Source organism: Phacochoerus africanus, chromosome 3 (genome assembly GCF_016906955.1).
Source record: "Phacochoerus africanus isolate WHEZ1 chromosome 3, ROS_Pafr_v1, whole genome shotgun sequence".
NCBI classification, from domain to species: Eukaryota; Metazoa; Chordata; class Mammalia; order Artiodactyla; family Suidae; genus Phacochoerus; species Phacochoerus africanus.
This window is the reverse complement of record NC_062546.1, coordinates 70785034-70929212: the sequence shown is the minus strand read 5'-3', so window position 1 is coordinate 70929212 and position 144179 is coordinate 70785034.

Genomic DNA, 144179 nt, shown 5'->3' with positions numbered 1-144179 from the left:
GGGTCTAATTGGAACTGTAAACACTGGCCTACGCCAGAGCCACAGCAACGTGGGATCCGAGCCGCATCTGCAACCTACACCACAGCTCACAGCAATGCCAGATCCTTAACACACTGAGCAAGGCCAGGGATCGAACTCTCACAGCCTCATGGTTCTTAGATTCGTTAACCACTGAGACATGATGGGAACTCCCAGAAAACCTTTTAATTGTTGTCTTTTCAAACAATTAGATAGTTGAAAAAATTTAAAGTCATTAAGCAGAAAATCAAACTGACTTCCTTAGTCTTAGTATGTGGTTCAGTCTGTTTAAAATTATTGATGGTAAGAAAGGAAGACATTATAAGGAGGGCCACTATAATCATTGTTTAATAGCATGATTCTGGAATTCTAATCAAAGAAATAAGATAATAAAAGATGTCAGTATTGGCAATAAAAATAAATTATCTCATTTAACATAAATATCCACTAAAACCACTCAAAATGATGAATGGCAAATCATGATTAAGACCAAATTCAATGTAAAAATACTCTGAACATTGAATTTAGTTTTAATTGATTTATTCATTACATTACTAAAAGACATAAAGATAATTTGAAAAATACATGGATATATATATGTTCCTGAGTGGAGAATTTCAATATTATAACTGTAGACATTTTTCACAAATTAAGTTGTACATTCTAAGTAATTAAAATTTATGTTCCAGGAGTTCCCATTGTGGCACAATGGAAACAAACCCAACTAGGAACCATGAGGTTGCAGCTTTGATCCCTGGCCTTGCTCAGTGGGTTAAGGATCCAGTGTTGCCATGAGCTGTGGAGTAGATCACAGACATTGCTCAGATCTTTCATTGTTGTGGCTGTAGTGTAAGCTGGTGGCTACAGCATTGATTTGCCCCCTAGCCTGGGAACCTCCATATGCTGTGGATGCAGCCCTAAAAAGACACACACACACACACACACACACACACACACACACACACGAAAATTATATTCCAATATGGTATTTCTGTAACTTGGAAAAATTATTTTGAAATTCATCTGAAAAATAAACAAAATAGTATATTGAAAATAAAAATAATGAGATGGGCACTTCTATTACTATATAACATATCATAAAGCCACAGTAACTTAAAAAGTATTTTATACAGATATACAGATTAATGAATGGTAATATATGTCTAAAAATCAGTGGTAATTTTTTTTCCTTTTTTTTTTTCCTTCTTTGCACTGTAGCTGAGGTATATGGAAATTCCTGGGCTATGGGTCAAATCAGAGCAGCAGCTGCTGGCCTATGCAGCATCTGCGACCTATACCACAGCTCACAGCAATGCCGGATCCTTAACCCACTGAGTGAGCCCAGGGATGGAACCCACATCCTCATGGATACTAGTCAAGTTCTTAACCTGCTGAGCCATGACAGGAACTCCCAATATCAATTATTTCTTATTTTGATTTTGTTAGTAAAGATGATATTCCAAATCATTGGGGAATATATATAATCAAAAAACTATACTGTGAAACACAGCTTTGTGGATTTGAGAGCAATTATTATTCAATGACTAATGTATCTAAAATGACCAACATATTAAAAGTATAATTAATACCTTTATTCTAGGAACATGCTGTTTACCAAGAACTGAGTGTTGCTGGAAAGTGGGGCTGTTAGATTTAATATGAGCAGGATCCCAGGAAAACTGGGATTCAGTCATCCTAAATGATTCCGAAGTAGGATACTAGAGGTCATGGTATAAAGAACTGATGGGCTAGTTTGTGGGATTATCAATAGACACCTTTATAACTCCTAGTGAGAGACTTGAGGTGAGAGGGTGAGTAGGCAGTTAAATCATACAGGGCCTTGTGGGATGAGAAAAGAATGTTAGAGTTTGCTTCAAGTGTGAATGGCCCTTAGCAGGGTTTTTTTTTGGTTTACAAAATTTTTCCAGTTGTCACAGAGAGAGTAAAGATACCTCTTTCTTCTTAGACAACAGATTGGCAGGAACTGCACCAAAACATTTCTATGGCTATTTTTGAGTGGTGAGAGGGGGTTTGTTTGGCTTTGTTTTTAATATTACTTTTTGAGCTAAATATACTGATACCCATTACTACTTTAAACAAAATAAATATTTTTATTTAAAGATAAGCTTTGTAATATGATCTGAAGAAAGAAAGAAAAAGATGATGAAAGAACACAGTCCCATTTAATTAAATCTAAGCTAAATAAAATGTGACTTTTTAATCAAAGTTTATATTCACTTAAGCCAACTGAAGAAAGTAAACATCCACCCTTACATACTCTTTTTTTTTTTTTTCCTAGAGGCCAAACTCAAGTCTTTGATTTGGAATTCAGAATCTATCCACTTGAACTTAATGAAAAAGGAAAATTTGGACTTAAGAACAACAAAAAAAATCAATTTGCTTGTATCAGCACAGAAACGGTTGCTATATAGTTTTACTTTGAAGGTTTTGGAATGTATCAGCAATGCAGGGCTTAAAATTATATAGACCTGGACAGATAAATTCAACTCTACCTTGGAATTCACAAATTCTAAAGCTCTAAAACAAACAATAAAAGTAAAAATAAAACAAAATCCTTTTCCTAAAGTATAAGCACCAGAGTTCAGCCCTTTTATTCTATTGCTGGTATGTTAGGCAGACTCATGAAGACTATAACAGATAAAATATTTGAAAGCGATATCACTAAACATTTAATTGAATGATATCTTTGACATTTCTAACAATGACACTTTCTAGGGTTTAACATTGGAACATCAATAGCCATGAGTACACACGTGAGCACGCACACACACACTCAGCTAATTTTTGAAAGTTACTATGTTGATAACCTTCAGCAAAAATGAACCATAAGTGTTTTCAATATTAATAACCACCAAATTTTTTTCTTATCCTTATTCATGGATAATAATAGTGTCAGTGGTATCACTCGAAACTATGAAAGATAATGACTAGGTAATTACTTGTTTGTCTGCATACCCATGTCATTGCAAATTAGTGAAGTCTTCCTCAAATTGTCAGCATCCAGGCCCATTGATCTCTTAGTATGTTTCTAAGAGCAGGAAGTCACAATGATGTGCAGTAAATGCTGGCGGCTGCAAACAGACTGCCTACAGGTCTGTTTTTGTAAAGAAAATTTTCAATTAGTGAAAGCCATGGGCACCAGCTTTCAAAAAGAGGAAAAAGAACTTCCCTACAAATCTTTGATCTTTTCTGCTGCATCATGTTTTTCATGAAAGAGAGTTACACTGCTCCTGCTCAAAAAGCTTCTACAAAATAATTTCATTTTCAAGCCAGCAAGATTAAAGACTTGGAATCTTTTTTCAAATAATGAAGCAGAATTAAATGTTAAATTTAGATCATGTTTAAAAGAGATTAACTAGATTTAAAATTAGCCAAGAAGTAATAAAAATAAGTGAAATAACTTACTTCATTCACTGTTTTCGAACTGGTAATATCAATATTTCATAGATTGGCTCTGCATGATCATTCCTTTCTGTCTTGTCATCACTTTATGAAACTACTGGTGCTTTTAGACGTTTCCTTGATCCATGAAATCTCCTTTCAAAAATGTCTTCAACCTTTGTTCTCTTCCTGATGGGGATAACTTTGTAACAGAAGAGAAAGGAGACCCTGGATCTCTTCACTATTTCCATTAGTCATGTATTTCCATGTCCTCTTTTTCTTTCTCACTCCATTAAATGTAACAAAGTTGGTTCATGTCATGTACAGGATGTGGACATTCAGAAGATCCACACATTGAAATAGATCTTAGGGACCATCATGAAAGAAAATTAATCTGTAGTAAAATATAGCCCTACCAAGTTATCAATAAAATAGAGCATAGTCTAGTCTGGAAATGAGGAGGCAGGACATTTCTTGGAGCATTTTGTCCAGGGTTGTAAAATTTTGGCATAGAGCAATTGCACTAAACAGGCACTCCATGTGGTTATTGAACTGAATTGTGTTAGAGGGCTTAACCATCTTTCTATTAAATCATAGATCTAGTAAACCATCTGTTTCTTAAATAAATATCTCCATATTAAAAGTAAAAAGTAGGAGTTCCCATCATGGTGCAGCAGAAACGAATCCAACTAGGAACGATGGGGTTGTGGGTTCGATCCCTGGCCTTGCTCAGTGGGTTGAGGATCCAGGCATTGCCATGAATGGTGGTGTAGGTCCCAGATGAAGCTCAGATCTGGTGTTGCTGTGGCTCTGGAGTAGGCTGGTGGCTGTAGCTCCAATTGGACCCCTAGCCTGGGAACCTCCATATGCTGTAGGTGGGGCCCTAAAAAGACAAAAGACAAAAAAAAAGTAAAAAGTAGTTTCTAGCTCTTCCCACTATAGGGTTTGATAATAAATTTTATCCTCATTGGTGTCAAAACAGTAGCTTTGTTTCCCAGTCTTAAATCTTTACTAGGGAAGAAAAGAGGGGAGGGTAGACCCATAGCACTCATTAATTGGGGGGGGGGGGTTCACAAGAAACAAATACTTAGTAAGCTCTGATTACTGATTAGATAGTTTTATTTTCTTATCACAAAAAGGAGAGACTATACAAATGCAAATAAATTTCAGTAAAGGTTAAGAAAATATATTAGTAATGTTTGTAGATAATAAATTAGAAACTTCAAAATTTGTGTGATTATGTAACATAACAGTAATTTTAATTCCAGTAATTCACTTTGCTTATAATTTATTCTAAACCCTGTAGAATAATAGCAGTTATGCATTACTTAAACATCAGATTAGCAATTGTTGTAAGTTTTATTTTATTTAAACAGTAAATCACCAGTATAGGCTCAATATTCCTTCATTATTTTCTGTAACCTGGTATATTCATACATTATAAACAATTATAAAAACACTGCTATGGAAAATTTCTAAGTAAAGTCAATAGGGAAAGAAAAAGTCTATATAATTATTAGGGAAAAAAGAAACTATGACTTAGTCTCTGCCATTTCTATCTCTTTTTTTCAAACAAACAAACAAAAATCCTGGATAACTTGCTGTATGGCACACATGAGACACAGAAAAGAAAGTTTCTTGAAATTAAAATTAGTGACAAATTACAAACTAAAAGATGGACCTTTAGGCCTAGCCAACATTTTCCAATATGCATTCTTCAGAAGACAGCCTGGTAAAATGCTATGAGAAACTCTACTGAAAGCATTCTGTGCTAAAATATGTGAAGGGAATTTCACTCCTAACACAGTTAAATATGTTCATATCAATATGCTAATCTGTGTGTCTAAGTCAGAGATATAACAGGCAGCATTTCCCACCTTACTTAAATGTGGTTGCTTTTTCTACTGTATAACACGTCTGGGTTTGATGTGGAACAAAATTGAGGGAAATTGGTTTTTTTCAGGTAATAATAAATAATGCAGGAGTTAAAATGTAAGATCTCAATTTGTTTATTTTTTAATATCTTATCAAGAGTACATCTGACCTGATTTTTTTTTTTTATCGAATGGTGTTTTTTACGTTACTAAATTTTTAGGGCCTTTGGTTACAGTTTATGCTTCTGGGGGTTGGGGGAGGGAAGAGAGATTAAATACTCTTTATTAATTGTGTAGGCCCCTGAATGATGGTCTTCATCGTGCTGTCAGGAACTTATCTTGCCACATCAAACACATTATTGTGCTTAAAAATAAATTGATTCAATTCAAAATTATTTTAATGATTATTACATTCCTGGGAGGTCAACACATTGATGACAGATTTAGTGGGGATACAGCCCCAAACTCATTGGCTCAAACCATCCTCCTGTCTCCTGTGGCTGAGTTTACAGGCAGGCATCATTACCCCTGGCTTATTTTTATACTCTTTTTTTTTTCTTTTCTCTTTTTTCCTTTATAGGGCCTCACCCGTGGCATATGGAAGTTCCCAGGCTAGGGGTCTAATCAGAGCTGTAGCTACCGGCCTACGCCAGAGCCACAGCAATGCCAGATCTGAACCACATCTGTGACCTACACCATAGCCCATGGCAACACCAGATCCTTAACCCTTGAGCAAGGCCAGGAATTGAACCTGAAACCTCATGGTACCTAGTTGGATTCATTCTGCTGCACCACAATGGGAACTCCTATTTTTATATTCTTAAACTATGTTTAGATGGAATATTCAGTTATTTCCTATTCTGGAGAACATAAGCTTATGTTTCTGAAGTTCATTGAGCATGTAACATGCAGAAAATTTTTACCTGATAGCATTAAAAAAAAGTAAGTAATATTAAATTGTTCTTCTGCATAGGAAAACTGGTTAAATGTCAAGCCTTTCTAGTTCTACTATTTTATGAATTGATCAAATATTATAATCTATGAAATATATATTTTCTGATGATATTAGCTATAGTATTCATTTTGAGTATAAAAATGTACAATTATTATTATTTAAATTTTAGAATCTAGCCTGTAGAACTTATATTGACTCTGTTCATCTTTAATATAGAGTGCATACTTTCTCTGTTCACCCTTAAAATCTATGGCTCTAGGTGAAGCCATTAAAAAGTAATTATTTTATTGATAAAATACAAAATTTTTCTTATAACAAATTGCACAATTTCTCATACATACTTGCATTCTGAAAGCCTTTTTGACAGGGTTCCACATCAGCAGTTAATGGCAGAGTGGTAGGCATGAGAGTCTTGGAAAAGTAGATAACTGGCTTTACAAATTAGAGACCGAAAGCAAAAAACCAAAAAGCCCAGAGTCATAGATGGATTACACTGCATTGGCAGGAAAGGTAAATATGTGGAGATTGATAGCCAGAAATAAATAGATTTAGATAATTTTAAGTGTAGTAGACAAAAAGAAAGAAAGAAACTAATCAAGGCAGATAAATTAGAATTGTGTCAAAATAGATGTCTCTCAGCACATCATTCCTATTTTCCTATCCTCCCCACTTTTTCTGGGTACACCAGTGACTGACAAAATGAACTCCATGCCAGCACTTTGTGGGCAAAGTCTCAAGCCAGTAGCAATATTTCTTTTTTAAACAATAAAATGCAATTGGCCTTCCTTAGTTACCAAGTAAAGATGAAGAAAGAAGGAAAACTTAGTTGGAACAAAGTGGCTTCATTTAGAAAACACAAATTGTTTTTCTGCCAAAACCGTGTCCTTTTTGAGTTGGGGCCTTGATAAGGTGTATGGTCTTAAAGAGTCATTTTTTGGTACCAACATTAGCTTCTGTGCTTCAATAAATTAATTTTATCAGCAATTTAGCACACACTATATTTTTGTTAAGTTAGGCGATGGGGCACATTGGTATCTTTCAACACATATAAAGCCCGTTATAATTAACTCTTTTTTTTTTTGGTCTTTTTGCCTTTTCTAGGGCCACTCCAGTGGCATACGGAGGTTCCCAGGCTAGAGGTCCAACTGGAGCTGTAGCCACCAGCCTACGCCAAAGCCACAGCAACGCCAGATATGAAGCATGTCTGTGACCTACACCACAGTCCACGCAACGCCCGATCCTTAACCCACTGAGTAAGGCCAGGGATCGAACCTACAACCTCATGGTTCCTAGTCAGATTCATTAAACACTGAACCATGATGGGAACTCCTATAATTAACTTTTTATACATTGTTGAATATTTGGTTCTAAACTCTTGCTAATATACTATGCCCCATCAAGAAACTTCAGAAATACATATTTACTCACTCCACCAGGACAGAGGTAAAGACTAATTGCATTTGCAATTTATATATTACGATTACATATAATTTTAAGTATTTAACCATGAAAATTCATCTGCTTTGATGCTATCTTCAATCTGTTGCTAAATATTTACCATTGTCTTTGTTCTTAGTATATTTAAAAATGGGCAGTTCAAAAAACAAATGACACCTGCTCTTCAGTAATTTTAAAAAACTACCAAAGACATCCCTGAAAAAAAGTTTTACTTTGATTATCTCTAGCCTTCCCCAAATGCTTAAGTTTTGACCAGAAAGCGTAATCTCATGCTTTGAAAAAGTAAACTGAGTCCAAAAACATTTTCATTAATATTGGAAAATACTCCTTAGCCTTATAATTGCTCCAATTTGCATTCATATTTGATATATATTTTATACTAAATTATTCCTTTGCAATTTTAAATACCTAGACAATAACTAGAATAAAATCAACTTTAAAGAAGCACATATTTAGTCTATTCATTTTGAAATATCCAGATACTGACTGATTTTGTTGGATGTGAGAGGGCTGGTGAATGTGGTACATTTCCTCTGATCCTAAAGTATTTTTAAACTATATTAACTAATCTTTTTCAGTAGTTATGTGACCATAAATCATGCTCATATTATCTAATAATTTCTCAATAAGAAAAAATTCTGTTTCTTAGGCATAATATTTTCATTTAGTAGGTGCCAATTATGAACCAACAATGTGATAGGTGCTATTATGTGCATCATCTTACAGAAAAAAATTCTGTTAGATGGCATAATATTTTCATTTAGTAGGTGCCAATTATGAACCAACCATGTGATAGGTGCTATTATGTGCATCATCTTACTTACTTATGTGCATCATCTTATACACAGGAATAGTGAGAAAGTTGTATAATTTATCTAGTTAGCTGCAGAATGAAAGTTTAAAGCCAGTACTGGCTGATTCAAAAGTTTATATTCTTAAATATATATACTCCTTTATAGGTTTATGTAAAATGTTAATAGAGAAATAGAATTCTTATGATACCACACTGTCATGTGGTAAATAGCTAAATGGTGTTGAGTTTAACTACCTGTTTCATTGACTCACCCTTCTCTTTCCTTAATTCTTGCCTGTTCTAGATAATATTTAGTACATTTAATATTTAAGAGTAGTCTAAAATTTACTTTGTTATCAGTGTTGGTTAATTTGGACTTTGCATAGCTAAGTGAGAACAGATGAAATAACACTATAGAATAATCTACATAGAAAAATTATGCACTTATTCTATGAACTGCTATAAACAATCCACAAGTGTCAGAGGGCTAGCTTTTGATATTGACTTTCGAGCCATCTAACCAAGGATATAGCAAAAACAAACAACAAAATCCAACCCAGTTTTGTTTAGACTCTGAATTCAAAAATTTTATGATCTATATTCTGCTCATCCTATACCTTGTAAGAACTCTGATCTTGATCTTATCTATACCATAATGATAATTTTATTAAATAGAGTCAGTATTAGTTGGAAAAATTATATATTTCTTAAAGTATGATTGTCCAAAGTTCTTCATTTTCTTAAGTAGTGAAGTTTTTGTTTTTTTTGTTTTTTTCACTCCCCAATAGACCATGAGAAAATGGCTCTTAAGAGTTGCTAATTCACCATTACTGTCTGTTTTCCTACTTGACTGGCCCTGATGCGCCCTAGGTCTTTCCAATCCATCTTGTTTCACCTTTAGTGATAAGGGGAAGATAATTTTAGGATAATTTAGGAATTGCTAGAAACAAACTCCTCTTATCCCTGATTCAAAAAAAGCTCCCAGATTGTATATTGCTCCCAACATTCCTTTCTGAAACTTTATTCCCTCTGATGGCACCGATATTTAAAACTTTATTCACTAAAGTTAGTCTTTTTCTAAATTTGCATATTATACACACTAATTGTTTAGATTTCTGTGGCCTCCCAGAGAATTTCAGAGGTTCACTCGGAATGTTCACTGTGGCTCCTACATCAGCTCATGGAAGGTGCCAGGCTGTGTTTAGCCTTAAGATGTGGGTCAGATATAAAGTCTCCAGAGCCTTCTTGACAGTTTAATTTATTTCAAAGTAGTCAGAAATATGGATCCTACAATCATACAAATAATTGTATTTCTTTTCAGTCTTAAGTCCTTAATGTTTTAGTGGAAACTTCTTGATATGGTAGTGAAAGTAGAAGTAAAATCCAAAAGGAAGGAGAGTTCCAGGTGGAATCACCACTCCAGTTCCTCTTGAAGAGATGGAACAGATGGAAAGGAATCCTGACTCAAGGTTATAAATAGAATGACTTAAGAATAGCTTCATTGGCCTTGTTTCTAATTCCTCCTGCAACTTGTCAGTTTGACCACTGCATGGCTGATTTACAGATATGGATGAAAGCCAACTGGCCCCAAATCAATCCACATGAGGAAAAGGTGATACTGCAATTTAAAAGGAGAGGAAGTTGTGATTTAGGAAGCTTGGAGGAGAATTGTTTGCCCTTAAACTACAGAGGTTCTTAATTCTGAGATGTTACTAAATCATTACCTAGAGTCAGATTTAAGAAAATTTTAGCTGTGAGCTACTGGACAAAAATGAATTGAAGGTGGGATGATCAATGAGAATTATATTAAATCATGGCAACATGAATACAGGAGCAAGTTCATCAATCTTTCAGGAAGTGAACAAAACTAATAAGAATAATGTTAATTTAATTATTTTATAAGATAGAATAAGAAACTTGACATGAAGCCTAGGGAAGATTTTTTTTTCCCTTCAGTAACAGGCAACCAATATTTATTGGGCATCTACTAGGAGTCCAATTTTAATGTTAAACAAGCAAGTATTGACTGTATTCTCATAGAGCTTACCGTCTAAACTTCTGCTGACAAAGAGAAATTTCTGCAGCGACGGAAACATTTTTTTTAACTGCACTGTCCAATGCAGTAGCAACAAGCCATATTATTGATTACTGAGAAAAATTCTTTTCTTGACTAACTTCACTCAGGCTCCCCCAAACTTTCCAAATAGGCCTGAACTTATGGTCTTCTGTGTTCATTCTGCATTGTCCAATTTTAGCAAAAATCCCACTAAGTAGGTTTAGCCAGATTCACCGAGGATATCTAATTGGGTTTCTCATCCTTCACCCTCCTTTGGGTGACTTTTTATCAGCATAGGTCGGTTTAGCCAGAATCTCCCCTAACCCCAGTGTTTCCTCTCAGGAATTTCCTATCTAGTGACCCCTACCCTGCTGCTTGGATAGCATGATTGAAAGAATAATATATTTTCTTTAACTTTAGTTAAATTAGATTACATTTATATAGTCATGTTGACTACTGTCTTTCATATTGGTCAGCATTAACATAGACATTAATCTGATAAATTAAGAAAGTACATAATTGCAGATTATGACAATTGTTTTAAAGGAAAAGTAATAGGAACAATAAAGTTAAACAGCAGGACCTTATTAACCTGGGATGTGATGGCCCTGAAAGGGCTTCCCAAGGAAATCACCTTTCAATACATCTGAAAACTGCCTAGGAGTTAACTGGAGGAAAGCAACGGGGGATGGGTGGAAGCAATGTGAGCAAAATATGCAAAACAGTGAGGAAAGGGGAGTGCCCCACACCTAGAATCAAAGTTATCACTGAACAAATTGCAGGCTTATTTCACTCTCCACCTTGCCTCTATCACCTCAACATCTGAATTCAAAGGGGTGATAAATATGCAAAAGAAGTAGGCAGGGTTCAGTTCATGTGAAACCAAAACCATAATAAATATTTTTGTCTTGATAATAGAAAAATTGAAAAACTACTGTAGATTTTTATGCAGGAAAGTGATCATATTTGTGTTTTTACAATATCACTCTAGTTTCAGTGGAGAAGGAGGTTTAGAAGAATAAGAGTGGAGGTGAATAAACAATTGGAGGCCATGGAAGTGAATCCAGACATGCTCTGATAGAAGCTGGACCAGTCAAATAGCAGTAAAAATGGAGAGAAGTTAATGTGTTTAAGAAGTTTTAGGGAGTGAAACTGATAGGACCTAATAAAATACTGAATCTGCAGTAAGGAAAAGCCATATATCACAAACAATGGTTGGATTTCTGACTCACAGGAATGGATGGATGCCAGGATCATTCACTAACAAAAGAAACCAGAAAAAATCCAATCGGGATGTGATGATGATTAATTTCAATTAATGACAGTTTGCAAGATCTTTGTGACATTTAAAGACACCATATTCAAGTGAATGTATAAGCATATAGACCAGAAAAGATTTCCAGTTAAAAAATACATACTTAAGGAGTTCCACTGTGGCTCAGTGGTGGTAATGAACTCTAGTGTCCATGAAGATGTGGGTTCTACCCCTGGCCTTGCTCAGTGAGTTAAGGATATGGAATTGCCATGAGCTGTGGTGTAGATCACAGACACAGCTCAGATCCAGTGTTGCTGTGGTTGTGGGGTAGGCTGGCAGCTGCAGCTCCAATTCAACCCCTAGCCTGGGAACTTCCCTGTGCCACACCTGCGGCCCTAAAGAGCAATAGATAGATAGATAGATAGATAGATAGATAGATAGATAGATAGATAATATACATATATATATATACACACACACACATATATATATAATATACTTGAGGGCTATGGGCATGCCAATTAACAAATTGATGGGCAAAAAAAGTGGATCATGGAGTAAGAGGACAGAGTAAGAAGGGAAGTGGGTTTAGGATTGAGTTACATAATTCCAATATTTCATTTATTTTCTTATTGATTTGTTTTTATTTTTCTATTTTGTCTCTAGGCCATTTCAATTCCTCTTTGGTTATTCATTTGAAATATCCTATTTTATGGTCTCAGTTTATTCTGAGTCATTTACTCCCAAATTACATATAAGTAGTATTTAATCTAGGGTAAATTCAATCATATACAATATTTCTATATATTTTCCTCCCCTCTCTTCTCCTTAAACTTCCTATCTCCTTAAGATTCCTATCCCCACAAATTATATAGTTTAGATACCCTAATCAAAGACATTTACAGAGATATGTAACATAAACAGGTTTTTCAAGAAATATGTGTTAACATAAATACATCTCAAGTTATTTGAGCATATGGAAGCAAATTCTTCCAATCAAATTTTTGGAAGAGATAAAAAAAAAAAAAACCTGAGCAGTCATAAAGGCCCTCCTGCCACTGCCCGCAACATTTCCCCCCACTGCTTTCTTTCTTCTCCTTTGAATAACAGGGGTAGCACTATTTTGTATCAGCTGGGACTGTAGTGACCCATACCTGAGCACCTCCTTTTAGCAGTTACTCCTCATATACCAACCATCCAAGAGTAGGTCCACATAGCCAACATAAGAAATACTTCTGTCACTTCTCTAGGTTATTTTGAAGGTGCAAGTGTTTGTGGGAAGCTTTTCCTTTTGAGTTGCAAGAAGAAAGCAAATATAGCACACATTCCTTGAGCTTCAGTTGACTTCATCAGAACCAATCAGATCCTAGGAAAAAGGAGTTTGAAAGTGCTTCGGTTCAACAGGAAATTAATAATCTGTTACATAATTTATACTTACAAAGGAATTATACAAAATTACAAAAGGATCTTGTAATATGTGTGTTATTTCGAGTAAAGATTTCAACAAGAACACTGAAATGTTTGTGTGTCTGTATGTATGTCAATATACATGTGGTATATGTATGTATGTCTATATACATATAGATGTATACATATATAGAGACATGTATTCATATATACATACCTGTCTATTCAAATGTATGCATGCGTATATATATATATATCATACTGTATTATATTATTCATATAAGCATAATGATATATATATGTATATGCCTATTTTATATACATATACATATATGACAGTCATGGATATGTGTGTGTATATATATTTATACATAAAATGAGTTAGCTTTTGCTGAGTGACAAACTACTCAAAAAAAGTGGCTTAAAATGATTACCCATTTATGTAGTTTATGACTGCATTTTGACAATTTGTGCTGGATTATGCTGGATGTTTTTCTGGTCTCTGCTGGGCTCACCCACACATCTACAGTCGGTGCTGAGTCAGCAGAGGATTAGCTGGTTGTTGGTTAGGGCACACAACTCCTCTCCATGTAGTCTCTCATCTTTCAAGAAGCTATCTCTGTGTTGTTCATATGACTGACTACCCACAGGCTCTCCAGAGCAAAAGCAGGTATGCAAGGCCTCTTCAATCCCTACTTTAAAATTGAAACAACTTTGTTTCTCTCACTTCTATTTGTCTTGGAAGTCAGAAGCTAGTTCAAATTCAAGGAGTTGTGAAATACATTGGAAAGCAAAGAAGCTGTGTCTTTTTTTTTTTTTTTTTAATCTGCATTATACACTTTTAAAAGAAAATCTTTTTTGCTGGTTACTCCTTAAATTTTTCATATGTTGAATACCCAGTTCACTGTTTGTGGTTTCTATGCTCTCCCTCCACCCCCTTATGTAAGTTGAATTTTGGTCACCATTTCCATGGAGAAAGACCATGTCTATGTGGGTTTCCCTGTTTCATGCTTTACAGTATGAGTTTGTGTCAGTCATCTGCATCTGTTGTCTTCTTCAGGAAATGTTCATAATATGCAGTGCAAATTTTCAACCTCATAGTATACCTGTTTCACTGTTTGCAACTGTCTTTCCTGACCTCTTGAGAACAGTCACTTCATCTTACTTATATTTTTAGTCCTTGCACTTGTTAATGTGCCCAGGCATAGTAAAGTGTTAGTAATTCTTATTTAGTAGTTGCAAGAAGGACTAACAACATGAATGATAGTTCTAGAGCTTAAGAAACATTTCTCAATAGGGCACTAATACTTATTTTGTATAAAGGAAAAATGTAACCCAATCATTTTTTCAGGAATTTTAAGATGTTGTTATATTTAATGCAAAGGCAAATTTTTAAAGAGAAAATCATAAATTTAAAATGTCTTCTCATCCCAGCTTCTTCCCTGGGCCTACAGAACTTATGTTGATCTACCTAGATTTTCCCCTAAAATGTTCATTTTTTCAGTAATTAAACCAGCTTTTGGCTAAAACTGAGCTTTTTTGGTGGTGTCATGAAATAATTACGTGACCATATATCCAGTTTGCCTGAGACACACCTGTTTAAAAACTGTTTTCTTGGTATATTATTAATGCCCGCTTTTCCTTCCCAAACTGTTGTGACCTGTACCATAAATTCTATGATTACTCTAAATTTAGCCCATGTTTGGAATATGATACCAGTAGAAGCCTGAAGGTTGAAATTAATCCCCGTTGTATTGCCATCCCACATAACTGTTTCAACTGGAACATAACACTAACTCCCTATGCCACGTTTTCACTGCTAGTCAAGGATGTATTACAGACCTTGGAAAAGACTAGAAAGTACATGAAGCACCTCACTTAAAGGTCACTAGCAAATGGCTTGTGTATAAATGAATTCTTTTGTGTTGTAGATACATAACCAATAAATAATTTATTGAGTAAATGGGAAATTTCCCCAGAGATTATGACAAAATCATAGGGTTAAAATGCATGATAAAAATGGCATTAAACCTTTTACCTAGGGAGAGGGACCTCTTCGGCCTTTCTGCACTTGTGCCATCTTCACTTTCACAGCTGACCTAGAGTGACAAAGAGTCTATGTGTTCCTAATGGAGTTGGGATCTGGGAATAAGGTACTCAGTCCTGCCATGTGATCACAATGATGAGTCCCAGTGGTATATACCAAAGGCAGAAGAATAAGTGCAATCAAAAAGTAGTGCTAATTTTGTATTTGAATATACTTTTCCATAAATAGTTTATGTCCTAAATAATATAAATATTACTTACCTGAGTATAGGCTATAGGTTAATTTTCTCAAAAACATTAAAAATAAAGTAAAATTTCTTAAAGAAAAGAAAAAATATCAGAGTATACAATATTTAGCTGATGCATATGTCATAATTTTCACATTTCTTGAAAAATGCTAGTCTGCATACACAGGCCTCTGAGATAGCTACCAAGCTTAAGTTTTATGACATTTTCAAAGACTTATGTAGTAAATTCCCCAATAGAATGAAACTCTCTGGATAAATATATATCAAGCTACCTCATTAAACTGACTAGGAAATTTTGCCAAAAATCTTGTTGGACTAGTTTCCCTCATAAGCCCAAGGTTTTCATAACTGCTAACTTTTAACATTATTTTCTTTCTCTTTCCCTTCCTTCCTTCCTCTCTTCTTTCCTCCCTCCTTCCTGTCCTTCTTTCTTTTTGCAGATTTTATGTAAATCTATCCAGGAACCAGACTGACAGTGCCTAAGTCAGGTATAGGTACAGATTCTGTGTGAAGACTAATATCTTCTGACAATGAAATGAGGGACTGTGACAAATTACAAACCTTCTTACAAAACCTCTACGATTACATGTATGGCTTTGGCATTCAGAAATGTATACATGTATCATTCATAGCTTACAGGTAAGATAGCTTATCATCATACATAATCAATATTTCAGCTTCTATAAGCCTTTTATATGCTGTTTTTATTCCAAGTTTTCTCTCTTTATTAGTGCTTTCCCAGGAGAAGCAGCATGAAGTGGCCTCATGATCTCATGCCTCTGGACTGGCTATCATTTGTACCTACAGCTAAAGAAAAAATAAGAACTGACCAACAAGGAAAATGTTAAATTGCCTTTATCCTCAGTAATATTTAAAATATGAATAATAATAATGTAATTATTATTATTTTTACACAAATTATTTTTCTTGATTCTATGATCACTTTGATTAGGGACTTTTTTATCATAATGCTTTAAAAAGGTGACAGTCATAATTAATACTTGGAAGTTTTAAATAGAAGAAACATTTGAGGACTGAAAAGAATACAGGTTAGTTCTGCTCCTGATCTTTAGTTTTACATTTCTATCTATATCTAACCAGTGGCAGCTTCCCTTTCTTACTTAATGTCTGAATTGCTGAAAGAAATGATAAAATCTACTCATACATGGAAATATAAAAATATGTCTCCCTATTTGCAATTCTATAAACTTGAACCTTACATCTCCCTTATATTTCCTTATATTCGGTAACTGTTACTTTTTTCCAGATGCTGCTTTGAGTCAAAGAAAATCCAAGCATCTGAAACTTAGAAAAACATAGCATAGATTTTAAAATGGTTTTAAAAATCCACTTAGGGAACTATCTATCAGCTGTCATCTTACTCTGAAACACCTTCTACGTTTCTTGCTTCTCTTGTGTCTGTTTGCCTGCAGCAAAACAGCAGGTATTTCTATTTATCAATAAGTGTGAAAATGTACACACATGGTGTCTGTAGATTTTCTTTCCCTCTCTTTTATTTTTAACATCAGTTAACTAACCCTATGTGAATGTTTGGTTGGCGGAAGAAGATTGAAAAACATGTCAGTTAGATAATATAATACTAAACACTAGGCAATTTAGTTCATCCCATTTTTAAAGCTAATTTTCTTTTGTCATCCTCTCCACACTAATAAAACTAATAAAAGATAAGTAGGAGGAAAGAGCATGGAAGCTACTATTCCCTGGTAACCATAAGGGAAAAGGAAATCTGGGTGAGATGAATCAAACTGCACTAATTTCATTCATTCATTTATTCTTTCATGCACTCATTCATTGACTCACACATATATATGCTGAATATATGTTCTAGGCACTATAGGTAAAGTAGTGAATAGAACAGACACAGAATCTACAATTGAGAGGTGGAAACAGACAGTAAACATGTTATCAAATACAGTTGTGATAGGTGTTTTGAAAACAGTAAAATAGGGTAAAGAGCCAAGGGTTCTGTGAACCAGGTAGGCAGAGGTGGGTAGAGTTGGCATTACTTCAGGTAAAGTGGCCAGGAAAGGGCTTTCTGTAGAAGTGGCTTTCAGTTAATTCTTCCTAAAGAGCGGGTGGAAGCTCTGTAAAGATCTGTGTCAAATGCCTTCCTAAGAGTGGGAAGTGCTGGGATGATGGAGCTCAGGCAGAATGAAGCTGGGCTTACTCAAGGAACAATGAGAAGGCTGTGTGGATGGAAAGAGTCCTGGAAGGGCCATGGAGAGAATGATGACTATCATTGGTCAGGAGCTCATGTAGCATTTGAAACTGTGACCCCTTACCAAAAACCTATAGAGAGGTTTAATCAGGGCCATAACGTGAAACTACGTACATTTTAATGACAAACTTCAGCTGATGGTTGGAGAGGGACTCTAGAGACGCATGGGATTCCTGAAGGAAGAATTCACTCTTGATGATTTAGTACATACAATATGACTATGATATGACAGATTTTTAAAATATGTGCTAAAACTATATATTCAGAGAGGTGTGGGGTTCTAAATCACAAACACGAGATGCTATATCACTACTCCAATGATGTCACTATTTAAAATAACAGATAATGAAAATTCTTCGGGTAGAGATTGAGCCTGTAGCATACCCCTTAGTACCTTGAATAACAGTCTCTTTAATTACTGTGATGAGTGAATTTGATTTTTAAGAACAAAATAAAGGCATTTGGCGTCTCATCTAACAAAAAAAATGAGAAGCAAAAAAGAGGAATGTTCTTTGATAAGATCATGACTAAGATAATTTTGCTTTTAATGTAAAAACATTTTCAAAATTTGAGTTGTAAAAGATGCTTTAAGCAACTACATCTTTGGAATAGGTGATGTCTTCTATCACCGGGTGGTGATAGTTTCTCCCATTTCTGAACTTGAAGTAGAATTTAATCTCTCTTTTCCATAGACAATGAACCAATGCAGTGTGATGTTTTAGTTGCATGCACATTTCATCTTTCTGATGAGACTGGAAACTGTTGGAAATAGAAGCTTGCTTTTTTAACAATTTATGTATGTCACCTGGTGCAGTGAAATTGGTGCTTAGATAAATAACTGCCCATTTTGACCTTCCTAAATCCCATGCCAGTTAATCTTTTTTAAAATTTAATTTAATGATTTTCATTTTTCCATTATAGTTTATTTACAGTGTTCTGTCAATTTTTACTGCACACCAAAATGACCCAATCATATATATATATATATATATATATATATATATATATAATTTTTCTCACATTATCCTTCATCATGTTCCATCACGAGTGACGGGACATAGTTCCCTGTGCTATACAGCAGGATCTCATTGCTTGGATCTCATTGCTTATCAATTCCAAATTCAATAGTTTGTATCTATTAACCCCAGAATCCCAGTCCATTTCACTCCCACCCCCTCCGCCTTGGCAACCACAAGTCTGTTCCCTAAGTCCATGAGTTTCTTTTCTGTGGAAAAGTTCATTTGTGCCATATATTAGATTCCAGATATAAGTGATATTATATGGTATTTTTCTTTCTCTTTCTGACATACTTCACTTAGTATGAGAGTCTCTAGTTCCGTCCATGTTTCTGCAAATGGCATTATTTTGTTCTTTTTTGTGGCTGAGTAGTATTCCATCGTGTATATATACCACATTGTCTTAATCCACTTAATCTTAATAATAGTGTCACTTTCAACCTTAGCCTGGCCTAGCCCTAGGATCTAAGTGGTATCTGGTGACACTAGAATTCCTGCTTACCATCCAGTGGGACTTGGAAAGAATCTTTATAGAAATATGCAAGTTGATAGAACTAGACTAGAAAGGTTAGAAATAATTCATTTGACTTCCTCCTATATCTATTACTTTCTCTTAGACATTCGTGATTTATATATTTTGTTTTTATTATGTTGTTTATTTTCCCTCTTCAAAGTCTCTGACTACATTTTTCAGTCAAATCTGTTTTTCCATGAGTACTTTATAACTGAGTCTCTGCTTATAATTTTGTCTTTCTCTTGAAATTTATGATTTTCATCAAATCTAGGTGATATCTTTTGTTTCATAATCATTTCTATTCTTAGTTTTAACTTTCTAACTTCATATCTGCCAAGCCATGTTTATTTAATTTATGTTGGTCTATTGAGTTATAGCTTTATTCTGTACCATAATGGAGATTTGCATTAATATTTTGGTCAGTAGAATAATTTTGATTATAATTTTCTTTTTTTTTCCCCTTTCATCTATTTGCAGGAGTGTTTCCTGCCATTTTTCATTATTGCTTATTCTCAAGTATCATAAAGTTTTCTGGCCTAGCAATAATAGGTGTAATATGGAAATGGAGTAAGGAGTTTGAATAGTTTACTAGATTTCTTACTTTAGCTGAACTATTTTATTGATATGGAAAAATTCAATAAACTCCACCTATTTGGAGTGGGAAGCTATAGCTTCTGACCTTATGATCTATTTTTTTGTTTCTGTTGGACACTCAATAGCTATTACTTGCTTTCTTCTTATTTTTACCTCAACAAATATCCAATGTGTGGCATTCTCTTCCAAATTATTTCCATCTGATCTGGAAGCTTACCTTCTCACAATTACCACTTCTGGGCCTGGGCACTTTCAAGCCCCTTCCTTTTGAAGCAATCAAAGTCCTAATCCTTAAAATGTCAGAGCTGTTCTTGCTTTTAGGATTTCCCACCAAGGATATGACCAACTGTTTCTGGAGGTTAAATTCTCTGAGGTGTGTGACCACTGTCACTAATGACCTCCTCTTTTCTGAGCAACATAAACTGACAAAATATTGCCAGTGTGTGATAGATTATTGCTTCCTTCTGGTGCTCCTTCTTGTTCATACATATAAGTAGAAGTTTTTGCATTCTTTTCTCTGCTTACGCTAGCTGTGTGGGTTATGTGTGGCTCTATTTTCTCTCCTTTTAAAATTCTATGGTTATCAGAAGATTTCTGGATATACACTGAGATACCTGGATTAAATCAGTCATAAGAACCAGTAGTACAGTGACTTTTATTAGAGTCAGGTAACTGTAATATCCTTTATTATTTTGTATTTCCAAGTTACCTATTTAACATGCTTAGAAATCCAAAGATTTTATTTATTGCTCCCATCACTTGTAAAATACTTGATTCTATGAATTAACTATAAGTATTAATTTAACATTTACCTTCAAGAAAGCACTAAATAGTTCAGCTAATTCTTTTATGGCTCAATATATGTATTAGGTCCCAGCAAATAATGTGCTTTAATAGAAACTGTGCTATGAAACTAATGCTTTTGAGCCAATTATCCATGTTTAAAAACTCTTCTAAGTGGGCTTAAGTCAATGATACCTACTTATAAATAACTCCACAGCATTATGTACCACCACCATTACTAGGCAATTAAATGAATCAAACGTAGTGATATTAGAATGATTGGAGGAGTTCCCATTGTGGCTCAGTGGTTAACGAATCCGACTAGGAACCATTAGGTTGCGGGTTCAATCCCTGGCCTTGATCAGTGGGTTAAGAATCCGACATTGCCGTGAGCTGTGGTGTAGGCTGCAGGTGTGGCTCAGATCCTACATTGCTGTGGCTCTGGTGTAGGCCGGTGGCTACAGCTCCAATTGGACCCCTGGCCTGGGAACCTCTATATGCCACGCAAGTGGCCTTAGAAAAGGCAAAAAGACCAAAAAAAAAGGGGGGGGGGGAATGATTGGAGTGCAGGAAGGTCTAAGAAGACCACAATTGTGTACTACACAGAATATGATCTTTGGCATCAAACTGATTTGTTTCAGGTAAGTTTTGTAACTTTTGAGGCTTTCACTAAATTCTAATGTCTCAGTTTTTATTTTTAATTGAAAAACAGCTATAATAATAATAATACCTCCCTTATGGAATATTTGTCTTATTTAAATGAGGACATATATTGAAAGCACCTAGCAAAATATAAGGTAGAAACTATTCTCTCAAAAAATTTTTTCACCTTTATCTTCCCTTGGGAGAAATTAAAATTGTACATAAAGGGCCGTGGCACCACCATCACTTCTCTGGTTCTAACTATCCTTTAATTTATACAAACCATTCATTTCTCACCCAAGAATTAGTGAACACTGTGATTTGTTCCCTTATTTTTGTCTTTTTAGGGCTGCACCCACGGCATATGGAAGTTCCCATGCTAGGGGTTGAATCATAGCTGTAGCTGCCAGCCTACATCACAGCCACAGCAATGCCAGATCCAAGCCACATCTACAACCTAACCCACGGCCCATGGCAATGCCAGATCCTTAACCCACTGAGCAAGGCCAGGGATTGAACCTGCATCATTATGGATACTAGTTGGGGTCATTACTGCTGAGCCATGACAGAAAATCTGTGAACACTGTGACTTAAATGAAATATTTATTAAGGATTCACAAACATGGATATTGCAGCAATTGACTATTTGCTGTTAAGAATTTCAGTTACTGGGGGAATTCTAATCCTTGTGTTCTCTGTGAATTATGTTTTTATTCACTGAGAATATATTTTCTAAAAGATCATCACTACACACACAAAGGTGTAATACTTTAAATGCAAAAATTCTGAATTAAACAAATAGAACTGCTAGTGGGATTTATAGTATCCAATAACGATCTCAGAATACACTTCACATATTGCTTCTTTATATAGTAAAATGAATAGGATTTTATATCTGAATAAACAAATCTGCACATTAAAAAAAATCAACATTTCTCATGATACACACTTGGCGTTATTTCTGGGAATACTGCAATTGGCATAACTTAGTTAAAATAGTATAATTTACTTGACTATATGCATAGTCTTTTTGGAATAAAAACACTACCACTTACAACATGTAGAGGAACAATGACTTTCCTGCTTTGGCAACCACTGAAAGTACTTTTTTGCTCTACTCCCCCTCAAAGCCCTGATGCATAATCCTTTCTCTTGCTACTCAAATACCTCTTAGATTTGAAAAACAAAAAGGTTTGGAGAGAGTGAAGAAGAGAAGTATAAAGCACATTATGTCACAGAACCTTTACTGAAAAATCCTCAACAAGCAGAGTGGATTGAAAAATTCGAGCATGACTAAAAAGTACATTCCCCACTAGTCAGTAGATTTTGCTTCCTATTTGTCACTGCCACCTTGGAGAGCGGTGAGCATTAATAATGCATAGGTGCTAGGAATGTATTAGCAACTAACCTTGCGAAGAAAATCAGCTGGGGACCCAGAAGAGCTGTAAAATGAAAGAGAGAGAGAGGAGAAAGAGAGAAAGACAAAAAGGCAGAGTGAATATACACACATCCTTCTTATTTATTAAAGAGATTTGAGGAGCAGTGTCAGGTGTGCAGGCAACTATGCATCATTGTAAAAGAAAGGGAGAAATCTTTGGAATGGGGCCATAATTGAGTTCATTGATCAAATTCACAAATTTCCCCACTCAAATCAGGCTTATTACTTACTTTTATGTAACATAAAGAAATACTACTGGGAGATTAGTGCATGTATACATTTAGGCAAATACGAAGTTTTAGTAAATAACATCTTAGGCATTTTTCATAAAGAAACATGAGAGAGTGTATTTCTTCACTTGTTATGTGTAATTTACGATGTAGCATACATTATAGATGGATTTACTGTGATATGTGAAAGCCAATTCTGACTTGAGAATCCCCACAAAACTAACAAAGGAATAAACAAGCATGTAGAGACATACTAGCTCATGATAGTAGGGTTGTCTATGTTTCAAAAAGGAAATTTTAATTTTGTAAAAATTGAATTTATTTTTGAATTATTGTTTTTCAACTATTTTAAGTGGAAATCAATTCAGTTCCTTTGTAAAATGATGACTTGTCTGTGAGGATGCTACCATGTGACTGCTTTGCCCAGGTGGTTCAGGGGTTCACTCCAGAGAGTGCTCCATTTTGTGTCCTTCCTACTTCCCCTAAAACCCACAACCACACCTCTATCTCCCAATATCATACCTAACCCAAAATGACTTGTTCATTTATTGAACTGATTGTGGAAGTTGTTAGATTATGGTTTGTAAAACATTTGCATTTAATTAATTAATTTATTTATTTGTTATTATTATTTTTTTGTCTTCTGTCTTTTTAGGGCTGCACCTGCAGCATATGGAGGTTCCCAGGTTAGGGGTCGAATCAGAAACATTTATATTTTAAACTCACCATCTTCAATGAAAAATACTGAATTAAGTTATTGCACTGGGATTTTTATTTCTGTGAAGATTTTGTACTTTAAAAACTGGAAAGGTTTTGTCATAAAAATATGTGAATATGACATGTTCATTCACTAAAAGGATGTTTAGTACCATTGTTTTTTTCCTCCTTAATTTTACTATAAAAATGTAAAACACTGAAAAGCAGGAAGAATTTTCCACATATTTAAGTACATTTCACATATTCCACACATAGGTTTTATAATGAACATACTATTATACTTGCTTTATTGCATATTTAATTATCCTCTCCTATTTGTCCATCAATTCATCTAATGATAATTTTACATTTTAATTAGTAAGTTGCAGATATGGCTATACTTCCTCCTGAACACTCTGGTACTCATATCATTAGCTAGATTTCAATATTAGTTTACCCTTCTTTTTTATGTAAAATTTACATATGATGAAATACCAAATCATGGATATGTAAATCAATGAGTTCTGTCAAATGCATACAACTCTGTAATGTAAATCTTTCAAGATATGGAATATTTTTATCAACTTACTATTTTCTTAGCTCCCCGACATTTATTTAGCATTTTTTAAATAAAAAGTAAGTTCAAAGACCATAGCTTACATTTTCCCACAAAAAAAAAACGCTTATTCAAGATTTAAGAAGACTATGTTTTGGCATAATAAGATGATCACATGTTTAAGATATGAAGATTCTAAAATAATTGCCCTTCTACCACTTTCTCATATTCATTACAATTGTTCTCCTGAGAAATGAGTAATTTCATCCCATTATTTTCTTAAGAGTTTTTGTTGAACTTAAGTAAATTTTTACACATCCTTCTTTAATTATTACATTATTATCATTATTATTCCTTCACTAAGTTTCTCATTTGGGAAAGCATCCCAGAATAATTTTATTTTATTGTGGCAATCTTCTTCTCTGAAGCTCTTTTCTTCTCCCTCCCTTTACCCCAATATGCGGATACACATTTAAAGAAAACCCAATGGACTAGTTACTAAATTCCTCCATGTTGCTTAAAACTCACATTATATACTGGATAAGTGTTTTTACACAAAAGAATTTCAGAGATGAATGAATAAATTATATAGAAATAACCCATGTCACATGTTCTTACCGACATGTTAGCACATAAATAGTCTTTGGAACAAATTACAAAATTACTGCATAGAGTTGTTTTCTCAGAAATGCATTTAAAGACTTACTATCAACTAATATTGGTCATAAATAGCAAAGCTATCCCCCAAAAGAAAGTTATTCAAACTCAGAAAAAGATATACCCTCACATTTTAAAAATCACTTTATTCATTGAAGACTCTCTCTGTTCGATCTTTTTTTTTTTTTTTTTTCTTATCAGAGCTCAGACCCATCCTGGAGTTGAAGAAGTTTCTTCATTGTTTCTTACCTATATCCTCATTGCTAGATTTATTGTTTTACTGTGAGTTTCCCACCTTATTTTCCATTATGGAAGGAGTTCCCAGTTAGGCAATCTTCTTTCACTTTAGATTTGATAACTTGTGGTATCCATATCGGAAGCTTTCTGCTACTAGCCCTATGCACTGACCACTCTTCCATTCTGCAGTCCTACAGGAGGGGAAGCACCAAGGGGCAAGTGGTAATGGTAGCAGGAACATCCACTGCTGTTTCCTGAAAGCACATCCAATTAATTTGAGTCACGAATTTACTCACATTCCTGCTGCCTGGAGCAGGGGCAGGAAAATGGTAAAGGGAAGGCAGGAAAAATGGAGTAATAAAAGCCATGGGAAAGAGGACAGAACTTAACCCATTCCAAGAATATCACATCCCTTCATGTTTTATTTTTTTAAATATAAAGTAAAATAATAAATAATGTAATAACAAAAATCATTTATTTAAAATATTCATCTTATTTTTTAAGTCTCTAGAGGACAAAAAGCCTCTAAATTTAAAAAAAAAAGTTTCAAGGAGCAAGTGCAATGCTCTATGCATATTAGATGCTCATTAATTTTGTTGATCTGATAAGGAAGGATGGTTATCTGTTTTTAGGTCTCTTTGTCAGGAGACTATCATCATGACTCTTTTTCCTCTTATTACTAACATTTTTACTTGTTTCTAATGCCAAAAAGAGGATATCAGCATTAGATTTTTTTTTTTACAGAGAATTGAAAGGAAAGTCAATGAAGTATTTAACTTTTTGTGGATGAAATTTGGCTTAATAAAGAAGGAAAACATGTGGGAGAAGGTATACATTTTTCTCAGTTAAAAAGGCTGTTTTCAACAAAAATTATTGACCTTTCCTGAAAATATTGATACATACACATGATATTGAGATATCTAATTCTTCACAAAACTTTTCAAAGATTTAAATACCATCTAACATGCACTCACAGAAACAAATGATTCTGATTAAAAATCATCAACATGTACCTTTTCATACTGAATTCTGTGTTACAAAATAGTGACTCTAATCCTCGAAAAGAAATTAACCTTTGGAAATAACTGATAGCCTTGCACATTTTGTTAACGTCTTTCAATATTTTAACAGAAATTCAATGTCTTTGACTTTGAGTGATTGTAATTAATTCATTCTTCCCATGGTGTATAGAAATGTATAGATCCTGGCCTTACTTTCCCAGCTAGGTGATTTTAGTTGACAGACTAAAATTTCCTTACTGCTGGCTTTACAACTATGAATACCATGGAGTTTTCTATGTAATCCCACTAGGCTGTTATATAATTCCTCTTAACAAATTCTTTAAAACTATTAATTGATCCAATCCCAATTTTTCATTTGGAGATATATTTCAGTAACTTTTTTAAACAAGAAAAATAGACTATCAAGGAAATAATAACCAGAAAATTCAATTTAAAAATCATTATGGAAATGTCATAAGTCAACAGGAAACCAAGGAATGTGCAATAAATATGAAAAGCTGAACTTATCTTAGTAGCTAAATATGTAAATAGGAGCCCTTCTTTTAGAAAAATATGGATAAATCATAAAAACAGGCAAATTTTAAAATGAGTTCTACAACCATAATATGGTAAAATACCATCAACGGAATGGAAAAAAATGAGATCAAGAGGAATCTGGATTTCTGGGAGAAGATGCAGACAAATTTTAAATGGGTGGCTAGGATATAACTTTTTTTTTCTTTTTCTTTTTTGCCTTTTAGTGCTGCAGGTGCGGCATATGGAAGTTCCCAGGCTATGGGTTGAATGGGAGCTATAGCTGCCAGCCTACTCCACAGACACAGCAATGCAGAATCTGAGCTATGTCTGAAATCTTCACCAAAGCTCATATCAACACTGGATCCTTAACCCACTGAGCAAGGCTAGGGATTGAACCCACATCCTCATGGATGCTAGTTGGGTTTGTTTCCTCTGAGAATGATGGAACTCCCTAGGATATAATATTGATTGAGAAGCTAACTTCTGAGCAATAATTAAGGCAGTAAGGGATTGAATCATGTCAGTATTGGGGGGAATAAAATCTCTAAGGAGTTCTGGACTCCAAGTTGATGGGACTATGAGGGAGCCCAGTAGAGATACATGGAGGTAAACTATACAACTACATTTGGAATAACTAACAACTCCCTCCCCTCAGTGTGTGTGTATGCACATGGGAACACATACATAGGAAGAGAGATACATGAAATGAGGTCACAAGCTGTAATGAATACCCAAGCAAATATCCAAATCTATTTTTTAAACAAATTAGACAAGAAGTCTGAGGATTGCCAACATTTCTCTATTGTACCTAAAATAAAATGCATTCTATTTTGACCTCTGTGGATTTGCAGCCCCAAAGCCTGAGCAAATGATTACAGATCAGTGTAAAGTTAAGTGATAGAGTAAATGAATTCATGGTTCTCATGCATAATATTAACCAACAGAAGAGACTCAGCAAGAATCTAATGAACTAACAGGTAATTGAAGGTACATCTATAAAACACAAATATAGTATTAGGAAAAATGACATCAAACAAAAAGAGAAAGCTCTTGTAGATCCAAAAAAAAATGGTTAATAAATCCAATAAGACTAGAAAATAGAAAAGAACATAATTCTGAGGTGAAAGAATTGGAAAATATTAAACATAAATACAAAAGACTAGGTGATCTGACATCCAATTTCTTCCAGAAACAAAAAATTAGAAAAGGGGGTACATGAAAATACTAAAGATTTCTTTGATTATTCTGCTTAATGAACACAGAAGAATTCATGATCATAGATTTCATCATAAAATTTTAGGAAGGTATACATAATCAGAAGCCTTTCAAAACTTGTAAAAGAGAGAAATATTATTTATAAAAAAACAAAATTATAGCTGCAATGTAATTTTCATTTGTGCCACTGAAAGCTAGAAAGAAAAATTTGATATTTTCAAATTTTTATACCCAGACAAACTGTCATTCAAATAAAATAAAAGTAGAAAAATTTTCAAACACACAAGTACACAGAAAACTGACCTCCAATGAGTTTCCTCATAGGGAGATATTTGTAGACAAAGAGCAAAATAAAGGAACAAACCCCCAAAGATGGACTTACATATCCCAGGAAACAATGACTGGGACTCTGTTTATCTGCGAAGCAAAGCATCACGGTGAAAGCTCTATAACAAGTTAAGAGGTAAATGTTCCAGGTGGAAGAAGGAGGATAGACCATTTAGGAGAAAGTTTAATTTTAAAAAAACAGAATCTTGAAGCATGAAAAATTCTAAATAAAAGTTCAGAAAAAAATTGAAGATTTGATAAAGACAGATGGCAGATAAAAATAAAATTACAAATGCCTAGAAAAACAAACATGCAAGGAAAATATATAAGAAAATCATGATCCAAATATAAAGCAAATTAAAATTGAGTCTATAATAATTATGGGTCCTCAATAAATATGTGGAAAATTAATAAATGCATGCATTTTGACAATGGAAAAGTAAATCATAACTGAGAGAAGATGAAATACAACAAAAGAGAAGATAGAAAGGAAAATGTAGCAGTTCGAATATTCTTAATTTGCAAACTATACCATTTTTTTTGTCTTTTTGCCTTTTCTAGGCCTGCTCCAGTGGCATATGGAGGTTCCCAGGCTAGGGGTCGAATTGGAGCTGTAGCTGCCGGCCTATGCTAGAGCCACAGCAATGTGGGATCTGAGCCGCGTCTGTGACCTACACCACAGCTCATGGCAACACGGGATCCTTAACCCACTGAGCAAGGCCAGGGATCAAACCCGCAACCTCGTGGTTCCCAGTAGGATTCGTTAACCACTGAGCCACAACAGGAACTCCCCATAATATGCTATCGATAAAGGAAAAAAAATGAGTTAAAATATATCATTTAAAATACAATAGAAACCAAAGAAAAAACTAAAAATATTAAAGTAATTCAAACACTAGAGTAAGAAGGGAGAATTGTGAATGTAGGATGCATGTTCTTATTTCATATCAAGTAGTTAATGGATATTGCCTGACACAGAGATATAAGTATATTTTCAAAGACTATGGAGGAAAATTTCCAGAAGAATTAAAATCAAAATTATTACATTATGCTAAGTGAAATTAACCATGTACAAACTGTCAAATATTGCGTGTTTTCTTGTATATGAATTATCCAGAATAGATACATCTGTAGACAAAAAACATAGATTTTTGCCAGGGTTGGAGGGAAGGGCCAGCAGGGAGCAACTGCTTAATGGGTATGAGGCTTCCTCTTAGGGGGATAAAAATATTTTGCAACTAAACAGAGATGGTGGATGCACAACACTGTGAATGTGCTAAATGCTACTGAATCATTTACTTTAAAATGATTGATTTTATGCTATGTGAATTTCATCTCAATAAAGATGTCATAACTACTACTAAAACAAACAAACAAAAACCTGTATAACTGGGAGAATAAGGGAAGAAGCCAGAGACTATTTATTTTCACCATAAACTTGTTTGTAATGTGGGCTGTTTTACCTTACACCTATATTTTGTTGAATATATTTTTAAATTATTTTAAAATAACACAAATTCAGCCAAGATCAGAGAAACAAAAGTTCTGTCTCTACAGAGAATAGAGGAAATGGAACAGCAAAATATTGTCCAGTTTATTAGATTGTAAATGGATGCAAATGTGCTTGAAACATAATCTTTTTTTTACTTTCAGATGATATAAATGGATTTCAGCTATTTGTTTCAATTATATGCTTATGAAATTAAATGAATGCATATATATTTCAGATAAGTATGATAAACAATAAAAAAAAATCTATGAAATGAGCATCAGATGTATTTCTTTAATTCACCATAATCCTACTGTAATCTGCACTCAAAGCTTTGTGTGTTAATTATGAAAGGATATGAATCTTTGCGTTTCCTTTATCTTTGCCTTTTAGTAGTGACTTGGTAATATCTGCTAATGGGCTTTGTTGTCTGATGAACTGAATTACTATGTTCTCTGCACAGGACTCTGCTAAATCATCTAAGATATTTGAGAAATTAACCTCCATTTAAACATTAGAATTGGAGACAAAAGCATGAAAAGATTACCTCTGAAAGAAAAGAAAAATCAATGATTTTTAGCTTTTCAGGGACACAAAGAAATCCTGTTTCCCATTCATAATTTTATTTGTATTTGAATAAAATATAAAAAGCAATTTTCATGATTAAAAGAAAAAAGAATATTCACTCCCACTCGTTCTTTCACTATAGTTATTTCTTTTAAAAATGGAATTTTGCCTTCAAAATTGTCATTATTTCAATCTTTGAAAGTTTTAGTTAAGTTACCAATAGGCACACTGTAGAATATCATTTTTTTAAAAAGAAGTCAATTTTATCCTAATTTATGATGGTGAAATCTTCTAAATATGCACATTTCAAAATTCTTAAGATTTGTAAGTGGAACTTAATGAAACGGAAACCTGGTTGGTAATTATACCCAGCTCAGCCGGAGAGTTCATGGTGCTGTCAGCCTGTTTGGTCATGGGTAGCTAAGCAACACAGCCAACTAGCACCTTGGTGGAAGATATTTTTAGCTCCATTGCACATTTTTCATTTATCTATTGGAGATTGATTTGTTTTGCAATTTATTTTGAGATTCCACTACTTAACATGAAGGGTATACTGTTACACCAAAGGAAACACACAAAGGGAATTTTACAAATGACACAATAATCTCCATGATTTGCTACAAACACAATATAAATACTGTTGAAGAGTTAAACATTACAACTTTTTTTTTTCCAAAAAAGTGGATATACTTTTGAGGCTTCAAAAATAATTTCTTATCGATAAATTAGAGTTCTCTGCTCATGAGTGAAGATTCCATGGCTGTATTAAAGTTAACTTCATTTGTTTCTAAACTCAAATTAACATCCTAGTGATAAGTCCATGATTGCTTAATAAGTAGAAGATGAATTAGACACTAGGATTATGTTCCTTTGGTAAACAGCATTTCAAAGGGAGATGAGAAATATAACAAGTTGTCAAAAATCTTAAATGTCAGAATAGCAATGGGCAGAAAGCTTTTGGAGTAGTTAATTGCATTTTCAGACCCCTGTGTTCCTGTGCTGCACCTGGAAAAGAGCTGTTGTCCACAAAGCACATTTTCTCTATCATGTCACACTCTTCCTTTTCCACCAACTAGTCTTCATGAAAATTTTCTTTTCTTAAGGTAACCTGGTATTCACATATCATATTTACTGATAGTAAACTTCATGGCTTGGAGGGGAAAAAAACAACCAATCCAATAAAAAAAATGTGATATCCTAAAATTGACAACTTTGGAGAATCCAAATACCAGCTCAGCAATTAATATCTATGTTCCTGGACCAGACAATTTCTCTCTACTTTGTATCCTAGCTTATGTGATGGGATGATACTTTCTAGCACTCTGAGTGTTGTGAAAATTGAAGAATGCATAAAACAGCTAGCACACTTTACATCTCTTGACATGGTAAAATTCTGTTCCCACTCTCTGTAACCACACACAATGGTCAAGTACCAATAATACATAGATTACCAGCTATCATTAATACAATCTAGGAAGCTACCAACTCTTTAAGTATCATCCCTATTTTCTTAAGAGGAATAATCTTTCAGTGGATGAATAGATAGTATTTCTATTTTTTAAAAAAGGGTGGAAATTGACCTGGGCTAACTGAATGCCAAGAATGGTTTCATAAATGTACATCTCTTATGATTAAAAAGCTACTGAAAAATTTAAAGTTTGAAATACTTCTAAAATATATTTCCTGCTGTATTTACATACAATTATAGCTTAACAGAGTACAATTCTCTTTTAAAGGATTCCATTTATAAGGATTTCCTGTGTGATTTATTTAAAAGTATAAAATAACAATCCAGTTTCCTGGGTTGTATTCTTGGTAGTATTCAGTGTGTTTGATACATAATATCTTAAAGGGGGCCAGTGCTGCCTATAAAAACAGAACAACACCATGTTTTCTACATGAATTGATAGTGGAGACAAAGTGATACATCTGAGAAAGGTTGCCATGCTATTCCATTGTTCATTTTTATATATGAGCTAAGTAGAATTTCAAACACTAGCGTTTGTAGTTAATGAAAATGACCGTGTCAGAGGCTCTAGGATAGTGATGTAGCTTCCTAGAGGTGCTTAGACCACAGTCTTAGTACATGACTGAGGGGATATTGCCAGAAGTCTGGTTGGACTCAAAGAAGTGATGTGACGAGGTTAATGACTATTTTTATCTTGATTTACTTTTGTTTGTGTCTCCTTCCAGTGTGTGCTGAATAAGGTAGAACCTTCAGGACAACAAAGGTAGGAAGTCACGCAATATACTCCCTTTAAGTTCTCAAGTGGAAATAAGATTAAACAATAGTAATGCTTCTCACTACTGATATAAAAATAAATTGAAAACATCACCAGGAATGCCCTAGTTCAGAGCCGCCCCATGACACTCCCAGTGGAGACAGTCATTTCCTGGTACTACCCTGGAAACTCAGGAATAAAAGGATCAAAATGCAGTGACTTACTTATTACCCCTATAGAATGAATTAAAGGTGGAGTAAAAGCCAGCAGAACATTGATTTTACATGTGAAAACTGGTAATGATATCAGGCAATTTGAAGCTATTATTTTTTTAATTTAGTATTTTATATTAGTTAATGATGGATACAGGTTTCTAGATGTTGGCATGTATGATCTATTATTTGAGTACTAGTACATGCTAAATACATCACTGAACATAAAAGGAGAAAGTTCACATGGCTTTGAGGGTTTGTACACAAAATATACTGCACATTAGTATATAACAGATATATTAGCATCAAATGTGTATTGGGTTGGGAACACCTTGCTATTCTGTGCACAGGACTTACTTTTATTACTGAGTTGCATCTACTCCTTTTAAGATAGTGTCTTTATCTGTGGTTCATTTTTCACACTCTATACAGTTTTACATGTAGTTGCTATTTAATTATTTTCCCAAATATTAACTCTAAATATTTGTTCTCAAAACACTGTCTTTAAATATCACTTTATTTTTATTTATTTATTTTGTTTTATTTATTTTTTTAGTTTAATTTTTTTTTTTTGGTATTTCTTGGGCTGCTTCCGTGGCATATGGAGATTCCCAGGCTAGGGGTCTAATCAGAGCCGTAGCCACCAGCCTACGCCAGAGCCACAGCAACATGGGATCCGAGCCACGTCTGCAACCTACACCACAGCTCACGGCAACGCTGGATCATTAACCCACTGAGCAAGGGCAGGGACCGAACCCGCAACCTCATGGTTCCTAGTCGGATTCGTTAACCACTGAGCCATGACAGGAACTCCTACAATTTTTTTAAATTATTTTTTTCTCTACTGTACAGCATGGTGACCCAGTTACACATACATGTATACATTATTTTTCTCACATTATCATGCTCCTTCATAAGTGATTAGACATAGTTCCCAGTGCTACACAGCAGGATCTAATTGCTAATCCATTCCAAGGCAATAGTCTGCATCTATTAACCCCAAGTTCCCAATTCATCCCACTCCCTCCCCCTCCCCCTTGGCAACCACAAGTCTCTTCTCCAAGTCCATGATTTTCTTTTCTGTGGAAAGGTTCTTTTGTGCCATAAATTAGATTCCAAAACCTGAGTGATATCATATGGTATTTGTCTTTCTCTTTCTGACTTACCTCACTCTCTAGTGTGAGAGTCTCTAGTTCCATCCATGTTGCTGCGAATGGCATGATTTTGCTCTTTTTTATGGGTGAGTAGTATTCCATTGTGTATACATACCACATCTTCCTAATCCAATCATCTATTGATGGACGTTTGGGTTGGTTCCATGTCTTGGCTATTGTGAATAGTGCTGCAATGAACATGAGGGTACATGTGTCTTTTTTAAGGAAAGTTTTGTCTGCATATATGCCCATGAGTGGGACTGCTGGGTAATATGGTAGGTCTATGTATAGATTTCTAAGATACCTCCATAGTGGTTGTACCAGCTTACATTCCAGTGCAGGAAGGTTCCCTTTTCTCCACACCCCCTCCAGCATTTGTTGTTTGTGGACTTATCAATAATGACCATTCTGACTGGTGTGAGGTGGTACCTCACAGTAGTTTTGAAATGCATTTCTCTAATAATCAGTGATGTTGAGCATTTTTTCATGCGCTCATTGGACATCTGTACATCTTCTTTGGAGAAATGTCTATTCAGGTCTTTTGTCCATTTTTCTATTGGGTTGTTGGCTATTTTGCTATCGAGTTGTATAAGTTGTTCGTATATTTTAGAGATTAAGCCCTTGTCAGTTGCAGCATTTGAAACTATTTTCTCCCATTCTGTAAATTGCCTTTTTGTTTTCTTTTTGGTTTCCTTTGCTGTGCAAAAGCTTGTTAGTTTGTTTAGGTCCCATTGGTTTATTTTTGCTTTTGTTTCTGTTGCTTTAGGAAACTAATCTGAGAAAACATTTGTAAGGTTGATGTCAGAGAATGTTTTGCCTATGTTCTCTTCCAGGAGTTTAATGGTGTCTTGTCTTATATTTAGGCCTTCAAGCCATTTTGAGTTTATTTTTGTGCGTGGTGTGAGGGTGTGTTCTAGTTTCATTGATTTGCATGCAGCTGTCCAGTTTTCCCAGCAATACTTGCTGAAAAGACTATCTTTTTCCCATTTTATATATCTGCTTCCTTTGTCAAAGATTAATTGACTGTAAGTGTCTGGATTCTTCCGTCCGTTGGTCTGTATGTCTGTTTTGGTACCAGTATCACACTGTCTTGTTGAATGTGGCTTTGTAATATTGTCTGAAGTCTGGGAGAATTATGCCTCCTGCTTGGTTTTTGTTCCTTAGAATTACTTTGGCAATTCTGCATCTTTTGTGGTTCCATATAAATTGTTGAATTGTGTGTTCTAGATCTGTGAAAAATTTCATGGGTAATTTAACAGGGATTTCATTGACTCTGTAGATTGCTTTGGGTAGTATGGCCATTTTCACAATATTAATTTTTCCAACCCAGAAGTATGGGATACCTTTCTATTTCTTTGAATCCTCTTTAATTTCCCTAATTAATGTTTTAACAGTTCTCAGCATATAAGTCTTTTACTTCCTTTGTCATGTGTATTCCCAGGTATTTGATTTTTTGGGGGTGCAATGTTAAAAGGTATTGAATTTTTGTATTCCTTTTCCAATATTTCCTTGTTAGTAGACAGAAATGCAACTGATTTCTGAATGTTAATCTTATATCCTGCTACTTTGCTGAGTTTGTTGATCAGTTCAAGTAATTTTTGGGTGGAGTCCTTAGGGTTTTCTATATATAGTATCATGTTATCTGCATACAGGGAGAGTTTCACCTCTTCTCTTCCTATTTGGATGCCTTTTATTTCCTTTGTTTGTCTGATTGCTGTGGCTAGGACTTCTAGTATTATGTTGAATAACAATGGTGAGAGTGGACATCCTTGTCTTGTTCCAGATTTTAGTGGGAAAGCTTTCAGCTTTTCTCCATTGAGTATTATATTTACTGTGGGTTTGTTATAAATGGCTTTTATTATGTGAAGGTACGTTCCCTGTATACCCACTTTGGTAAGAGTTTTGATCATAAATGGATGTTGGACTTCATCAAATGCTTTTTTTTTTCATATATTGAGATGATAATGTGGTCTTTGACTTTTGTTAATGTGGTACATGTCGTTGATTGATTTGCATATGTTGAATCATTCTTGTGAACCTGGAATCAATCCTACCTGGTCGTGGTATATGACCTTTTTTATACAATGCTGGATTCAGTTGGCTAATATTTTGTTGAGAATTTTTGCATCTATATTCATCAAAGATATTGGCCTATAGTTTTCTTTTTTTTGGTGACTTCTCCTTTTTCATTTCTTATTTTATTTGTTTTTTTTCTCTCCTCTTCATGGTGAGTCTAGCCAGAGGCAAACAAAATTCGACAATTTTGTTTACCTTTTCAAAGAACCAGCTCTTTGTTTTCTTGGTGGTATCTTTGGTTTTGGAATTAAGGTGATGGTGGTGTCATAGAATGTCTTTGGGAGTGTTTCTTCTTCTTCAACCTTTTGAAAAAGTTTAAGGAGTGTGGGTATAAGTTCCTCTTTGTATGTTTGGTAAAATTCACCTGGGAAGCCATCTGGTCCCAGAAGTTTATTTGTAGGGAGTGTTTTTATAATATATTCAATTTCAATTTCATTTCTAGTGATGAGTCTGCTCAGTTGATCTATTTCTTCTTGATTCAGTTTTGGCAGGCTCCAAGTCTCTAGAAAGTTGTCCATTTCTTCCAGGTTGTCAAATTTGTTAGCATACACTTGTTCATAGTATTCTCTCATGGTTTTTTGTATTTCTGTAATATCTAATGTGACTTCTCCTTTTTCATTTCTCATTTTATTTGGGATTTTTTCTCTCCTCTTCTTGGTGAGTCTAGCCAGAGGCAAATAAAATTTGTCAATTTTGTTTACCTTTTCAAAGAACCAGCTCTTGGTTTTATTGATTTTTTTCCAGTGGTCTTTGCATCTCTATTTTATTGATTTTTCTCTCTGATCTTTATGATTTCCTTCCTCCTGCTGACTTTAGGTTTTGTTTGTTCTTCTTTTTTCTATTTCATTTAGGCGGTGGGTTAAATTATCGACTTGAGATTTTTCTTCTTTTTTGAGGAAGGCCTGTATTGCTATGAATTTCCCTCTGAACACTGCTTTTGCAGCATCCTATAGATTTTGAGTGGTTGTGTCTTCATTATCATTTGTCTTGAGGTATTTTTTAATTTCTTTCTTGATTTCCTCATTGACCCATGGGTTTTTTAGTATCATGTTGTTTAGTCTCCATGTAGTCAGTTTTTTCTCACTTCTTTTCCTGTGGTTGATTTCTAGTTTCATGCCATTGTTGTCAGAGAAGATGCTTGAAATAATTTCTATACTCTTAAATTTGTTGAAGTTGGATTTATGCCCCAATATGTGATCAATTCTTGAGAATGTTCCATTTGCACTTGAAGAGAATGTGTATCCTGATTTTATTTGGATGTAATGTCTTGAAAATGTTGATTGAGTCTAACTTTTCTAGTGTGTCCTTTAGAATCTCTGTTGCCTTACTGATTTTCTGTCTAGAGGATCTGTTCATTGCTGTGAGTAGGGTGTTAAAGTCTCCTACTATGATTGTATCCCCATCAATTTCTCTGTTTATGTCTGTTAGTGTTTGTTGTAGGTATCTGGGTGCTCCCATATTAGGGGCATATATATTGACAATTGTAATATCCTCTTCTTGAATGGATCCTTTAACCCTTAAATAGTCAAAGTCCTTCTTTGTCTGTCTTTATGGACTTCATTTTAAAGTCTATTTTGTCTGATATGAGTATTGCAACTCCTGCTTTCCTGTCTTGTCCATTGGCATGAAATATCTTTTCCCGTCCCCTTTCAATCTATATATGTCCTTTGCCCTAAAATGAGTTTCTTGTTGAGAGCAGATTGAAGGATTTTGCTTTTTCATCCAATATGCCACTCTATGTCTTTTGATTGGAGCATTCAGTCCATTGATATTTTAGGTAATTATTGATAGATATGTATTTATTGCCTTTTTAAACCTTGTTTTCCAGTTTATACTACGTTTCTCTTTTCATTTTTTTTTTTGGTTGGATGGTTTCCATTTATTTTATGCTTGAGTACCTTTCTTTTTAGTTTTTTTGAATGTAATGTTTCTCCAACAAACAAAAGCTAAAAGAGTACAGCAATACTAAACCCATTCTAAAAGAAATATTGAAACGGCTTCTCTAAATTTAAAAAAAAAAAAAGAAGAAGATGATTTAGGATGGAGGAAACCACAACTGGAAAGCAGTCAGTTAAATAAGCCAGCATACAGATCTAAAATTGAAGATGTTAAAAGAGAAAAAAAAAAAGACATTAAAATCATACAATGTGGTGAAGGGAAGTAAGAAATATAAATTATTTTTTTATTTTAATGATGTGTTTCAGCCTATATCACTATCAGGCTAAAGCAAGCAGATATAGGAAGGGATTAACATACTTAAAAAACAGGGCAACCACAAATCAAAACTGAACATTACATATCACTTTATTTTTAAAGTTTAAATTTTGACTCCAAAAAGAAAGCAAAAATAATCTTCTAATCATTTTAATGCAGCTGTTGTTTACCCTTAAATGATACTGATGCTTTTAAAGTTTTAGGTCATTTTCTTTTCCCTTCATTTTGGACTGTCATAAGTGTTTAAATAGCTAATACACAAATAAGATAAAGAAGCTGCCCTGACAGGGACCTCCTTTATTTCATTTCTTCCTTCTTTTTTAAAATTTTTATTTTATTTTTTTACTTAGCAGGACATACCTTAATAAAATGATTATGCAGTTTAATGCTAAACTATTATGGATATAATTACTGAAAAATGTGTGTGATTAAATTTTAAATATAACTTAATTGTTTTCATTTTATAATTGATTATATCAAACTGCTTTAACCCCTAAATTTTGTTTTAAATCCTTAAAACAAATAATTCCATGTTATAGTGTAGTTGGTCATTCATTAATAGGTTGTATTATATAAGAACACTTTGTTGACTAGATGCAGCAGAGTATCATGAGAGAGATTATGGATTTGATGTCAGAATATAAAGTCTGACAAGATATTAAGTACTACTTGAGTTTAGTTTTCTCTTCTCTAAATAGGCATAATTATACAAACTCTTGATAATGCTAAGACATAAAAACGGTTTGCATCTGAAATGCCTAACATACAGTTTTGCCATTGATGCTCAAAAATAGCAGCTATTATCATTAAATATGTGATGAATTTGACTCTAAATTTTTCATTATATGCTAATGGAGATGCTTTCAGAAATTAAAGCAAAGATATTTAGAATGTGTTACCAACAATCTTTTCTTTTTTTTCCAGGACATTTTGCAACTCAATAAAATTATAAAGCTTAGAGTATAAAACAGATATGAATATTTTTTCTAAAGTGGATTAATTAACTTTTGTTATTTCAGACTTTGTTATTATCTTCACAAAAATCTTGATTTTGGAAAAATATGTGTGTGGTTTTTTAAAAATTTGACTAGTTCTTTCACTAAATGTGGGTGGCCTTAGCTTAAAGATTTATATGAGGGAGAAAGAGACATAATCCAGAATATATTTCAAGGAATTTAAATAGGGATATCCAATTAATTAACATCTGTATTCATTTATGCCTAGCTTTACATCAGATAGATCCTATAGTCCGTATCCTGCCATTGTTCAGAGCACAAAACTCTAACTGGAAAGATGTATGTAAAATAATCAGTATGAGAAAGTTTGTTCACTTTACCTCCAAGAAAAACTTTCAGTTTCTCCAATGTTAAACAACAAACTTTTATTTCACTCTTATCTGTGAACTCTTTGAATAACTTTTAGGGAAGGGGATGGACCTATTAATATTATAAAAACTTTGAAGCTAGGAAAGTACCTTTGGTACTTAGCTTTGTTATATGATAGGCATGGGCTCATGAATGTGAACAAGTGAAAGCAATTGAAATAAATACCTTTACTGCCCCCCCCCATTTGAATGATGCTCAGTGTGGCTACTAAATAAAATCAGTCACATTGAGAGAAATTTGGGCTTGGGGCTGTGTTTTTTAATATACAGAAATGTTGTAATTTAATGCTAATACTAATTACCTCTCCTGATATGTTTTTTGAGTCCTTTAGAAAGACCTAAGTTGAACTAGATTACTTTTCCTTCTCTCTCTTTTCTTATCTAGAAACCTCATTTAAACCTGATCTATGAGATGAACATACCTTATTTTCACAGTGATGTTCTATAATGAATGTATTATCCTAGGCAACTTCTTGGCTTACCTTTTGCTGTTGAATAACACCACATTTTATTAAAGATCTGTGAAATGTTCCCTGAGATGTTACATAGCCTGTTCTCCTTAGACAGTAAGTTTTGCAAAATCTTCTTGGCTTTGTATAGGTGATAACAGGAAACAAGAATAATGAGATAAAACCTCTTCTTTCACGTTTTTTAATTGAGGAACAAATTATTTCATAGTTTCTCATTAGTTATTCCCATGGATTCTAATGACAAGGTGCCAACTTTCACACTTTAAACAGGTTAATTAATCAGGTAGTAATGAAGTTGGGTGATACCTGAGTGTTGGTGTGCCAAATAATCACAGTTCCTAATAATGTGCTTAAATGTCTGTAAACCTGAGAGGATACATTGAAATTCAGATTTTCTGAGTTCTGCATAAATAAACAGGTGCTACCTAATGGGGAGACTAATTTTAATTTAGTACTCTATGTACAATTTTATTTGTGTTATACATAATGTGCATAAACATAATCCATATATATATATGTATATATATATATATACCCTTAATTTTATATACATGTATATATTTTTATCAAATGCCTATTGGTGCATAAGCATAATAACATTTCAACTCTCACATTTGGACAATATGTACTTTATTCAGCCCATCTTTAAAATTTTATATTTTAAATCTCATGGTTTTAATTATGATTTCAATTATGAAACTAGGTAAGGGTGAAATTTTAAGGTGAAATGTCATGATATGACACAGTATGTAAGTATCAAATGATATATCATTATTAAGAAGACATCACCTAAGGTATAAATATCTTGAGGACCCTCAGTGTCAACTATTCAGCATGATGTACTGGAGAGGTCACCACTTCTTGTCACCCAAATTTCCTTCTTTGACCACCCCAGAAAAGATCAGCATATGAAAAAATACATATCTAATATGTTGAATATTACCTTGTTTATAATCGCAGAAGATTATAATAAAATTTTAAGGTAGACAGATTATTTCTCTTTTCTTTAATGATACTGCATAAAAATCTACTTCTAAGGAAACAGCAGGCTCAGGATGTAAGGTTCCATGTCATCAACAGGTGTTTCTCTTTGTGAAATCAGTAATAAAGAATTCAAAATCTGCTTTGTAAGTGCATTATGTGAGCATCTATGTTGCCCTGGTAATTAAAATATTGATGGGATGATATCATATACAGTTAACGTTCAACTGATTAGGATTAAAAATTAGAGAGTGGGTCAGGGAAAGAGTATATTCAAATCAAAATTAAAATAATTTTACCATTAATCTTCAATTGTCAAAGTGTATTAACTGTAGTTAGGAAGCAATAAGAAACTTGAGACAGCTCACACTTCTAGGATGAGCTGCCCAACAGACAGTTCACAATCAGATCATGATTACGGCTCCCTTGGCATGGAAGCCATGTAGTCAAGCCACAGGGTCAGGACTCTCAGGACAGAAGGAGACTGGCAAAGAGTGGCATGGAGGGATGAAGAAAAGGATTCCCATCAAATCATTAGATGGTTAAGTCCTGGGACCACGGCTCTGCCCCAGAGTCACCTAACATGCCTCTCCACTGCCTTCTGGAAAGGAGGTACTTGGTTTCTCCTGCTGAAACTTAAACTCAGTCTTAAGCCAGTAAGACCTCCACCTTTGAACAACTCAAAACTCTCTACTTATTTACCTGTCGATTTATACATATTTGTGTTTGTGTATATATTTACCCTTAAGTAGATATGCGTATATACGGGATGAAAGACATACATACATAAGTATACTCATCTGCATATTTACTTATACCTAGTTAGCTTGCTTGAGGGTTTTTATTATACCTTTATTTTTATTTAAAATTTGTTTGTGTATTTGTTTCATAGAGAAAGTACTTTTTATATTTGTTCTGTTTTGGCTTGAGCTAAATAGGATTTAGTGTGCCAACTTTCCAAATGTTCACACCCTTCAACCATTCTATCTAGCAACAAAATCTTAGGGCCTGGGCCCAGTTACCCACCTTCCAAGAGTACAGAATAAACTAACTAGTTAGCCTTTAATTTGAGTAATGCAGCAGGTGAAATTGAGCAAAGAATAATTAACTGATTTCATTAATGAATATCAATATTAAACAATACATAATCGTGGACTCAGAGATTTCAAAACACTCATTTTAAACAAGAAGGAGAATGATAGATTTTCTTATTATACTTGAGTTTATACCAAAGTTTCCTAGACCCTGTGTAGTCTAACAATTAAATTTTCCTCTGCTGGTACATAATAAATGGTGGTTAAGCTACTGAAGTATCTACATATTTTTCTTCTTATTTACACATTAAAATTACAAGCCATGATCTTTATTCATAGATTATTATGAGTGACTGTCCATAACACTCATTGATGGAAAAATAAACAAATAAACAAAACATAATCTTTCATAATATTCCAATGGTACATATTATGTAGTTTTTCTTCTTCTCAAAAAAAGCAGTGTATGGATAAACCAAATCCCCAAAATACCCTTAAAGCTTTTGTTTCAAAATGACATGGTTTTGATAAGCTGTTGTTGGAAAGGAGAAAAAATACAGAAATGTGTACATCATTAGCACAACTGCATTCCATTATTGTCTTTTGCAAAATAAATTACATAAATGGGGTTTGTATTGTTTGCTATACTTCACCCAGAGGTTGGGATAATTAAGTTTCAAGAACTGAGATGCTTTAAAACACATTTAATTTAGTAAAATTGGTAAGGAAGCTACTGCAATTAAAAAAATAAATAAACAAAAAAGGACAAAAGTTTCCTATGTCTTACTGGGTAATTTGGAGTGAATTTAGACTATGGCATTAGAAGTACAAAAGGTAACTAAAAATGCCATTAAATGAAATGTTCCAAGTCCAAGCAATTTCCTTCTTAACAGAAAGTAAAATGCAAACAGAGATTACTAAAACCCTGCTGTGTTTAATTTAAGTGTATGTAAGCCTTTTACTCACAGTCATTTTGTCTGGAGATAATCATGGCCATCCACAGTGGTCAGGGCTGTGAAGCATAGGTTGTCAAAAGTTGCCCACTCTTTGATTCCACCTTGCTTGTGTCAGCCAGGGTTCACGTCAGGCAAGTTCAGCTCATTCATCTTCTGACAGGGTGGGATTCTCCTATTTCTGCCTCCATCAATTTGTTTTTGTTGCCTCCAGATTGCTTGCAGCAACATGAAGTCATGTTTGTAACTGCATGTCCACCATTTCAAGGTGCCAGGATTGGCTATATAGATACAATGACATCTGCAGCCGTGTGAATATAAATCAATTACATATATCTTCATATGTGGATTATTTATGTACATATACATGGTATATGCAGTATAAAATTCCCAATGATACAGGTTGTAAATATGAAACCAACATTTTCACACTATTCCAACCAGCAGAAGTATTTGTTATATATGGAATCCATTTTGAAAAGTCAGCAAAATCTTAATAGAGGAGAAGTAACTAAACTCATCTTTTAAATATATAGAGAATTAAAAAGGTTATTCACATTTGATCTGTCTAATAGGACTATTTTTTTATTGAATGATCATTTTTCCAATATTTAAAAATATATTTCACAAGCAGAGATGAGAATACTTTAAAGACTAAAGAATGCCATTTGTGGAAGAGATACCCAATACTGTTTTGCTATTTCATATTCAACTTCCGCTAGTAATCACTATGATGAGGAAAGAATCTGCCACAACAGGAAGACTGGGTCATTATTTTATTTTAATTTTTAAAATTATGCATTAGGTATTTATTAACTACCTAAGTTTGCAAGAATCCCTGCTACTAGATTATACAGGCAAATAAAATGATAGTGAACCAAATAATACAGTTTCTGTCTTCGATTAAAAAGATGACCAATTGTAAAATTTCCAGAAAGGGTGTGTACATGTAATTTCTACAATATTTCAATAGAAAAGGAAAGATTCTTAAAGGTCTGGATTCGTTTTAGGGCCGCACCTATGGCATATGGAAGTTCCCAGGCTAGGGGTTGCAGCTACTAGCCTACACCTCAGCCGCAGCAACAACAGATCCAAGCCACATCTGTGGCCTACACTGCAGCGTGAAGTAACGCTGCACCTTTAACCCACTGAACAAGGCCAGGGATTGAATCTACAGGTTGAGTTTTTAACCTGCTGAGCAACAACAGGAACTCCATGTATAAGTCATTTTTTTTAACATTTTTAACTCACGAAGTGCCACAAGTAGCCAATTTTTTTTTTAAGCATGGTATAACTAATGGCCCCTGAAAACACTTATTAATATGAACCAGTCAGACCTGGCACAAAGGAATTCCATATAAGTTAAACAATGTAACCCAAAAGACACACTCGTAGTGTCACCTGAATATGTGATGCAAAACTACGAGAATGGCCTATATTATGTAACAGACAACAATGACCCAATTGAAATAATGAATAGTCTTTGAGTACAGAGGAGCATTAGATGTTATCAATAAACCTGGGCTGTGTCCAATAATAAGCAGTTTAAGATGTACAGGGAAACTTAAAAGCATCCTCTGTGGTGATGTAACTAGATTTTGAAAATTTATTATTTAAAATGTCCAAATTAGGAATTCCTGTCATGGCTCAGTGGAGATGAATCTGACTAGTGTCCATGAAGACGCAAGATTGATCCCTGGCCTTGCTCAGTGGGTTAAGGATATGGCGTTGCTGTGAGCTGTCGTATAGGTAACAGACATGGCTTGGATCTGGTGTTGCTGTGGCTGTGGTGTAGTCTAGTAGCTACAGCTTTGATTCGACCTCTAACCTGGGAACCTCCATATGCCATGAGTGTGGCCCTCAAAAGACCAAAAAAAAAAAAAAAGTACAACTTTATCTCATTTATTTTAGGTAGGTTTTTTTAACAGAAGTATTATAATACATGGTAATAAAGTGTGTCTATTATGTACCTGTCTTCCACAGGTTGGTCACTTATAAAAAGCATTAAAAGAGCTTGATATAAATCAGAAACAGTGTAGAGTCTTAAAGTTTTTGAGGTAATCTAGTCTAACCCACTGATATTATTTTAGAGAAAGTTAATACTCAAAGAAGGTATGGTACTTCACCAAGGATATAGTTGGCAGGGCCAACATACGAGGTCATGTGGATTGAGTATTGCATGATTACAAGAGGCACTCCTTCCACAGAATACAACTTGTAAAGCACTTCCTGAGGTTGTGAAAATGGGCAGAGTTAAAACTTAAATACGAAATGAGGGAAAAATAAAGAAAACTTTCATGACTTCAATGAAATGCAGAGGCAGAATTAGATATTAACATCACATCAGCTTCACAAGCATGGAACCCCTGGCAAACCCGAAAGTAGGAAAATTGTATCTTTAATACCTCTGTATTTTCACCATTATACATGTTCTATGCACGTAAACACAATTACAAGTATTCTAGAACAGTGACGTGCCACTTATTAATTTATTGCTACTGAACTCCAAAATTCAACATTTTTATTTGTTCTGTGAAAGTGGAACTGGGCCTTTTTAAAGGGGTTTCTTTGTAGCTGACCAGGTGTTTAGTTTTGTCAGCAGAGGGCACTGGAAAGATTGCAGGAGGAAAAGGTTTTGATCCCTGGTTCCAATGTGCCTGTGTGGTAGTCTCCTTGGTTCTTCAGCCTTAGCAACTACTCTGGGCCCAGATTCTGCAGTGCAAGCAGATTCTCCAGCATCACACCTCATACTGCATCACCTTGCAACGCGCGCAACGTTTGCAGCTTCTCCAACAATGAGCTCTAGAGGTACTCAGCAGCCAGCAGCACCTACCAGCATCCCCCAGCAATTCCCCCAGGTGATTTTGTATCAGAGCGCTTCTGCTAAGCCAATGCCCTTTAAACATCTTTCCTTAGCACCCTCAAGAAAGGATTTCTAACAAGTTGCAGAAAATGTTACAGGTGCAGCATCACAGTGAATCCTCTGTCAACCCTTTCTCATGAGGTTTGCATCTCAGCAATAGGGAAAGGAGCGTTATCACATTTCTATGGCTTGTAGCTATATTACATTATATTATATATAATGCAATTAAATATTTATACTATATTCTATTATTCCTTTAGTATAGATGTCATCCCTATATTCTTTACCATCCTTTTTACTTATCACCCAATCCCTTTCTACAAACTCACTATCACAGATATTAACTCTTTATATTTAACTCTGTTTAAAATACTGTTTAAAATGTGTATTTTACTAACAACTCTAAGTTCATTATATGATGATCTTTGTGTCCTCTGTTCTTGACATTTTCAATATTTTATCCTTTATTTTTATAAAGTAGAAATACAGTATTTAACTATACTAATTGGAGTTTGTGTGTTTCTGTATTCATTTATATTTGTGTGAATTAATTACTCATGCCTTAAATACTGTATTACAGCACAGTTTCAATTTTAAAAATTATGTTATTTCCTTATATAAAAAGAATATGTATTCTATATCTAATATGTGTTTCAAAATTTACCCCTTTAGTAATTCAACTCTCATGTTTATTTAAGCTTAATAGATAGACAAGCATATATATACATTATTAACATTTAAAATTTTTACAAATTATGGTTTTATTCCAATATGATTCCTACCTTTCATATTTTGCATGGAAAATTTTTCCATACTTCAAGTTTACTTATTTACTTTCTTAAAATTTTCTAGGAGTTCCCATTGTGGCTCAGTGGTTAACAAATCCAACTAGGAACCATGAGGTTGTGGGTTCAATCCTTGGCCTCGCTCCGTGGGTTAGGGATCCGGCCTTGCCCTGAGCTACGGTGTAGGTCACAGATGCGGCTCAGATCCCGCGTTGCTGTGGCTCTGGCATGGGCTGGTGACTACCGCTCCAATTGGGTCCCTAGCCTGGGACCCTCCATGGACCCTAGAAAAGGCAAAAAGTCAAAAAAAAATCTATTATTTTAGGGCTTCTATTATATTTAACTCTTTTAAAAATATTTTTATTAAAGTATAGTTGACTTACAATATTGTGCCAGTTTCTGCTATACAACATGCTAGTCTCATGTACATATGTATACATTCTTTTTCTCATACTATTTTCCATCATGTTCTATTCCAGGAGAGTGGATAAAGTTCCTTGTGCTGTATAGTAGGACCTCATTGCTTATCCTGTATTTAACTTCACACACATGAAATTATGTTGGTTCATCATGTGATCATTGTTATTTTTCCAAAATTGTTAGTAAATATTCCCTGTAGTACACACGGAAAATTGTTTTCCTCAATGAATTGAAATTCCACTCTAATTATGTTCTAAATTATTTGAGTTGTTACTGTTCCATTAATTGTCTTTGTATTTTGCTAGATCACCTGTGTTTGATTATTGTATTTAGCTTTACAATAAAATATTTGTATTGTAGTATAGTATTTGATATAGTGGGTCTTTAATTATATATTTCTAATTTTGCAAAACAAGCTTTTTAAAATAGGTATATCCTGTGTTTATACAGCTGAACATCAGTAACACTAATGCAGCAAGATTTGCTTATATTTTAGTTTTTTGTTGAATTGTAAGTTCATCAAAATAAAATTATCCTTTTAGCCTTGTCTCATGCTTTTCTTGAATAATTTTTTTTTTTGTCTTTTTGCCATTTCTTGGGCCGCTTCCACGGCATGTGGAGGTTCCCAGGCTAGGGGTCTAATTGGAGCTGTAGCCGCCGGCCTACACCAGAGCCACAGCAACACGGGTTCCGAGCCGTGTCTGCAACCTACACCACAGCTCACAGCAACGGTGGATCCTTAACCCACTGAGCAAGGCCAGGGATCAAACCCGCAACCTCATGGTTCCTAGTTGGATTCGTTAACCACTGAGCCACCACAGGAACTCCCCTTTGAATAATTTTAATGATAGTATTACATCTTTTATTTTTGCATGAGATTTCTGATAGTTTTGCTTAGTCTTTTACTTTTGAACATTTGATTATGTTGAAAAGTATGTTTCCTTTGTCTATTTTAGAAATACCATGCCTTGCGTATGATTTTGCAGTCAATTCAGCACTTTTTGTTTTTAATAATAAAATTGCTTTCACTTCTATACATTGTTTTAATGAATAAACTTGGGCCCCACATCGGCTATCACCATTTTAGTATTTCTATATTTTTATACTTGTTTCCTTGTATTTTATCTTTTGCTATATCAACAGAGGTTGCTTTTTCAAATTGTTTTGGTTTGCTTTTTTTTTTCCTTTTGTGTGTCAGAGAATATTTATTCTAAATTCTGCCACTAGTTCTACCAAGATTTTTTCAAAATATTTTACCTATAATTCTTACATATGGACCCTCTTCAGAAAAATTGCAAACCATTTTCTGGTTTATAGCTTCAGGAGAGAGAAGGAGCTTTAATGCAAATCCATGCTTTCAATTTAAGGAGATTTCCTTTTGAGGCTGTATACTAAGAGAACTAAATAGGAGAAGGATCAAGATGGTGGAGGCGTAAGATGTCTTGCTCTCCTTCTCCCACAAACACATTAAAAAAAAAAAACTACATGTATAACAATTCACGCAGAACATCTACTGAATGCTCGCAGAAGAACTTAAACCTCAAAAAGGGCAAGAGACCCTCCGCAGAACTGGATAGAACAAAAAAAAAGAGAGAGAGAGAGAGAGGGAGAGAAAAGGAATCAGGATGGAATTAGCACTACTGAGAAGGAGCTGTTAAAGAAGAAAGGAACCCACACCCCGGGAAGCCACTAACAGACTGGGAGATCAGCCGAGATGGAAAGACCTCAATGTTGTGGAGAAAAGCACAGCAGCTGGACTTAGGAGAGCAAAGCAGAGTGATAGCTGCACAGACCATCTGCACCACCACTCATGGACACCATAGACTAAGAAACTCAGGTTGGGAGGCAGGGTGGTCTGGGCACTGAGACTCAGTTTCTAGAGGTCAGTTCCAGGGAGAGGACCTGGGTTGGCTGTGTGGAGTCAGCCTGAGGGGCTAGGGAGTAGTGTGCCACAGCTGAGGGAATCTGAGCCCTTAGGAGAAGCAAGGTGCCATTGTTGGTGAGGGAGAAAGGAGGAGGAGCAGACCACCATAGGAATATCTTTCCCTACACACGCGAGGACACTCACAGGAAGGGGCACCTCTGGCGCAGGCACCACTTGTTCAGACTACAGTAGACCAGGCACCTTTTGTGTGGGATTCAGGTGGCTGGGAATCTCTTGTATGGGTTAAGGGCAAAGGGGGGTTAAGCGTAACTCAGCACTTCTTGCATGATCTATAGGCGGTGGGGACAAAACACAGCAGTCATCTCAGAAACCAGAGAGGAGCATGGCTCTCCACCACTGAGGTCTGAGAACAGGCTCCACCTGCGGCCCCAATCACTTCAAATGTTGGCAAAAAAGAGGTCACTGCAACCAAGTAACATCCACTGTTACTCTCATTCCCATAGGAACACATGCACCTGCTGCTGCCACTATCAAATGCTCCAGGCAGGGACCATGCATGGCTGATCACTGTTAATTCCCAGGACCCTACAACTAGAAGCAGCCTGTGCAACATGTCCTGCATGGGCTAAGCAGGATGGGGTGTTTTTTGCATGATCTACAAGTGGCAGGGGCAAACTTGATTCCAGAGGTGGGCATGGCCTTCCACCACTACTGGTCTGTGAACAAGCAACACTGGCAGCCCCAATCAACTCAGAGGGCACCACAGAGGAGGAGACTGCAACTGAACACCACCTGCTATTGCTATCACTTCCCTGGCAACTCACGCACACTGCTGCTGCCACTGCCATATGCTTATGGCACTGCCCAAATCTGCCTGAGGCTCATTACCACTTTTCAAGGCCCTGCAATTAGGAGTGGCCTGTGTCACCTTCCAGCAGGTCCTCACTATTCTTGGGGGGCCTGCAACTAGGCATTGATTACTAGCCCTGACCATTGCCACCTTCTCCCTGGAAAACATACTTAGCACCTTATCAAGAGAATAACAGTCTGCTCACACTGAAAAAAGAGACAGCAAATATCCAAACTCCCATGCCATAAACAAATAGTAACCCCACACAAAATACAAAGGGGCACTCTGGCACAGAAATAACCCTACAAGGCTACAGTAATTGGTTTCCCTAAAATCACAGAATAAGAAAAATAAAAGCAAAATGAAGATGCTCAGGCAGCATTCTCAATTAAAAAAACAAACAAACAGGAGAATTCACCTGAAGCAACAAATAATGAAACAGACCTTTGCAGTCTAATAGACACTGAGTTCAAAAAGGAGATAGTAAAAATACTGAAGGAATTAAAGGTGAATATGAAGGAATTAAGAGTGGATATAAACAGTACTGCAAATTCCTTTAGAAAGGAACTAGAAAATATAGGGAGGAGCCAAGAAAAATTAGAAAATCCATATGCAGAGATGCAAACTGAGTTAAAGGCACTTAAGAGCAGAATGAATAATGCAGAGGAGTGAATTAGTGACTTGGAAGATAGAATCATGGAAATCACCAAATCAGGACAGCATACAGAAAACCAAATGAAAAAACATGAAAGCAATATAAAAGATACATGGGGTAATATAAAGCAGGCCAATCTACACATAATAGGGATTCCAAAAGGAAAAGAAAAAGAAAAGGAGATTAAAAATATATTTGAAAAAATTATGTCTGAAAACTTTCCAAATCTAAAGGAAATAGATATCAAGATACAAGAAGTGCAGAGAGCCCCAAACAAGTTGAACCCAAACAGGCCAACAGCAAGACATATTATAATAAAAATGGCAAAAGTTAAAGAGAGGATTCTAAAGGCAGCAAGAGAAATAAACAACGTTAATTATAAGTGAACCCCCATAAGGCTATCAGTTGATTTCTCTACAGAAACACTACAGGCAAGAAGAGAGTGGCAACATATATTCAAAGTTCAAAAAGGGAAAAATTTGCAGCATAGAATACTCTACATAGCAAGAATATCATTTAAAATAGAAGGAAAAATATAAAGAATTTTTCCAAAAAACAAAAACTAAGTGTATAGCAATACTAAACCCATTCTAAAATACTGAAAGTGCTTCTCTAAATAAAAAAGAATAAAGAAAAAAATAGGATGGAGGAAATCACAATTGGAAAGCAGTCATTTAAATAAGCCAGTATACAGATCTAAAAGAAAAAAAAAAACTAAACTCTTGTAAAAGTGATGATAAACACAGGGAACAGCAAAAGGACAAAGATGAAGATGTTAAAAAAGGACTTCAAAATCATAAAATGTGGAGAAGGAAAGTAAGAAAATCTAGGCTATTTTTTTTAGAATGTGTTTGAGCCTATATGACCACCAGGCTAAAGCAAGCAAATATAGGAAGGGGTTAACATACTTGAAAAACAGGGCAACCACAAATCAAAACCAAGGAACACATTCGGAAAAACTAAAAAGAAAAGGACACAAGCATAAAATAAAAGAAAATCATCCAACCAAAAAAGAAAGGAACAAAGAAGAAACATAGAATTAACTGGAAAAAAAGGTTTAATATGGTAATAAATACACATCTATCAATAACTATCTTAAATGTCAATGGACTGAATGCTCCAATCAAAAAACATAGAGTGTTAGACTGGATAAAAAACAAAAGCCTAGAATAAGCTGTCTCCAAGAGATGCACCTTAGGGCAAGGTTGACATATAAATTGAATGTGAGGGGATGGAAAAAGATATTTTGTGGGAATGTAAAAGACAGAAAAGTAGGAAATGCATTACTCATATCATAGAAAATAGAGTTTAAAATGAAGGCCATAAAGAAAGACAAAGAAGTACACTATTTAATGATAAAAGGATCCATTCAAGAAAAGGATATTACAATCCTTGATTTATATGCCCTGAATATGGGAGCACCCAAATACATACAACAGGTATTAACAGAAATAAAGGAGAAATTGATGGGAATACAATAATAGTAAGAGACTTTTCCCATTCACATCAATGGGCAGATCCTCTAGACAGAAAATCAGTAAGGCAACAGAGATCCTGAATGACACAATAGAAAAATTAGACTTAATTGACATTTTCAGGACATTACATCCAAGAAAATCAGAATATACATTCTTCTCAAGTGCACATGGAACATTCTCAAGGATTGACCACATACTGGGCCACAAAACCAACCTCAACAAATTTAAGAGCATAGAAATTATTTCAAGTATCTTCTCTGACCACAATGGCATGAAACCAGAAATCAACCACAAGAAAAGAAATGAGAAAAAACTAACCACATGGAGACTAAAAAACACACTACTAAAAAACCAATGGGTCAGTGAAGAAATCAAAAGGGAAATTAAAAATACCTTGAGCCAAATGATACTGAAAACACAACCATTCAAAATCTATGGGATGCCACAAAAGCAGTGCTTAGAGGGAAGTTCGAAGTGATACAGGCCTTCCTCAGAAAAGAAGAAAATCTCAAGTCAATAACTTAACTGAGCACCTAAAAGAATTAGAGAAAGAACAAACACAATCTAAAGTAAACAGAAGGAAGGGGTTCATAAAGATCAGAGAGGAAATCAATAAAATAGAGAGTCAAAAAACAAGAGAAAAAAATCATTAAAACCAAGAGCTGATTCTTTGAAAGGGTAAACAAAACTGACAAATCTCTGCCCAGACACACAAAGAAGAGAAGATAAAGTACTCAAAAAAACAAAATAAGAAAAGAAAAAGGAGAAATCTCAACATATACTGCCGAAATACAAAAAACCATAATATAATACAATGGAATTCCAATCAAGACTCAGTGGTTAACGAACCCAACTAGCATCCATGAGGACGTGGGTTCAATCCCTAGCCTTGCTCAGTGGGTTAAGGATCTATCATTGCTGTGAGTGACTCAGATCCCATGTTCCTGTAGGCCAGTGGCTACAGCTCTGATTTGACCCCTAGCCTGGGAATTTCCATGTGCCACAGGTATGGCCCTAAAAAGACACACACACACACACACACACACACACACACACACACACAATACTATGAACAATTCTATGCCAACAAACTTGACAACTTAGAAGAAAACCATCAATTGAACAGATTGATAACTAGAAATGAAATTGAATATGTAATAAAAACACTGCCTACAAACAAAAGTCTTGGACCATGCCTTTCCAGGAGAATTCTACCAAACATACAAAGAAAAACGTATACACATACTCCTTAATCTTTTCCAACAGGTTGAAGAAGGAACACTCCCAAAGACATTCTATGAAGCCACCATCACCCTAATACCAAAACCGGACAAAGATTCTACCAAAAAAGAAAATTATAGTCCAATAACTCTGATGAATACAGATAAAAAATTCTAAGCAAAATTTTAGCCACCTGAATCCAACAACATATAAAAAAGATCATACACCACAACCAAGTGGGATTCATCCCAGGTTCACAAGGATGGTTCAACATATGCAAATCAATCAACGTCATACACCACATTCACAAAAGAAAAGTTAAAAACCACATTATCATCTCAATAGATGCAGAAAAAGCATCTGACAAGGTCCAACATTCGTTCATGGTAAAAGCTCTTAGCAAACTAAGGATAGAGGGAACATAACTTAAGATTATCAAACCCAGTTATGACAAACCCACAGAAAATATAATACTCAATGAAGAAAAGCTGAAAGCCTTCCTGCTAAAATCTGGAACAAGACAAGGATGCCCACTCTCACCACTTTTATTCAACACAGTATTCGAAGTCCATAGCAGTCAGGCAAACAAAAGAAATGAAATGTATCTGATTTGGAAGAGAAGAGGTAAGACTGTCACTGCATAAAGATGAGATGATACTATATATAGAAAACCACACAAAAAACTTAAACTGGCCAACAAATTCAGCAAAGTAGCAGAATATAAGATTAATATTCAGAAATCAGTTTCATTTCTGTATAGTAACAATTAAATATTAGGAATATAAAATTATAATATCTTTTAAAATCATGACCTCCCCAAATTAAATACCTAGGAATAAACCTGACAAAGAAGGTGAAAAACTTATATGCTGAGAACTATAAAACATTAATTAGGAAATTAAAGAGGGTTCAAAGAAATGGAAAAATGTTCCCTTCTCCTGGGTTGGAAGAATTAATATTGTAAAAATGGCCATACTGGAGTTCCCGTCATGGTGCAGTGGTTAACGAATCCAACAGGGAACCATGAGGTTGTGGGTTCAATCCCTGGCATTGCTCAGTGGGTCAAGGATCCGGTATTGCCATGAGCTGTGGTGTGGGTCACAGACAGGGCTCGGATCCTGCATTGCTGTGGCTCTGGCATAGGCCAGTAGCTACAGCTCTGATTCAACCCCTGGCCTGGGAACCTCCATGTGCTGTGGGAGTGGCCCAAGAAAAGGCAAAAAAAAAAAAAATGGCCATACCACCCAAGGCAATCTACAGATGCAATGCAATCCTTATTAAATTACCCATGACATTTTTCACAGAACTAGAACAAACAATCCAAAAATTTGTATGGAACCACAAAAGACCCATAATTGCCAAAGCAATCCTGAGGAACAAAAACCAAGCAGGAGGCATAACTCTCCCAGACTTTGTGCAATATTACAAAGCTTCAGTAATTGAGACAGTGTGGTACTGGTAACAAAACAGCCATGTAGACCAATGGAACACCTAAGAAATAAACCCAGACACCTATGGTCAATTAATCTTTGACAAAGGAGGCTGGAATATAAAATGGGAAAAAGTCTCTTTAGCAAGTGGTGCTGATAAAACTGAACAGCTACACGTCAATCAATGTAACTGGAACACCCTCACACCATGTGCAAAAATAAACTCAAAATGGCTTAAAGACTTACACATAAGACAAGATACCATCAAACTCCTAGAAGAGAATATAGGCAAACCATTTTCTGACATCAGCTATACAAATATTTTTTAGGTTGGTTTCCCAAGGCAACAGAAATAAAAACAAAAATAAACCAATGGGACCTAATCAAACTAACAAGCTTTTGCACAGCAAAGGAAACTATGAAGAAAAAAAAAAAGTACAACCTAGGAAATGGGAAAAAATATGCAGCTGACAAGGGTTTAACCTAAAAAATATACAAACAACTCATACAACTCAACAGCAAAAAAGCCAATAACCCAATTGAAAAATGGGCAAAAGACCTGAATAGACAGTTCTCCAAAGAAGATGCAAGATGGCCAACAGGCACATGAAAACATCTCAACATCACTAATTATTAGAGAAATGTAAAACAAAACTACTATGAGGTACCACCACACCTGTCAGAATGGCCATTGTTAACTAGTCAACAAATAACAAATGTTGGAGAGGGTGAGGAGAAAAGGGTACCTACTACATTGTTGGTGGGAACGTAAATTGGCCCAACAACTATGGAGGTACCTCAGAAAACTAAATATAGAACTACCATAGGGCCCAGTAATTTCACTTTTGGGCATATATCCAGACAAAAATTGCCTTGAAAAAGACACATGCACCTATATGTTCATTGCAGCACCATTCACAATAGCCAGGATATGGAAACAACCCAAATGTCTTTTGACAGTTGATTGGATTAGGAAGATGTGGTATGTATACACAATGGAATACTACTCACCCATAAAAAGAGCAAAATCATGTCATTTGCAGCAACATGGATGGAAATAGAGACTCTCATAGTGAGTGAAGGAAGTCAGAAAGAGAAAGACAAATACCATATGATATCACTTATTTTTGGAATCTAATTTACGGCACAAATGAACCTTTCCACAGAAAAGAAAATCATGGACTTGGAGAAGAGACTTGTGGTTGCCAAGGGGGGGGAGTGGGATGGATTGGGAGCTTGGGGTTAACAGATGCAGACTATTGCCTTGGAATGGATTAGCAATGAGATCCTACTGCGTAGCACTGAGAATTATGTCTGGTCACTTATAATGGAGCATGACAATGTGAGAAAAAAGAATGTATACATGTATGTGTAACTGGGTCACTATGCCATACAGTAGAAAATTGACAGAACACTGTAAACCAGCAATAATGGAAAAAAAATCATTACATAAAAAAAGCCTCTGATGACTACATGTGATAGCATAAAATGCTAAAATCTAGAACTCTAAACTGAGAGCCAATTTTCTCTATGAGACATGTATTGGAATAGATATGATGAGAATGTGGACCAGAAAGGATAAGTAAAAGTACTGATTTAGAGTCTCCACAGTTCTTTTTTATTAAAGATATTAAAGATATATAAAGAGACAGATAAAGGTAACAAATAATAAAGGGAAAATAAAAAATTGGATAATCCAAATATATTACTTAGAACACAAGAATATATACACATATATATTTTCTACTATATACATATATAGTATATAATATATATATTGTAGAAACATAGAATATTCCTAAAAATTGATTTCAAATATTGAATGTATATTAGAAGTAACTTAAAGAGATATCAACAGAAAATAAAAATATATCAAAACTAAAGCAGGGAAACAAAAAAAATTTAATAAGCAGTTAAAAAAAGAGCACAGACAACTTGCAAAACAGTCCAATGGCCTAAACTATGTGTAATCAGAACACTAAAAGATGAGGATAAAGAGAAAGGTTAGCAACAATTTTTAACAGATAATGGTCAGAATTCTCTAAAAGGCATTAAACAAACACTTGGTTTCAAGAACTTTAATAAGTATAACAATACTTACTTTAGTCTAAATTTCTCTCATTTCTTTACTTATGTACGGTATTTGGAAAAAGTATTTCTGGAAAAGTAAAATAAGAAACTTTAAAAATCTGATTTTCCATAAAAACGAGGAAAATAATGACAGACATAATCAAAATCAACTTTTTCTGAACTCTAGAAATTAACCAAAAGTGTACAACAACTCAAGGAACATTTATTCAATAAAAGTGACTGGATCTCAGTAAGAGCTGTGAGATTTTTAGTGTTTTTCACTTGTGCAATCTTTCCCACATATTTTCCACAGATCTAAGCCCTGAAAAGGCAACACCAGAACCACAGTAGCTGTGAAAACTAGGTACCGGGTAGAACCAAAGAGGTATAAAACTCTTAAAAGTCCTATCCTCAGAGAACTGTCACTATTTGGCCTATATAGCTGCTTCTGAACAATATCCATTTATAGAACCTATTTTGATTTGTATTTACTCAGAGTGCACTCAATGAAGAAAGCTCTATTCCAAGAGGACTTTGTTAAAAACAAAACTAAGTAATTGTTTAACATTGGAGATGCATGAGGCAGCCATCTCAGCATACAAGAGACTGGCCAAAAATAGTATAGGGAATATCTGTGGAATAAGATGTCCATAACAGGATTTTAAAAGTTTTATCATGGAGTTCCTGTGGTGGCTCAGCAGGTTAAAGACCTAATGTTGTCTCTGTGAGGATTTGGTTTTGACCCCTGGGCCTCACTCCAATAGGTTAAAGATCTGGCATGCTATGGTTGTGGTGTAGGCCACAGCTGCAGCTCTGATTGTAGTTCTGGCCTGGAAACTTCCATATGCTGCAGGCATGGCCATAAAAAGAAAAAAAATTTCATCATATTTTTGAAGCTAGAGAAGGCCATGCACTTATGCATATCTTTGTCTATGCCTAAAAAAGAGTTGAGAAGGCCCTGAACTTTCATCTTGATTTGACCATGAGGTTCTACAAAAGCAGAAGTAGAGGCTAAGGCAGAACTATAAATTTTAAGAATAAAGGCATCTCCCCAAACATGTACACAGTCCTTTGGAAAAGGTAGACAGACCATGATTCAAAGCATTTAAAGATATTTTTGTCCAATGAATCTAATAACTGTGCAGAGACGTCAGTAGCCACCCACTGGAAAGAACAGAGTCTTTATAGAGAAGACTAGGAAATACATTTAGAAAACAATACCAGCAACAACAACAAAAAGTGACAATAAACCCTGAGGACAAATAAGAACTTGATTTCCAGAGTTCTCATATTATATTCATTAAAATCTCCAGTTTTCAACAAATTACAAGATGTACAAAGAAACAGATAAATATGAACAATACTCAAGCAAACAAATAAATAAATAAATAAAAATTGTCTCTGAGCAAGATCAGTTGACAGACCTGCTATACAAAGATTTTAATCAGCTATAATCAATATGTTCAAAGAACTAAAGGGAATCAATCATGTCTACAAAATTTTGAAAATATAATAATTTATTTCTCTAATAAAGAACATAAATACAGTGAAATAAAACATATTAAAAGAAACCAAATATAAATCCTAAAGTAGAAGGTATTAAAGAGAAGATTTTAACTGACACAAGAAAGAATTAGCAACTTTTGATACAGATCAATTTATAGTATGCAGTCCAAGGAACAGAACAGAAATAAGAAAATGAAGAAAAGTTAATCAAACCTCAGAAACCTGTAGAACAATATAAAATATACTAACATGCTCATAGTGGGATTTTAGAAGCAGAAGAAAGAAAGGCCAAAAAGAATTTTTAAAATAATAACAAAAATTTCCCCAAATTTGATGGAAAATATTCATGTACTCATCTAAAAAGTTCAACAAACTCCATGTAGGATGAACTTCATATTTTGCACAAATAAACAGAATGAAATCAAATTGTCAAAATCAGAAAAAGGTAGAGAAAATCTTGAAAGCAGCAAGAAAAAAATAATACAGATGGAATCCTCAAATATTAACAGCTGATTTCTCAGTAGAAACTATTGAGGCTGTCACGCTGTGGTATAACATTCAAAATGATTAAAGAAAAAAGCTTTAACCAAGAATGCATTATCCAGAAAGAGCATCTTTCAAAGAAATTAAGACACTGAGACATTTCTAGATAAACCTAAACTGAGACAATATATCTCTATCAAAATTTCCCTACAAGAAATACTACAGGATATTTTCATATTTAAATGACCAGACACTAAACAATAATTTAAATCCATATGAAGAAATAACATTACTGATAAAGACAATTACATAAAAAAATGAAAATGGTATAAACATGACTTTGTTTATAACGCTTACCCTATTCAATTTGAAAGAAAACTACAAAGAAAAATATTTTTAGAAGTTGTACTTATAAACTTAAATTTGATTTTTTATGACAATAGAAGCACAAAGCACAAAATGGGAGATAAAATGGAATTCCACTGAAGCCATATTTTTGTACAGAAATTGATTAGTTTAATTCCAAACAAAATTGTAAGAGGTTTATTGTAAGACACAGAGACACAACTAGGAAAATAAAGCCAAATAAATAAGGGAATTGCAGTAGTATAGTAGTACACAAGAGAAAGTTAACCATACATCCTTGCAAAATAAAATTGTATATAAATATTAATAGCCAAAAAGCAGGCAAACCCAAATGTTTATCAACTGATGAATAAACAAAAATGTTCTATGTTCATATAAAATATTATTTGACAATAAAAGGAATGAAGTAGTAACACATTCTGCAACATGGATGAACCTTAGAAACAGTATATTAAGGGACAAAACTCAGTCCAAAAGACCATGTAATATATGATGGCATCAATATGAAATGTCCAGAATAGGTAACACCATAGGCAGAGAAAACAGATAGTAGTTTTCAGGTCCTATGGAGAGGAAGGAATTGGGAGTTACTGCTAAAGAGTGTGGGATTTCTTTTTCGGGTGATGAAAATATTCTAAAATTAGATAGCAGTGATGTTTGCATAACTCTATGAATATACTATATATTACTGAATTCTATACTTTAAAATAGTTGATATTATGATCTATAAATCATATATTAATAAAGTTGCAGTAAAAATGTTATTGAAAGTAAAAATGTTTACATGAGAAAATTTATTTACCTCCATCTTATTTACCCCAAACTTCTTTAATTTTAAAAACATAACAGGACATCATAGATTCAGAAATATTAATAACATTTTTCTAATAAATGCTTATCTTTCAATTACACTATTTACCAATTGAACGTATTTTACAACCATATATCTCTAGCCTAGGATTTTTGGAAAGCAGAAACTAGGGCAGAGTATTATGATAGCGACGCTATTTGCGTAGTATAGGTAAAAATAAGAAAAAAAGAAAGTGGGTCAAAGAAAGTTACAAATCTCAGTATGGGACTATCTGTTATCCAGGGGTTTGGATTGTCTGCCAAGTAATCACAAATGAGATTTGACCTCACCTTGGAGAAGACATATTTCATCAACTGTGGTGAGAAATTTGGGAAAAAAAATAGAGGGAAAAAAATAAATAAAAATTAGAGCTGCCAGAAATATAAATGTAGATGTTTCAGGAGAATGAGATCAAAGTAAATATGTATATCTTTTTAAAATTATTTGAAATATTTATTTTATTTAAATTTTATTTTGAATATTATATTTAAGGGTATTTTTGACATGCGAAGGATCAGTTAGTGGTGCACAGAACTGACTTGTTCCAGTTCAATGGCTGATTATTACATTTTCAGGAATTTTACAATATATCTCTTAAACCACTGATAGGTTGAATTAGCAATAGTGGTAGTGTTTACACCATGAAAATTGGCAAAAGCAACACATCAAAGCAAGTTTTTTCCCCGCCAAAATGGTTGCTAAATATTTACTAGCGCACCATAGATAACAAGATTCATTTAAGATCCATTTTCTTCAAAGAGTGGCTGACAAAGTGAAAATCTATTGGCCAATTTATATGTTAATATTGATCACAAGATTGATACTAAAAAATTATAATTTACAATGAGAACTTTTTGTTTGTTTTTTTTTGGGGGGGTATGTTGCACCTGCGGCATGTGGAGGTTCCCAGGCTAGAGGTCAAATCAGAGCTGTAGCCACTGGCCTCGCCACAGCAATGCCCAGATCTGAGCTACCTCTGTGACCTACACCACAGCTCACAGCAATGCAGGATCCTTAACCCGATGAGCAAGGCCAGGGATCAAATCCGCATCCTCATGGATACTAGTCAGGTTCATTAACCACTGCGACATGACAGGAACTCCTACAAAGAGAACTTAAAACAAGTTCTTGACTGTAGGGTATTTTCATTATATGCATACTAATATTTTTCCAATATATATCTGCAAAAAATAACAGTTATAGGGGAGAAAACAGATTTCATCTATATATGTTATTATCAACTTCCTCTTTATTCCTCACCTCCATTATTAGAAAACGAGTACTACAGAAATAATAACATTAGTAATATTATGTTATTACTTGACTTGCTATGCAGAATTACTAATTAATTTTATCCCCCCAAACACTGATTATTTAAATCTTTACTATTGACCCTAACAATTGTCTAGTTAGATGGTGCAAAATGTTCCAGTCCTTTTCTAACACAAAATGAAGTGACACCAGAGTTATCAGAGCAATCTTATCCATCCATTGATTTCTCGTCAGCTAAAGGATTGACTTCAAGGCATCTTCGAGTTCTACAGGGTTTTATTTGGATTATGAGATTGAAGGCTTTGTTTCTTTGTGTTTGATGAAAGTAATTACCACAGATTCTTCATTCTTGGGACAGAGTATTAGAATTGTCAAAGTTCACCTGGTGATCATGTGGAATAAAAATGCTTTTTCTTTATGCCTCTAAACTCAGGAATCATTGATCGATCTGTTTCTATTTTTAAAATTTTATCCAAAATCTGTTTTAAAATCATTTTAATCTTGCTTTTAGTATACTAGTTTTTTTAGGTGTTTGGTATATTTCACTTTCAAAAATCAACATGAATGTCAAGGGTATTGGAAAATGTCTACATAAAGTGCTCTGTAAAACAAATATTTTTGTTATATTCTAACAACTTCCAGCAGCCAGTCAGTAACAAATGATATTAAAAGATTATTTTAATTTTCGATGTTGGAAAAATTAGTATTTTCATCTCAATGTAGCTTCAAGGTGTGGAAACTTGAAAATATTTAATGTTTAAATAAAATAAAGGCAATGGAATAGCTACTTTAGACTAATGTACTGGAATAATTTGGGATCTATTAAAATCCAATTGATTTTTATTATCACATTTAAAACCCAATAGAAGGTGAGTTCTGACATTATCAAATTACCGTATTTTTTCATATACTGTTCTTTTTCTGGTAAAGCTTTAGGTTTTCTTATTTTTTTTATTTTTCTGGAAAAGAAATATTTGAGTAATATTTGAGCAATTTAGAATAAAATGTATTCTGCTGCTGTATCTTGTGTGTGTGTATATATGATCTATAGCAATATGTAGGAGGTCCTAAAACTGCCTAGGTTCTTTCTAGACTTAATGTGATTTTATTTATAGAGACACTTGTTGCTGAGATACCTGAATCCTGTAGGGAAACAAACAAAAACTCCAAAACTAACAGTGTTAAAATAATGATCAAATTTAAATGTGGAATCTCTTATTCAGGAGAGTACCACATCCATCTGGGCTTCGTTATTATACAAATGTATAAAATTCTCTCTCAGAGTAGAGACCAATCATTGGTATCAGTTTTAGAGAGATAGAAACTTTTCTCAGGGCTAAGAGACAGCAGGAGTAGAAGTAATATCAGTTGGAACCTTGATACACATCAAAGGAAATGAAGCCCTATGGCTGAAGAAATTACATAGATACTATAGACCAATAATTTTAAATATTAAAAGACTCTTTTCAAGCTAAGGACAATTTGTAGTTATAAGCAGACAGCCCAAGGTTAGAGAGTACTGAGAAAAATCAGTCCCTTAAATTGAAGATTTTTTTTTTAACCTTCAAGCTTCCTAGGGATTAAAGTGACTCATGTAATTCTCACTGATTAATGATATATATTTTCTACCATTGTCCTGTGTGTGTATGCATGTGCATTCACATGCATGCTTTCTCATCAACTTATGTCCATATTTAAAAAATAAACTTTCAAATCCATTTTCTACATCATATATTGAAAAGCAATGTCGATTTTTAATTTAAATAGCAATGTATAGTCAATTGGGGTGTCTATCCTATTTCAAACCTGATATTTAAGCTGATATTCAAAGTTGAAGTCTCATTTTCTTTCTTAATAAAAGCTATCTCATTTAGCTATAAGTTTATGCTTTTGTCGTGTCAACCTGATAATATAAGCAGATAGTTAAGAGGTTCTGATTTACGATGGTTTCTTTAAAAGATAGCTTGTGTGTAACTCTTCAGTCTGGAGTATTTGCTTGCTTGGTTTCTAACAAAGGCTCATTAAAATGAGTGAAACTAACATAAAACTTACCTTGAAAGAGTTCCTTTGTTGAACTCTATCCTCAAAGGATTTTCTAATTTGCAATTTATATTTTAGACTTTGACCAGGAAATTAAAAAGAAATAACATGTACTACTCTCTAAAAATACTTGGTACTATTTCAAAAGTGGAATAGGGTCATGGATCTTGTATTATTAACACATTTGTATCTACACCATATATTTATAAAGAAAGATAATTCAATGTGACTTATCAATAATTAAATGGCATTTTGAAAATCATGATTCAGTAAATGTGTGTTATTTCAAATAAAGGGCAATCTTTCCACATAGATTTGTGTCAGGTGGTTTAGACTTTGAAACCAGTTGGATATATACATAAAATTTTGTAAGTTTATATAGAGAATATGATCATTTTGATATGAGCAAAATAAGCTCTTTGATTATGTTTTTGGCTTCTGTTTTCTCTCATTTTTCATAGAGAGACAAATTTAATTTAAATATACATTTATTTCCTTTTATGGTGTGAGGTTTAAGACATGTAAAATTTCAATAAACCAAATTCTTAGCTTCTGGGTTGTATTCTGGTTACCTGAACTTCTAATTAAATTAGGGTGAGGAAAAATTGAATCTTAGTCTTAAAATTTATAAAATGTCTGTCTGGCTTTCTACCTTAATATATTGAACTTAATTCAATCCTATTTCTGTAGTTTTTAGTAACTCAAGGTCATCATTCTGAACATGAATTATAATTTTCCAGCACTACATAAAAAAGTTAAGTAATAAAAGCAGTGACTTGAGGACATCGAAAAGCTACTTTCAGAACTCCTCAATCAGTTTTCTTTCCTTGATTATTGGTATCCTCCTCACAAAAAGCATAGAAAAGTTTTTTTTTTAAATCTTATTATCTAAGGATTCTGATTGAAGTTCATTTCATCAATATTCAATGAAGAAAAATGACTAAACGACCAAAAATGGATATATTGTGGTTAAAAACTGCAGTTCCCTAAAGTCTGTTTTTTATTTATTTATTTTTTAAGAATGTGGCTAAAATTTCACTGTTACTTAGGAAACTAGGAAGATTGAATACTAGAATTTCCCAATAACTTCTTCTTGGCCAGTTCCATCTGATTATGGATCTGTAAATGGTTAGCTGCTCCAAGGAAGTCATCTAAATCACATTTTCATGAAGAGCCTGTGTACATGAATTGTTTCTCTCTTTTGCTTTTGTTTGCTGGTTGATTGTACAAACTGACAATGTAAATGTCCTTGTACAGCTACCTTCTCCTCATGTGCCCAATGGCTGGAGCTGTACTGAATATAGTTTGCCCAGGCTTTGAATACAGAAAGTAGCATGACTGGTCCACCTCTGCAAAAGTACAAGTTATTGTCCCATGGGTAGCTCAGACCACACGTGTAGTATAGCAAATATGCCATCTGGAAGTTATTCACTATTATTGCTTCTTATCGGGACTACTGAGGATTTCTTTTTTTTTTTATCAAGTATAAATTAATCATAGAGAAGACTGATGTATGCTCATTAAACTATAAAAACTTGTTAGGCTATCATCTTACCATGTAAAATGGAAGTCTAATAGAGCTAAGCTAGATCATGTAAGCCCATGGTATGAATGTGACATGTGAAGGGAGAAACAGACTGAAATCTGTCTGCACTATAATTACATATTCTTCTTAAAGTAAAATAAACACTTGACAAACCTGTTAATCATCCCTAGTGGGGAGGATTTACATATTCAATATTAAGATGATGAGCTTCCCACTGACCTTAGAAGCACTGTAGTCAAATGAATCCATTTTCCTCTGAAATCATTTAGATAAAAATTATATTCACATTGAGGAATATGAATGGCTTGAATGCTAAACTGTCACTTTAAAAATATATTGGCCCTTCTGTGGGATCCTAATAGCTTTCAGTTAATATTTGGTTAGAGGAGAAAGATGTCCAAATCCAAGCCACTTTCTTGAATAGAGAAATTAAAAACCTATCTTTTCCATGAAAAAGAGAATGAGACGGGATGAAAACAGAGATAAGCACATACATCGCTCAAATTCCCTTTGATGCTTGTAACTCAGCCATAAAACAATATGCATTTGTATGTTAAGATTATTTCATTAAACCTCTCTCTTATATTTTAGAATAAACTGAAATCATTTTTAATTGATAACATATTTGTAAACTTACCTGCAGTGATATTGTAGCTGGTAACTCCTATAAAAACAAACAATTTTTAGAAGTTATATGTTCACAAAGAAATTATAGAATTTAGTGATTAAGGATGTGTGCAGTGCAGTACAAGTGCATTTGTTTCCTAGGAAACAAACTGGTACTGTGACACTGAAGAAATTTGTAGGCATTAAAATATTCTGTAATCAGGCCCCAGGAGAACATGTTAAATTTTTTAAAAGGAATAAATATTTGACGTTCTAGTCATTTTCTAAATATATTTGTAGATGAGGCCTGCTATCAAGGGGCTGTGCTTTAAGGGTGAGAACCAATGATGCAATGAGTGAGCCAAGATCATTCTTTAACATGGCTAATCCAGGTGGCAGGATTAATGTAGGTATCAGCCTGAAAAACTGGTCATTGAAAACCATGAGGTAAGAATGACAATTTACAGTAAGACAAAGGGAAACTGACTTTAGAATAAAGATTCAGAAAATGACATAGATTAAAAACGCAATCCTCTTGAAACCAAAAAGGTGCAATTAAAGAAACAAAATTAATTTGTTCTTAGGAGGCACTGTTACAGGTGACACATTAAGAAAATAGTCATCTAAATGATACTACTTGCCGGGTGATTAAAGACATTCCAGTCTAAAAATATATTCTCTGTCTATCGAGAGCCTAGAACCACCACCACAGAGTTACATTTCTGAGAGGCCTCTAGATCTCTGCATGAACAAAGGGAAGCAAAAATTTGTGGGGCCTTATACAGAAATAAAGAAGATATAAGTTTTGAATCTGGACTCAATATTTTCAAGTATAAAAAAAAGGCTGTGCCATCTTCTCATAGGGCTGTTGAGAGGATAAATATTTTTTAATTCCAGTATATGATATAAAGTGTCTTGTTCAAGTAAGCATTCAATACATAGTAGAAGGTTTTATCTTCATTATTGAAAATATTAGCTATAGATTACTAGGAAACACATATATTCAAACAACTACTATGTACGCTGTCTTTATCCTAGTGAGATTTTGGCAAAGACAGATGGCAAAATATAAACAAATGCATATATAGTATATAATACATCTGATAATGATTTTTTTGTTGTTTAGTTTTGTTTTTTTGTCTTTTCCGGGGCCGCACCTGCAGCACATAGAGGTTCCCAGGCTAGGGGTTTAATCAGAGCTGTAGCCTCCAGCCTATGCCAGAGCCACAGCAACGCCAAATCCTAGCGGAGTCTGTGTCCTGCACTACAGCTCACGGCAACACTGGATCCTTAACCCACTGAGCAAGGCCAGGGATTGAACCTGCATCCTCATGGTTCTTAGTTAGGTTTGTTAACACTGAGCCATGATGAGAAGTCCTGATAATGATTTTTGATCTGCATAAAAAGCAGAAATGTTGAGGGAGATAGGAAATCCCATTGTAGATATGGTGAAAGGAGAAGGACATTTGAGCAGAGAGCTAAAAGCATTGAAGGGGTGAAAATGCTAATGGCTAGTGAAAGAGTATTACAGATAAAGGTAAATAAAGGAAAATGTTATAGGAGAGTACACTTGGTTGAGAAAAACACAAGAAGAGAGTTTATGGCCAAATGGAATAATAGAGATAAAAAATGGAACCAGTTCCTGCTGTGATGCAGTGGGTTAAGGATCTGGATTGCCTCTGTATAAGTGTGGATTTGATCCCTAGCCTGGCACAGTGGGTTAAAGATCTGGTGTTGCCACAGCTGTGGCACAGGTCACAGCTGCAGCTTGCACTTAAGCCAGGGAAATTCCAAATACCATGGGTAGAGGGGAAAAAAGGAAGTAAATAAAACTAGGACGCCTCTAAACCACAAAGTATTAGGGCTTGGAGTCCATGGTCAGAACTTCGGTTGTTATTCTATGTATAATGGCAGTTTACTGGCACATACTGTCCAAACAATCATGTGAGCAATTTTTCTTTGACTCATGGGGTAAAGGCAGGTATAATTAATTTGTAGATGAAGTTGTAAGGTCAAGGCAAGGGCTTTAACACTGTCTGCATGCAGATTGGGCAGAAGATGGAATAATTAAGTGGCTAGTGTGGAAAGCTTTGTGTCTGGTTGCTTTATGATGATCCTGGTCATCTCAGAGTAGTAAGTATTAAAAGTGAGTAGAAGAGCTTAAGTCATGACCTTTGCCTTTTGTGGACATCATCTGTATTTTCAGGAAACAGTCTCTAGAAATGACCATTCCATTACGTGTAAGAGCAGATTTATGAATCTATTTCATATAGAGTCTGCACCATTGCCAGAAATTCCACTTGCCTTTTTCTCTAACAATCCTGTGTGGCCACACACACTGGTAGTCACACATGCTCCTCATTAAAGAATAAATATTCAGAGGTCAACTTTTGTCATTACTATCTCTGCAGCATACAGATGGAGAACAGCATGGTGTATATGGGGAAAAAAAACATTTAAAATCTAAAGTTGGTGGAGGAAATGGGGTTTATTTTCACTTGGGAAATTCAGAGATCTCTGTTTTACAGTATTGTACAGTTCACAGGTCCTCCCAGTCATAAAGGAAAATTATTGAAATTTATCTAAGCAAATATTTTCTACTGGCAAAGCTCAATGAATGTGAAGATATAAGCACTTGCTTATTTAATAAGCAAGGTGTGGAAATATATGGTCACATCTAAGCAGGAGATACATACAAATGGAAGCACGTTGAATAGGAAGGTTTAAGAAAGAGACTTTAAAATAATTATAGATATAGCATATATATTATATGCAGGAAAAATCACAGAAAAATAGATTTTATTTCATCACAAAATTACCTGCCTTAGGCAAATTAGAACTATACATATCATGGAGAGAAATTTTGAACCAGCTTAAATTCTGGTTCTCTCACCTTCTGTAGAATGTCTCCTGTTTCAGAAGTATCTTTATTGGAACTTGGGTTATCAGATGTGGTGATAATCATATTTTTGGTTTTGGTGGACTGCTTGGGAGAGGATGAGGAATGAAATTAAGGCTGGTGATCTGTTAAAATGTAGCTCCTTTGGCAGAACTGCATAGTGAAAGTGACAAAGCATCTGCCTACTCTGATCCTCTGGTCCCTGGCCAGTTAAGATTTATCAAATGTATACATGAAGGCAGAAGCCCTACAGAATAATAAAAAGAAAAACATAGTTCTAAGTTGAAAATTAACATTCATGCATGCATTAAAACTGCACTGTCCAAAACAGTAGCCACTAGTCATAGGGTTATTATTTTAGCAATAACTATCGCAACAGTTTAAATGTAGCTAGCCTGAATGGAGGTGTACTTCAAGTGTAAAATGCACACCTGATTTAGAAAATGATATATAAACACCAAGAATGTAAGACAGTTCATTAATCATTTTATATTTGTTATATGTGAAGTGGTTATTGTTGTTAGTTTTTTTTTTTTGACACTCTCACAGCACGCGGAAGTTCCTAGGCCTGTGATTGAACCTATGCCTCAACAGTGACAACACCAGATGCTTAATCCGCTGCTCCACCAGGGAACTTCTAAAATGATATTTTTAGTTTAAATAAAACATAATTTAAAAACTTAGTTCAACTGTTTCTATTCAATCTTTAATTACGACTCCTGGAAACTTTAAAATTATATATTAGCTAGTATTTGTGGTTTCCAACATATTTCTATTGGACAGTTGTATTAGAACTTTATTAGGCTGGACTTTAGTTTGGCCAATATTACATACACTGGGCAGAAGAAAAAATCATGACTTGAGTGAGAAGAGAGCCATTTTGATCATTTTGGTGTCTAATCTGAGTCTGAATCCAAGCTATGTAACTTAATAGCTATGTGATCGTGAGCCTTTTATTTTTCTCTGAGATTTAGAGATTTTTAATCTGTAAATAAACAATAATAATGTTAGAGGCTTCAGGTTATGAAAAATGTACTTAGCACAGTCCCTGGTTCATAGAAAGTGCTAGGCAAATTTACTTTTTTCTTCCAGCACTAAAAAAGAAAACACTGAACTCTGCCCACCCTTCTACTAACAACTAGCTTTATGTTGTCAGGCATATCTGCTACTTTCAGCTACACTTAATTCAGATGTGAAATGGATATAATAATATAATTGTTTTGAATTACATAATTGTTTTGTGTATAAATTGTTTTTCTGAGTTATTTTCAAATATTTAAATATTAATTATTGCCTTCCCAGTTATTTGAATAGAAGAACATTATCTCCCAGGAATCCTTGGTATCTCCTTAGGAGTCAGGATAAAAGAAATTCAAGTTAAATCTTAAAAAGATGATGTACTCAATAACATTTTTTTATTTGGGAGTTTCCACTGTGGTGCAGTGGGTTAAGAATCCGAGATGCTCTGGTTACAGCTGCAGGTTAGATTCAGTCTCTGCTCCAGGAACTTCAATATGCTGCAGGTGTGGGCATAAAAATATTAAAAAATAAATAATTTAAATAATAAAAGCTTTGTAAAGTAGCGATTTTTATCTGCACCTGGGAAAAATATTTCCTCCCTTAAAGGCATCAAAGCCTGTCTTTGAGAAACTGCTTTTGTCCTTCCTAAAAGTAAAGTTTTTTTCCAATGAATACAAATCATGCTTCCATAGCAACACTATGAGGGCATTCCACTATGGAGGAGGGAAAAACCTGTTGATGTCAAGGAACTCTGTTTGGTCAGCTGGCAATTTAGGCTAGAACTCCAATGGTTAACTCTCTGCCCTTTGTTTTTTACTAGGAGTATACATTTCCTTTCAGTGAACATATATTGTTCTCTTTTCTCTCTTTTGTAAGAGCATTGTTATCTAAATACGTGGAGGGAGAAATTAAAGTAACTAATCTGTGTGTGACTCATTTATCCCCAGTTACCGGGGGCGGGGGCAACAGGGGTTGCTTCCAGGGGAAAAGAAAAATGAAGGCAGTTGACTTGGACCCTGGGCATTTTCTAGGAACAGAATCCTTACCTCTGGAATACTTGAGCAGGCTGTCCCTCGTTGAAAATTGCTTATGTCAACAACAACAATAACAATCACCCTAGGAATCTATGTCTATGAGTTATGACTTCCTGGAGAATGTGATATAAGCTGTACAATATTAAGATATGTAATTAAGATAAAACGGAGGTGTTTCATACCACCAGTGCTCCCTGCTGTATGAGAGACTTCATCTACTTTTATATATGTTCTATGTTGAATATGCAAGGACCTCATATATTATTCTGAGAGTACATGTCCAATGTAGAGAGAAAGTTTTTTGAGGAGCCACAAAGCTGTTTCAGACCTCTCCTTACTTTGCTTGTACTTCTTAATTGCTTACATTTAAAAAAGCATTAGTAACACTTGATGCTGGCTAAGATTCAGGTAACTGATTTAAGATTTTGATTCTTAATTTTAACTCAGACTACAGCATGCAGAAGCTATACTACCATTATGACTTTATCTTCTGTATATGAGTTAGGAAAATAAAAGTAAACCTTATTACAAACATAATCAAATCAGTACTTAATGATGGACTTTAATGATGCCTTAATTCTGCATTTCTATCACAGCACTATCCTTGTACTTCAGAGGAGAAAAGAGTTCAAAAAATGGGACTTCACAGTTCTAAACTGAGCCTGCTGTCATGATTGTGTATAGTAATTTGTGTTATTCTTTAAACAATCTGTTGTGAAACGCCATTTCCACAACATGTAATTTATTCTTCATTTCCTGTCCTTATCCAATGTATATGTGGTACACTTGATATGAAAGCATTGTAAAGTTAATATATTTAATCCAATAATTTTCCACGTTTTCAATGTAACAGAAATTCACTTTGATTTAACATTAAAATAATCATAAGGTTGATATGGTAAGCCAACCCATATTAAGAGAATATTCTAGTCAAGGAAACAAAGGTATATAGCTCTATTAAAGTTTTTCCTACAAAGAATGGTAGGGGAGTGAGGTGTATATTCTCAGGATACCTGGCTGTTTCTGAATGGCTGTGATTGCATATCTGGAGAGTATGTTCATTTCTAAAGGATGTTAATAGTTTTTATAAATAAAAACAAGGCCTGTAATCTAATTTGATGATAAGCAACAGAGTATTTGGGAATATTGGGAAAGGCAGAGAGAATAGGACTCATCAACTTGGACCAAGACTAGTGCCTAAAAAGAATAGAGAGTCATTGAGGAAGAGTAGTTTCTTTCCTTCTTTCCTTTCTTCTTTCTCTCTTTTCTTTCTTTCATCTCTTTCTTCTTTCATTCTTCCCTTCATCTTTCTCTTTTTTCCTTCTTTTACTCTTAAACTAACAAATGCGAAAACAGGCTTTGGAAACTAGTGAATTCTCATCCCATGTATGCTATTTATTTTTATGATCAAGCCCATTGTCATCAAATATTTTGTTTGTGTTCGTACAGTCTTTGTATCTCTTATGTAACAACACATTTTGGAGAGCCATTAAAATTTTTCATGTATTAAATTGTAAAGGCTTCATTTGCTTATAAACACTAGATATAGTTCCATCTATGAGTCTCATCTCTCCCACTGACTGCTTTCCTCGAGGCTTAACAAATACTACCTCCGTGAACCATCATATATAAATATATGCCAGTCATATATACATATATATATATATATAAATATGTCACATATATAGACACGCACACATACACACATATATATCCTAAACATATATTTCTTTAGGATATTACAATTTGTTATGATAACTCAATTCAGTTTCCTATAAGTAACAGATAGAAAATTATAAGCTTCATGAATATAGGCATTTTTACTCTTTTTTACTTGTATATTCCTAATACCCACATATAAAAGCCTTTGCATATAAAAGACAACTTATAAATATTTGTTGAATGAAAAAATTTTAAAAAAATGAATTATAAAGTTTTTCCTCTTGCTGAGGTGTTGCCCCATACAGAGATGATTCATATATTGGCCTGCCTGTTCTAGCTAGTACACTGGAGAAGTGGTTGTGATAATCTTTAATCAACGTTGTCATAAGGGGATCACCACTATTTTCTGAATCCTCTTCTTGCAATTCTGTTTTGTCCTTTTGCTATTTGTGAAATTATACTATTACATCCGCTCTTTACTTTAGAGTCTCTCATTACTAGGATTAGATTTTATTTAAGAAATTGCTCCAAGTGCACTTTACTACTGTCTTTCAGGGAAAGCTTTACTTCATTCTAATAAGAAATCTAAATTGATCATGTGATGCTGTAATTCTGACTTTCCGAATAAGAATTCTCTATGGGAATATTTGTAATAACATCAGATTCATAATTCTTTTGTACCTGGGGAGAGACTACAGTCACAAGATTCACTGCTTCCTTGGAGTGAGCCTTGAAAATCAATCTTCTATTTGAGTAGCATTACGACAGTTCTGGTTTAACAACATTAAATTTGGATTTCAATGCAATAACTGTAGGTTATTATAAACTCCGAAGTATGTGCCTAAGCAGGCACATCGTATAGAAACATAGAAAGCACCGAAGAGGTACTGATGGACAGGTTGGTTTTAAATATTAAAACGTAAATGTGATTATATCACACTCGTTTAAAATCTTTTATGATCCACAACCCAATCCTCTCTCCCTTGTCAAAACAAAAACAAAAACAAACCCTGCAAATCATGATAGTCATGATAGTGCAATTTGCAGCCTCCATGCCCCACATAGTCTGTTCTTGCTCATCTCTCTAACCTCAGCTCTTACAGGTGTTCCCCCTTGCTCAGTCTGCAACAGCCATACTGGCCCTCTCCACACTTATATTTAAACAAGTCTTCCAATTTCTACCTCAAGATCTCAGCCTTTGCACTGATTATTAATCTGCCTGAAATACTTTTCACATAGCTGATTTTTCCCCTCATTTACATCAAATGTTGCCTCTTTGAGGAGGTCTCTCAGAATCAATGTATATAATATCTCTATGATCACTTTTACCATTATCATTTATTTACTTCACAGCATTTATGTTTGATATTATCTTTGCTGGTTTCTTTGCTTTTTAATTTCTTTTATTCCCTAACTATAATTCAGCAAGGAAAACATAATGTTGGAAAAACTAGAGTCAGCTGCTCATATGGGAAGCAACTATAGCTATATCAGAGTGAAGAACTATTGCTATAGGGCTCACAGAAACAAAAAGAAAAAAAATGATTTATTTTTCCTCTACTTTTAAAAAAATTCATAAATCAGAAACAAAACAATATTAAAAACCCTATATAAAATATACATTTTGGAGTTCCCGTCATGGCTCAGTGATTAAAGAATCCAGCTAGGAACCATGAGGTTGCAGTTTCGATCCCTGGCCTCGCTCAGTGGGTTAAGGATCGGGGTTGCCCTGAGCTGTGGTGTAGGTTGCAGACACGGCTCTGATCTGGCATTGCTGTGGCTGTGGTGTAGGCCAGTGGCTACAGCTCCAATTAGACCCATAGCCTGGGAACCTCCATATGCCGCAGGAGCGGCCCTAGAAAAGGCAAAAAGACAAAAACAAACAAACAAAAAAATACATTTTTTCCCTGAATACTTTTACCCCTTGAAAATTCTTTTTTAATTTCTTTGTCAGCATGATTTTGGCACGTAAGAGTGTACCATAGTTTGTTAGCTGCTATAATAAATGCCATAGACGGAGTGGTTTATGAACAAAAGAAAAAAAAATTTTCTCATAGTTTTGGAGATTGGGAAATCCAAGATCAAGGCGTTGGTAGATTTGATGTCTGAACAAGTCCTGCTTTCTGGTTCACATCCTCTTCTCCGTGTGTCTTCAAATGGTTGTCAAGGCAAGGGAACTATCTGGAACTTCTTTTAAAAGGACACTAATTCCATTAATGAGGATTCCACTCTTAGAACCAGTCACCTCCCAAATGCCAAATCTTCAGATACCATCACATTAGGGATTAGGTTTCAACATATGAATTTTAAGGGATGCAACGTTCAAGCTATGGCAAGCTTTTAGTTGCTTCCTCCAGCTGTTACTACAGTGTTACTTTCATGCATGGTTTTTGGCTTTTTGGCTATCTGGTTATTTTATAGCTAGTTAATAATATTTTATATATTAAAATCTCTGCTAAAATAACTGACGTGATTCTTGTTTGCCCACTAGATTCTAACAGATTATTTATCTATTGATATCTATATTTATATCTAGAGATAAAAATAGAGGCAGAGAGATAGAGATTTACCTGTATTCCCTAGTTGGATTGGTTGACATGTAGCCACTTTCCTAGAATGTTTTTTTTTTTCTTCTTTTTCAGCTGTACCAGTGGAATATGGAATTTCCTGGGCCAGGAATTGAATGCGAGCTGCAGGTGCAACCTATGTCACAGCTGTGGCAATGCCAGATCCTTAAGCCACTGTGCAGGTCCGGGGAAGTGGCTGCAGACACAACAGAAGGTCCTTAACCCACTATGTCACAATGGGAACTCCAAATGTTTAATTTTTTTATAGCTCCTTCAGCTTAGGTTAATTGACAGTATTCTATTGAAAATAAGCTTCCTTATAAATGGGAAATAATAACTTCTGTAGTTTTGCAAACACTGCTACCCCTAGAATTCCCAAATGTGACTACTGACTTACAAACTAAAAAGGGAACAGTATTCATATTTTATACTGTCAGTATCTAGCACTGGAAAACTCCTTATCTCAGTACCAACAGCCTGGAGGTAGTTGGGTAGTTGACTTCACTGAGAAGGCTTTTGCACTTCTAATATTTGAAAAGATGATGTTGGAATATAAGATTCAAGTTTGTTAAATTGTTTCTTTGAGATTGGGTAGCTTAATATATGAATATTAAATTTGCATCCTTAGTAAAGCCACTGGACACAAAAATGCATGCTTTCAAGGAGGTAGTAAATAGACTTCTACATTCTAAAGGGATTTTCCAGTAGTTATATCTCAACTCCTCTTTAACAGAAAACTCTCTAGAGAAAGGATTTATGGTAACTTTAAGGACAGAAAGGGGCTATCTTATCTCAGAGGGTGTAGAAGAAGAACTGCATAGGGAAATACTTAAATTCAAAATGGAGGGAAGTGAATAGTGATTTAAAAAAAAAGAGCATCTTTTGAGTCAAATAAATCAGAAGAAAATGGAGAAAGAGAGAAGAAAGAAAATAGTGGTAATGAACCATTGGTTGTTTTCCAAATTTATGTAACACAGGAAAGGGAGAATTCTGGTGAAAGTGTAACTCATGTGTATACTTCAGTCCTTTTTTGTTGTTTAATTTGCTTTCTTTTTGCTAAATAAGATTAATTCTCTAAGTCTGCAAAGTACTTTCTTGTGCCTTTGGCTATTTTCCTAATTCAGAGTTATTTTAAGTGAGTGTACTGAGGTTTCAGAACAGTTATTTAAGGTAAAAGTTCACCCCAACTCTCTCCAGAGAAAACCTTTTAGATAGATCACTTGGTAATTCAGGGGGAAAAGATCTCTTTTCTTGCTAATTTTTCAGATTTGATTCCCTATGCAGGTTTAACAATTTATCAGAATAAACAAATGCAATTCAACATCAGTCTCAAACAGAAATTTTAACATGCCAAAGAACTGTGATGAAAAAGAAATTAAAAGGCTTTTCAACAGGTAAAAGCGTTCATGAAAACAAGTATTTTTCTACAAGTTTTTTAAATTACTGTTTTGGTTTTTATTTACGTATTTTTTAAAAGTAGAAGAGAAATGAGACATTTTATATTTTTATCAAAATAAAAAATAAGTATATCACCTATTTGGATCCCACTGTATGGGTGAAAATCAAATTTTTCATTCTCATGAGGATTAAAAAAATCCTCTGCCATTAATTTAATTCTGAAATCTCTTATTTAGGACACTGACTAGTGTTTTTAAATGCCCTTAATGACACATCATTTAACTTTTCAGAGATTAACTTAATCTAGATCTTCCAAAAAAAAAAAATCATTAGTGTTCAAATTCCAGAGTGTAGTGTATCTGACCTAAAGTATGATTATTTCACCAGGGGATTTAAGCCAGTAATCAATGTATTGTATGTAAAGAAGGAAAAGCAATATTTCTACTACTGGGGGAAAAGTGGGAGTTGAGAAACTGCCCTCTGGGTAAAATGTAAGTGGGGAAATGGCATGATTTATTGCCATGTATGTGGTATTAGCATGTATGTGGGTATAACAAATTAAACTCCTGTTTCTGCTAATAAGTAAACCAGCAAATGACAGTATCCAGAGAACAAGTTTCTAAGAAAATATACCTGATAGTTTTGTCATTTATGAATTATTAGCCTTTTAAATTTCAATGATGGTGTCATAGAAGGAACATCATATTTCATAGCTTTGGAAATACAGTGCAACTTTAGAAATACCACAGGCTTTCTAAGAAATACTTTACTCTCTGTAAATAAGTATTTCAAAAGTTCTGTTAGGAAAGCATTTATGAGATTTCTTTCTACTTGTTGGCAGAATATGTATCGCTGTGTTTCCCCAAAGGACTCATCTATTCTAAAACACATTTAAATAAAAATTATTGAATTTAAATTAAAATTTGTTTGATGCTTTTGTTGTGAAATACTCCCAACCTATTTTCTAGTTATTTTTTCTTTTAGTTTAAAATATCATGTCGTTGGGGAAAAAAATATTTTTTACCTTTTAAATCAAAACCTTGGATTGCATTACAGGATAAACAAATCTTGTAACAGGAAAAGTAAGGTTGAATAGCAAATAAATTAGATTCAGGCTTGAGATAACAGAAATAGCTGTAATCAGAAGATATGTTTTATTATTACAGATGGAGATAATGGTGAGAAAAGTGTGGGAGAATGCCTAAGGCTTATTTTAAGCCCAATGTAACAATATATTACCTACATGGCTTATTTTTACATATGTATTTTTAAAAAATGCCTTTTTGTTGAATATGTTTTATAATAACAAAAAGCAAATTCCATCATCACAGAAGATAAAAACCGACAAGGAGTATTGAGTGTTTTTATTATACAGTATCTACAAGGCCATACGCTATATACAGAAGGATAACCAAACCAAATACAGTTTAATTCCTGACTTCAAGGAGCTTATAATCTCTTTTGAAAATATTATGTGCTTGAGAAAAAAATTGAGATATATTTAGTATTAAATGATTCATTAACAGATTTTTAAATTCGAGAGAGATATTTGTACTCATTAGATTCAGGAATCAGGTCTGCGAAGTATTTCAGAGAAAATAATACTGAGTTTTAACAGAAAATAAGTTAAGTTGTAAAATAGTGGAAAGAAGAAAAGAAAGGACAGAGGAAATCACTGATTCAGGGTCAGGTTATTTAAATTTGCAAAAGGTCTGGACTCATGGCCTAATTTGGAAAAGTTTCTTAACATTTCTAGATCTCATTTTCCTTATATATAAATGAAACAGATAAGACATTTTTTATACATTCTCTAGTACTGAAATGTCAGTGGCTCAAAGTGACATACAGGGAGCTATTGGAAGTAATCAAATGGGCAGCAGTATAAGAATAACTAATTATTAATATCCATATGGTTATATTTTTTTAGAGTAGGACACTTTAAAGAAGACTGTAGTGGGTAAACATAGTTTTCAAAAATGATTTTAAATGTTATGACAAGATGTATAATACAATGAAGGTAAGAAGTGAACATATATAGTATTAGCATATAACAAATTTTATACATTATATATAAAATTATATATGAATACATATTTCTATGGCATTATATACTAACAATGAATATAGAGATTTATTATTATGAAATAAAATTCATATTTTATGGCAAGACAAGAAAAATTTAAACATAAAACTGTTCTTTGTCCTTTGTCCTTCTCTCTCCCTGCACTATGCATTGTGTCTGCATTAGGCATCGACTAGACCTCAGCTATCAGCAAAAATATATTACTCAAGAATTAGGAGCAACATTCTCCTAGTACCAATAAGAAAACTCCTTAAAAGATAATATACCTTTTTGATCTTATCAGGGGCCATGAGGACAGTTAGATCTGGAGTGTGTGAAATGTCAATTATTTAATGTACAGCCCTCTATCTCAAAAAATTTAAATAACTGTTTAAGTTGTTAACTGTTGACTTCTATTAGGCAGAACAGTTCTCTGAGCTTCCTTAGATGCTCTTCCTGGGTTATAATCCTCAAATTTGGCTCAAATGAAATTTTTTCATTTTTTCTTTGATTAATTTTTCACGGACAAATGCTTGGCCCAGTCAGCAGGATACCAAACACAATCATCAGAGCTCACCTGAAATTCCCTGGGAACTAGCGTTCCATATCAGTGTGGGCCCTTTAAGCCCCATCCTCTTTGTACTCCTCTGGTGTTGTGGTCAGTCCTCCTTATACTCCTATCTCATTGTTTGGGTGATGATACTAAAAATTTTATTTGAGGTGGCATTCACTTAAGACTTGGGGTCTTGAGGCACCAGTGCCATTTCCTAGGCAGAACATAGGGGATATGGGCGAGAGCCCTAGAAAAGCTTATGTGACTGTGTTTTTGTTAAATTTGGCTTAATTTTTTTTTAAATGAGCTGACACATGGTAATGAACAATACTTTTGCTGGTGAAAGGAAAGACTTCCTCAGCTCTGAAAAACAAGTGGGCATTTTGCTTCTTGCCACAAGCCTTCCTCAGGCAACGGAGGACTTCAGGTAGTGGCAAGAGGATCAGTTCTCGCGAGATGCTGAACACCACGGGAGCGTCAGGGGCTCTGTCCTTGCAAGAACCCACAGTACGGTATGTACCAGAGGGGAGCTCAGTACGACTGCTAAGGAAATGGCTGTTCATCCAAGAGGTGTGACTGACTGGAAGCCTATAGCTTTGCGCTCTGAGCTAGACTCAGAAGCAGCACTTGTGTGATCTACCACGCTGTCCTCAGAAAGTTGTTGAGGTCGTATCTCCTCTCTGAATTAGGCTACAAAGTTAATACTGAGAAACTGTACCTCAAAGGTCAAATAGCTCCTGCGCAAGCAGCCCACCTATGGGAATACCAGCTGGGTTTATATATGTTTGCTAGTGTTTAATTGAGAACTAAAGGAAATTGAGACTGAAAATGGCCACGTTGGGGTTCTTTTTGATGCTCCAAAACTGAATTTCAAGCGTGCAAAGACAGGAGTCTTCTGGATCTGTGCCTGCAGGGTTTACTGGAAACAAGAATGGTAAGTGTTTTTCTCTTTTCTAAAATTAGATTAGTGAGGAAAAATAGTTATAGGGTAGCTCCATGGAGAAGCTATGCAAATTGTTAAAATTTTGAAGAGCTCTTATCTTAAACTTTTGTACCTATTTTAATGAGTATGCGGGAGCCTCCAAAGGCTTCATAATTCCCAAGTCACCTCATTGAAAGATTTATTGCAGAAGGCTAGTGAAAGACACCTACAATTTTAACTTCTCCCTCTATCCTTCTTTGAGTACTTATCCTAGTAATCTTTCTGAGTTTCTTTACCTTCTGAAGACATTATGAAATGTTTACCTTTAGAAATGGAAACACAGGAGATTGTAAGCAAGCCTCTTCAGATCAAAGACCGAACGGAGGGTCATAATTAGAAAATTTCTTAAATGGAGGGAGGATCCTCAAAATTGTGTGTAAATAGATTACCAAACGGGAAGCCAAGAGTCTAAACTGACCATAACTGATATTTGGAAAACAGGAACTTGGGCGGAGAGGTGGGTTCTTCCCTAAATTAAATGAGAGAAAGTGAAACCTTCCAACGTAGATGAATGGGTATGTCGGTCCTTTGATGTCACTGAGGAAAAAATTGATCATTGATATCAGTCCTTTGGTATCATTGTGGGAAAAATTCCGCAATTATCTGAGGAAAAAAAAATAAGGATAAAAACTGTCCTTGTTTTACAGATCTTATCTTTATAGGACCAGAGGCATATACACTTTGTTACATCGATAAATGAATATTACTGTTTTGGGGTATTGATAATTCAGTGTAGGTTTTCAATTGTTCATTGCTTCATATATAGAAATTGGATTTTTCTGTGCTGATCTTGTATGGTATGGTACAAAGTTGCTAGACCACTTACTAGGTGTAGGAATTTTTTAGTAGTTTTCTTAGAATCTTACATGTAGACCACAATGTTGTCTGTGAATAATAGTGGATTTATGTTTATTACTTCTAATCATGAGGCCAAATTTTTTCAGACCTAGCTGGGACTTCCAGTATGATGTTAAATGGGATGAGGTAGATTGTGGAACATATTTGTAAGAAAGCATTCATATTTAAGCCTGATGTTATCTGTAGGTTATGTGTAGATGTCCTTTACTAAATTGAAGATTCTCTTCTATTCCTAATTTATTGAGAGTTCTTAACATGATTTTAACATGATTCTTTATCATGGATTTTAAAGTATTTTTAATACATCAATTGATATGATTTTGTGGACATTCCATTTTAGACTATTAATATGAGGACTAATTATATCTGAATATTAAAATTTACATCACCCTTGGCATTTCCAAGATAAATCTCACTTGGCTATGTCTTGATGTTCATGAGAAATTGGTTAGTAATTTTTTTTTTTTAATGTTTTCATTCTATTTGGAGAGCAGGGTAATGGAAAATGTTGTCTCTTTTATATTCTGGAAGAGATTGTGTAGGATTTGTGTTATTTCTCTTTAAAAAATCTGGCAGAATTCACCAGAAAAATTACTTAGGCCTAGCGATAACTTTTTTGCAAAATTTTACATTATAAATGCAGTTTTAAAATAGTTATTAAGATATTAAGATTACCCATTTATTAATATGTGAGTTTTTGGTAAATTGTGTTTTTTAAGGAGTTAGTAAGTCTCAGCTTAGTAGATGAATTTATACCCTTAGAGTTGCTAACAATAGTTGCTTATTTTCCTGTTAATGTCTGTGGAAATGGTAATAATATAATCGTTTTAGTTTTTGCTATAGGTGAATTGTATCTTCTTTCTTTTTTTTTCATGGTCAATATGGCTATGGATTTATCATTTTTAAAGAGTCAGCTTTTATATTTATTGTTATTCTTCATCCACTTGATTTAGGTTTGCTTTCTTTTTCTTGTTCCTTTCCATGGAAGCTTAGATTATTGACATAAGATTAGTGTTCTTTTTATAAATAAAATATTTGCCACAATAAATTTCTTTCTAAAAACTGCTTTATCACTATCACAGTTTTTTTCTACATTAAATTTTCATATCCTTTCAGTTCAAAATAATTTTAATTTTCCTTGAGATTTCTCTACCTGTGGATTATTTAAAAGTTTTTTTCCTGTTTTTGAATTACCCAAGACAAAGTCTCTCTTGGTTAATTTTACATATCTATTTATAAAAAAATGTATTTCAATGTTGTTGGAAAGAATGTTCTATAAACCTATACCAGATCCAATTGATTGATGTTTCAATTCAGTTCTGTAGTCTTTGCTGATTTTCTATTTACTATTTCTGTCTGTTGCTGAGAGAGACATTGTTATGGATTCAGTTACATCCCATCAAATGCTCTGCTGAAGTCCTAGCCTCCAGTACCACAGAATGTGACCTTACTCAGAAATAGGACCATTACAAATGTAATTAGGTGAGATGAGATCCTGCTGGAGAGGGTTGGCCCCTAATTTAGTGTGACTAGTAGCCTTATAAATAGGAAAAATTCAGGCATAGACACAGGGAGAATGCCATGTGAAGAAATTAGAAGCCAAAGAACACTAAAGGATGCCAGCAAACCCCCAGAAGCTAGGAGAGAGGCATGGGACTATTTCTCCCTCTCAACACAGAGAAGGAACCAACCTGTTGACAACTTGATCTCAGACTCCTGGCCTCCAGAAGCATGGGACAGCAAATTTCTGTTGTTTAAGCCAACCCGTTTGTGTTACTTTTTTTTAATATTAGCTAGAGGAAAATAATACAGGGATGTTGATATCTCTAACTATATTATAGATTTTTATATCTCTTCTTTCAGTTCTACAAGTCATTACTTTAGGTGTTTCAAAGGTCTGCTGCATTTCTCGTTGTATCTTGTTGAATTAAACCTTGTTGCTTTTATTTAATCATTTTTTCTTTTTGAGCTGATCTGCTGTTTTTTATTTTTATCTATTTATTTAATGATTTTTATTTTTTTCTGTTACAGTTTATTTACCGTGTTCTATAAATTTCTATTTTGTTGCTTCTCAGTGTTAAATTGCTTCTTTCTTTGTTGCTGTCAAGATTCTTTTTCTTTGAACAGCTAGGTTTGTCTTCCTACTTGAGCAGAGTCTCAAGGTTAACTCAAGGTGAGGGCTTAGGGCCTTCCCAGATCTTTTATATAGAAGTATATAGACCTGGCTATGTACTCCTATGTTTGCATATGGTCTTCTAGATTCCCAGTAATATGCCCATGCTTCAAAGCCCCTATGACCATCTCATTCTCCAGCTTTACCTTTAAAGTTTTTTACGTTTATTTTGTTTTGGTAGCCCATTGTTTACCCCACAACTGTATCCACTTTCTCAGAGAGGTATGGATTTCACCAGTTGCATCTAATTAGTTTCAATGAATGCCCTTGGAGAAAAGGCAGTTCACACTGGGCGATCTTAGAGTCAGGTCAAATAAAAATACCTTGCATGGGAGTTCCTGCTGTGGCACAGCAGATTAAGAATCCAACTGCAGTGGCTGGAGTCTCTGTGGAGGCATAGGTTTGATCCCTGGCCCTGAGCAATGGGTTGAAAGATCTGGCATTGCTACAGTTGCTTAAGTGCAGCTTAGGTCACAGCTGTGGCTTGGATTCAGTCCCTGGCCTAGGAACATTCATATGATGCAGGTGTGGCCATTTAAAAAAAAAAAAAAAAAAAAAAAGGAGTTCCTCAGCAGTTAATGAAACCGACTAGCATCCAGGAGGATGCAGGTTCAATCCCTGACCTCTCTCAGTGGGTTAAGGTATTGCCATGAGCTGTGGTGTAGATCACAGATGTGGCTTGGATCTTGCATTGCTGTGTCTGTGGTGTAGGCCGGCAGCTACAGCTCTGATTGGACCCCTAGCCTGGGAACCTCCATACGCCGTGGGAGCAGCCCTAAAATGACCAAAAAAAATTACAATTCAATTTAAAAAAAATTTTTTAAAAAGGGAGAAAAAAGCAGAAATTGGCACTACATTGTAAAGCAACCAAAAAAAAGAAAAAATAGTCTTGTAAATAAGATAATTTTTAGAAGTTCTTGTTCTGCCATTTTTACTGATGTTACCTCCAGATTTCTTTTGATTCGTATCTGTATGATATTACATAACATATTTTTATGTTTACTGAACCTATATCATTATATCTGAAGCAAGTTTAATGCAGATAGTCCATGCCTTTTAACCCACTCTGACAAGCTATGTCTTTAATTGTTTTGCATTTATTATTAATATTAGATCTGCCATTTTATTATTTGTTTTCTATATGTTCCTCGGTATTCTGAACTTCTTTTTTCCCATTTCTTGTGTTCTTGCATATTGTATATATGAATATTTTCTAGTGTTCCAACTTATTTTATCTTTTTATTTTTTTACCAGCTTTCCCTGTATATTTGCACCTATGTGGGTGTGTGTTGGGGTTCTATATTCACTTCCAATTGAATTTAGAAAACCTATCACTGTATAGGGTTTTTCCCCCCATCTCCCTTCATTATAAATAAATATACATATATATATATATATATAACACACACACACATATATATACACACACACATATATATAATATATATATATATATATAATAAATACATTTATTTTTCTGGAATGAATTGAAAGCTTCACCAGAAAATCTATTTTTTTTTACTCTCAATGATCAAATATAAAAAGTTGAGAAGAATACTGTACTGTATTTATTAGAATTTACCATTTGTCTGGCTCTTCCTACTTGAAATTTCCAAATTTCCTTCTGTTAGCATTTTCTTTCTGTATAAAGAACTTTTACCAACACTTTAAGAACAAAATTCTTGGCAACCAAGTCTATTTATCTTTATTTGAGAATGTTCTTATATTATCTTCATTTGTAAATAATATTTTTGCTGATTATAAAATTTTGGGTTGTTCTGCTTTTTTTTGTTTTGTTTTTTTTTTTTGAACACTTTAAAAATATTGTTCCACTTCTTTTGGCCTTCATGATTTCTAATGAAAAACCTGAACATATTTGTATTTTTGTTCCCTTACAGATAATGTATCATTTTCCTATGTCTGTGTTTAATACTTTTACTTTATTTTTAGTTTTTAACAGTTTTAGTGTGATGTTTCTGGACATATATTTCTTGTTGCCCAGTTTAGAGTTTGATCAGCTTCTGCTATCTGTAGGTTTAGGTCATTCATCTAACTTTGAAATCTTTCAGCAATTGTTTCTTTTTTAAAAATTTTTTATTACACTTAACTTATAATGTTCTTTCAATTTCTGCTGTATAGCAAAGTCACCCAGTTATACATTTATATACCTCCTTTTTTTCACATTATCCTCCATCATGTTCCATCACAAGTGACTAGATAGATATGGTTCCCTGTGCTGTTGAGCAGGATTTCATTGCTTATCCACTCTAAATGCTATGGTTTTTGTCTACTAGCCCCAAACTCCCAGTCCATCCCACTCCCTCCCTCTCCTCCTTGGAAACCACAAGTCTGTTCTCCATGTCCATTAGTTATTTCTTTTCTATAGATATGTTCATTTGTGCCATATGTTAGATTCCAGATATAAATGATATCATATGGTATTTTTCTTACTCTTTCTGACTTATTTAACTTAGTATAAGAGACTCTAGTTCCATACATGTTGCTGCAATTGGTATTATTTTGTTCTTTTTATGACTGAGTAGTATTCCATTGTGTATATGTACCACATCTTCTTAACACAGTCATCTGTTGTTGGGCATTTAGGTTGTTTCTATGTCTTGGCTATTGTGAATGGTGCTGCAGTGAACATAGGGGTGCATGTATCTTTTTCAATGAAAGTTTTGTCTAGGTATATGCCCAGGAATAGGATTGCTGGATCATATGTTATTTCTATATTTAATTTTCTGAGGTACCTGTTTTCCATAGTGGTTATACCAATTAACCTTTCTACTAACAGTGAGGAAGTGTTCCCTTTTCTCCAAACCCTTTCCAGCATTTGTTATTTGTAGGCTTACTGATGTTATTTGATGGCCATTCTGACATGTGTGAGGTGGTACCTCATTGTTGTTATGATTTGCATTTCTCTGATAATTAGTGATGTTGAACGTTTTTTTCACGTGCCTGTTGCCCATCTGTATATCTTATTTGGAGAAATGTCTATCTAGGTTTTCTTCCCATTTTTGAACTGGGTTGTTGTTATGTTTTTTGTTTTTGTTTTTGTTTTGTTTTTGGCTGTCGAGTTGTTTGTATATTTTGGAGATTAAGCCCTTGTTGCTTACATCGTTTGAAACTGTTTTTTTTCCCCATTCACAAGGTTGCCTTTTTTAATGGTTTCTTTTGCTAAGCAAAAGCTTTTAAGTTTGATTAGGTCCCATTGGTTTATTTTGTTTTTATTTCTGTTGCTTTGCATGACTGATCTAAGAAAACACATGTACGGTTGATGTCAGAGAATGCTTTGCTTATGTTCTCTTCTAGGAGTTTAATGGTGTCTTGTCTTGAGTTTATTTTTGTGCATGGTATGAGGGTGTGTTCTAATTTCCATTGATTTACATGTAGATGTCCAGTTTTCCCAACACAACCTGTTGAAGAGACTGTTTTCCCCATTTTATATTCTTGCCTCCTTTGTTGAAGATTAATTGATTAATTAAGGTATCTCGATTTATTTCTGGGTTCTCTATTCTGTTCCATTGATCCGATGTCTGTTTTGGTACCAGTACCCCACTCTCTTTATTACAGTAGCTTTGTAATATTTTCTGAAGTCTGGAAGAGTTACGACTCCTGCTTGTTTTGTCCTCCAGGATTGCTTTAGCAATTCTGGGTCTTTTATGGTTCCATATAAGTTTTTGGATTGTTTGTTCTAGTTTCAACCATTATTTCTTAAAATATTTCTAGCATGGCATCATTTTTTCTTCTTGAACATGAGTGTTAAACCTTTGGAAGCTTTGATCAATTTTTTTCTAATGATTTTTCTCTCACTTATTCTTACCATGTACTTTCTATTGATCTGTCACTGACTTCACTCACTCTTTCATCTGTAATCCATTTAGATATTTATATCTTCTATTTATTTATTTATTTTTTTGCTGAGGTTTTCTGTATTTCCATTGACTTCAAGATAGTTGCAATTGTTTGTTGGAGTATTGTTATAGGAATTCTTTTAATACTTTCGTAGCTTAATTCCAAAATTTGTTTCATTTCCACCTTGACATCAATTGATTGTTATTCTCATATTAATTGAGATTGCCCTGGTTCTCCAAATTAAAATTGAATTTGGATTGTTCCCTGAAGACTTAAAATATTATGTTACAAGTCTATGAGGCTTGTTTAAATCCTGTGGAGAATACTGATTTTTTTTTTTTTAAGGAAATTCACATGGTTACTTTAAGACTGCAAGTTCTAGCCTGCCTTCTGTGGGCAGTGGGTCTAATTTCAGTGTAGTTTTCATATATTTTCAATTTTTTAAAATTTCTCTCCAGTGTCAGCTATCCACTGGTCAGACTGAGGCCTGGGATCTGGTCTGTTAGTAGACTTTTCACATTTTTTTTTCAGCTGACTAGAAACAAATCCATTTATTCGCAGCTTGGAGGTAAGCCTAGGAGTATATGGATAGCCTTATAGGATAGTTTTCCTGAGTTCCTCCCTCATCACGATCTCCCCATTACTCTCTAGATCCCTGGAGCTCCTCAGTTTGGTCCTCCAGCCAGTAATCTGGGGTTTGGTTGCCCTGCTCTGCTGTGTTCTTTGGGTTCTGTTCTGACATCTGGATTCAAGTGTCAAGAGAAGAGAGGGGAGGGGAGAGAGAGGGAAACTTTCCCATAGTCAGAGAGGAAGATTCCCCTCCTCTGAGTTGTGGCTCCACTGGGTCTCTTCTGCTCATACTATTATAGCCATTGCTGGATTGCTTGGAGGCAGGTGCATGATAGGATGATTTTTTTTTTTAATGGAGAAAAGAAAAGACAACAAAACAAACATGAGGGAATCTGCACCTTTCCCAGTGTTAGGCATTCCCTTTTCCTACCTTCCGAACTTCCATCTCTTGGCGCCCTCTCTGATTATTTCCAGCTTTCGGCTGTATTAGGATCAAACTGTGGGATATCTGAGGAAAATACAATGTCAAACTCACTTCTTTGATATATCAGCCCCCAACCCCTTGCCACACCACACTACCTAGTAATTTTTACTTTTTAGAGTTACCGTATCTTCTGTGAAGATTTTATATTTCTCTTCAGTGTCATAGACAGTGTGCTTACACCACCTTACCTGAAACAAAAACCCAAATAGGTTCTTCCTAGTGCAGTTACATCACTGTATAATCCTTAAATACTTACTGAGAAATAGCACAGTCAATTTTATGGACATTAGTTTCTGACTCATACTTAGTTCAAATGCTAACTCCACTATGTACTAGCTGTAGGCCACATTCAGATTATTTACGCACTTTCTACCTATCCTCTTATATTTTAAAGGGAAAAATGAAATAATAGTATCTTCCTTACAGTAATTTACTTAATTCTAAGTAAGTACTTAGAATAGTTCTTGGCACATTGGAAGTACTATTATTATAATTTTTAAAAAAATGTGGCTTCTAACTCAGCATCTGTATTGAACAATCTGAAGAATACCTACTAGTCAATAGTGGAAATGTTAGGATATACATGAAATCACTTCATTCATTTCAGACTTTGTAAAAATGCAAATTATCTCCTTCTAGCTTAGGTCTCAATTTTCCCTTTTATCCTATGTCCTTCAATACATTCTATCAGACTGTCCTGTGATGATGCAGTACAAAAATGACCTGGTTCTGATGACTAAGCAATTAAATCACATAATCAGAAAGCTAATTTCTTTGTACTTTGAGAAGTTTATTAATTGTTGATGTATACATTTCGGAGAAAGTCAAATATTGTGCAAAGGGCATGTGCTGATAGTCATGCATCAGCCAGGATTCAAAGGGAAACTAAAAACCAAGCTTCCTCAGGATGAAGATAACAATCAGAAGATTGATGCTATAATGTGCAGAAAAAAACACACACACAGACAGACCATCTCTCATTCTTCCTCCTCTACTCAGGGTAGGTCACTAAGAGTACTTTAGAGACTGAGGGGAATTATTACCATAATTTTTTGCCATAGTATTGACACAGATTTAAGCTGAAAATAAAATTGGAACACGCTTTTATATTTGATGCCTAGACAAAACAAGAACATAACGTAATTCTGTTTGAAGGATATTCTCAATTGGTGTCGAGCCTAGAGGAAAGTTTATAGTGGTCTTAGAAAAGCTTATGGGAGTTCCCATTGTGCCTCAGTGGTAAGGAACCCAACTAGTCACCAGGAGCACACAGATTTGATCTCTGGCCTTACTCAGTGGGTGAAGGATCCAGCTTTGCCGTGAGCTGTGGTGTAGGTTGCAGACATGGTTCAGATCCTGTATTGCTGTGGCTGTGGTGTAGGCCAGCAGCTGTAGCTCTGATTTGATCCCCAGCCTGGGAACTTCCGCATGCTGTGGCTTGGCCCCAAAGAAAGACCAAAAAAAGAAAAGGGAAGAAAAACTTTTAGGGTTATCCTGATAAAAAGTCAGGACCAACCAGATGTGTGTGAATGTGTGTGTGTTTGTATGTGCGTGTGCACATGCATATGTATTTCTACTTACTACACATGTGTATGTAACATTATTTGTTGTTCAGGAAGATAAAGAAGATTGAAAATAACTATTTTATTTATTTACTTTTTAAGACTAAATAAACTTTGATATATAAAAAAACAGTCTTCTGGACAATAGCTGATTTGAGCTTTTCTAATGAAAGGCGTCACCATGAGTTCTGTATCTGAAATTGCATCTTTATATTAATTGCTATCTATGAACACCCTAAAATGAATTTACAAGTGGTTATCAATAATTAAAATGTAAGAGCTATTGATGAATTTGACATCTGAAAATTTTCATTTAAAATAAGAAACAAAAACCCGTGGGATTCAGGTGTTGGAAAACCAAATCCTGACTAGATTAGGAAGAAGGGAAATTTTGTTCTCTGGCAACAGAATGCTCAGAGGCAAGGCTGGTCTTTGGCATGTCCAGAATCAGAACTTTGTAATATCTACATTGAATTTCTTTTAATTCTCAGCCTTTTTCTGGAAGTCTCAAGCTCTTTGTGGAGGTAGTGAGTACCAAGAAGGTAGTGGTAGGAGCCGCTGTGGAGCTGTCTGTCCTCAATGGATGGTGTTCAGATGGATGGATGGTATCATTGATGTTGTTTACTATTGTCAGTCAATTGTGATACTAAAAGGGACTCCTTTAGTATGTTTTAGTCTTAAGTCTCTATATACTATTCATACCCTGTTGACTGGCTCCAGGGTAACAACTACTGCCCTCGCCATCCACATTACGGAAAGGAAGAAGGTGGCAGTAATTCCATCTCTAAAGTTCTTTCAGGGAGAAGGACACTTGGTTCTCTCCCAAGCATTTCAGGAAACATCCCACTGTGTTATAATCCCTCTGACCGGAAATCTACACATCTTCAAACTAATGCCTCTAGCTAGGAGAGTGCTCCTTACCAATTGGCTTAAACCCAGTTTGGTACATGCAACTCCCTAACTGCCTGTACCTACCATAGGAATAAGAGTGGCTTATGTAGGAATAAGGGTTGGCTTCTCCTCAGTAAGCAGTGATTGGAAAACTGGACAGCTACATGTAAAAGAATGAAATCAGAACATTCCCTAATGCCTTATACAAAAATAAACTCAAAATGAATTAAAGACTGAAATGTGAGACCAGATACTACTGTTGTCTTTTACCAATACAAAAATGGATGGTTGCTGTACAATTTAGTAAATTTTCTTTAGAATTTCTTATATACTTTATCTAAGTGATTTGACATGAAAATGAGTGTTTATTATTACATGTGACTTAGAGTTTGAAGTGGAGTATTTGACTGTCTTTCTTTTTAACCCTCTTTTGTATCATACACTAGAGCTTCACATGTTTGAACTTGCCTTTTGTCAACAAAAACAGAGACAAAACAATTCAATCCTTAGAACATGTGTGGCTCATTACATTTATCTGTGGTAACTCTGTGACCAGCAACATGCATAGATTTTTCAGTGAAGTCCGTGTTTGCATCTGTATTTGGTTAAATATCTGAACTTCTGTTCATTGTTTATTTATCTTGACAGGTTGTATCAGCAACCATACAACACAATTAAATGCATCCTTGAGAATTAATTATGTAACCAATTTTAAACCTTTTATGTATATCCTGTCAAGGTATACAGCTTTTTCCACATGGGTCTCTGCAGAAAAAACAAAAGATTTGTACATTATTTACCATTTTACTACTTGGGTAATTCTAGCAAGCTTAATTTGGCAGTTGTGGACAGTCAACAAACTAAAGTCCATGGACCAAATCTAATTCACAGCTTGATTTTGTAAATAAGGTTTTATTGAAACACAAGTCATTCATTTACACATTGTCTGTGGCAGCTTTCACCTTATAATGCCTCAAAAAATTAAAATATATACAATCTTGCCTTATACAGAAAAGTCTTCCAGCACCTGGACTGTACTAATAATAGCTAACATTCACTGAGAACTTGCTATTTGCCAGACACTAAGATAAATAGTCTAAATGCACAATATGACTTTATTTTTATAACAAGGTTAAGAAGTCTTAATATAATCATTTTAGAGAGGACAAATACACAAATAAATAAATAAGTAGACCAATATTACATAGCATGCATAGAAACAAGATGTTTTCTTAAAAATGTAAAGCCATTTCATTTCTTCACTATTTTTTGATATTCTGTAAGTTTTCTAATTTCTACTTAGCACAAAAGATAATTAACTTAGTAAGTATTGAGTAATACAAAGAATTTTTATTATTTATTTATTTATTTATTTGTCTTTTTGCTATTTCTTTGGGCTGCTTCTGCGGCATATGGAGGTTCCCAGGCTAGGGGTCGAATTGGAGCTGTAGCCTCCGGCCTATGGTAGAACCACAGCAACGCGGGATCCTAGCCGTGTCTGCCACCTACACCACAGCTCATGGCAACACCGGATTGTTAACCCACTGAGCAAGGGCAGGGACCGAACCCGCAACCTCATGGTTCCTAGTCGGATTCGTTAACCGCTGCGCCATGACAGGAACTCCAGAATATTTGAGTTGGGAAACAGAAACAAGCTTCTTGGCTTGGTCTTGTCTTTAATTATCTGTATGGATAAAGAAATCATTTAAAATGTTCTGCCATCAGCTTCTCCATCAGTGAAAAGAGGCAGTACTATGAGATGACCAATGAGGCCTCTTTTTGGTTCTAAATATATAAGATGCTAAACTAACTTAACAAAAGAAAAGAAATCCTCCTCTATCTAAAGGATAAAGTAGATTTAATGTAGCCTTAACAAAATTAGGTCAAACAAATCTGTGCGACATGACAAGGAAGAATATTAACTAAAATTGAACTGGTTGTGATGTGGATATTGGTTATTTTGTAAGTTAACATAAACTTTTTTTTTTATCTTTTCTAGGGCTGCACCCACGGCATATGGAGGTTTCCAGGCCAGGGGTCCAATTGGAGCTATAGCTGTGGGCCTATGACATGGCCACAGCAACACCAGATCCGAGCCACATCTGTGACCTACAACACAGTTCAACGATGGATCCTTAACCCAATGAGCAAGGCCAGGGATGGAAACTGCAACTTCATGGTTCCTAGTCAGATTCGTTAACCACTGAGCCACGATGGGAACTCCAACATAAAATTATTTTTTAAACAAAAATTTGATTGGAGGAAAATCTAGGGTTGATATTAAAATTACATAGTGAAAATATTTAATAAGAAATTATTTGATCTTCCCACTCATACTCCTCTGCTTTCACTGGATTCTAAGAACTGTCATAGACATTTGTTCCAATTTTAAGATCATATAACATGAAAAATTCAGTTAGTTGTCCATTGATTGAATTACAGAATGATATTCCTTCTCAAAATAATGGCATGTGATCCCTGTAGACATTCAGAATGAAAAGTTCTCTGGTTTAGCTCCCTAAATTTCAGGAAATTCTGTACAACTACAGTGGAGTACCGTTTATATTAACTGGCTCTTTCCTTTGAGGAGTGTGAAGTTTGCCATCACAAGATTCCCTTTCAGTATTTCTCATACCCTACAGCTAATTTCAATGAATGTTCCCTAGTATTCTCATGTTAGATGGCAACTGATGAAAGCCGAGGGCCACAGACAAAACAGAGCAGGATGACATATGTATTGGTTTTGTTAAAGGTTGCGTATACACATGAGGGAAACAATAGAGATACATGGAGATGTGAGTTTCTCTGTGGCATAAGGAGATCTAGCTAATCAGACTGGAAGAAACATCCCTGTATCAGTCATTTTATGCAGAGATATCAGGTGATAACTCTAAAGACTCTGACGGGATGAGGAAACTAGCCTAGCAAGCACTAGGCTTGCTTTCGCATCAAATTAGATCAAATTAGCACTCTGTGAAACTTACACAGATCCTTTAGCAGAGGTGTTTTTTTTTTTTTTTTTTTTTTTTTTTGCTTTTTAGGGACACACCAGTGGCATATGGAAGTTCCCAGGAATGGGAGCCACAGCTTCTGGCCTATACCACTGCAACACTGGATCCTTAATCCACAGTGTGAGGCCAGGGATCAAACCTGCATCCTCATGAATCCTAGTTGGATTCATTACCACTGAGCCATGACGGGAACTACCCTTTAGCAGAGTTTTGATGGAGTCTCCTACATGCAAGGAAGTGACACATTTGGTTGCCAAGACATGCCTGTGTGAGTGCACCCACATGGGTACATGCATACATGGGTGTAGGTGAATGCCCCATCCATTTTCTAACATATGACTCAAGTGAACATGTTTTAGAAATCTAGAAGGATAAAACTGAAAAATGTCTGCACAAGTTAGCTATTCTCCTGAACTTCTTAACTTCACCACACAGAAAGAATCATAGAAACTTCTAGTAAGGAAAAATCCTCAGGCCATACCCTTTAGCAAAAGCTGGCTTCTAATCTCTAATCAGTGTATATAATTATAAAACAGGCATTTGATTTTTTTTTTCAAATTCCAAACTTGCTATCATTATGGTAGAGGTTGTTTGGTGTGTGTGTTATCAACTTTCTTAGTTTTTATTATTTTATCAATCTACTATTAATTCTCTTTTAATAATAATACTATCTTATAAGTACTCTTCTTCAAAACCATATTATTTTCTGGGACTTCTAATGAACATTTGTCTTTATAAAGGATTTTATTTCAAACCTATGAAACATTTATATAATAAATCATCAAAAGATGTAAAATTACATCATCTGGTTATATTTATGTTCATGAATATAATGTGACTTTTTTCCCTTCGCATAGGTCTGAGCTGCTGTCAACCTCAACCTTTCCAAGCGACATTTTCATTTAGAATCTTATCATTTCATAATTATTACTTTTCAGAACTCCCAGGGAGTGAACAAAAGCTTCCTCTCTGTATTTCCATTGTTATGTTTCTTTGAAGAACAAATTAAATTTTGACCCCAGCCAAAATAAACTTTTAAATGGCAAAATAAATCTAGAATTATGTGAAAACAGAAAAAAAAAAGCCCTTCTAGGGAAAGCTTGACTCTGGATATCATAAGTTCAGGTGTATTTAACATAATTTACTACCATGTTTTCTTTTCTTTGTGCAAGGTTGTGGTGCCATATGCTCCCTTTGTAGTAGAAAAGGGAGGAAAGAGCTACAGTCTGAAAAACATTACTATAGAATGAGCTGAGGAAACTAGTTACTATATCATTCTATCATGTCCTGAGAACAAAGACAGAAAGCTGAATTTTCTTTCCCAGTTTAGCTCTCATCTATTTAGCTTACATACCATTTTCCTATTAATGTCAATAATATGAGGGTACATAGGAGAAGTCTAGAGTCTGAATATGTAGAGTTACATTGGGTCAATATACCAGTAAAAAAATTAACAACCCCCTTGGTATATGTGGACATTTACCTAATCTTCTCCTAAGTGTCTTGACCCTATGGAAGCAAAACAGACAATTTCATTTACCATACACAATATGCTAAATGGACTTCAATCCCTTATATTTATTAGTTATGACTTGACTTCCATGTAAAATGACTCAATAAGCTCACTTGGATCTGTCCCTAAAAGTTGCTATATTAGCCAGTCCTTTTTTTCTCCTCAGCTCACCATATTGCTTCTTTCTTTGTTTTGGCTTTCCCTGTGTTTTTCTTTGATTTTTCTGTCCATTTCTCCTATCCTCATTCTTGCTTCTGGGTTCTTACCTTTCCTCCTACTGAGTGTAAACACACCTTAAGTCTGTCTTGCTTCTGAGTTATAGAAATAAAGAAGGATTGAGCTAAGTAGAGAAACCATTGCATCTTTAAGAATAATGGAACTCAGTATCATGAACAAAGACTTTTACAAGAGCTCAAAATATTCTGAGCAGAATCAGTAAGTGCATTGTAAACGATTTTTTGAAACAACACTTGGCAAATTTTCCCTTAAAGGGACCTGGATTTTCACTAATTTGGTAAGATTTCTCATTTCTCTAATCTACCACAGTGTCTGATATAGTATTGTTTTGTTTTTTTTTAATTGGCATTTTGTTTCACCAAACCTTTAATATTTATTGCTTTTCAAGGTTTGTTTTTTTTTCCCACTTCAGTTGCTTTACTCATTTGGTCCTATTTTTTCTTGTTTCCTATTCATAAATTTTCAGATCCTCAATTCTTAACATGTTAAAATATTAAAGGAATATGGACATGCGCACATATATGCATTGATCTAAAAGGTTAAGCAAAGTGTTGGTTTTATTTCAAAGCCTCCATACTGATAAAATGTTCTGGTGTTCCTTGTATTATGTCAGTAAATGAGAAGGAATTATATGAATACTGGGTGTTGTATTTTAGGCCTCCTGATACAAGAGTTATTTTTATGTTTAATATTGCAGGACATGTGTGATCAGTGGAAGAAAGAGACCAGGATATGAATTCTCATCTGGAAAATAAAATGATGCTTAAATATTCATAGGTTGACATATTTTTATCTTTATATCAAAGTTATTGGCAGTTCTATATAGGTAGAAAATCTGGAGCTTAAAGAGGAAACTGAGTTGCTCAAGGATATTTGTTTTGTGGATTTTATTTATTTTTTGGCCATGCCTGTGGCATGTGGAAGCTCTGCAGCCAGAGATCGAACCTGCACCACAGCCGTGACCTGAGCTGCTGCAGTGTTGTCACCAGGTCCTTAACCCACTCCTCCACAGGGAAACTCCCTTGTTTGTAGGTTTTATTTATTTTTATTTATTTATTTATTGCTTTTTAAAGCTGCACACATGGCATATGGAAGTTCCCAGGCTAGGGGTCGAATGGGAGCTAAAGCTGCCAGCCTTCACCACAGCTCATGGCAACGAAGAGTCCCCAACCCACTAAGTGAAGCCAGGAATTGAACCCACATCCTCACAGATACCAGTTGGATTCTTAATGCTGAGCCAAGACAAGAACTGCCTGATTGGTAGATTTTAAAACTTGACATAGTTTAGGAGTCTTGACTTCAAATTCCTGACTTTTCTCATCCTGCTTTTTTGACTTTTGGGCTTTCATGCCACTGAATTGAAATACGGTTTAATGACTAAGCACCAGGTCTCTGAGGTCAGATAGGTTTGGGTAAATAATTTCACTTTATCACTGTGTAGCTATGCAACATTGACTGGATAAGTTACTCAGTTCCTCTAATATTTCAGTTTTCTCATCTATAAATGGGAAAAAGAGTAGTATATGCTCCCTGTGTAAATGAGGGGAGAGAGTGAGAGTGAGATTTTTAAGAAATTGGCTTATACAGTTGTAGGGGCCAGCAAGTTCAAAATCTGTCAGGCAGACACACTGGCTAGAAACTCGGACAAGAATTGAAATTATGGTCTTGACCCCAAGTCCAAAGGGTAATCCAGGAAGATGGAAAATCAAGCAGGATATCTATGCATTGCATCTGTGACTTATGGAAGTTCCCAGGCTGGGGGTCAAATCTGAGCCACAGCTGCCAGCCTACACCACAGCACTGTTGGATCTGAGCTTCGTCTGCGACCTACACCACAGCTCACGGCAACATGAGATCCTTTAACCCACTGAGTGAGGCCAGGGATCAAATCCGAGTCCTCATGGATACTTGTGTTCATTACCACTGGGCCACAACGGGACCTCCTCTATAGTAACTTCTTGAAGTTCTTCCTTCTTATTTGGGAAATTTCAGTTTTTACCCATAAGTTCTTCAAAGGATTGGATAAAGCCTACCCACATTAGAGAGGGCAGTCTCCTTTATTGAAAGCCAACTGATTATAAATGTTAATCACACCTGCAAAATACCTCCACAGCAACATGTAGTATGTAACCTAACAAATGGGTTCCATAGCCAAGCCAAACTGACATGAAATCAACCATCACAGGTTTTGGTATAGAACACTAGCAAATGTGTGGGGAAACTGAAGCACTTTGGAGGAAAAAACTGGAAGATTCTTTCTGTGCAAACCCAGGGAGTCCCCATCCACTGTCCTTCTTAGACTCTTTGTAGTTTGTCATAATGATTAAGGCCTCAGCATTTCAACTGCTCTGTCACTTAACAACCATGTGGCTTTCAGTGAGTTGCTAATTTCTACATGGCTCAGGCCTCTTACCAAAGAGGGTGCTAATGATACTTCCTTCATGGTAGATGGATTGCTAGAACTAAAGTAGTACATTAATTTCACAGGACAGTGCCTGTCATATACTAGTACTCAATACAAATTAGCTGTTTTTATTATTTCATCTGATCATCATTCTCCATGTGATTGGCTTATACTAGGATAAATATAATTTTTATCAAAACTATGACATGTTTAAGAATGAAAGTTTTGAATGTTTTCTCTGGTAAATCAAGCATAGACCAGGGTGTCCAGAGAAAACCAGGCCGTATGGTTAATCTAGCTGTACTGAAATTTGCTGTGGATTTCCTTTCAGGGTTTTAAGTGCTTAATACATTAAGGTTCTTAAATCTTTGCAGTTTTTTTGCTTCATAACTAGTTAGTCATCACATATAGTTTGATTCTGGCAGCTAGGATGGACACAAAGGCCTTAGGCTGTCTCTCTTCATTTCTTGTGGGTAGGGGGTGTTAGAGAAAATTTAATTTTTCCTGAAAGTCCCAGCAGATGGAATGTAGCTAGTTTTATGACATCAAATTCAATTTCTTGCTGCCAATATTCAATATGTAGGTATACCCACATGGAGGCTATGTCTGCAACCAGGTTCAAATCAGCAAATAGATATATTCATAGTTATCTACATTTTTCTATGAGCAAGACAGTTTCTACCATAGAGATTCCATGTTGCCATGAAGCATGATAGCATTCTTAAATCATATGATGTGTGGAATAGATATAGTATAAAAGGAGTAAAATTCACTTATTAAATGCCACATAGTACATTTTATTTACTGCCACTCCAATTTTAAGAAAATACTACATTTTTCTGATCTTTGTCTGTTCTGCCATGATAGGCTATCACTGATAGCATCTGTAGCCCCCAAAAATTTCAGTATGGCTAGGTTAACCATATAGCCTGGTTTTCTCTGGACACCCTGGTCTATGCTTGATTTACCAGAGAAAACATTCAAAACTTTCATTCTTAAACATGTCATAGTTTTGATAAAAATTATATTTATCTAAAAGATAAATTTTAAATTTCTCTAAAAGATAAAAATTATATTTATCTAAAAGATTCTAAAAGCTAAGAGCAATCCAGGAGGAAAGACCCTGTATACTGTTCAGGGTTCAATAAGAGGAGCAGCTCCACCAGGAGCGATACAGAATAAGAAATTTAGTAAAGTGATTAGAAGTCACACAATTCTGTTTGAACAGTCTATAAAGCTTTCCATACCTGCATCTGCGGATGAGCTCAATGTCAAGAAAGACACCAACCGGGAAGAGTAGATAGACATAAAGTAGGAGAAGCCGAGGAATAATGGCAACCTTTGAGGGCACATCAGAACCACCTTTGTCCCTTACTGCCTCCAGTGTCAATGACACAGGTGACCATAGGGCAAGCTGGCACCCCTTCTGCACATGTGCCTTGCCCAGGGTTCTGTGAATTTGAAGGAAGAGATCCCATAAGCCTGACTGATATATATACCAACAAGATGATTGAGAACAAAAGCAATTACATAAGTGAATGCCAAGAGGCCCTTCCCTATAATGACTTGGATCATAAGAGTGCCTGCTTCTTTGCTTCTGCTTCACAAATCTCACACAAATTTCTCTTGTGGCCAACTCTGACCCAGATATCTACAAGGAAAGGATTTCTGGGAAATGTTCCAGCTCAGCTAGGTTGACACAGGATAAAGACACTGCAAATAGTTTCTGTAAGTTTCCCATGGCTAAATGCAAATTGAGAAGTACTTGTGTCTCAGTTCTGTACCTGTTCTTATTCCCTTGGCTTGGAGGACTTTGCTATATTGGAGTCTTTTGTGATGAATTGGGGAGATGTTTGAGACTTACATGTTGCCAAATTTAGTAGGATCAAGGCAAAACCACCACCTAATTTCAAGATCTAATTCCATTTAATTTAAAGATCCCATCTTCCCCTGCTATAGCAGTAAGATAAAAAGCATAATTTTGAAGAAATTGAGTGTGGTCAGTGGTCAAGAATTCTGACTCTGGGAGTTCCCATTGTAGCTCAGTGGGTTAAGGACCCAGCATAGTCTCTGTGAGGTTGCGGGTTCCATCCTTGGCATTGTTCATTGGGTTAAGGATCTTGTATTGCTGCAAGCTGCAGTATAGGTCGCAGATGTGGCTTGGATCCGGTGTTGGTGTTGCTTGGCTGTGGCATAGGCCAGCCACTGAGATTCAGTCCCTAGCCTGGGAACTTCCACATATCACAGGTGCAGCTATAAAAGGAAAAAAGAAAAAAGGAATAGAATAGCGATTCTGGGATTAGCCTAGATGTAAACCATGGCTCCACTTCCTATTAATAATATGCTGTGGGGCAAGTTACTCAGCTAACTCTGCTCCATGTTTCTCATCCTTCAAGTACAGATAATAATAGGAACTGCTTCATCAGGTGTGGACATTAAATATTTCAAACATATAAAGTGCTTAGACCATCACCGTGCTTAATAAATCTTGACTAATAACATTTTACCACAAATCTACTTGAATTAATAATCAGTTGTACAATATTTCATCAAAGTTGTCATGATTAGTAAAATTAATCTGCCTTATCTTTTTAAAGACATTCTGATCTTCAAAAGAAAATATTATGTTGGATATGGATCTCTGTTTCCATATACCTTATCCTTTCTTTTTCCTGTGGGAGAAGTCTTTTTGGAATGGATTTTATTAAAGAAACTGGTGTTGCTCATCTGCTTTAACCTGCACGTCCACAACAAAAATGAAGAGATTCATGATCCTCTTTTCTTCCCATATCTCATGGCTTTAGATAAGTGGGCTTGACCCTGAGAGATATGAGAGGGGCCAGTGCTTATATCACTAGCTGATTATAACTTTTAAAGAGAACATTTTCTATTTTGTTTTTCTTTTTTTTTTAGTTTTGTTGAACTCAAACACATCCACAAATGAACTACCTGCTTTGAGTCTGGGAACCACCAATATTCCCAAAGTGTGGACTTCCTGATGTCTGTGTGGAGCCCGTTTGTCCCAGAAACCCCTTCTAGGAAGTAGTACCCTACCCTGCACTTCATTGCTCCGTGTTAACACGAGGTGGCTAGACTACCAGGCAGCTGCTTTTCCGAACTTTGAAAGGAGCAGCTTGAAACTTGGAGCCAAGTTCGTCCACATTTGACTATTTTTACTTTGTGAAGGAAGGTTCCAAATTCCATGTGGTGGAATTTGCCACCATGCATTAGGTGGAAAATTTGAGTAATTGCATTTGCTTCAGTCAGTAAATCATGTATTTTATTATCATTCTTAGATTTGAGGAAATTATGTTTTCTAGCTTTGTTGTACATAGATCAAAGAAGAGACTCTCATTTATGCCAGGTTTCACTATGTATTAAGTGAGCTATTTTTGGTGAGATTATGAGGTAACCAAAACTCTTTTTAGTTTAATTTTACCTTTAACTGGATTCAGATTTCTTTAACTGAAGAGTCAAAGGGCCTGACCTCTAATTCATTAAATAATCAAAAGCACGTGTAAGCTACCGACTGCCAGTCTGTTTGCAAGGCGTTGACTGTAGGATACAGACAGCAGTCTTGGAGGATTTACTTGGTGGTACTCTCAAGGTATTCTTAAGTATAGAGGCAGAGGAAAATAGAGCAAGAAACAAAAAGAAATTCCATAAAGTAAACCAAAGTTTGCATGCCGACTGGAGTCCAGCTTTTCATAAGGTTTAAGCAATTGTTTTTTAGGTGGAGAAAGCATGTCAATAAACCCTCCTTGCCCTCACTGGTTTGATTTATTCTGTAATTCCTGAAAATCCTTCATTTTATTTATTCTGTAATTCCTGAAAATTCCAGTGACAGCTGATTGTAACTGTCCTTCTTGAGACCCTTGTGGAGGATTATTTTTTCCAAGCAAATTAACTTTGGGTAAGAATTTAAATATGAAGGGAAAACAAGGCATAGCTTCAAATTTGCCTCCTGACACACATATAAAGGTTAGGAGAGCAGAGTGAAAATCTTTCTTGAGCTCAAACAAAAATCCATGAAAGTGGGTGACAACTGGGCACCCTCTGATCCTCAGGGACTTGTCCCAGGAGGATTTTTCTGAATGCCCTCCTTTTCCAGTTCATTTTTGGAGAGGAGAAAAATTTCAACCCAAACTTTAGAGATATAAATTCGATATAGTACAATTCGGGTTTTTATTTTCTTTTTCTGCCACATGGCAAAAAGAACCAAAATATATGAACTGTCATTAATGTTACAAATACAGAAATGCAGAGAATGTCTTAGGAAGTTGGCACCACTAACCCCACAAGATAGTAGCTGCAAGTACTACCCTCTACTGACATTCACTTTTCAGCAATACTACTCACCATTTCCTGAAATACCATAATGAGGAGCAGTTTGATTGTCTTTCTGTTTGGTTTTGGTGTCATGCCCTACCCCCACCTTTCTATGGCGGAATCATCAAAGCTGATTAACTCTGATTATTGTAGTGCTTTATTGCCTTACTCATATCTGTAACGAGGCAGAAAGAGATTTGTCCCTGGAGACAAATTTCATGTAGGGTGGCTTGGTCATTCTTAATTTTACATTGCTTTCTCTTTACAATTTAATTCTTCAAATCATATTTCTATATTGCACATAACACTTATGTCTCTGTCTCCCAAGACAGGGGCAAGAGAAATATTGATATTTTTCAGATTCAGAAACACCCTTCATCTTTAAACTGATCTGAGAGAATGGTTCAATTATCTTTAAGCATTCATTGTGAAGCTATTTTAATATCACCAAGAAATCTCTTTGCCAACCATTTTTTTTTCTCACAAATATATTTTGATGAACCATATAAGTTTCATTAACTCAGTCCCTGATACAGTAACTGGTAGATAGTAATTACTCAATAATTTGAATGGACTGGTCTGATATTTTATATGAAACAGCTGAAATTAAATGGGAACGTAGCTAATGGCCCAGATCTGAAAAGTCAGTGCTAAACCTTGTGTAATTAATTCTCAGTAACCAGTGTGTGTTATCCATTTTGCAGAACATTTACCATCCAGCACCCATTTCCCAGTACTCATCACTTATTTCCCTCTTCCTCTTTCTCTCCTACTACACTTCTCCAGTGGACTTTCTGTAACCCTTCTCAAAACTTGTGTATTGCTTAATTTCTCAGTTTTTCTTAGAGCCCTCTTAGTATCTGCTGCTTCTTTAGTCCTTACATTGTCCTTTTGTCCTATCTTTTAGAGTCAGAGCTATAGCAAATGGACAGAGAGACTTAAAAGTCAGACTGAATTGGATTCAAATATCTGACAGCTATTACCTGCATTTAAGTAAAAAAAAATCCTCTGGAGACTCACAGTATTCATTTACAAAGTGAATGTAGTGGCTGTCCCAAGGATTTTTATTTGTAGATTTTCAGTAAATATTCCATTTTTTACGCTTTCCCTAATTCCTGTTGTCTCCCTAGTTCCTGACTTTGTTGTTTGTTTGCTTGTCTCTTTTCTTTCTTTGCTAGTGTATTCACCCTTCCGTTGAACCCATTGTTACTGCCCAGTTTTGGCCAGCACTCTCCTCCCAGCTACGTTTCCTACCTCATGCCTCACCTGTCAGCTCATGGACTATGATCCTGAAAGATGAAAAGTGATTTATCATATTCCTATCCTATTTGGATTAATGTCCCTGACCAATTGTGGATGCCTCAACATTGAATGTAAAATAATATACGTCTTTAGTCTTGAGTTCTACACTTGAAATATCAGAACACACTTTATAATCTTGCTTTCTATCATTGTTTTGCCTATTGTTTGGACAACAAATGTTTGTCTGTGTCCTTGTATAGCTAGAAAACAAGCTTAAAAACAAATAAAAAATTGTCTTTTCCGTTTCCTCTTCAAGACTAGTTTTCTTTAGGGCCTGGCTGTTCAAGGTGTTGTCCTTGGATGAGTATTCATGTGGAAGCTTATTAGAAATGCAGAATCTCAGGCTGTACCTAGACCTTGTGACTCAGAATCTGCATTTCCACAAGATCCAGGTTCTGTGCACAGAAGAGCTTGAGACTGTGCACAGAAGAGCTTGAGACTGCTTTAAAGTACATTGATTAAAAAAAAAAAAAGGAGGCCTAGCAGTTAAGGATCTGGCATTATGACTGTTGTGACTAGTGTCTCTGCTGTAAGCATGGGGTTGGGTCTCTGGCCTAGGAACTTTTGCATGGAGTGGTTGTGGCAAAAAAAAAAAAAAAAATTCAAGCAATTTTTGAACTGGAAAAAAAATCGTAAAAATAAAAGCAATATTTAAATATCATTTATAAAGTAGTGAATGGGGGGCTTAAAAGAGATCTTACTTTTGAAATCTGCCATAATATAAATGATAAACTAATTGCCAGTGGAAGTGACAACCTGCAACATTGGCTATGACAAAGGAGTGGGAGAGGTAGATTTTCCTGCTTAGTGCTGAATGGAGCCATGGTAAATGTTGTTCCTAACCACTCTGATATTGTAAAGAAAAAATTACCAAGTGACATGTTTCTAGATTAAAAGGAAATATTAAAACTGGCTTTCAATATTTAAAGCTTACTTAACTAGTAACACTTTGCCTGACACTGACTCATGTCATTTTGTTTCATTCTTCTTTTGATCCATGCAAATAGTTACATGGTTTAAAATAGATTATCATGTCACCTTTTTGACTAGATTAGATGAAAGAATTTTTTAATACTGGGTGATGAACTCCATGGTCAAAGCTTGATGAGACAATGTTTGCAAGAAAGCAGTGAATCTGGGGAAGAAGAAAGCCTTACTTTCCTTTTTAAAAATAATGAAAATGCATTATTTATACCTATTTTTCAATATTGTGCTCACTGATAATTAATGAGAAGTTTGGTGGCCATGTATTTAAGTGTGTTTCCCTGCATGTAGGAATTGTCCATCTCAATTTTATTCATGAGATCAAAACATAGCAAACCATCAGTTCTGTTTTCTCTTTGATTGGAAAGATACAAAGATACAAAGGATACAAAGGGTATCACAAAAAGTATTACCATTAAATATAATTATTCCTGTTCTGCTTGATTTTATATTTACTCAGGTTATTGTTATTATTTTTTCTTTGCTTCAAATGTAAAGAGCTGGGGTTCTTTTCCCATACTTGGTATGTAGTACATCTTTTTTCTCTGAGTTAATTCTTCAAGTCTGGTCTGTCAGCCAGTATAAACAACACTTGATGAATGAGACTCAAGGTGTTTAGTCACCTGAAGCAGCTGTTTGAAGTAACTCTACACACAGCCTGAGGCCCGTGTTTTCACAGCTGTGAGAACTCTTCAAAAGCTTTCCCTCTTGGCCCAGCTCTTTGCTGTGGCTTTAAACTCTTAGTGCAAAATCTGGACTATTTCAAAAGAGCAGAATGAAACTAGAGACAGTAATTTTGCATGATTTTGAGCCAAAAATGGCCTAAAATAAATAAATGAAGTACAGTTGAAAGTGCTTTACCTAGGTGGGCTATATATCTGAGAATTGTTCTCCCTCTCTACATCCCCATACACTCTCTTAAAAGGGAGATGTGTGGCTGAAACACTATGCTCTGTTTATATGGCAGTATTTTCATTTTCTGTTCTGATTCTATGACACCAAGGCTAAAACCTTATTAGCTTGGAACTATATGTACCTGAATTAAGCTTAGGGAATTGCTAGATGCTTGAGAGAGTTCCAGGCTCATAAATCGACCTAAGGTGATTAAAAATGGCATTCTTTGCTGGCCTGCTTAGGTGATTCAGGCTTGTGAAGTTCCTCTGATGTCTTCTATTGGCCTGGCATGCTTAACTCAGAGCAGACTTAACTGCGACCACTACATTTGTTATAAGGCTTCAGACTTCCCTCAGCCTAGTTCAACAGCTGTTTTTCTTCCTCTTATAAAGAATGAAAAAGACATAGTTGCTTCTTAAAAACAATCCCATTTCTTCCTTACTGGAAAGCTAAGGACTATTTTTGTTTAGAACAATATATTTTTTTTTCAATTTAGGGATTTTATTTCTGAATTTGGAAGGCAGCTATTTTCTCTTTGGAGCTACTTGGTACTATGCCAGTACTCTACACTTGACTTTTATAAAATGTATATGTGATTCATAATAAATAATCTTCCAACTATTCTCTTTTATTTAATTAAGCAGAATCATATGTATGGTTTATCCATTCACTTCACAAATACGAATTTATTGTCTCATAGGTGCCAAGAACTGGGTTAATTGCTGAGAACATAGAAGCAAAATAGACAAGGTCCTGCCACTATATGGCTTAAAATCTAATTTGGAAAGAATGCATTAAATAAATAACAAAACAAATAATGAGTGTTTTATAATCAACATAAGTGCTGCAAAGAGCCAGGATAAATGAGAGCAAATAATCCTTAAATGAATCTATCTTACTTTCTCTCAAGCTTTTGATTTTTAATGTTAAAATCAACACTGACAATGAAGTTTTATTGTAATATTGTCTTAGTGTATTAGTTACTCTGAGAAAGTCTCATTTTTATCATTATGGTTTTCATATTGACTCATGTAGTACTTTAGCCTTTATATCTTTCTGAATCTCATTTTTTAAAATAAGTTGAAATTTAAGTACATATTTATTGTCCTCAAATACTTATATAAAATATTCAGAGTACTTGATACAGCGTAGCATTGAGGAACTATGGGATTTATGCCAATTTGTTTAGCCCTATGTTCTGCTTTGAATGATTTCCTAAGACAAAAGTAGAGTCATGTTAAATTCACTCTTTTATTTATTCATTCACTGAACAATTTATTGACTGCTAATATGTGCCATATTTGTTCCTGGGAGTACAAAAATGAATACATTACAGCTCTTGTATTTGTAAGTTAACAACTATTTCTGTAACTGGTAAACTCTGAAGTTTCAGTGGCCTAACAAGAGTGGGGACATCACAGCCCAAGTTAAGAATAGTTTTAAAATCCCTTGAGCTAAAAATAGTTGCTTCTTTTCTTTTCTTTTTTTTTATTTTTTCTTTCTTTTTAAAAATTTTATGGCTATACTCACGGCATATGGAAGTTCCTGGGCCAGGGATTGAACCCAAACCACAGACGCAACCTCTGCCATAGCTGTATCAATGCCAGATCCTTTAATCCACTGCACAGGACCAGGGATCAAACTCGCACCTCTGCAGTGACCCAAGCTGCTGCAGTCAGATTCTTAACCCACTGCACCATGGGGAGAACTCCATTATTTATTTTTAATTAAGTTATTTATTTTAAGTTATTTATTTTTATAGCAATGGTTACTTTATTTTTTTTTTTAATTTTTAAAATTTGTTTATTTATTTATTTTTGTCTTTTTAGGGCCGCACCTGTGGCATGTGGAGGTTTCCAGGCTAGGGGTCGAATTGGAGCTATAGCCACTAGCCTACACCATAGCCAAAGCAATGCCAGTTCTGAGCCGTGTCTGCGACCTATACCACAGCTCATGGCAATGCCAGATCCTTAACCCACTGAGCAAAGCCAGAGATTGAACCTTTGTCCTCATGGATACTAGTCAGATTCATTTCTGCTGAGCCACAACGGGGAACTCCCCATTGTTTATTTTTTAAATGATTGAAAAATATTAAAAGAAGAATACTATTTAATAATAGTTGGAAATCATATAAAATTCTAATTTTTATGGATCATTACATGTCAGTTAATAATTTCAACTTTTAGTGGAACACAGCCTTTCATTTATGTATTGTCTTTAGCAGCTTTTGTTCTGCCATGGCAAAGTAAGCAGTTGCAACAAAGACTGTAAGGTGCACAAGGCTGAAAATATTTACTATCTTATCCTTATCAGAAAAAGGTTGTCTCTGATCTGCAAGTGTCCCTCTTTAAAGTAGGGATTCAAGGACCCATAGTCCCTCTGTTTCTGGTCTATGGGAGGATATTTAACATGATGGTCTAAAGTTGTACTTATAACATTTTGGAAGGACAAGAGGAGGTGGATAACATAAGAACAATTTTTTTGAACCAGGCCTTGATATATGGCTCAAAATTATTTAGCTGGAACCTAATCCTATAGCGACACTGAACTATAGATGAGACTAGGAAATATAGTCTAGCTTTATGATGAAGAATAAGAGGAAAAGGGTTTGGCAGTCAGCTACTAACCTCTGCTATAAACCTTCCCTCCAAAGTCCTTAATAATTTGAGGCAAATGTATGTACCAATTAATGATGTTATTTTGTGATGATTTAAACTAATAGAGTTATTTCAAAGCCTAGAGTGGAGGCAGGGAAAAAGAAATCATTTAAAGGCTTCTACAAATGATAAACTTAAGAAACTTGTTACAAAGGAAATATAGAATAACATGCAAAAGTTATACTGTAATCAGGAGTTCCCAATATGGCACAAAGAGATTAGCAGCATCTCTGCAATGCTCAGATATAGTTTTGATCCCCAGTCCAGCCCAGTTAGTTAAGGATCTGGTGTTGCCACAGCTCTGGCATAGGTCGCAACTGTGTTTGGATCTGATTCCTGGCCTGGGAACTCCGTATGCTGTGGGGTGGCCCAAAAGGGGAGAGGGGGGAAGATATACTATAATCAGTTCCATTATAGCAATTTCTATACATTGCTAGTGGAACTCCAAGATGTATCAAGATGGATGAGTTATGGAGGAGCTGTCATTTTTATGATGAAAATAATAATAGCTACTGTTTATTGAGCACATTATCATTGTTTAAGACACAACATCTTGTTTAAGACACAACAAGAAATCTTCATGTATTAAATACTTATCAATCACCACAATCTTAAAAGGTAATTTTTATCATTTTATCAATGAAAATAGTAAGACTAAGATAGGTTACATTTTTCCTCACAGTCACATTTCTAGCAAATTGGAGATTTGAATCAAATATTTCTGAATCCAAAACTTGTGCTCATCACTTTTTGTTACACTCTAGAAACAGAAGGATACCAATGGACAGCAGAGGAGCATCACTTCTTATAGAAAATAATTCATATATAGATAATGGGTGGGGTAAAACAGAACACATGGAGGACAATAAATAATCCTAGGTGACTGGTAACAGGAAGGAGAGGGATGAGGATCAAAAGGCAGGTTGGACTTCAGCCTAGAGTTGTGGGATCCATGAAATATTTTTATGTAGGAGAGGAGCATGATCAAATTTGGTTTTCGGAGAAATGACTTGGAGTCTAGTGAAGGATACATTTGACTGGACAGATGGAAGAATATTTCAAGGGACAGATGAGGCAAGCAAATTTCTTAGCATTTGCTTAGAATTTCTTTAGTTAACTAAATTGTTCATGTGGTTCATTTCAAGGAAGAAATAAGATAGAGTGAGTTGTTGAAGGTCACATCACATTTTTTTTTTCTTGGTATGTGATGACTTAGATTATCAAAGTTACCATGGACAAAACTGTGAAGTAGCTTTGATTCACAAAACATTTAAGGAAGACTAGGATCTTCATTATTTTTTTAGGTGGAAGTTTTACAGAGCTGAAAACAGCAAAAATGAAACCCCTTATGGACACTAATGCAAACATTACCTGGCATTTGTACAAACATTTTATGAGTTCTTTCTCACCATAAAGGGCAGTGCTTTTTTATTACTCAATTTAATTAAAACTTGCTAGAGACCACCTATACAACCCAACCACTTCTCACTTCCACAGTTCTAGCAGAGAAGGGCTCCTCAGATCTTTATTTTGGGAATCTTTAGCATTTTCTTTCAATCTCCTTTCTAGGCTGGCAGAACAGCTTATTGATCTTCTTGGGGATAATGTATATTTACATCAAAATACTTTTACCTGGTAAATTAATATTTTGGCTTTTAGATTTCATGCATCTAAGACTTGGCATTCCTGTGAAATTGATTAGCTTACAAGTAAATGTTTTTTATAGAGCTTGAATTTTATATTTGCCATGTATTTTTCAAGCGTAAACACACTTTAGATATTAAATAAATAATATCAAATCTGAATTTGTTTGGCTCTGAAGCTATTCTGTTGCAGTAGGACCCCAGGTTATGTGTTCATTTTCTGAGCTACACATAGATGTATGTATTTCAGAGCCATGTTCTCTCTTAAAATATTCTCTCATGAGCAAGGAATTTGCTTGTGTTCTACCCTTCTTTACTGCCATTGCCATTGATCATTGTACTGCCTGGTATATAATAGTCAATCAGTAAATGCTAGGTAATAATATTCAAAGTAATAATGATATCATATTTTTTTGAAATAAGATTTATCCTGACTTATGACTCATCCAAACCAAGAGGGATTGGATGGGGGTAATTTTTGAGAAAATAAAGATGATTGCCATCTATTTTCTACCAGCACTATTAAAACTACTGTCAGTATTAGCAAAGTTTATGTGTAAGTTTATGTACATCTATATATATTTGTGTGTGTGAATATGTAAACACACATATATATTAAATACATATAATTATATTTAGATTATGTATTCATAGTTATAAATGTTATATAAATTTATGTAGTGGATTTTCTATAAATAATAATATTAATATTTATAATAAGAATTGATAGCAGGTCATCAGCATCTTTCTTAAGTTAGAACAGAAGATGTTAAATTATGATGCTATAACACCAGAGGTCTTGGCTGACCCCTTAGAAAGCTTGGAGTCTTGAATGGCCTTGCATAGTTTTCTCAAATTGAGGCAGAGGCTAGACTTTTATAACCCATTATTACTTAGTCATTGAATGCAGCCCTGTCCTCAAGGAGGGGCAGTGACCTTGTGTGAACAATTCCCTTCAACCTACTCTAATACTGAGGGGGGACTTGTCAGCGGGCCACCAGAAGCCAGTGCTTCCAGGTCTGAGGGAACAAGTACTTCAGTTTTCGAGAATTTTTCCAGGCAGTGCACCACGTATGCTCTGCAGTTCACCTTTTGTATCACTTAGACCCATTTGCTTCTTATTAATCCATCTCAACTGGAACTAGGTTTGTTAAGATTCTACTCAGTAACTTTTCTTATGGATATTTACAAAAAAAGCAGGCTATTGTCATGAAATACATTCCTCACTAATGTGGCAGGTCTCAGGTCTGTAATGATATTCAACATCAACCTGCCTATTCTAGATGCCCCTCATCCTGGCTAGTACCTCTCCTGCTATAGAAGGTTTACCTATGAGGTGATCTGGACTCTCCTCTTGAGAGGTCTGAACCTCTGATCATCACATACTTATTAGACCAAGACTGCTACACTTGTTCATTTATTGTCAAAATAAACTACCCAATGGACTACTAGATGCAAGATATATATATTTCTCTGACTCCAATGAACAACACCAACTCTACCTTTTTCTGATGATCAGAGTCCATTAATTACCCTTGACAGATTGGTGACTCCTTTCTTAACTACTGTTGGCATGAGAAGCCCAAAGTAACGTTGTTTCAGTCATAGATGAAGGTTAATGGATTCTTGCTGTGTCTTCCTGGAAAAATGTTTTTCTTCTGAGCAAGAAGATCTCTAAATCCACACATCCCAGAGTTACAGGGACAGGATGCACCAATCTTCCTAATAGGTTACTAGGAGTGATGGCGAGTGAAGTTGGTCTTAATTCAGTCTGGTTCCCGAACTCATGCATTTATGTATTGTGAATACAGCACCATATAATGGTACTTGATTTGGGATGTATACTACATCCTGAGTATGGTGCCTCGGTGTCTGATTATTACCTCAAATCTGGTCTTCACTGTACCTTTTGAAGACTGTTCCATTATTCCTATAGGTCGGTACTTTCTGCGTTATACAGTATGTTACTGGATTGCCTAATCCCATGATCATGAGTCCACTGCTGTACCTTCTTTGCAGTAGTGGTTTTCATGATCTGATGTAATGTTATGTGGGATCCTTTGTCTGTGAAGCCCCTAATTGGAAAGTTCTCAATAGCAGTGCTGGTTGAGGCCCACAAATAGGAAAGGTGAACCACTCCCAGAATAAATATTATTCTAATCAAGATGAATTGCTGCACCTGTCAAGATAACAATGGAAGAGTTCTGCCAATAACCAAATATGTCCATTTTAGTTATACTTCCAAAATCTAGAGCTATGACCGCTAGGTATATCTATTTGCTCAAAGGACCCGCAGTGAGTTAGACGTGGACTAGGATTCCATTTATTACCTGCCTTCCATACACCCTTACTTAATCAGGTCTCTGAATTTCGACATCATCTCAGACCCTTTGTCATGCAACTTTTGGTAAGTTTGAGTAATTCCTTTTCACCAATGTTCAGTTTTCCAAATTATCAAGATTTTTTTCAGAAAAGACTAAAGAAACAACTATCATATATACTTGTGCTTTGTAGGATTCTTTCTGGGGACCCATCTCTTAGGTAGCCAAAGGTTTCCATGTCTGAAAACTGGCTCAAGACTGGAAATAAGGTGCAAAACCATGACATTTTATTGGATGGTTATTCTCAATCTTTTCATCAATTGGCAGTTGATTGAAAAGTTAAGCAAAATTCACATTGACTGCTTATCTGTCTTTTGTCTCAGCCTACTGTGTGCTTTTAAACATGTTCATAGATCCTTGTATGCCATGGTCATATTCTGACATTGTTGCTCATTATGAAGTTCCACACACTTTTCTTCTGACAGTTAGTATCCAGCTATTTCTATTTTTTCAGGAGCTATCATTCCAATTGCTGTAAGGAAGCCTGGTACTATAAATGCATCTTCTTTTATCATCCCTGGCTTAGAAAAAACATCCACCACCAAGCTCCTTAGAGATGCTTATGCCCCCTCCACCAGTGCATTCTTATTGCATTTGTAGACAGAGTGCCCTATCACCCCTCCAATACAACATAGTTCAAAGCTGTGTTTTTCCAGCCTTACATAGTATATTCACTGTATTATGCTTCCTTCTGAGTTTTTGATCCCTTCTTGCACTGTTTTTTGTGACTCTCCTGGAATTTTTCTTCACTTACAGAGGGATCTCACTTCTTCAAGTTTCTAGAACTCACTACAGTGATGTGGCATCTTCTCTGGAGAAACTTGTCAAGGTGTAAAGTCTGTATTATGATCATGAAATTTCCACCATACTGACAAACTTTCCCTTATCCTACTATGGTCTACTCTCCTTGATTCAGTGTCCTCAGGATTCAGTCTCAGCATACTCTCTAGGCTCTTACTCATATGTGCTGAGTAGGTCATGCAGTTCCCCCTGGGGTAAATCTCATTCATCCCTTAGCAGCCTAGCACATCCTCAGCTGGTTTATTTTATGACTTAACCTTGGTTATTGATTGGTCCCATTATTAGAAAGAGAAGTGGGGGTACGTCCTAAGTGAGCATATAAGATTGTCTTGCAAAATAGAAGTGTCTGCATTTCATTACTTCTCTGCTCCAAATGGCTTCTCATTTCATTAAGTATAAAAGGATCACACTTACTGCTGTAATTGAGGATAGACTAGGAAGGCAAGAGCAGAAATGGGAAGATCAGTTTGGAGGCCAGTGTAATAATTCAGGTAAATAGTTGTAGAGGAGAATATGATGATAGCTATGGCACTTTTAGAAAGTAGTCAGATTTTGGATGTTTTCTGTAGGTAGAGCTGCCAGAATATTCTATAAAGTATGAGTGAAGTGGAGTCAGAGATGACTTCAAATTTGAGGGATCAAGTAATTGGAAAGGTGATGCTGCCACCCTTGTGTGTGATGGCATTCAGAAAAGACCAGGCACTCAGTTCTGGCATGTTAACTTTGAGATTGCTGTTAGCTAGCCAAGTTGAGGTGACACATCAGAGGCTGAATACATAGACATGGAGCTTAGGGGATAGGTATAAATTGAAAATATATATTTAGAGCATTTCTATATAAAAGAGTTCTGGAGGTACAGATGAATAAGAAACAACTAAAAAAAGAGCAGGTTGAAAGGCAGGAGAAAACTCAGGAAAGGGTTATGTCTTGAAAGACAGTATAGGAAATGTTTTGAAGAGAAGAGATTTTTTTTTGTCTTTTTGCCTTTTTCCAGGGCTGCTCCCGAGGCATATGGAGGTTCCCAGGCTAAGGGTCGAATCCGAGCTGTAGCCACTGGCCTACACCACAGCCACAGCAATGCTGGATCCGAGCCATGTGTGCGACCTACACCACAGCTCACGGCAATGCCAGATCCTCAACCCACTGAGCAAGGCCAGGGATCTAACCCGCAACCTCATGGTTACTAGTCGGATTCGTTAACCACTGAGCCACGACAGGAACTTCCAAAAGAAGAGATTTTTTTAAATGTAACACACAGAATACTCTTAAAATTATAAATGTAGGCAACCAATTTTGAAAAAATACTTAGCTATAAAGCAGTAATCCAATAAACCAATACATATTTTCTCAGTACCTTAAGTTCATATAATTAGAGGCTAGTCAGTTGTTAACTACTGAATTTGAGACAGGCTATGGGCTTGGGCTTGTTGAAAGTTCAGGTTTCTGAAAGGCTGTGACTGTATTTTTCTATCAATAATATCTATTTGGAAGAGGATCATTATTTTCGTTGCTTTAAAAAAAAACCTGTATAAAATGTTCATATTAATATTGTACTTAATACTGAAGAAATAGTGCAAAAAGATATAAAACACTCAACTTTTTAATATCTAGAATAAGGAATAGATAATAGTCTTTAGAATTTAAACTCCTCTTATGTAAGCAAATATAGTACCTCATTTTGTATTAGATAATTTTGTTCCTCTCTAGCCCCTTGATTAATTCAGGCACTGTCTTAGAGATCTCATACCTCTCATTTTCGACTTTCGTCTTGTTAAACTATAATGCCGTTAACATCTATTTCAAGTAATTTCCCCTCCCTGGTGATTGATGTTAGATACGACAATTATGATGCCAGTGCCGGGGATAATTCTTCACAGATGTTGTCAAATTACAGGTTAAATGGGGAAAAGAGTTTCTTTCTTCCGGCCACCCACTCTATGTTCCCTTGAAATAGGTGCGTGGTGCTGTGCGTCCTGTGCTGTAGGTATGCCAACACCCCATCCTGTCGTTCATCTGGTTTAAATGACTTCCATTTGCTCTTTCAGAGAATGACAGAACATTTTGTTCAGAGTTCTTTGCAGATACCAACGTGCAGCAATGCAGCTTTAAATTTTAAATGGCAAAAGGAATTCCATTGGATCTGGCACAGTCATGCTGGTTTTTCCTTTATTATAAATCACATTTGCCATTCCTAATTAAAAAAAAAAGAAATGATATGATGACTGTGATTTGCTTCGAGCCATTATAGGAGAAGGAACGTGGTCTTGAGTTAATAACTCTTAAGGCTGGATCATAGGTACATTGTATCTACATTATCTGTTTAAGTGTACATTCAAATAATAAAAATAAAAGCAGAGTTTATATTATTTTAACCCTTCATAAACCTTTATGTTCTCATAGGAATGAAATACAGAAATTCCACAGGTAATGCTCCTCTTGGTTATTTAAAATAATGAATTCATTTTTTCTTGGTCGTTCGGTTTGGAACAGTGGATTATGATGTGGCATTCTTTTAATTTTGCAGTTATTTTTATAAGGGAGTTCACTGCAGTCTCAGTAGGGAAAGAGGGAAGGATATGAGATGAGGGACAGAGGGAAGAAAAGGAAACTTGAGTTGCCAAGCAAACACATTAAGGTTGGAAAAATGTTTGGGGATTTAGGTTTTACCCTCACCTAAAAGCTGACATATTTTTAAGCCAGAAAAAATTTACATTTTAAAAATCTGCACTTTAGCTGAAACTCCTCCACCTCTATGACCTGAGGGTGATTATTTGAAGTATTTCCATAGAGGTGAGAGGAGACTCAGTTTACAAATGTTGTTCTAGAAGGTAAACTTAAAGATGCTGCATATCTCCCAGTGGAGCAGGGATAATGACAAATATTTTTTGTTGTTGTTCTATGGTATACTTTTTAAATACAGTCTTTGTACTCAAAGTAGAATATTATAAGTGGCAATTTTTTTCTCTCTCTTTGAACTACATGTTATCAGACATTCACCTAATGTGACCCAGTGTATCTTGGCAGCATTTCATTGAAATCATTCTACCAATAAAGTGGTCTGCTGTTTTTTTTTTTTTTTTTGTAAATCTCTAGAGAGAACATTGCTTTCCTTTAAATCACTTGCTGATATCTCAAATTATAATAATCAGAAATATTTCCAAGTGTCTAATTGAAATCCTTACCACTGCAGTTTAGTATCATTAACCTTGAATTTTCAAGGTATTTTAATCAATCTTATTTTATTATTTTTATTATTTTCTTAATGACTTGGATATAATTTTACTTATAATAACTTGAGTGAATTTAGCTACCAGACTTTCTAGGTGTGAGGTTGAAAGGGAAAGGGAGGAAGATGGAAGTGGGAGAATCCAGGAATACAGGAACTAATCTGTAGTTGGACTACCTTCCCAGGCATCTTAAAAAGAAGGGTAAATCCAAGCTTGGTCAATATTAGTATTCAAGGCAATATAATCTTAAATTGAAGTCTCCAGCCATTTGTTAAACTGAATATTGAGTCTCCCCAGTTCATTAGTGACTAGGAGTACAAAGAAAGGAAGGCAACTCTCTGTGAGTGTGTGTGTGTGTGTGTGTGTGTGTGTGTGTGTGGTTATTGGATTCAGAGGTGCCTATCAAAATTGTGGTATATTGATTACAAATATTCTTTACCTTACCTTGTACCCATACCCTTTGTAATATGACTTTTCAGCTTTTCTTGTCGAACATCAGATTGTATTGTTCCATCCCTTGTATCTGAGTTGTGACTTGCTTTGGCTGATAGAATGCATACTTCCTTTCTGTCTCTCAGACCTTTGCCAATATGATGTGTATAAGCCTAGACTAGTGTACTCAAAGGTGAGAAATATATGTGGGTAAATAGGTACCCAGCCAACCCCAGAAATACAGCCACTAGCTAAACATAACTGAGGGAGCCAGCAGAGTCCAGTCTCAACTATAGACATTTGGAATCATTAATTAAATAAATAGGTGTTGTTTGAAGTCATCAAGTGTTGAAAGTATTTGTAACATGGCAACAGAGATCAGATACAAAGATGCTGAGATCACTAACAAATAAACTCGAGTTTAGGTGAAATTCCTTTTCTGGTAGGGATTCTACAATGCAAGTCAGGAGACACAGTCACATACATTTGAAAACTATGGAATAGGTGAAGTGAATCATTGTGACTCCATAATTGCAGTATTTAAGGTTGACCTTAAGTTTTGAAGTTGTTAGCCATCTTGGTTAATTTAGTGTTGTGACAAATAGCACACTTTCTCAAAGCAAAGTATTTCTGAAAGAGAAGGGGGCTACTGTTTTCATGCTGTATTCGGCAGTTCTTTGCTAAAAGAACTGAGACTAGGATATTAAGTGTCTCAGGCCTCTACATACCAATAGGGCTTCCCTGGGATCTGTGTAAACCTAGATTTGGAAGTTCCTTAAGATAATGTCATGCCCCAATGAAGGAACTAAACAGTAATACGTCATTCTTGAGAAAAGCTATGTGCTGGTTTAACTACTTTGACTTTGAATGGTGAATAAGTAGTGTTTCAATTATAGTTATGATTAATTAAGAAGTAGAAATTGTGTGTTCCATTGCTTATTCTGAACAGCCAGCACTGGAACTACTGATTTTCTGGGCTTCAAGTCCCCTTCAAAGAGATTACACCCAAAGTCTAGGAGATAGGGGATTAAGATGGTATAATAGAAGGACTGGAGCTCACCTTCTCTCGTAAAAACAACAAAATTACAATCAACTGCTGAACAACCTTCAACCAAATGGACTGAAAACTTTCAAAAAGTTATCCTACTCCAGAAGACAAAGAGGAGGCTACATCAAGATGGTAGGAGGGGTGATTACACAATATAAGCCACCCCACACCCACCGGGTAGGCAGCCCACAGACTGGAAAGTAACTGTATCACAGAAACTCACCTACAGGAGTGAGAGTTCTGGGCCCCATGTCAGGTCCCCATGCCTGGGGATCTTGCACTGGGAAAAAGAGCCCCCGGAGCATCTGGTATTGAAGGCCAATGGGGCTTGCGTGCAGGAGCTCCACAGGACTGGGGGAAATGAGACCCCATTCTTGAAATGTGCACACAGACTTTCATGTGCACTGGGTCCCAGGGCAAAGCAGAGACTACATAGGAATCTGGGTTGGCCCTGACTGCAGTTCTTGGAGGGTCTCCTGGGAAGACAGGGGGTGATTCTGGTTCATCGTGGGGTAAAGACATTGGAGGCAAAGGTCTCAGGAATATTCATCAGCATGTTTTCCTTTAGAGGTGGCCATTTTGGGAAAATCTGGGCCTACCCATCAGTGTGAGAAGCCCCAGGCCAAACAATAATCCAGGTGGGATCACAGCTCCACCCATCAGTAAATAGGCTACCTGAAAACCTCCCAGGCACACAGCTGCCTCTAATCTCACCCAGAGACAAAGCCCCACCCACCAGAGGGTTAGGAATCAGCCCCACCTACCAGTGGGAAGGGACTAGTCCTTCTCATCAGGAAGCCTACTGCAATAACCCCCCCACACACACACACCAGAGAAGGAGAAGGGTTAGGGTTAGGGTTCATCAGAAGAGAGGTTACAACTCTATTGTCTGCAAAAATCACACCAAAAACCTATAAAAATGAAAAGGCAGAGAACTATAACTCAGATAAGGGAGCATGAACAGCCAACACCTATCCACAGTGTCCAGCACATAAAAGGCACTGAAAAAGTATTTTTTGATTGACTGACTGATCAATGAGGAAGGTAAAGAGAAATCTAACTACTCATGTACTGAAGCATTTATCCAAATCCATTTCATGTGCTTCTTTCAGTGTTTATAGAGGCCAAGAAGACTGTCTAGGCAGCAAAATGGACTCTTTTAACTCATTCAAGTGAATGGTTTTACCATCTAAACAAAAGAGTTGATACTGGATTGCTGCTGGTTCTGAGCCCTGTGCATGTGTCATCTCATTTAATCCTCCCAATAAACAATGACATAATGTTATTTTTATCCTCATTATATGACCCAAAAAAAGTGGAATGTGGACCTGAGGAAATACTAGATTGAGTAAAACTGATCAACATGTGTTTCTTCTTCATTTTCTTCTTCTTCTTCTTCTTTTTTTTTTTAGTTGATTCACCTAATCCTCTCTGCTGTCTCATTTTTACCCACTGATATAAAATAAGAAATTAAATATAGGTGTTTTAGAGAGTCATCTTTTTTGCTTTTTTAGAGTCATACTTGTGGCATATGAAAGTTCCCAGGCTAAGGGTTCAATTGGAGCTGCAGCTGAGGGATCCAAGCTGCATCTGCAAACTACACCGCAGCTCACAGGAACACTGGATCCTTAACCCACTGAGCAAGGCCAGGGATTGAACCTGCATCCTCATGAATACTAGTTGATTTCGTTACTGCTGAGTCACAACAAGAACTCTCTAGAGAGTCATCTTTTGAAGAAAAAATAAAGTCCTGCCTAAAAGGAGTTTATCTGGAAGATTTAAATTCTATTTATTAACTAAGCAGGTAAATCACACAAATTTAAAGAGGAAAAGTGGGCTAGATACAGATTGTTCCATGATGGTACCAGGGAGGACTTCCAGATAAGATTTTTCGGAAAGGTATCTCTGAGGTTGATATCTGAGGAAGAATGTGAATTATATGGACTCACTAGCAATAAGTAAGCAAGGAGAAGTAAATAGGGCAGTAGATAATCTACATAAAATAGTCAGTTCCATGGTGAAATTTCTATAAATACTCTACCAGTGTTTAAGTTTAAATAACCTATTCATTGTGTTTTTGAATTATCATGTCAAATATATCTACCATCTGCCCTCAAAAAAAAAAAAAATCAGTGTACATTTAACCATCTACTGTTTTACCACACATCTTCAAAAATAATACATTTTGAGACAAATAGAATTTTATGGATTTTATTCATTGAGAAAAACAGATTCATATTTATCATTAAATTTTCTCAGGCTAGGAAGCTTATTTAAATAAAATAAAATTTAGGAACATAATGGTAAGGGAGACAAGAACAAAATTCACAATCTATCTGGAGTTCTATGAAAGACACAAGTCAACTAACAAACAATTAGAGTCAAATGTCTATGATCTCTTAAAAAGAGAGAGAGACATGGTTCTCTTAGCAGCCAAGAAGAAGGGCTTGGCTATACCTATTTTGTATGCTTTATATAAATGGAACAACACACTATCTGACCGTTTGTGTCTGGTTTCTTTTTATTTACTTTCATGATTTATCTGTGTTGTAGTATGCATCAACACTTCATTTTTATGACTGGGCAATGTTCTATTTCATAGGTATACTGTATTTTTTAATCCATTTCATCCATTGGTGGACAGTTGGGTTGTTTCCATGTTTTGGTTATTGTTAATAACACTGCTATGAACCTTCACTTACTGACCAGTATTTGTTTCAATATCTATTTTTGATTCCTATGGATGTATATCTAGGAGTTAGAATTTATATTCTAAGTAAATTCTTGATAGAAGTGTTTATAAAATAAAGAAGATACCGAAAGGGCATGAATAGATATGTGAAGTCATCAGAAAATGCTAGTCTTGGAGACATGCATTATCTGATGCAGTGGCAACAAAAGGTATATAGGGGAAGTGGGAGAGAATATTGAAAAATTATGCAAGAACTTGGTCATGCAGGAGCTTATAGAAATCATGGAGAACTTTCATGATGAAAATTCCAACTTTCAGGCTCAGATCCATCACACCACATGTCTTGTCAACCCCACTAAAAATTAGTAGCATAGACACAGGTGTCTAGATTTATTTCAATTTATAAGCCTAAATATAAAAATTATTCAATGATGACCAGTAGTGGAGACCAAATGGCAACCAGTACATAGAGATATGAAGATCAGAGTTTTGAAGATCAGAAAAGTCACTGTGTCAGTAAATAGATTAAAGGTGATAGATTACAGGTGATAGATTAAAGGTCAGTGATGGACAGGGGTTTGCATCTGACAACAAAAAGAGTATAAATAAACATGCTGAGATCTTGAACAAAGGCAGTGGTAGCAGGAGTTACCTGGAAGAACCATACTGTTGCGATTTAAAATCTCTTAGTCTAAGATACAATTTTTAGTACTTGTTTCCTGGTTAGATTTGGTGTTTGGGCAGGTGAGATGTATCAATGATAAGCTCTTGAGTTAAACACAGCAAATGCTACAAGGACAGCTTACAAATATCTTTTAGCATGAACCAGCATAAATATTTTAGTCCATGAGAAACACTGTTGTTTTTGTTTGTATTACCTCGTGAAAAGCAAACAAACCAAGGGTTCTTTTTGCCTAGTAGATAACAACAACAACACCCTTTTGAGCCTGCTAGATGAATTGGGGAATGCCTACATTATTTACACTTCACAAGCCACAAGTGAGTTTGTATCCAACAGGAGCATGTAAACTCGATGCTATATATCATAATCATGGGCTCTTTGGTATCATTCTGTGCTCATCAAAAAAAGTTAAAGTTTTTTAAGTTTACTGCTTATATGAATGAAGGAAGCTGAGGTAAACATTAAAGCCCAGAGAAACACTGGAGAAATTTTAAAAGTAACGTCTTTCAAATTAAGTGTGAATCCATAGTTTTACCAGGGTTTTTCAACTTGGGCACTTAACATTTTGTAACAGATAAGTCTTTAATTGTGAAGGATTTATCTGCTGTGCACAGTAGGATATTTAGAAATATTCCTGGCCTCTACCCACCAGAAGTCCCCTCAAGTTATGACATTCACAAATATCTTAGGTATTACAAACTCTTCCATGTGGTATAAAGTCACCCTGGGTTGAGAATCTTTAATAAATCAAAAGTGGCTAAAATGTGAAGTTTTCATTGAGGCAAAACTTTCTCATTTTGATACACAGTATTAATCAGTTCATTGGCTAAATATGCCCTGCGTATTTCTCCTCTAAATGCTTCAGGATAACAAATTGATATTGTAGCCATACTTATTATGAGGTGTGACAATATCTAGTATCCAGGTATATGCTATAGTTATTCAAAAATCATTTAATAGGTTTTATTATTCTTGATTGCCCTCTGTTTATGTCACTTTGTACTGAGCTCTTTAGAGAATACAAAATGTTTCATTCTTTTAAATCTTTAAGAATGTCTTTGAACTTAGGAGTGATGGCCCCCAAATGTCTACATAGAAATTATTCAGATGATGATTTGATGGTAACTGGGAACCAAATTTACTGTAGAGTTATTCATATAGCAAGCAAAGGATCTTTTGTTTCTTAGACTGTACATTTATTTGTGGGAACTTGTGTGACAAAATCAATTGTATCCATAGTGGGGAGGGTTAAAGTCCTCCCCAATTCATGAACATGTCCATGTGACACCACTAGAGTGGGGATAATGTAACTTAAAAGCATAATTTCAATGAAATATCAAAATGAGAATGAAAAGGGCAGGTTTAGAGAATATCCCTTAGAAATACTGAGCCAGAAAAAATATTGATTGGAGAAAAGTCTGTGGCATAAGATCCCAGAAAGTGACAGTTTTTTATTGAAAATGATAGGGATTATCTATAAAATAAATTGAGATTAACTTTATCAGGCTGGTAGAACTGTTTTGGCCAAATAGCTCAAATCATAAACTATAAAGTTTGTATTCGAATTCCCACATGATAATATGTTTACATTCACATGAAAGACTACGTCCTTATACTTTTGACTATTATTCATTCATTCAAAATAATTTAGCCAACTCAAGGTAAATCTTGGATTTTATTTATCTTTTAGCCATTTGTGTGCCAGATTCTATGATAGATGCTTTGAATCAAAGGTTGATTAATTCATAAGGTTGAGAATCTCACAGTTCTAGGGAAGAGATAAATTAATAGTCACAGCTTTGTGTAAGTGCTATGAATAGTGGGATGTTTTGGTTATATATTAGGAAAAAACAAAACAAAACACTGTCTTCTTATAAAAGTTTTATGAAAAATTAACCATTAAAGAATGAGCGGGATTTCCCTTTATGGAATAAGGAAGAAAAGGCTTTAGGTGGAATAAATAAATATATATACATATGGAGGCAAGTAAGTATGCAGCAAGTTTCAGAAAGCTCAGGTAGTCTGGTGCCATTGAAATCAAATATAGGATCTGGCAGAAGATGAATATGGAACATTTAAAAGAGCCATATCATTATGGGCATCAAATGCCAAAGTAAAGATTCAAGGCTTTGCATTGTAGACAATTGAGAGTCATTGAAGCTGGAAATGACTTCATGTCATTTGTGTTTAAAAATATTAGCCTTTACAGGGAACATACATTAGAAATAGAGGAAGACCAGATGCAGCTTGCCTAGCTAATAGTCTATTGTGAAGAGAGCATGAATGAAGGCAGTAGCAGCTGGGATGGAGACATTGTTGTGAACGGGTTTGGTGGATAAAATGATCATCTGTGTGAACTATGATGAAGATGGATGGGATATGCAGATTCAAGGGTGTATTAAATAGGACTCTGGCAGAGACCTTCTATCTCATCACAAAACCTATTTCTTTCCTTCACCATCATAGGACCACTGAGATATAGACTAAATTTTGCAGCTTCCCTTCCAGTTTTTGGTAATAACATACTGAGTTCTAGTCCATGGAATATGAGAAACAGTGATTTGAGTCCCTTCCAGACCAGGATCAGGTGATCTTCCATGTTGTTTCTCCTTCCATGGAGCAGATGGAAACTTTCTTGGTGATATCAAAAGCCACCTATTGCAGAGACACTAAAGTACAAGATGAACAGCGACCATGTTCCTGAAGTAGCAATTGGAAAAGAACTGTCACAAATCGTGAACATTAATTTTTACCTTACATCAGTGAAACATAAACTTTTGGTTTGTTAGTTTAGATAGTTAACCATACCTTAACTAAGATAAGGCCTTATCTGAAGAAGTTCCACCATGATGTTATAGTGTTTTTTCTTTTATTCTTATTGTACTATTTCTATAGCTTTAGAGTATATAAACATAGTATACAGTAGATATTTTTATAATTAGCCCAGTTTTTGTTCAGAGGAATCCAATATTGACCTTCTATGGCAATCATTAAAAACCATAGTCAATTTTTTTTTTTTTCTGGCTCATTGGTGTACAATATAACAAGAAGGGTAGGCCTCTATAATAGCAGAGTGATGTTCCAAATCTTTGTTTAGATAAGGTAATTTACTTATTTGAATTTATGGCAGGATTTATATTGCTATCTACAAATAGATATCAATAGTTAAAGAGATTTTATAGCTTTCTGACATTCAATATATTATACAGGTTTAAAAGGCTCCGGAAAATGGATGAACTATCTAAGCTGAATAACTTTCCACTTGTAAAAATGTTTCTTAAAGTACAGAACCTTCAGATTTAATACTTAGTCTTGCTTATTTAAGCACATGGTAAAATGTAGACAGATTTTTCATCTGACAGAACAATCCTGATGGAACAATGTGGCTTCCACAGGGCGAAAGCCAAAAGGAAAAATGACAGACACATCTTATTAGGAGAGATAATTTAAGGAATGCTTCATTTTAGTGCTTCTCTTAAGCAATGCTATTTTATTCTTTTCTGACATGAAGCCCCTTTCCTTACCCATGGTGAGTTTAATTTGTACATGATCTGAGTAAATTCTTAACACTGAAACTAAAATGCTTTGAGACAGTCCAAGCACCGGGTATATTGTAGAAGCTCTCTTGTATTACTTTGTACAGCAGCTTGTATTTTTTGTTTGTTTGTTTTCTACATCAGGATCTTATAAGAATAATTTTAATTTACTAGTTGGTAGTTTAGACAAAAGCCTGAAATTTTGTGGCCACCAGGGCCTCCAAGGCAGGCATTAACTATTTGATAAAACCATTGAAAACAGAAGATGCACATCTTCGATTAATACAAATAATAGAAAATTTCCTAAATAAAGTTTGGTTCTGGGCTGTTTCCAAAGTAGTAATTCAGAAAATATGACTTTTTTCATTGGAAGGTTATAAAAATTTGTTTGTTGGAGGTATGGAAGGAAATGTAATTAAAGGCTAAATTCAGACCCACATTTCATTTTAACCAAAAGAATATGTGTAATTTGGACACCAGTCACCTAGGCACTTCCTATTTTAAGGCAGTGCATATCGTCAGCAAATCAAATTATCCAATAGCAAATCTACATCTGTCAGAGCTAACTATGCCAGGTAGCCTTAAATAGAATCTGCGGGGTAGTTAACTATGTTGAAACACTGGGCTTTGCTGGTAAGAGTTATCTAAAGTTCCTCTTTGTAGCATTGTTATTAAAAGAATAAAATGGGAAGAGATGAAATGAAAACATTAAATTTGTGAGTATATAAGTGTGTTTTAATGTCCCTTTTGAATTTGAAAGTGCCAATAATAGCACATTTTCAATAAAGCAACTCTGGGGTTTCATTATATATATATATATATATATTTTTTTTTTTGCTTTTGCATATGGTCCTTATAAAATAAGGCTTTAGATCATAGAGGCTCTAAGGAAGTCCTGTTACACATCATTTACATTTGGAAAATCAAGAACTTGGAATTTGGATTGACTTCAGGTATCAGTCTAATCTAAAAGTGACTAATGAAATAATTTTTGTTGTCATTAACAATCTGAAAAGAAGCTTTAATTTGTAATCTTGTCAAAATAATGCATGGAGGTCTGTTTAGAATAAAATTTTTCAAAAATGAGTTGTTTTTGGAAGCCTGATTCAAATTAAAAAAAAAAAAAACTCTCATATGTGGAGTGAACAACACACACACACACACACACACACACATACACACACACACATACACAAAATACTCCTAAAGTCCATTCAACTCAGATCTGATAATACCATTTTCTTTTTCTCCTGTGGGCAGTTACGTCACTTATATTTGAGATCCAAAGTGGGCCTGGCATCTCCATTAAGCTGAATCTACTAGTTGTCTCTGAGATTTGTTTCATTATGAACATTAAATAAAAAAACACATCTTTCTTATACTCAATAACCAAAGCAAATTTGTTCACATTTATGACAGCCAGATCATCTCATTGTCTCTGCAAGAGTAATAATGTTTCAACATGATATATCTTTTCAAAAGAAAAGGAACTATAAAGCTTCTAGATGCACATTTAAGATATAATAGTTCATAATTTTAAATTTCCTGGGATGTCCAGTGTCATCAAGAACAAACTAAGCCTTCCCTCTAATAAGAGGTTGGTTTTGCCTCAAGAGTGAGTTGGCATGGGAGTATTTGGGGCCATTAGCTCTTACCTCACACATTCTGAGTTCAGGTTTAATTTATTCATATTTATTTGCTCCCTGAAAAACAATAATTGTTTTCAATTTTATCCCCTCCCAAAAAAAACAACTGGGAAGAAGAAAGAAACAGGGAAATTCAGAGTATGGGATTAAGAATTTCATAAAGTTGTAAATCAACTTCTAAATAGTCTGCCTAAGATACCCAAACATATTAGTTTATTCACCCTAAGACTGTCCATCCTGTAACTCAAAACCTTTTGTCAGGTCTGAGAAATGGTTTGTTTTCTTAACCTGATGTTGTTTTAAAGGGCAATACCCAGATGTTCTGAGTTTGTGATAAAGAGGGAATTAATGAATCTGTCTGTCCAACTGGAGCCCACTTATGAATCTGTACAGATGCCAATTGCAGGGTGAACTGTGATGTTCCTGTTGCACAGAGGACTCACAAAAATTTCGAGAAAATGAAAGGTTTTAATTAATCTTTCCTTTACATAGTTTTCTCTTTTATAGTCTACCAACAAATAGATTCAGGCATGTCCTGGGATCACTTTACAACTTAGCTGTATTATGTCTTCTTCTTCGTTTATAAAACCTTAAAGCAATTGCCTCTGTTGATGCAAGTTGGGGTTTGCTATGTTTTGTTGCTTTAACCTTAAGCTTTACTGTAAGCTGTGTAAACTAAAATTATAGATCTCTTTTATTTTCCAAGTTGTTTCCCTCTAAGAAATCCCTTCTGTCTTTTGCCTAAGTAAAAAGACTCAAAATGTATTTGAATAGAAACTATAACAATAATGACCTTGGCTGAAGTTTTGGCTGAGCACATCTCACATGAACCAAGAGGAAAAACTCTACCCAAGGTAAGCTGAAGGTCACCAGAGCATTCTGAAAGTATTTTCAATAAAGCTACTTCAGTTCATTTCTTTCTTTTTTTTTCTTTTTTTTTTTTTTCTGCTAAGAAATGAACATATGAATTCCTGGTACAAACATTCTATATCCATTTTCTCTTGACAAGTGAGATATTGACATTCTGTAGCTCAGGGTAGTCTGATCCTTGATTTCAGTCTAAAGGTTTGAAATGATCTTGGTGAGTTAGGTTCTCCTTTCACTACTGACAGGAGTTGGTATGTAAATCCCACTTATAATAATGGAGCTGTGTGTGTAAATTACTGTATGTGGAGGTGAGATTGTGCCCCATAGAATTGATGCATTGGTTTAGAAATTACAATGTGTAACATGTTTCTTATCCTGTAGATCATGATAATTTTATAGTGCAATTAACTAGTCCCAATTTAGTGACTGAATTCAGATGAAGGTGCTGTCTTTTATTCATATCCAACCATCTGCTTTAGGAAATCATGAATGTCCGTATATTTAAAAATTTAAAGGCTATTCTTGTTTAGGCCTATCACTTTTCCAAAAACACTCATGAATATGCTCAGCAAAAATTATTATAGAAATCCTAGCTTTTTGACACAGAGATTTTAAAAATGAAGATTGAAACTGTTTTGGATCAGAGACAGAAACCAAAAAGATTCAGTACTTTTCCTGAATTTTTTAAAGAAATCATTTCCTGGAGTTCCTGTTGTGGCTCAGTGGTTAACGAATCCGAATAGGAACCATGAGGTTGTGGGTTTGATCCCTGGCCTCGCTCAGTGGGTTAAGGATCCGGTGTTGCTATGAGCTGTGGTATAGGTTGCAGACGCGGCTCGGATCCCACATTGCTGTGGCTCTGGTGTAGGCTGGCGGCTACGGCTCCGATTAGACCCCTAGCCTGGGAACCTCCATATGCTGTGGAAGCAGTCCAGAAATGGCAAAAAGACAAAAAAAAAAAAGAAAGAAAGAAAGAAATCATTTTCTTTCCTGACATAGAGCATATGTCTATTATTTGTCAATAAGCACTTTTACTCTGTTTTTTTTTATGATTTCTAGGTCTTATTTAATTTCATTTACTTCCATTCATGGACTTGATGGTGTTTATAGGCTAACTTTAAGGAGTAGTAAGGTTGCAGAAGAGGGCAGGCTCAATGTTCATTATTTATAGGAATATTTTTCTATAAAGTTTATACTGTGTGATCATAATAGCTTGAGTATACTCTTGTGGAAATAAACGTTCAAAAAATATAGTGTTTTTTTTTCTATCATGAGTTTAATGTTAATTTAATTAAAATTTGCACAGGTTTTTGATCCTATGTATAATAATATGCCATAATTCTGACATAACCTAAGTAGGTATGGAAATATTTGACATTCCAATTTAAGTGAAGCAACTAAACCAAATCATGACTTTGAAACCAAACCTGCAGAGAAATGAGATCTGATATCAGGCTTTGGATAATATAACTGATGATTTACCTTTAATCAATACAATTTGATTTTAAAAATGATATTATTATCTACCTTGCAAAAATAATTTGAGGCACAATGCATAGCATTCACAATTTTTTTTTTTGTCTTTTTGCCATTTCTTGGGCAGCTCCTGCGGCATATGGAGATTCCCCGGCTAGGGGTCGAATCGGAGTTGTAGCTGCCAGCCTACGCCAGAGCCACAGCAACGCAGGATCCCAGCTACGTCTGCAGTCTACACCACAGCTCACGGCAACGCCGGAACCTTGACCCACTGAGCAAGGGCAGGGATCGAACCCGCAACCTCATGGTTCCTATTTGGATTCGTTAACCACTGCGCCACGACAGGAACTCCCACAATTTTTTTTATGATTGTCCTTTCATAATTTTTTCATCCCTATTTAAAATTTTTTTATTTTATTATACTACAATGATATGTTTTAATTATTTAAAACATTTATTGATATATTTAAAGATCGCAGTAAACCCATTACAGGTTAACATAAGTAATCTTTTATTAAAAATCTGTATTTTCTAAAATAAATACAATTAATAAATAGAATGCCTAACATTGTTTTATATTTTTGCACATCTATATTTTAATTTTTATTTATTTACTTGTTTTTAAATATTAGCTTTAATCATGAAGCTGCTAATTATTTTGCCTGATTTGGTTTTTAGGGCTGCATCCACGGCATATGGAAGTTCCCAGGCTAGGGGTCCAATTGGAGCCATAGCTGCTGGCCTATGCCACAACCACAGCAATGCAGGATCTGAGCTGTGTCTGGGACCTACACCACAGCTTGCAGCAACACTGGATCCTTAACCCACTGAGCAAGGCCAGAGATCATACCTGCACCCTCATGGATATTAGTAGGTTTCATTACTACTAAGCCATGACAGGAAATCCCTGTGCATCTATATTTTTAAATTTCTTACTTCAAACCAGGATAAAAGTGAGGTTGTTTTAAAAGTTTAAGCTGTCATGATTTCTAATCCAGTTCCCTCTGTCCTGAAGCTTGAGATATCTAAGGGAATATCTGGAAATACAGGCAAATGCCAAAATTCTGATCTTTAAAACAGACTTATAAAAAGAGACAAAAAGAGAATATAAAATAAAGAAGAAAAAATGATAAATTCACAGATTTTGCTGCCAAAAAGATCAGTGTCCATGGGGGTATGCTTCATGTGTGATCTTCCTTATAAAGCATCAATCATTTAAGTATAATCAGTGAGTGCTCCATCTCCCACTATTTGTTCTGCTCTGGCCTCCTTTTATGTCCTAGATATGCTAAGCTCTTTCCGACCTCAGGACCTTTGTCCAAGATATTTCCTCTGGCTAACTCCATTTTATCTTCATTAAAGTTAAATGTCACCTCCTGTGAGAGTTTTCTGACAACCCAATCTAAAAACTGTTACTCTCTCTGACATCATCCCATTCTCTTACCTCAAGGGCACTGATCACAGTATATATGTGATCTTTATTTGTTCACCTGCTTGTAAGCTCTATTAGGATGCAGTCTGTTTTTTCAGCCACTCTGCATAGCCTAGCATAGCCTCTGGTACCTAGTTGATGGTTAGTAAATATATTTTTATTTAAAGGATAATTGAATGCTGTAATATGACCAAAGACGTAAGATTTTGCCTCAAGAATACCAGATGTGAGTAAGACAAAAGTGGACCTGTGAAAATTGAAAAAAGTGTTAAACAATAGCATATCACTGACTGCCATAAAACAAATTCAGTAGAATAAGAAATAATACATCTCAGGAAAGACTTAATGGAGTTGACAATACTTGAACTTTGATGACTATCACAGATTGAATAGAGATAGATCCATAAAGACTAAGTCAATTTCATTATGGGGATGGGGGCATTCAACAAATATTTTGGAATACCTAAAATATTTAAGAAGCTGGAGTTAGAGCGGCAAACAAAATAGAGAAGTTCTTGCCCTCAAAGAAAACACTTACTGGCTTACTTTTAAATAATGATTTACTCTTTCTGGGTCACAATTACTTCATCTGTAATACTGGGGTGAATAGTTCAGTGTGACCTTTGTGGTGAACACTCTGTGCCCTACCCAGATCTTCTTGGTTTTCCTTTATCAACTTTCTGAGAACCCCCAGGTTCTCCATACTTCGCTGCAAAGGGCTCTCAACCCTTTCAAGTGTCATGGACTGTTGTATTTGCCTTGGTTGTCTAATTGGAGCATTATATTGCAAAATATTCTTCAGTTGCATTTTGGATTTGTAGTGAAGACAATAATGATTAATTTGTGATGTTGTACATGGATGCAAGAGGGAGGCATTCCAGTATGAGGTTGTATATGTCCATGTATACCAACTTGTGGCAAAGAGCCAGCTATAAAGCTTTTATAATGATGCAGATTCAAATGTGAGGTTTGGACTAAGTTGAAAACATTTCACATGGAGAGTGGAGTATAGTTATTAACCACATGATGAAAGAAGAATCAGCATGCTTTGTTTGCTAACTGAATGAGGGTAAATGGTGATTGTAGAGAAGGGAAGGGGAATAGGACAAGGAAACCAGGTTAATATGGAGATCTGAAGCCCTTTGGCCAGGAAATATACTATGATTGAAAGAAATATGTAGGTAAGTATATTAAGAATGGAAGCCAACTTGAGGAAAAAGATCATCCATTTAGTGTAAGAAAGTCTAATGAGATGAACTTGTAGACTGGCAGTTGGAGATGGTGTTCAGAATCCAGAAGAACATATAATTGTTGATGTTTGTGGGAATAAGGTGCTAATATGATTAGGCCAGTAACTCAGTAACCTGCACACTCTAGCCCCACTGCTCTTCCCTTTAAGATGATAGATAGATAGATAGATAGATAGATAGATAGATAGATAGATAGATAGATTACTGGTAAAGAAAGCAAAATGACATTTTCTTATTAACAGGAACTTGAAATCCAAACCTTCAAACTGAAGCTAGATTAGAATCCATAACAGACAACTTTACTTAGACTAATTTTATCTAAACTTTACTTGACCTAAGTTAACCCTTACTTAGCCTTTTATCTGTTCCTTCCAGCTCCCTACACTCACCAGATACACACATTCATTAGCTAACAGAGCTAATTATATCCAGAGAGTCTAAGTAGTCCATTTCTTAGGCTTCCAAATTAGAACTTCTAATCTTACTATAATGTCAAGGACAACTGTCCCAGTAGTACAGGAAATGGAGGCAGGGACAGAGAATATGAGAGTTTGGCCACACTGCCAAAGGCAGAGCTGACCTGAGCATTCAAGATAGGGGTAAGGTAGAAGTCGAGCCCTAAGATCTTGCTGTTTCAAATGTATTAAAGAGAAAAGTAGTTTCATACTCACATGATTCTGACCTTTTGAAAATTTTACCCCTGGGAAATGTAGATGAATCCCTCAACTTTAGCCTCAGTCTCTGGCCTCAGTCTCTATCATTGAGGAATAAGAGGGGCAGGAGAGGGGGGGGGGCCTTGAGTACCCTTAAAGACAACTCCTCATATAGAAAACAAATGACAACTCCTAGTGTAGAGAACAAGTTCAATAGAGCATGGCCTTCAAACTGAAGAGGGCGAATAAGAGATAAGTCAACAAAGGAATCGTTGGGTGGGCAAAGACATAGTGTAGTCTTCCCAGGAGTTAGGAAGGATAACACTTCCAGAGGTTTATGCCACAGTGACATAGGATGAACAGGTGAAGGAGAAAGGGGGGAGGTATATGAAATGACCTTTGGACCTTTGGATAAGGAAGTGTAGAGATGATGGAAATTTTGACTGGCAGTTTTCCTGGAGTAGCATTTCCTAAAAAGTACTACCTATAGCAACATGGATGGAACTAGAGACTCTCATACTGAGTGAAGTCAGTCAGAAAGAGAAAGACAAATACCTTCTGATATCACTTATACCTGGAATCTAATATATGGCACAATTGAACCTTTCCACAGAAAAGAAAATCATGGACTTGGAAAACAGACTTGTGGTTGCCAATGGGGAGGGGGAGGGAGTGGGATGGATTGGGAGTTTGGGGTTGATAGATGCAAACTGTTGCTTTTGGAATGGATCAGCAGTGAGATCCTGCTGTGTAGCACTGGAAACTATGTCTAATCACTTATGAGGGAGCATGATAATGTGAGAAAAAGAATGTATACATGTATGTGTAACTGGATCCCCATGCTGGACATTAGAAAAAAAAATTGTATTGGGGAAATAACAATAAAAAAAGTACTACCTACAAGTATAGCTGAATGATGATTATAGTAATATTAATTAGTATCTATATTAAATATAATTGTATAGTTGATGTCACTTTAAGTGTATAAAACAAACTGGGACTCCTTGATCAAATACTTGAGAGAAACTGAATAAACGCTTCCTCTCTGAACTTCTCAAGAGATTTTACTATGCCAGTGTAGACTGTGGAGTTCATAGTCCAGAGGGTAGAGTTGATAGAGATTTCTTTCTCTAATTTTTTTTCTGCTTAACTTTCTTTTGTGTTGAATGTCTTTTGGAGCCAGAATGTTGAGGAAGATACTTTAGGAAATGTTTACTTAGCATATTTAATGCAAAAACCAGATTACGGAAAGTTAAAAGTGGAAGACTGGAAGGAAGGGTGAAGAAGTAGAGTTCATTGTATAAATTATTCATGAGAGACTGAATATACAAAATACAATATTCAACCTGCCCAGGACATTGCTTCTTTACATACAATAAGCAACCTAGGTAGCCAGTCTGCTATAAATCAGGCTTGTAGTAAACCTGATTATAATTTCTAGTGATAATCCAGGAAACTAAACACTAACTTCTATCTCAGTTGGCAAGAATGACCAGGATTTAATCAATAGCTCACAATGTCTCTAATGTTTGTCCTACTTCCAACTTAGGATCAACTAGAAAAAGCCAAATAATGTACCTTTAACCAGTCACATCAAAAGCCCTGCCTCTAGTTATCTGGCCTACAGCTTCCCCATGACAGTAGCCTCCTATCAGAGTATACCTGAAGCCTTCCCTTTTTCTCATTGTGTAATAAGCTTCCCACGCCTCTACTTGCCTTTGAGTCAAAACACAAGTGACAATGGCTAACTCCCTTGATGGAGAATAAATGGCCTTTGCCTCTCTCATTTCATGGGTCTTTATTATTCTTTTCCACATTTGTAAATGCTGGATTTTATTGAAAGAGATAAATTATTTAGTGTGTAAACCCAAGGAAAGAACATATTTGGGTAAAGGGTTAAATTTTAGGACTCTGTATGTTTGAAAGGAAAAATGCAGGAGTCACTACCAAGAAAGGATTGTAGGTAATGTAGACAGGGAGAGAGGGAAAGAGAAAAGAGAGGAAAACTGGGACAGCAAGAGATACTTAGAGACCACTTGAGAGGGCTAGGTTCCAAAGGAAGTAGAAGTGAGAAATTGGAATGGAACTGAGCATGCGAAGGGAATGGAGAAAAATCTTACTTACCGCCCTCATTTCTTGACCTCCAGACACAGGCTGAAACCCTCAGAAGCAAAGCGCCTCACATTCCATCCGGCACAGTGAAGCAAATGGTCTGAAAACAAGGGCCTGGCCTTTTAATTTTTTGTAGTTAATTTGAATTGTCAACCAGTTACTTGACCACAAAATAATTTTTGTTTCCTCAATAATAAAAATAACAATAAGGGCTTGGGATTCAGAAAAAATGATTCACATGGAACAGTTTCAGCTTCTCTATTAGATTACTTTAAAGTCAGCATGAATCAGCTGAACCTGTTCTTAATGTAATGCTAACTAGAACTCTCCACCCTGTTTTTTTCTGATATTTTCTTCTCCTCCCAGATCTCTTTTGCCAGGAAATCTTCTACATCTCCACCTCTGCTGCTGATAAATCTAAACCAGTCTCTCAACCACCTTTGAGCACAAGTATTCTCTCTCAGCATCATTTGATATGGGTTATCCTTGTTCTTTACAAATAATGGGCTTAATTTATAAAATATTCATATTGATAAAATGAGGTGGATGTGTGAAAACTACCACTTGAAATGGATTGAATCTACCCTGGAATTTCTTAGAGATGCAAATCATCAGGCTACCCCAGACCTTCAGTATCAGAAACTCTGTAGGTGAGCCCAGTATTTAAACCTTTCAGGTGATTTTTAAACTGTGAGGAATGTTTTAGGGCAGGGGTTGGCAAAATATAACCAGTGGCCTAAATCCTGTCCTCTGTTTATTCTGGTATAGCCCAAGAAGCTAAGAATAGTTTTTACATTTTTAAAAGATTTTTTTAAATCAAAAGAGAAAGAATATTTTACAACACAAACACATTTCATGAAATTCAAATTCCAATGTCGACAAATTTTATTAGAATGCAGCTATACCTATACGTTCATATATTGTCCATGGCTGCTTTTACAGAACTGAATATTTGTCGCCATGATTGAATGGCCCACAAAGCCTAAAATATTTCCTATTTACGGAGAAAGTTAGTCTCTTAGTTCTAGGGCATAAGCTTCTAGGATCAACTCTACATGTTGGTGATAAGCAGTAAAAATTTACTTTTCCTTGTGGCCTCGTCTCCTTCAGAGAGTTTATTCCATGAGTCTGAAATCCAGTGGCATTTCCTCTCTCAGACTCTTTTTATTCCCTAAAGCCAGGAGCATCAGGATTGCTTCACAGTGAGGAAAATGTCGTAACAAAGGGATTTCTCTACCTTAGATGTAATCATTATAGTCGCTTGGCTAAGAAAGGAAACACAGTTGGAGACAGTCTCTGGAAATATCTTATTGCTGGCTTAACAGAGGTTTTCAGACTTTGCTGTGCATAAATTGCCTTATGGAGCTTGATAAAATTGTAGATTCTTGAGGCAAATACCAAAGGGTCTCAATTAAGAACTCTAGATTAGGCGCTGGGAACCTGCATTTTCACAAGCACCCCAGGTGACTGATTCTGGTAGTCTGAAGGACATACTTTTGAAAAACATTGACAAAGCTGGATTCTGTAAGAGTTTTCCATTGCCACTGAATAGAAGTAGACTGGCTTTCAGTCTGAGGCATGAGATATGGGTTAGAAAGTAAAGAGCAGAAAACTTTCCTAAAAGTGCAAATATGTAAAAACTCAATTGGATTACAAGGGGATCCAAACCAGGCTAGGAATCTGAAGCTACACTAACTAGGGGTATCTTCCTGAAGTAAGAGGAATTATCACTGTATCTCTTTATTCTTTTAGTTATCTAAGAGTTTTTTGTAATTTAGCTATTTTCAGTAATCTATTTCTTAATGGGTTAAGATTCCTCTATAAAAGAAAAATTAGTCATCTTATTTGCAGCATAACCTACAATTTGGCCCAAAGCCTACTCAGTGGACCATACATTGCTCTCTTCTCTATTGACTCCCTTCTTTATATTTTGTATCTCATTTCTCTAAATTTGGTTGAACAGGGACTTTCTGTGTACTTTCTGCCTGAGGCCTTTCATATGCAGAGTGAAAATTGCAAATTAAAGAAATATGAATCTAAAAAAAGAAGTATAGGCCTTAAAATACGTATCTTTTCTCACTTCTCTATGTTTCTATTTATCTTCCTACATATATTAGTAATTAATATGACTCAAACTTTTTAAGACAGCTTTTGGTAGAAAGCCTGCTATTAAATAAGTCTGCGTATGTTGTAATACATCTGATTGTAAAAAGAATATCATTCTTAAGTTTTCCCTCTCTTTCTGAAGATTGTTGGATAATTTCAGGTGGCATTCTGATATTTCTATTTTCATCATTGAGTGAGCTCCTTTAATAACCATCATAGTAAAAACACACACTAACTCATTTTCTCTTTATCCAAATCACACAAGCAATTGCACAGGACAACTGAATAAATAGTTTTGGGTCTAGATAATCTCTACCCAGGATGTGAGGGGTATTTGGTTCAGCAAAATCTTAAGTAAATAGAAGGACACCCCTAAACTGTTCAGTCTTGGGGCCGGTGAGTCTGGAGTAAAGTGAAGAGGGTTTTCCTTGTCCTTCTTCATCAGGAGGAGCTTTCAACATATCACAAGCCCTACTCAGAAGAGTAACGTGTTATTTTCCTTTCTTCCCTTATACTCTCCAGCGAGCCCCTTTGTCAGCAAGTCTGAGGAGCAGGCAAATCAGGCCAGAAAGGAGGGGGCATGCTAGCGAGCTGCATGAGTCTGCCTCACTTGCACTGACTCATTTCAGAGGAAGCAGTTTGTTTCTATGGCAGAGGGCAGCTATTTATTTATTTATTTGTTTGTTTCGTGCATGTGCTCTTCCAGACTTATAACGTACACCATCAGCTTCCTGAGTGGGTTCCAAAAATGAAAAAAAAAAATCATAAATTGAATGCACATGGAGAAACCAAGTCTCCATCCAAGACTGCACAGGCTCCCCACCTCAGCACTCCAAGTCCACACCCTCATGGTTTACATAGCACCTTTCTTCCAAGGATCCCAGAAAGCTGCTCCAGCACAAAGGAATTAGACCATGGGAAGGATGTTTGGGTTTTCTTCTAGACTAGTAAAAGGAACTACTAGGCCCCCTAGAGTTTAAAGCCATGCTGGCAGTCTTTGTATGTAGCAAGGAATCAAATTAAACCTTAGTCTCTTAAGTGTTCTTTTTTATATTTTAGAAAGTCCACATCATTCTGATCATTTTTGTGCTTAGGGAAGAAGTATGGAGTGAGAAGATTTTTGCCTTTAGAAATATATTCCCTAGTACCTTCATTTCTTCCCACTTACCACATTCTTTCCCCAAATATTAAGTACTCACATGCTGTCTTTCTCCCAGAACAGTTTAATCAATTCACACATTGCTCATCCCATGTATAGTCGTGTTTTTTTTAAAGTCTATACCCTAAAGAATGATTGCATAACCAAAGTAAATTATTTCAAATGAAGGAATTTGATGTATTTTTAGGATTAAATTATTGATTTTTGTGGGTCTTTCCAACTATCTGTATGTATATAACCCACCACTTTCCCTGTCTAAGTCTGATTTTACTAAAAACAAGGCTGAGACCACCTAGTAAAACTCATTAGCCTATCAGGAAGCCTGGTACAGCTTCTGCTGCCCTCTGCACACACTGTCTCAACCTCACCTATTTATTTGAGTTACTTCCATTAGACCTGAACACCTAGTTCAAACCTAGAACACTAAGAGAAAACATATTAAAAAAAATTCTTAGATCTGAGACTAGTTCAGCTTAGTATCTAGTCAAGGCTGAGTTACTAGAAGTCCATCATATCTCTTCCTCAGTTTCTTTGTAGTGACTTGAGGCAGCTGCCTACTCCTTTCTGCTTTATGTCAGTACCTTTAATCCACTTGGCTCTGGCCACTATGACCCTTATCTGTGCCCATTCCTATTCCTGGTCTTATTGCTTTGAGTCTTACTGTAAGAACTGTAGGGTCTGGTCTCTGCCTTCCCTGTCTAATATCCTTCATTCACAGTTTGCTTCTTCTCACCATCAAGAATGACTTAACATCATAACATCTAGTATGAGTCCAAGACAGCAAAGAACATTAAATCTCCAGTTCCTGGAAATTACTGTACCATAACCTTCGAATCATTAATCAAAGCATCTTCCTGCCCTATTGAAATCTTCTAGGTGGAAAAGGCAGATTCCAAGAGTCCAAGCTAATATTAACAGGGATTTATAATGATCCCTTGAAGAATTAAGTTTAGATATGCAGAAATACTGGCTATTAAAATAGGATCTTAGATACTACAATCTCTTTCTAAAACAGTTACTGAAACTCTGAAAGGGGAAATTAAAGGTGCTCAAGACCATATAGCTACTTACAAACTGAACAGGATTAGACTTTGATCTCCTCAGTCTTAAGACATTGCTCTTCCTATTTTACTATCTGCACAGATTGTTTTTTATAATACTATTTTTAAAAAAATTTTTCAGTTTGGAAGCTGTTTTGATGTGAGTTCCTAGCTCCATGGCACCATTCTTAGCAGGCCTTACACAGGCCTTATCCAGTTATTAATGCACCTCTGGATATATACTTGAGGTTTTTACTCATACTAGATAAACGAAGCTAAATCCACCCAAATTAAGATTTTCCTACCCCTTCCCACTTCTGCTCACATGTTTGTCATATTTGGCATTTTCACTTTATATTGTAAACACACTTTTCATGCCATAATTCCAGTTTTCTGAAATTCTAGTTGGTGTCCCCAACTATATATATATCTTTTTGAAAAGGCATCAGGGTCAGTGTACATTCCTCATAATCCCTTCTGCTCTTTACCATCACACCAGTTCCTTTATAAAAAAAAAAAAAAAAAAAAAAAAGGTGATCATGATAAAGACACATGCAACGGTTAAGGTACAAACTTGCCAGAGAAGGCTTCCATTTTCTTAATAGTTTCCATATGAAGTACATTTATGGATTCTTCTAAAAGCTGATCAGAGTGTTAAAGCTCAAGTAATCATCACCATTTTAAATAAGAAGCAATTTTAATTGATTCACATTACTATGCTGGCTAAAAACAGGCACAGACTAGAACACAGATCCTTACCTAACTGGGAAGTGAAAGATAATTGGGAAAATTTTAAAGAAAAATTGCAAGAAAAGGAGTTAGATGGTTAATATAAAAGATTTAAGTAATTTAGATTTTTTGTTTTCTGAGCATTTCAATCTTTATTTTAGGATCAGTCACATTTGGAGAGTGGCAGACTTTTAGATAATATACAAACTACGCCTTGCCCTTAATAATGGTAAATTCATTGGTACAACCACTATGGAAAAGAGTATGGAGTTACCTCAGAAACTAAATATAGAACTACCACATGATCCAGCAATCCCACTCCTGGACATACATCCTGACAAAACTTTCATTCAGAAAGATACATGCACCCCTATATTCATTTCAGCGCCTTTCACAATAGCCAAGACATAGAAATAATCCAAATGTCCATTGACAGACGAATGGATTAAGAATATGGGATACATATATACAATGGAATACTACTCAGCCATATAAAGGTAAACTAATGCCATTTATAGCAACATGGATGGATGAGTATGATTCTCATACTAAGTGAAGTAAGACAGAAAAAGACAAATATCATATGATATCACTTGTTTGTTGAATCTATAACATGGCACAGATCATCCCATCTACAAAACAGAAACAGATCATGGCCAAGGAGAGCAGACTTGTGGTTCCCAGGGAAGAGGGTTGAGGGAGTGGTATGGATGGGCAGTTTGGGGTTTTGGGATACAAACTATTATATTTGGAATGAATGGGCAATGGGGCCCTACTGTACAGCACAGGGAACTCTGTGTGATTGGGCTACTTTTCTGTTCAACAGAAATTGATAAACATTATAAATCAACTATATTTTAATTTAAAAAAAAGTAAACATCCAAAAAAAAAAAAGAATGGTAAGTTCCATTTGCCATTACAGAACATGTCAGCAGGAACAAAAATTGCAGACTAGAATAAATACAATTTCTATTTTTTGGGTTTTAATATTAAAATGTTTATAATATTAAAATGTTGTTGCTTTCCTTCTAGGGAACTTCATTATTTCTGTTGCTTGGAGAATGGAATTTCTATAAATGACATGTATTATCTTATCATGGTTAAAAACAATCAGTAATTTATCTTTTACTTAGATGCCTCCTTAAATCTGCATGCTAGCCATTTTCTTCTGTCTGCTAATACCACAGATTGTTCACCACCCACTCAAATGCTGGTATGCAGGCCACATGTGCATACACACTTCTTTTTTTTTTTCTTTCTTTCTTTCTTTTTTTTTTAATGTGTTAGGGCTGAGTAATAACTTTTTTGCCATGGAATGAAAACAAGGATATCTGCTTTCATACAAATATCATTTGTCTCATTCTACCTGTGAATAAAAGGCTAAATAAAGCATTCCTTATTTTCTTCCTTCACACAGACTATTGTTTTCTATTGTATAGAGTCTAAGATAAGCATATACTGACATTGTGTTCCTTCACAACCCTTGTGTTGTCTGTCAGTGTTTTATATAGGCGCAATTTCAGGTACCAACCAAGCAGAATTGAACTTCTGTTTCTTTTTGTGAGAGCACCTCAGGAGGCAAAAATTTGCAATAGCCCTAAGTAAAGAAAAGATTATGTAAAGTCCTTTTAAAATGTATTTTAGATTGTGAAATTAGAATGAAAAGCTAGCATACTGGCTGCTATTCTATCTTTCATGAGAGTTCAGTTCTAAAAACTCATTTCCTTACAGAAAGAGTTAATCTATTCCTGCTAGTCTTAAAAGTACTTAAAATAAAACAAAAATAACAATAAAAATAACAACAAAAAACCCCACACTTAACCACTAACAAGTGTTTCTATTCTTTTTAAGTATTAAAGACCTTTTACTTAGAATGGATTATGTATTAAACTTTTTTCCATGTCTTTGCTAGCTCAGCAAACCTTTGTTCTGAATGCTTTGTGACCATCAGTGTCTTTGATTATAGATTACACCACCATTTGATTTATTTATTTTTTTTCTCATGGGCAACATATTTCTTTCATTGAGCAACATTCTGAAACTTGGAAATCTAACCTGTGTTTTACTCTTAGGAAAGTAACGTTCATATGTTAAATTCTCCCCAGTTGGACTTGGTATTTATTCAGCTTGTATATGGTTGATTTCAGGCCAGGTTTAATTATGCAATCCTCCTCATCTCAAACAGGATAGTAGAATACAAAAGCATTTGTATTTAATACAGTGCCAGTTTTTTTGGAAGAAGAAAAATAGGGAAATGTTAATATTTAACAGTGAAGTAGTAATCTCTAAATGCAAGTCTAGAGGAACTCTGTTATAAATTTATTTGTAAATTAGAGATCAATTAATCTTAAAATCCAGGCAGACCTCCTTGTGTGTCTCTGCTGCTATTCAGAAAAGATGTTTTCAGTTTTTAGTTCTTCATTTTATCAGGAAGAAAAAAGAAATCAGGCACCTGACCTAAATGTTTTATGATTAGAAACAATTTAAACACACCAGTTTATTTTTTCATCCAGAAAAAATTGTGATCACTTTTAAACAGTTTCCAGGGAAGTATTTTTTTACACGTTCAGAATTACTTGTCCCGTCATTTTCTTATATTACATTACTCACATCCCCTTGCTGCAGGAAATTCCCTCTTACAAATGCTGTATCACTGGGATGTATGTATATTTATGTAACCCTGGTGGTTCTGTTTCTTCTTAGACAAACTCAATGGCACAGTTTCCTGAACTGAACTCCATTGTCTCCATTAATATTAAATTCACACTCACAAAAGCGAAATACACTCAAATCTCCCAGGCCTTTTCCTCAGGATCTTTATAGCTAACAAGTTCTGCTTTAATTTGCAGGTTTGCTAGAGAGTCTTCAAACTTCTTGAAAAACAACATTGTAATGCATTGGTTCAGTGCTTGCAAGACAAATATTTCCTTCCATATCGGCATGCATTTTTTTTTTCTCTAGTAATGATCCAGAACAAGGATAAATCAGGGATCCTTAGCCCTAGCTAAAAGAAGCATATTCTCCAAATAAACAAGCGGGAGAGTTGAGCACTCCAGAGAGCTGAGAGCCTTATTATTGTCTAGTGCATTGGAATGACCTGGAAAGTTTATGCAGACTTCTTGTCTTACATGAGCCTAGAAGGCCCCCTGCCACAGCTACAGGCTTGCTTGCCATATAGAACAAATCAGCCAGAGTTTTTTCTTGTAGGTAACAATACATTGGTATCTCGCATGTTACAGGACCAATAACCAGGGCCCTGGAAGCCTGAATTGTAATATATAGATCTTAAGGTAGTATGAGCCCTGCCTCTCTCTTATTAAATGTGGAGGATTTTGAGGGGATAATGAAGGGTTAAATGAACCAGTAGCTGGATTCACTCTCTCTATACCCTTAGACCCATAGATGAAGAGTGAGTGTATGTTTATATATACTCAAGCATTGCTTTGGCTTTGGCCTGTAAATAAATAGGAAGGGTAGTGTACCCTTAAGTAATGCCAGTGATCCTCTTTTAAAACACCGAATCCTGCATCTAAGCTAAGTATTGTGATTGCTGGGTTTCCTTCCTCTTTGCTGCAGCTTCATATATAGATTCCTATCCTAACCATGTATTTTGAGACTCTTCTGAATGGTTCACTTAATACATATATAGGCTAAAGAAGTTTTTTGCTAAAAAAAAAAAAAAAAATCGTGTCCCTGACCTAGTTATTGTCTAAATGTTACATTGCTTCTGCTTTTACATAAGTTTCCGTGGTCATAAAAGTACATTTCCCCAAATATTTAAGTGAGAAGAATTTATGCTGTTACTCTTCATCAAGTTTTCTTAGAAATGTTTTCTTAAAAGGTATCAGGCTGTTTTCTTAGTTTTCTTTAAATCTGTGATCTCAATACTGAAAGAATCCTCCTGAATCCCTTTTCATTACTCACATGTAGTGGATCACGTTAAGAGGCTTAGAACTATTTGGCAAACATTCTGCGTCTCATGATTTCATGCAAGGCAGCAGAAAAGCAATTATTGTGGTATTTCTTTAAAAAAAAGTGGAAAGTTCTCATCTGATTTAAGGGTTGGGTGGAGCTCAGGGTGTGTCTCTTCTGGTTTTTGGTGGAGTCGATTTTTTCAGAGGAAGTTTGTTTATTAGCTATAGACAAGGAAAAAAGTACCCAGAAGATTATTTGCGTATTGTGAACATTTTTTCTGGAGAAGCGTAAATTCATTTTTAATCTGTTCTACAGTCAGAGTGGAGAGACAAAGTGGATTTTGAGGACCTTGTGCACCATAGACAGTGAAGGTGTTAGATGGTAGGGTTTTGGAGGGAGGAAGTGGTAGTGTGGGAGGATTCTGGCTTCCTGTGCATTAACTGTGTATCACCCTTAGAACTCTGACTTTGGGGGACCCCCATGGGATGCCATCGACCTTTCAGCCCATTTCATGCACAGACTATCTGGGTGGCCAGAATAAGTAGGTCTCAACATAATTGGGGCTTGAAAAATCAAAATAATGCAGTCATGTTGGTGTTGGGTCAAGTCATAGAGAAAGTGTGGGTTGGAAATCAGGACAGAAGCCAGTACCTTTTGCTTTTTATCCCTCTTAACCAGCAATATACTATGCAGAGACACATCATTTCTCATATTTCTATAATTTATTTTTATAGAGGAATATATTTAGAGATATTTAGAGCTATTCACATGTTTATGAAACAAAATTACCAGTTATCAAGTTATGAAATTGAGAACTTTTCTATGCTAGGGATCAAAACTGCACTTGGAAGCTGAATCTTTATCAATCTGAAAGGAGATACTGGCCTTATTTAAGTACTGTCATTATGATCACCTTCTCTTTCTGTTCTTTATTTTTTCTTCCTAAGAAGTAGCATAATTGGGAGTTCCCGTCGTGGCGCAGTGGTTAACGAATCCGACTAGGAACCATGAGGTTGCAGGTTCGGTCCCTGCCCTTGCTCAGTGGGTTAACGATCCGGCGTTGCCATGAGCTGTGGTGTAGGTTGCAGACGTGGCTCAGATCCTGCGTTGCTGTGGCTCTGGCGTAGGCCGGTGGCTACAGCTCCGATTCGACCCCTAGCCTGGGAATCTCCATATGCCGTGGGAGCAGCCCAAGAAATAGCAACAACAACAATAACAACAACAGACAAAAGACAAAAGACAAAAAAAAAAGAAGTAGTAACATAATTGCAGTCTATCTCACTGCAAGGTCTGTCCTTAAAAAGGCCTCAGTCATGGCCCCTCAGTCTGAATCTGCTTCTTTTTTAAACACCCTAATAAATAGAATGTCCCCAAATGAAAGCTGGTCAGTCCAGAGGAAGCAGGCACACCTGGGCCATCCACTCTGGTACACTGCAGCCCCTCCCTTTTTCTGGTGCCATCCCCCATCCATTAGGCCTGGCCTGAAACCTTCCTGTACCACTGCAAGTGTTTCATCTCTCTCAATTACTTATGATAATCAGAGAGTAAAAAATCCCATATCATTAAGCACACAGATAATTCAAACTCTTGAGAGTAGGCATAATCTTAATCCCCTACCCCCAAATTTTATAAGGGGCTGCAAACAGATAATATAATTTGAGAGATTTAAATTTCATGTTTTTCTGTTTCCCTCACTGTACCTCTGTCACAAGTCCTAGAGAACCTTAGAATGGCCCAAATGCATACATTAGGAATAAAAGGAAAAGAACAGAATCCTGGATAATACACAAATAGAGTAAACTGCAAATGTTAAAAAAAAAAATCACGTATCTATAACCCTACCGTGAGAACTTCTTTCCTATATTTTGATTACTTATTCATTTAAACAAAACCAGTCACCTCATTTAGTTAAAATAGTGGCATTCCAATAAAACATGAATCTCTTTAAAACGTATACAAAAGTAGACACCATGCATACACAGACACACACACACACATACATGCACACCCCTCTAGTATTTTTATGCATAGCATCCATTAGCACAATCCCACATTCATATCCACCACTATATCTAACCCCTCATTCATGAAAGTTCCTGCTGCTTGGCCTTAAGCTATTGGGCTCCTGTCATTTGCCACTGAGCACACTGGGGTGGATTTGGGTGTCTTGCC